This window comes from Rhinolophus ferrumequinum, chromosome 3 (assembly GCF_004115265.2).
Source record: "Rhinolophus ferrumequinum isolate MPI-CBG mRhiFer1 chromosome 3, mRhiFer1_v1.p, whole genome shotgun sequence".
Lineage (NCBI taxonomy): Eukaryota > Metazoa > Chordata > Mammalia > Chiroptera > Rhinolophidae > Rhinolophus > Rhinolophus ferrumequinum.
The window spans coordinates 67,481,600-67,599,523 of record NC_046286.1 but is presented as its reverse complement, the minus strand read 5'-3'; the positions used below and the strand labels follow the sequence as shown (position 1 = coordinate 67,599,523).

At 36.6% G+C, this 117,924-nt stretch overlaps 5 protein-coding genes and 1 pseudogene across 7 annotated transcripts; all 6 read right to left on the bottom strand.

Annotated features, from left to right (window-relative positions):
* Positions 1 to 455: 455 nt before the first annotated feature.
* LOC117020483 (radial spoke head protein 4 homolog A-like) lies at positions 456 to 10,360 on the bottom strand. 2 transcript variants are annotated; one of them, XM_033103008.1, is made up of 6 exons: positions 9,640 to 10,360; positions 6,497 to 6,731; positions 4,563 to 5,300; positions 3,263 to 3,407; positions 2,410 to 2,527; positions 456 to 935 (listed from the first exon to the last, which is right to left on the bottom strand). In XM_033103008.1, the coding sequence occupies exons 1-6, from the start codon at positions 10,317 to 10,319 to the stop codon at positions 698 to 700; spliced, it is 2,154 nt and encodes a 717-aa protein (XP_032958899.1). In that variant the 5' UTR covers positions 10,320 to 10,360; the 3' UTR covers positions 456 to 697. The 2 variants fall into 2 exon arrangements, with proteins under 2 accessions (XP_032958899.1, XP_032958900.1); XM_033103009.1 differs by lacking the exon at positions 3,263 to 3,407 and having other exon boundaries at positions 780 to 935.
* An 8,404-nt stretch (positions 10,361 to 18,764) lies between these two features.
* Positions 18,765 to 37,536, bottom strand: LOC117020838 (amine sulfotransferase-like). 2 transcript variants are annotated; one of them, XM_033103597.1, is made up of 7 exons: positions 37,430 to 37,536; positions 35,243 to 35,394; positions 33,194 to 33,402; positions 27,094 to 27,220; positions 26,143 to 26,237; positions 20,424 to 20,607; positions 18,765 to 19,002 (listed from the first exon to the last, which is right to left on the bottom strand). In XM_033103597.1, the coding sequence occupies exons 2-7, from the start codon at positions 35,382 to 35,384 to the stop codon at positions 18,881 to 18,883; spliced, it is 879 nt and encodes a 292-aa protein (XP_032959488.1). In that variant the 5' UTR covers positions 35,385 to 35,394; positions 37,430 to 37,536; the 3' UTR covers positions 18,765 to 18,880. The 2 variants fall into 2 exon arrangements, with proteins under 2 accessions (XP_032959488.1, XP_032959489.1); XM_033103598.1 differs by lacking the exon at positions 18,765 to 19,002 and adding an exon at positions 21,822 to 21,931 and having other exon boundaries at positions 20,546 to 20,607.
* A 14,316-nt stretch (positions 37,537 to 51,852) lies between these two features.
* Positions 51,853 to 56,341, bottom strand: LOC117020478 (radial spoke head protein 4 homolog A-like). Its single transcript, XM_033103004.1, has 3 exons — positions 55,564 to 56,341; positions 52,393 to 52,678; positions 51,853 to 51,898 (listed from the first exon to the last, which is right to left on the bottom strand). The coding sequence occupies exons 1-2, from the start codon at positions 56,241 to 56,243 to the stop codon at positions 52,417 to 52,419; spliced, it is 942 nt and encodes a 313-aa protein (XP_032958895.1). The 5' UTR covers positions 56,244 to 56,341; the 3' UTR covers positions 51,853 to 51,898; positions 52,393 to 52,416.
* A 6,996-nt stretch (positions 56,342 to 63,337) lies between these two features.
* LOC117015743 (amine sulfotransferase-like) lies at positions 63,338 to 75,960 on the bottom strand. Its single transcript, XM_033094477.1, has 7 exons — positions 75,846 to 75,960; positions 74,129 to 74,280; positions 72,086 to 72,294; positions 68,493 to 68,619; positions 67,545 to 67,639; positions 65,303 to 65,486; positions 63,338 to 63,870 (listed from the first exon to the last, which is right to left on the bottom strand). The coding sequence occupies exons 2-7, from the start codon at positions 74,268 to 74,270 to the stop codon at positions 63,749 to 63,751; spliced, it is 879 nt and encodes a 292-aa protein (XP_032950368.1). The 5' UTR covers positions 74,271 to 74,280; positions 75,846 to 75,960; the 3' UTR covers positions 63,338 to 63,748.
* A 6,926-nt stretch (positions 75,961 to 82,886) lies between these two features.
* LOC117020684 (radial spoke head protein 4 homolog A-like) lies at positions 82,887 to 91,170 on the bottom strand (annotated as a pseudogene).
* A 7,068-nt stretch (positions 91,171 to 98,238) lies between these two features.
* LOC117020314 (amine sulfotransferase-like) lies at positions 98,239 to 111,294 on the bottom strand. Its single transcript, XM_033102696.1, has 7 exons — positions 111,194 to 111,294; positions 109,025 to 109,176; positions 106,980 to 107,188; positions 103,392 to 103,518; positions 102,444 to 102,538; positions 100,203 to 100,386; positions 98,239 to 98,771 (listed from the first exon to the last, which is right to left on the bottom strand). The coding sequence occupies exons 2-7, from the start codon at positions 109,164 to 109,166 to the stop codon at positions 98,650 to 98,652; spliced, it is 879 nt and encodes a 292-aa protein (XP_032958587.1). The 5' UTR covers positions 109,167 to 109,176; positions 111,194 to 111,294; the 3' UTR covers positions 98,239 to 98,649.
* Positions 111,295 to 117,924: the final 6,630 nt, after the last annotated feature.

The window sequence follows — 117,924 nt, the reverse complement described above, 5'->3', positions numbered from 1 at the left end:
GGAATATAATCAACAATGTTATAAAGATCATGTAAGGTGCCAGACAGGCACTGGACTTATCAAGGGGATCACGTCATAGACTGCATAGATGCCTGACCAATGCGCTATTCACCTAAAAAACTGAAGTAGAATAAGATTGAATGTCAACTATAACTAAATATATATAGGGATATACAGTCACAGGATGTGGGGTATAACATAGGGAAGAGAGTCGATGGTATTGTAACAGCTAGATAAGATGTCAGATGGGTAGTAGCTTGGGGGGGTGCGTTATCACTTTATGAGGGGCTTAAATGTCTAACTATTATGTTGCTTTGTACACCTGAAACTAATAATAAAAAGATATATATATATATATATATATATATATATATACCGACACACACACACAAAAAATGAAACCTGAGACTTGAAAAAAAAACAAACCACAAAAACTTGAAAAAAAAAACCCCACAAAAGTGCACACTCCATTCGTTGTAGCTCTCCGAACAATGGTGTAAGAACCTGTCATTTAGCCTCTGTCCATTGAGCATCTTTCTATATGCACATCTTTACAGTTCCACATATGAAATTCCAAATTTGATATTTTCAAGAAATGACATTTTGTGTATGAATGGTTGCCAATTTATATATACAGTCAGCCCTACATAAGGAGTATGTATGTATCAGTCTCAAGACTGCGCCAATTTTATTTTCATTAGTCATAATCCTCTTCCTCATCTTCGTCTTGCTCAGTGTCTTCATCTTCCTCATCCAGAAGTACAGCTGCTTCTTGTGCAGCCCTGAAAGCTTGCTCCTCTTCCACACTAGGGTCATCCATTTCTGTAATTTCTGGTCCACTGGGATATTCTTGACAAACTGGTGGTGGAACTGGGGGTGTATAGCTGTCTGGGCTATATTTATGACCCCAGCCTATGTAGAGATTTTCAAACTTTCTATAAATTAAAATGTAGATGATCATTATATAATTTTTTTTAGTAAGAGAAGTTGACCCTCCTTTTCTGTAGTGAAAAGTACTTAAGAGTATCATAGTCCCAGAATTTTAAAACAATACATTTAAAATGTGTTAGAGATGAAATATCCCTAAATGATTCTTCTAACACAGGGAATTTCTCTGATCCAAACTGCCTAAGCTGGTGAAGAAATCCATGGGACCAGACCCTGTCAAAATGTACCCTATACCCAGACAACAGCCGTTGAGCATTTAATTTCAGAAAAACAAAACAACTAAGTTAAAAAGTTACTACATTTCTTAGAGTTAGAAAGAATTTAAAAGTTTCCAACCTAACACTTGACTGAGTGAGGAATGGACTTTTGGTTGAAAACCTATGTGTGATTTTTCAGGCCCATCCATGGACAATTACAAAGGCTTTTCCTGGAAGGCCTCACAGGGGAAAATTGCGCTCTCCACACCTGACTTGGTGCACAGTCCACGCACTACAGTCTCTAAGGGGAACTGCTGTCAAGGACTGTCCCCTCGGCCTGCCATGTTCATCACATATTTTTATTGCTAGCTCAGGTGCCTTCACTTCTAAGTCTATCTGGCGTCTTCAGCAGAGGTCTTCATCAAGTGCCTCTGCCAAAGTCTCCTTATCGGGGTTTGGGAAGAGAAGGGGGAAACCTTAAAGACGATTCACCACCACTTTCAGTACCCAGTTTTTCCCTAGCCTTCCCCCACTTCCCCTGGCCCCTTGGTCCATAAAACTGCAAGAGCCTTAACTCCCTCGTCAGTGAGATAACTGCCACATCTGTTCTGATCCACCTGACATTCCACCAGAGGGCCATTCCAAGAGGGAAAATGGAACAGGGCAATCAGTGCTTTCTCTTGCTTATACCATCACAGTAAGTAAGTAAAGGATTAACACTTTCATTTTTGGGCTTGTTGCTTTAATGGCTACTCTCACATTTGCCAGCTCAGCTGAACTTCTGACACTGGGTTATCAGGTAAGAAACGGAAGCACAAAACAAATGGAAGCGTAGGCTCTGGGTGAAGGGTAAAGGACATTTAGTATCCTCTTGATCCTAATTCTCTTGAAAGTGATAGCCTAAATAATACATACTTTAAATAATCTTTTATCAAGATGTCCAACTAAAATGATGTGAGATTTAAACTAAACACTGCTTAGAATTAACTCCATTAAATGATTAAGTGGATTATTCAAATAATTACTAAAAAACCCCCCACATTTTAGCTTCATTAACTGGATAATTCAGATGAGAAGTCTAAATTACTGTTTAAATTTGATGCTTTACTGTATAATATGGGTGTTTAGATAAATCTTATATCACACAAACTTGATGTGCTAAAGATGAGCTAAAACAAAAGTAAGTTAAGAACCTAATGATAACTTGTACTTTCCAGTACTTAAATAATCACAATAATAACTTTGTAAGTTGTCAGGTACTTACTTGCCATTGCAAAAGGCATATGCTCCAGGCCAAAGGTTGGATCTAAGAACAGCAATAGCATATTGAGGAATGACATTTGAGGATAGTCGTGTTGTCCAAGGTGGTATATTCTGGATGTCTGTAAACCAATGAGAAATTCAAAAGCTTAACTACTAAACAGACAAGGATATACTGTGTAACAGAAAAGCGCTTTCTATAAATCATAAAACAAGCACACATGACATAGAAATAAAAGTTATATTATAACATTAGTAGCTTAACAGAACCAAAAGGGAATTTTATGAACATTGTAGAATGAAGAAATTTGGATATTTATACACTATACAACTATGTCAGGTGCTTATGATCTACAGAATGCAAGACAAGAAGGGTAAACAGATAACTGTCCATTTCAGTAAGAGCTACAGCCAATTTAAGTGTCCCTTCCCTGTGTGGCACTTCTTTATTTAACCTCTGTCAGAGAAGTTGGTGTGCCCAGAGATATTCTTTATTTCCCATCATATCCTATAGATCTGTGTATGTGTGTGTTTCTGTGTCTGTGTGTAGATATATAGATATAGCATATCTTGTTCATAGCATATTATATGTACATAGAATTATATACACATAATATATAGTATATACATTTATATACTATATGTAATACATAGTACATTATATATGCTATATATATTACATGTAACATAGCATATATGTACTATGTACTACATACAGTATATAAATACATATATATATATACTATATGAATAGTATATATGTATAGCATATATGTATGTGTGTGTATACACATATATATATACACACACATACATACACACATACATAGTATATTATATACTTTGTGTAAAATTACCTAAGTCTTCAGAGATTGGTGTCAAGAGAGGAGGCCCCACTTCTTCTATGTAGTCAGGCTCTTCGTTTTCTTCTTCTTTTTCTTCATCATCCTCTTCTTCCTCCTCCTCAATTTTTTGTACGGGGTTGAACCAATTACAGCGACCCTGAGTATGAATATTGAAAGATGAGGACCTTAAAATACCAGAAAATTCATTTGGATTGAAACAATTGTCTGCACAAGATCCCACTGTGTGGAAATTTAATCATTTATTCATTCAACATACATTTATCAAGTGTTATATTGATCTAGGTTTTCTTCAAGCAAAAGAGTATACTATTTATTTGAAGAATTTGCCAACTTTTGGAGGTTACAGAACATTTATATTTTTTAAAAGCAGTACATTAGTAGGAAAAAAAAGTAATGCATTTTATTAATTTGTAGCAAATAATTTCTAAGAGAGAAGTAAGGTACTACTATTGTTATTAATAACAATTAAAATGTGATAAGATTAGGTATGGAGGTTATCATATATATATATTGGGGTTATCATTTCTGATCTCTTATCTAGAGATCTATAAGAATATCTCATATGTAGGTCAAAATATAATGAAGATTTTCTACCTGGAGATAAGTCAGTATAGCACAATAATTAAGAAGATGGACTCTGAATCCATTCTGCCTGTTCATATCTGTCCCTGTTGCTTATTAGCCATATTCCCTTTTTCACATTTCCTAAACTCTCTGCCTCAATTTCCTCATCTGTAAAATACAAATATTAATTTTGCACACAGTTATTAAGGTTAAACGAGGTAATACATATAAAGTGCTCGTAAGAGTACCTGGCAAAATATGTGCTTACAATTGTTATTTAGCACTGTTTGCCTGTTTTTGTTTTTATTATAATCTTTGATTGTTCTTGGCATGAAATCTCCATGTATTATAGAGATAGAATAAAAGAACTGTTTCCCAAATTAATACACCCATCTATATTAAATGTATAAAAAATAATTTCACAACACACATATATCTAAATCCTTACAAAACTTGTCAAATAATCCATAGAAATAATTATTTTATTTTTGTTTGGAAATAAAAATCTAAAGATCCCAGGTCTATGCTACTTGGCAATTATATAGTATTTGGCAATTATATGGTACTTAGCAATTATATAGTACTGTGTTTTTACATGGTTTTTTAATGGTCTCTTTCTCTGTCTAGAGTCTGAAGGCCTTTGTTTTGTATATATGTATGTATTGTAGACCGAATTTCATAAATAAGTGCTGATTGGATGATAGACTGAGAATTGCAAATCCCCTACCTGAGGGAGAATACGTTGAACATGATGAACCCAATTGGATAGGGATTCCACCATATCAATCACTTGGATGCCTTCAAAATCTGGGTTTTCTTCAAAGTATTCTCTCCTGCCTTCTACCTCTTCCTCCTCCTTTCCTTCCTCTTCTCCAAACTGATAGAATCCTAGAGGGCTGACGTGGGTCCCTGCTGAAATTCTGGCAATTTGTGCTCGTAAGTAATTACTCTCATTTCCTGGGAAAAGTGGATAGCTTACAATGGGGTGATCCAAATGCCCAGTGAAAAATTTCTTGATTTTTCTTGCAATAACAATTTGTGCAGGTGTAACTGGTGGTAACTTCACCCATGGTCTTCCTGGTTCGTTGCAGACAAAGTAGACATATTTGTTGGCACCTGTTCTACATTCTTCTTTTGGTATAGCCTGTGGGGCCTTGTAAGAGGACCTTGGTAATTCATCTTCATCACCTTCACCTTCACTGTCTCCATTGTCCCTCTGTTCAATTACATCTTCCTCTTCCATCTCCTCTTCATCTTCTCCCTCACGAAATTCCACTTCAGCTACAATATAATTCATTTCCAGGCCAAATATCTTGCCCCAGAAACGGCATCTTTGGATTGGGTGGGTGTCAGTAAGCTGCTTGAGGGCAAGACATATGCGATAAGTCTCATCTGTGCCCAAACCAACACCAGCTTGGTCAAAATAAAAAGCTGACTCCATTACATTTGGAAGAGAGTTTTCTGCCTGGGAATACAAATGCTGCAGTTAATATTTTATCTATAAGGAGATTTGCTTGCTTTCTTTTTCATTTTTAAACATCTTGCTATTAGCTCTTTCTCTCTACATCACTTCTTTGACATTTCTTTCAAGATTTTACATGTGTGAGGGCCTTCTCCTGAGCAGCCTGCAGGCGGCTGCCATCTTTCCTGTGTTGAGCCTGCCCCCTCCACAGACATATTTGAATCTTATTGGACTGGTACGCTCCACAGCTCCACCCTCCTGACTCCCTGCCCCCCACCCTAACTTCCCCAATGCCAGAGCCACTTTCTCCACAAGCAGCCAGCACTGCCCGAATTGCACTCTTCTTGGAAAACTATCAGACTCTGGCAGGCTCTAGGAGGCAGCGACTGCTTCAGGGTGCTCTGATACTTTTGCTGAATAGCTCCAGGCTCAGCACTGGCACAAACCAGAATTTACAGTAACCTGTGAACACAACATTTTCCACTCTAGTGACACCCTGAAACCCTGCCTCACCTAACTTGCATATGACCCGAGGCTCTATTAGCAGCTGAACCTTAAGGGAGCCAGCAGGTGGCAGCAAGCCGCAGGGTGTCCTGGCTTTTTGCAGAGCAACCCCAGGCCCAGTACTAGTGGAAGAGTCCTTGGTTTGTAGCCCTGAAATGAATATATTATATATTAGCTATATTTTTAATAAAAATCTTAAAAAAAAAACAAAGCAAAACAAAAGACATAATATGAGGAAGTCGTCTTGGAAATGACATTAAACTAATGAAATGACATTAGAAGTATTTCTCCTTTTTCTAGTAAAATTAAAGAAAAAATTATACAACTTGATTTAAAGCCTTATTATTTTATTATCTGACATTAATTAATTCATTCAACAAGTATTTAATAATAATATAAACAGTTATTGGTCCAGATCAGTACCAGGCCGTTTGGAATATAAAAAATGAAGAAACCAGTTCTCTGATATCAATGCTTCAATCCCACAAACACATAACAAACAAGTAAGCCGTAATACAAAATACTAAAACACAATGTAAAAAAAACTCTAAACATGGAAATGAGTTGTGTGAAACGATGTTGAAAATACTATTTAGCAAGCTATAAAAGACTGTTGATATGAATTTCAAGTCACACTCACACACCTCAAATAAAACCCTAAGATCGAACTATTCAGATTTACAGCAGGGACTTACTATTTCATCTTCCAGTTCTTGGTCAGCTCTTTCCAAATTTCCCTGGAGAAAAAGAGCCTTTTGCTTCTCAGCTATATCATATGTTGGAAGCATCTCATTCTCATTTTGGAGTGTATCTAATTTTTTACTAAAATGTGCCATCTTCACATCTTGGCTAATATTCTCAATGATGTCCACAGCATTTTTGGGACGCTCATCTAAGATCTTGCTCAGCATATTAGAAAGATGATCATACCTACCCAAAAAGAGAAAATTCTAGATAACGTCCGTGTCAAAAGCATTTGAAGAAGCATTTCATGCAGACTCAGTTAGGTGGTTTTTAGGAAACTTCAGCAACTCAAAGCCTTCAGACATTTTATATGAATAAATATTTATGGTAACTTCTCCCACTGCCAGAAAAACCTAGTCTAGAATTTTCCTTAGGAAAATTGAGGAACTACCTCAAATGATATGAATATTTAATTTATTTAAAAATATTACAGTAAGATACATATTTTGCAACATGAACATTTTCGCATTTTATTTGAGCTTGAAAAATCTTAGTTATCATTTAAAATTGATTAACATTTTTCTTTTTTTTTTTACCTTAACTTTTTTCCATCCTTCTCTCCCTACACTCACCAAATCCAATTTGATTTCTAAATCCTGTTGACTGTCTTAAGATATGTTCTCTTCTATTTCATTTCCTAAGCCGACTTTCTACTTCAATGTTCTTTAGACTTATAAGAAATACATTTCATATTGCACTCCCACCCACACACAAAGTATCATAAAATACTATTCACCTTTATTAAAATGTGACACATTCTAATATTTTTTCTATTAAAAACACTTCTCTAGCCTTTTATTTCATAACTGAATAAGTGAAACTGCCTCTAACCTCTCATTAATACGTTACATTTTTTAATACATTACATTTTATACATAACTGCTAGGGTGTGCTTTTCCAAATACCGTTCCAGATTTACAATGTGAATTTACTATTTAAGAGCTGAACATGTCCATCAAAGTGCTCTTACGTGGATTAGAAATGCCTCTGTCAAATATGGAAACTTGCATAAACTTCCTCTGTGACAGACAAGCATTGTATCTCTCCAATTTCATTTCTAATAATTAGTTCAATTATAACTTCTACCCCTGAGAGGTAAATCTAGTAAAATCACTTTTATATAGCTGCTAAGTCCTACTTGATAGCCTTTGCTTGCTGTGTCTTATATATCATTTCTCTCAAGAAATAATTTTAAAACACTTCGTTGTCAAGTCATTCCTGAAAACCATTCTTTCTCAGTTTAGAATGGGTCTTCCTGAGATTACCATTATGCTGCTATGTATTTGTGTGCATTATGTTTCCCTTTCAGCAATTAGGGTTTTGTTTTCCTTTGTTATTATAATATATCTTGTCCCTTATTTAGTGAAATAAAATAGATGCTCAGTAATTGCCTGCTTTCTGTTAATTGACACTAGGTTTTATTTTTTGTTTTTTTGTTTAATATCTGTATTTAACTAACGGATCTTAGTAATGTCAATGGAAAATATGTAGATCATACAGGCAACCAATTTGAAGGGCAGTTTTAAAATATTATATGTGAAGAATATACATTCTTTCCCTGAGTATTCCTATTCTTGCAAATGAACAATGTTATGACTAGAAGTTTGTTTAAAAATTCCTCAAGCTTTCTTAATATTTGTTTAGTATCGAAACGAATGGAGAAGCCTCCAGAGTAAAAATATTGTTGCTTACTAGGTGGTAGCTGGAGTTGTAACTGGAGTCTTTGATTTGCTCCAATAGGGGACACGTATGCCATTAAATCAAGGACTATAAGTCCACATGTTCATTTTATTTTTCAGGTTTTAGTATAATGTCTATACATGCTTTATTCATAGTTCTTCAGGCAAGATATTGTATCAATATTTTTAAAGAGGTCCACACTAGAAAATTCCTTTTTGTCAAATTGTGAAATATTTATTAGATATTAATCCATAATTATAGGTTTTTCAGTTTGGGGGATTAATAATTTGTTGTGATAGAAGTGCAGAAAAGAAGGAAGCAAACTTTTTTGTAGGCTTTTTATTCAGCAATGTGGAAACCAATATCCGATGCTGTATTTTAATCAAAGATTGTTTTAATAACAAAAGAATTATTTTTATGGCTGTCAAATAATATCTGCATATAACAGAGGGAGAGTTTTTTGGAAGTACTTTTAACTATAGGCTCTAAAGTACTTCGAAGATAATAAGGAATCCTATAGAAGATATTCATTTATTACCTCAGAGACTTAGAATTTGGAAATAAAATAAACTTAGATATTTAAGTAATATCAGTTATTAGACAATTCAATAATATCAATTTTCCCATTTTTATACTTGATTTTAAATAGTTAGTCAGCTCCCAAGTATTTATAATGAGCTTTTTTTTACTTTTAACAAAGTTTGTAAATTCATGCTTGTTATTTAACCCAGAAGAAATTTATTTCAGAAATCCAAATAGAACCCACTACTGAGTAATAGATCACATTCTTGAAGCTTAAGTAAATTGTAGTTTAAAAGAGTAATATATAAATAATATTTTAAATTGTCAATCTCAGTTTTGTGAAAGATTCTACTATTAAATGCTATATTTTATTCTTCCGACACTAAAATTATACTGACTAATTCTCCTGGTTTGCCCAGCACTGAAAGGTTTCTTGAGATGCAGGACTTTCAGTGCTGAAATCAGGACAGTTTAAGGATAACTGAGATAGTTGGTCACCCTAGCACTGGCCTGGGTGGGGACTCACACCCAAGCCCTAGACACTAGAACTCCCTGTCCCTGGTAAGACAGTTGCGTTTTTCAAGCATCTTGAAGAGATGCTTGGATTTTCCTATTTTTATGGTGTCTTTCAAACCCAAGATTGCATACCTCCCAGGTTTTATTTCTGTGTGCAAAGGGCCTTTAAAGAAGCTAAATGAATGCTCACCAGTGACCTATTTTGTGATACGGTTACTAAGTCACTAATTCTCACTAATACAGACTTCTCAAATATATTTCCCTTCACCCACAGAAACACACTCTCACACACAGGTACTCACACCCCCTTCTTTTGCCATACTTTTCTCTTTCTCTCTTTCTTTCCCCCCCCTCCCCCCCCCCCCCCAAGACTTACAGATTTAAGCCCGACTTGCTGCTGCTCTGCAGTAGGTAAGCCTTAGCACTCTGAATGGCAGTCTCAGTCAGGCTGGGGGCCGCTTTCCAGGCCCCAGGCTCAGCGTCGCCCGGATCATCCTGACTGTTTGAGTCTGTCTCCTGTAAAAGGTCAAATCTCAGCTTTTTTTGTTCAGCGTGGTTACAGCTCACATCCTTCGGTCCATACAGGCGGCCGTTGGTTTGCTGAGGTTGCTGAAAGCCGTTTCGCTTCGATTGGCATGTTTGATAAGGACTTGATTCTCCTTTATCAGGTGGTTGTTCCAAATGGTCAGAGTGAGGTGTCTCAGCTTCAGGAATCACACTAGCGGTCCTGTCTGACTGCCATGGTGCCTCAAGGACCTGTCTGGCCAGAGCCGGGGGAGGAGGAGTAGAAGAGGGTTCCTGAGGAAGAGGAGGTCGAGGTGATGCACCTGGTCCTGTGCCTTCATCCGGAGGTGTGCTGCCTCTGGATGGACGGCTCCAAGGAGGGCTACTTCTGGACTGGGGTCCAGATTCCAGCGCTGACTCGGACTCCGAGGTCTTAGATGAAGTAGGCTCAGGATCTTGGGAAGAAGCTACTGTCATTTCTTCCCATGGCCGCCCTTCTTCCCCCGTTTGTTGGTTTCCTTTATCTTGCTTCAGGGAGGTCGAGTTTTCCATTACGGTGTCAAGAGAGAAAAAAGTTCTGGATGAAAGGGGCGTGCAGATGTGGAAGGAAGCGCAGCCAGACAGTCCCTTTGCTGAGGTCTGCTAAGGGAATCCCTGGGTCCTAACTGCTCTGCAAGTTGCAGCGTCCTATCTCCATAGCAACCCCAGCAGTATTCCTGTAAAAGAAACAATGGAGCACACGTGGTGCCAGGATAGGGAGGAGACCAAGAAAGATGAAAATCTTAGATTTGTGATTTGGTGGAGCCTCTGCTCCTCTTTCTAGCTCAGCCAATCCGAACTGCAGTCGACCAGTGGTGGTTAGAAACCAGAGAATGGGTCAGGCACTGGAGCACAAAGTGGGAGGAGCCAAGGTTTGGCGCTGGAGGTTTTTCAAGGTCTGATAGTTTAATTCTAGTTGAGCGGTGAAGGGCGAGTGGTGCCTTAGTGGAGGGACAATGCATTTGTAGGTGTAGGTGTGTGTGTGTGTGTGTGTGAAAGAGAGAGAGAGAGAGAGAGAGAGAGAGAGAGAGAGAGAAAGAGACAGACAGACAGAGGGAGGGTCCTTGGGAATCTTGAGGTGACAATGAGACTCCAGTGTGCAGACCAGGAAAGCCCAAGACACACACTGAGAAGGCAAAGGTGTATCATCTGCCCCAACAAACCTCTGAAAATTTTGGAGAATAAACAAGGAAGCCCTGATTTCTGCTCTTCCCCCTCATGGAATCTGCCAGATGAGCAGACAGAATATTACCTTCATGGAGAAGGCAATGCAGGTTATCCTATATAAATAAGACAGTCCATGGGTTACCTGTTTTCTAACAATTGAAATTCAAATTAACCCACCACTATATTTGCATAGTATAATCAATCTTTATTTGTAATATAAATGTGAATTCATTTTGCAATATTTAAGATCACGACTATGACGATTGATTCATGTTATGCAATCTCCAACCTGAAGAAGGTCTAGATGATGGCACCATATCTGGCCTTGAATATAAACTAAGTAATTAGCTATGGATGTTAATTGGTTCTTTATGTCTGGTGGTTTATTTTAAAATAAACCCACTAATACTTGTTATTTGACACTTCACAGTTGACATGACTTCCAATCAGCAGCATGCTGGTCATAAACTCTAACTTGATGAAGAACATACTTACCTCCCCCCACACCCAACTGGGTGGGAGAAGCACAGAACCCTTCAATAATTTGATAAGAGCTGTGGAACTTTACTCTTCCCAAAATACACATGGGTGCACACATGCAAACTGTTGCAGGTATTTCTGCTGATTTGGGTACCTCTTGAAGTCAATTTCCCCAGGTTAGAACACTTGGAATAGACTAAAATATGAAATGAAAGATAAACTAGAATTATCCATTTTTTAAGAAACGGTGCAAGAGTTGAAGGGATTGTATTTTTCCCCCTACATGGTTCTTTTCTCTCCTCCCTAGCAGCTGGCATGATAGGATGGAGGCTTCTTTCTTGGGCTGACAAGCTAGAGCAGGGTGGTAGGACCAGGAGAAAGGAAAGATGAAGGAACAGACGTAGCGCTTGCTTATGTCTCCACTTTAGGAGATAAGAGCAACTGAAAGGAACAACCTAAGAAAACGTCTATTATTTCTGTTTCATTTTCAGCCCAAAGCACCATCTAGGCTTAGATTCTTGTAATCCTCAAGTAGCTTTTCACTGATTGTAGAATAAGGACCAAGTTCTCAGCCTCTTACCTTCCCAACTTCATCTTAAACCACTCACCCCTCTCTTTCTGCAATCTAGTCACCCTGACTTTTCTTTCCTTTTCTCAAATGCTCCATGTTCCTTTCTACCTCAGAGCACTGTCACCTTCCCTCTGCCTGAAATGTATTCCCCTGTGTTTTCTGTTAGTTCTTTCCTAAGGAAACCCTTCCCTGATTTCACAGACAATCTCAGTTTCCCTTATTATAATACTCAGTACTTTTCATTCTTAGTATTCATCACAATTTGTCATTGTATTGAGCTATTAGTGAGTTTTACGTCCTGGAGCCTTACTAGGTCTTGTCTGTAAAATCAGAGAAAAAGCCCATCCTACTTTTGGCAGGAGGAGGGGGAAAAGTAACTATTTTGAAAAACTCCCAGAGCTCTCTCTGTGCTTAACCAAAGCCTGCCCACAAGGGAAACTATTTTAGCAGAGCCTAAGCAATTTGTACTAGGATTGGTTTAGGATTTTACTAAAGCCTAACTAATCTGAGGGTAGATACTCAAATCTACCCCCTCTGGCCTTCCTGTATTGCTAAGGTTGGAGAGGGGGAAGGAAGCTGAGAAGCACTTGTGAATGTCTCAGGGAAGGGATATAGAATATACAAAAGACAGATCTAATCAAAGGACTAAGGAATGCTACCCCTCTCGCCAAATAAATTACAACTCATATTAGCCGTCTTCATTTACTATACTTTGACAAATCTCAAACTTATATTTAGACATTTATAAATTTCTAATTCATTAAGAGTCTGGGTACATAATATAGTACCTATTGGAAGACTATCAAACTCTTTTTTTTTAAATCTTGGGTACATTTTGTTTATCCTAAGGATAACACACTTGAACGTATTTTTCTTCTCCTTTATGAATTTCCAGTATTCTTTTTCAGAAAATACCCTCTCTCTTTATCTTTCATAAGTCGAAGTCTATATTCCTCATCTATAGCACTTCAGAAAGTATTTCTTTTTATAGGATGATACCATTTACTCTAGAAAATAGTACGGCTTTATCCATTGTCACCTTTAATCTGGAGCCACAGCTTAACTGCAGACATATCTCACATTCAGTCCTTTTTTCTAGATCCTTTCTTCACCTGTATCACAGCCAGATTTACCGTGAAACTAATGAGACTTAAGCTTCAGGGTCCCAGCCTTGTACAGGCCCCTTGCAATGTCTTGCACTTAATTTCAAATTTATAGTTTTCGGTTTTTTTAATGAGATCCCTCCAATTTATATAAGCTTTAACTCCTGGATCTGCCCTATTCCTTCATAGGACTCCAGAGAAGAGCTCATACACATAAAGAGCAACCCAGTGTGCCTATTTGAACTGAGATTATAACTTTACAGATTAGCAGAAATTTCTCCTTGGTGGCCAACTCCCCTCTGTTAGTTTGAAGTGAAAAGATGCAATTCACTTGTGGCTTTAGTTAATTTTAAGTGCAGTCTTTGCAGGACCCTGTTTTACAGTGAGAAACTAACACTTTGGGGAACATCTGTGCGCCATGCTGTTGATATAAAATACTTTATTTGTTCCTTACTGAAACCCAAACAATAGGAATTACAGTCTCAAACTCTATCTCAGAGTACTGAGAAAATTTGTTCAAGGTTATACTGCAGGAAAGTTTGCATCTGGGATTTAAAACCAGTTCTGTCTGACTCTCAAGCTCATGGGGCCTCACATAACAGAAGTGTAGTGCTCTTTTTATTTTTCCGACATTGATATGTGACTTTACCAAGATCATCCATAGAATATAAAGCTAGAGATAAGTATGGGGGATAAAATACTCAGAATTTTCCAAATAAATTACTTAGAAATATGAAATTAGACGTACTGCATTTTTCCATATGCCTTACAATAAAATCATCAACGAGGACTATTTAAAAGAAATGTTCAGCTAAATCGGGTGGTGGAGGCAAAATTTTGTTCTACAGAATATCTTCGCTTCCCCATACAATTAATATTGCTAGTCTTCACATTCATGTGGAAAATCTTTTCAGGGGTTTTGGTCAGGGCCAAGAAAATAAACACCGAGCACGTCCTAGCTTCCTCTTTCTAATTCAGGGTCTCAGCTCACTCTCCCCGCACAAGAATGCAGGACATGTCTAGGCCAAAAAGGGACACCAGCGGAGCCATGGAGAGGGGGTTCATACCACTGTACTCTCAATGGTGGCTGGGTTGGAGATACAGGAAGCAGGATCCACACGATCCGCAATCCGCAGTCAGTTCTTCCTCCCACCAACCAACCAAACTCCTGTGTCGCCACGGCAGGTACATTAGTGGCTAATGGCTAACTGGTAACAGCTGATAGCCACCCAGCCACAGCGGAGGCCATCTGATTACAGCTGATGGCCATCTCTAACCGAGCCAGCACCTATCCACGTGAGGCCAAGAGCCTGGAAACTGCTCTCTGGGACTCTGTCCCACACTGCATAATTATCAACTCTATTAACATTTGGTCCGGATATTTTAAATCTGCCCATAATTTTGCCTAGTATCTGCCAAAGTGCAGAATTCCCTAATCTTAGGCATAGATTTCCATAGCTTCTGCCAAATGCCCGCTCTGCTCAGCCCCATCTGGGACTCTTCTCCTGGCTGCAGTAAGGACTAGTCACCACAGCCCAGAAGGTCTTGGTAGGAGTAGCCCTGGCAGCCTGGATGTGCTCTGCAGCCAATGAGCAGGTGGTACAACCCGGGCAGAAACACCAGGTGACAACAATCTGAATGGCACATGCCTGGCTGGAGCCCACTTTGCTGGTGTACCCCGCCAGCAGGAGACAGCCCATGACAATGAGAAAGGCACAGATTGAAAACCACATGGTGACGCAGGCAATGACATCCTGAGGAATCTTAGCAGGGCTTTTCTTAAACTTTAGTAAGTGAGATCTCACCACACCTGGGCAGCCTTTCCATTTAAAGCTAGCTTCAGCATGTCAGGTTTCCTTCCGACGGTTAAGGTGTCCACTGCCAGTGCTGGAAAGCATTGAGAATTTCACTTTGCTACTGGAGATTCCAGCAGCCACGTTGGTAGGAGTGGGCACCATAACCCGCAGAGTGGGTCAGGAGCTCGCCAACTGCTGCGAAGTGAGCAGAGGTGACCAGGCCCCGCGCCCATACAGCGGCTCTCTGACTCTCGAGGAGGGTTGCCTCAGCATCTCTTACTCACCTGCTTCCCCCTAGTTGACTTTCTTGGAGACTGCCTTGCTTTTGATGGAATCCCCCTATTAACAGGCCAAGTTGAGATTACTTAGTTAGTTTGATGGTATAGTGTTAGGTGTTATTTCCTTAGGCCAGTTCTCTTTATCTCTTTAAAGAAATCCCTAGCTTTCTTTATCATTAAAAATTTTAGATTGAATAGATTAGATTACATGTATTCTATTTCATTCCATCCATTCATAGAATTTCCTTTTTCTCTAAAATTTCATAATCACATCTCATTCTTGCCTCTCTCATCTTCCATTGGCCGGACATGCAGCACAATACCAAATCTGATCAGCCTCAAATGGCCAATTAAGAGGAGGAGAAGATTTGAGTACTGGAATCAAACCTGGCTTAAATCCTGGCTCTGATTCTTATTAACTGTGAGCATGGTCAAAGTGCATACCCAGAAGCCTGGTTCCTTTCATAAAATGGGCATTGTAATACATAAGATTACTGTGAAAACTTACTGAATTAAGTATGCAAACTGCCTTGTTGATAGCAGGTGCACTCCAGGGAGATCAGATGCTGCCATGATGAAGGGCAAGGCATATCCAAAATCTTCAAGGCATTTCATTCCCGTTTTTGTCTCGTTTTATAGATAATGGGTTTCCTGCAAGTTGTATTGTATAAACATGGACTTGGCTACCTTGTGGGAGAGCTGTGCCCTTGGTCATTCTTTGGCTTGTTGTCACATGGCTGTCTTCACCCTGTATGTCTTTCCTCTTCTTATAAGGATATGCGTTTTATCAGGTTAAGGGCCCACGCTACTCCAGTTTCTGAGTATAACTAATTACATGTACAATGATTCTACTTTCAAATTATATCACGTTTTGAGATAATTTTGCGGGGACATAATACAAGCTATATCAGGTATTATATGTTTTTCACTATCTATCTCATCCTCTCAAGGATGCTACAGGGTACAGTGTGCTGTGCTAGTACTCCATGACTATTTTGTTTTGAACATAGGTTGAATGCTCAGGGAAGCTTAGTGACCTCACCTATACCATTTATTTTCTCTCCCTGGAATCAGAATTGGAATTCAACAACACCAGCCTATCTCTGTTTACTGTTCGAACTGAGGTCAGTAAGACACAACATATGACTGTCATGGTGCTGACGTCAGTCTTCAGAGACAGAAGGAGGGAAGAATGTATCTTTTACATAAAAAACACAAAGCTGAAAGACCATGCAGCTCTGACACAGGAGTGAGAGAGAAAAGTGAAAAGATCCATGAGTCCCTGACTGCTTCATACTTCTTGGTTCTAGTTCCTCAGGAAGTTCAAGTTCCATGAATCATTTAATGAACTACTGGTTACAAATAGAATATTCTCATTTGCAACGGAGTGCTTCACCAAATGCCAGGGGAAAGATTTTCAAAATGAGAGAACACCTCAGATTCATGTTCTGCACAAAGATGTAAATAGATGTTTTATCTGTGAAATGAAAATAAGTCAATTGAATGGACATGGAAAAATATGTTAGTTGAGAAAAGAAATCTTGTGAAAGTCACATTTAAATTACAGAAAATTGAATCAATTTAATAGGAGTTTGGAAGTTTCCTAGAAATGGAATTATAGGATCATAGAATGTGACTATTTTTAACACTTTTGATTCTGTTTCAAAATTGCTATAAAGAAGATTGGAACTGATTTTCATTTCCATGGAAATATATGAGAATGTTTATTTCACCCTATTCTAACATTGAGCATTGCTTTAAACTTTTGCTAATTCTGAATTTGTTTTGTCTTTTCCATAAACTACAAGCTCTTGTTTGTCTGTTCTTGCAGAAAATTTGTAGATATATGATTTCACAAATTTTTAATAAAATGACAAAAACACATAAAAAGCACAAATGATGCATGTACAGCCCAATGAATAGTCACAAAGTGACCACACCCATGGAACCAGCACTAAGATCAAGAAATACAATATACTAAGACCCCAAAATTCTCTCATGTGCCTGTCCAGTTACTACAGCATCTCCAAAAGGTATACACTCTCCTAAACCTATAGGTTAATTTTACCTGTTTTTAAATCTTATTCAATGAATCATGCAATAAGTGTCTGGCTTTTCCCACTGAACATTATGTTTCAGAGGTTCATACATATTTTCCATGCAGGTGTAATTCCTGCATTCTTACTAATATACAGTGTTTGCTTATATGAAATGCCACAATTCGTTATATATTTTATTGCAGGTGGACATTGAGTTGTTTTTGTTAGTTGACTATTATGGATGGCGATGCCTTGAAATATTTATGGTTGTAAATTTACTATCTTTTTCTTTGAAGTTTCTTTCACTGCTTTTATGCTTCGAAACTTTTTCTCCATTTGGGAATTGTAAAAAAAAAAAAAAATTTTAATGTTTCCTTGATACTAAATTTAATTGCAGATCAAAAAATTGTGCAGTGCAGAAACTCAGAACATTTACAATTCACATTACATGCTTCCTGTTTTTCACTTTATAATACAGCCTATCAATATAGAGTAGACATCTATATTTGTCTACTCATTCAAAATGATTTTATATTAAACATTTAACAATAAATACGTGTGGAATTAGTTTAGTGAGTGATATGTTATAGACACAAATATTTTTTTCACCTAAATTGTTACATGACTGAACCATTAGATGATTAATGTATTTTTTTTTTTTTTTTAGATTTTTTATTGGGGAAAGGGAACAGGACTTTATTGGGTAACAGTGTGTACTTCCAGGACATTTTTCCAAGTCAAGTTGTTGTCCTTTCAATCTTAGTTGTGGAGGGTACCGTTCAGCTTCAAGTTGTCCTTTCAGTCTTAGCTGTGGATGGCGCAGCTCAGCTCCAGGTCCAGTTGCCATTGCTAGTTGCAGGGGACGCAGCCCTTGCGGGAGTCGAACCAGCAACCTTGTGGTTGAGAGGACGCGCTCCAACTGAGCCATCCAGAAGGCAGCTCAGCTCAAGGTGCCGTGTTCAATCTTAGTTGCAGGGGGTGGAGCCCACCATCCCTTGTGGGACTCGAGGAATTGAACGGGCAACCTGGTGGTTGAGAGCCCACTGGCCCATGTGGGAATCGAACAGGCAGCCTTCGGAGTTAGGAGCATGGAGCTCTAACCACCTGAGCCACCGGCTGGCCCGATTAATGTATTTTTGATCTTTTCATCCTTAGTGTCAATCTTGTAATCTGGTAAATTATTAAACAGATGTATGTGCTTATATATGTATTCTCTATTTATTTCGACATTTACATTGCTATTAAACTAAATAATTAAAAGTTAAGTACAATAATAAAAAAAATTTTAATGTTTCCTTGATACTAAATTTAATTGCAGATCAAAAAATTGTGCAGTGCAGAAACTCAGAACATTTACAATTCACATTACATGCTTCCTGTTTTTCACTTTATAATACAGCCTATCAATGCAGACTATCTCTAAAATCATTTTACTTTTTGAAATTCCAAAGTGTTTTCAAAGAAACTCATGGCAACTATTCTAAGCACAGTTTACGCAGGGCAACTAATCTAAGCACAGTATACTTATTACTTTATTGCTAAAGCTTTATAATTAATATTTGCATGAGATCAAATTAATATGTATATTAAAATATGCTCTCTAGTTAAGTAGATTTTTAGAGAATTCTTTTACATTGATTCTACTCCTTATTTACATCCCAGATGAACTTCAAGGGGAAATCTTTCATCTTCCTTTGGAATACTCTGTCAAATCTTTCACTTTGCTCCACTGTCAAGTAATTTTTCCAGTCTCCGATGACACCTGGAGGGATAAGCACACCATCAGCTCCTGGGTGAGTAAGTAACAATATCAGGGCAAAAATTCCCTCCAATCTGCTTTAATCCCTCCTTCAAGCCACGCTAAATATCTGTTAGTTTTCTGTCAGGTTAGATACTTCACTTTTCCTTATATAGGAATGAGCTGAAAAACAAAAAAACACTTCCAAAGTCCACTTTCCGTATCTACTATACTTGTGCCAACCGGTACCATTAAAGTATAACCTTATTGAGAAGGAAAAATAAAAGTAATATATATGACTAGATTCTAATGTTTATATGTATTTTACTAAATGCCAGGCACCGTACTTGGCAAACCAAATCTATCATGTAATATTAACACAACCTTACAATGTCACTATTTCTTCATTTTTAAAATTGAAATAATGAGACCCAAAGATTTTTCGAGTACTAAAACCAAGGTCACAGAGGGTCCTCTGAGCTGCCATCATTTCGGTTTTACTTGATGGAAGTTTGAAACTATCATTAAGCTGATTTTTAATGAAGATTTGGCATCTTCGGCTATCAAATTTTCTTGTTTAAATATTATTATCGGAATGTTAGCAAGCTATTATGGGCATGAGAATTGCTTTATATTTGATCGAGTTAAATACAAAGAAGTGAAAGTTAATAATAAATGGGGCAAAAGAAGAAACAATTTTTTTAAAATAGCAATGTTAAGAGCAATTTCAGCAAGATCTTCATAATTAAGAATAAATGTGTATCATCAAAATGTTGAGCTATGAATAATTTAGAGAATAAATATGAATAAAATAGCAAAGTACAAATTATGTTTTTTAAAATCCATATTAAAGAGATCAAATTTAAAACATTTTGAACTTAAGGAGTATCAGGTGGACAACATATTCATTCTTAACAAATCCTGGCATGTAATAAAAGCACAATAAAATTTTTTTCATGTTGTTGAATAATTGAATTCATAGCACAATTGGTGAATCTACTTTTTACAATGAAGAAATCTGACTCATGAGGAAATAACTGTAATCCAAACTCCCTCTCGCACAACAAAATACATATGGAGTTTACTTACAGAATGGTCTAAGAGAAAGGAAAACAAAAATTGGAGCTGTCCTACTCACATATGCGTACATCCATCACCTTCAGGTGAGACTCGGTAACAAATTTTTAAGAGTAGGGTCACATATACTAGAAGGTAGGAACCTAATATTGACTAATCAGTTTCAAGTGTCAGACTCAGTACTAAACAACTGTTCAGTTTTCTGGGATACTTTTCAGGGCCATTTTCAGTTAGGATCTTTGGTTTTCTCTAAGACCCAAATGACAGTCCTTGGAAAGACATGTTAGGAGCACCCTTTAATCAGTGTACAGGCCAAGGAATCAAGGGAACTCTAAACACTTTTATTCTCATAAACCACTGAGCATCACCTTTGCGCAAAAAATGTCCATTTCTTCTTGTCCCAACTTCGTTATGTATAACGTCGTAATAGTTTGCTTTTGGATCCGACTTCATGTTCGTGAATGTAGCCTGCTTCACAACAGCTTCCATGTCCTCTTCACTCAGTTCTTTCTCAAGAAAATGGCTGATTTTAAGCACAGAATTTCTGAGGTCCTGAAAGGATTGCGGACATGAGAAACTCTTCAGCTTATGAGAAACACATGAGTTAAAGCCCAACATCTTTATTACATTTTGGAAAACTGAAGGTGATCGGACTTACTGTAAGTCTAAAGTTTGACAGGGATATATTATTTCCCTATTCCTCCTATGAAAATGAGTGCTCTGGTTGTCAGCTTTGGTAGAGCTTCCTATTGTTTGATTTTATAAAGACAGCTCATTAATTTATTTAACCAACACTTTTAGGATATCTTATATGTTTCTGAAACTGTGATAAGCTTCAGAGAAGTTTAAGAGAACAATAATATGTTATATGTGCTTGTTTAAGTTCAGAACTTCATGTGGGAAAGAGTAAAGCAAGTAATTCAATAAATGGATGCAAGAAAGAAAAGCCCAGTTCTAGACGGCATCACTGGTGACTTCTACCAAACATTTAAAGAAGAATTAACACCAATCCTCCTCAAACTCTTCCAAAAACATCAAAAAGGAGGGAATACTTTCAACTCATTCTATAAGGCCAGCATTACGATGATACTAAGCAGGACAAAAGCACTACAGGAAAAGAAAACTAAAGACCAATATCACTTATGAAAGCTAAGATGCAAAAGTTCTCAACAAAGTACTAGCAAAACACCTCGAGTCAGTTCTACTTCCAGCACCATATATTGACCCTCTTCTACCACACTCTCTCCCCCTTTACTCTCTGGTAACCACTAAACTGTTGTCTGTGTCTATGAGTTTTTGTTTATTTGTCTTATTCCTTTGTGGCTTTCAGTTTTATATCCATATATCAGTGACATATAGATGATGATTTATAGAAATGTACACTTGAAACCTATGTAGTTTTACTCACCATTGTCACACCAGTAAATTTAATTAAAATAAATAAAAATAAAAAAAATAAAAAATGGATTCCCACCCAAAAAAATTACTAGCAAAACAAATTAAATAACATATTAGAAGGAGCATACCCCATGATCAAGTCGGATTTACTCCTTGGATACAAAGTGGTTCAACATATGAAATTAATTAATATAATACCACATTTACAGAGTGAAAGGGAAAGAAACCACATGATCATCTTAACTGAGGCAGAAAAAGAATTTGACAATATCTATCACAGTTTCATGACAAAAACAGTCAAAAACAAAGAACACAAAAAAGAAAAAATAACAGCCTCTGCATAAATAGACCATGTATGAAATACCTACTTGTTTATATCATAGTCAATGATGAAAGACTGAAAAACTTTCCAATGAGATTGGGAGTAAGGCAAGGATGAGCAATCTTGCCACTTGTATTGAACATAATACAGGAAGTCCTAGCCAGAGAAATGAGGCAAGAAAAATAAATAAAAGGGATCGAAATTCAAAGGAAGAAGTAATATTATCTGTGTTCACATACAACATGATTTTATACATAGAAAACCTTAAAGATTCCACGAACAATTGTTAGAACAATTGTTCTAACAATTCTTCAAAGTTGCAATATACAAAATGAACACTTCCAAATCACTTGATGTCTTCATAGTAACAATAAAGAATCCCAAAAGAAAATTGAGAAAACAATTCTGTTTATAAAGACATATACAAAAATGAACTCAAAATGGGTGAGACTTATACATAAGAGTTAAAATTCTTAAACACTTAGAAGAAAACATAGGAGAGTAAAGTTTAACAACATTTGATTTGACAATGATTTCTTGATTATGACAACAAAAGCACAGGCAAAAAGTGAAAAAATAGATAAAATGGACTACATCCAAATTAAAATCTTCTGTGATCAAAGTCCACAAATAACAGAGTGTAAAAGCAACCCATGGAATTCCATGAACTTTCTAATATACATTTTTTTTAAAAAAAAATATTTTCCATTTCATTTCTATTTATCCACTAAATTTTACATAACTTAGCACTTTCATGATGGATATTTATTCTTAATTTTTGAAAATCTCATTGAAATTGTTATTTTAAAATCATATATGTGATAAGGGGTCATATCCAAAGTAACTAAGAACTACAACTCAAAAACAAACAAAAAAACACAATTAAGAAATTGTCAAAGGACTTAAGTAGGTATTTCTTTAAATAAGATATAGAAAAGGTCAATAAACACATGAAGAGTACTCAGATTCACCAATCATTAAGGAAATACAAATACAAAACCACAGTGAGATACTACTTCACACCTATTAGGATGGCTATTAAGAAAAAATAAGTAACAAGTGGTGACCAGGATGTGGAGAAATTGGTCCGTGTGCACAGCTAATGGGAATATAAAACTTTGGAGTATGAATAGTAATAGTGGTTCCTTAAAAAATTAATAGTAGAATTACCAGAACCCCATCATACATCCCTTTCCTAATTATAAACTTTCCCATCCACCCCCAAAAAACCTTTATCCTTATTTTTATACTAACAATCTCTCTGTTTTTATTTATAGTTTTTACATGTAACTATGAATCTCTAAACAGTATAGCAATTCCTCCTCTATTCCGACTACATAGTGCAGGATACCTGAGATAATAAAGTAGTAAATGATTCTTTATCGTCACTATGTACCAAGGGATATAACCTCCAAATCAGTGGGAAATGTGCAAACTCCTCTGAGATAAACTATGTGGACTTTGGGTGTTTCTGATACGATGACCACTGGAGAACCAGACATAAACAGCATTAGGTAAAACTGCCAACATATTTCCAAGGAAAGTAGCAGACAATGGAAGACCTCCACATCGACACCAACATTGATGAATACCTAACAGCTTGAGAAAATTGGGATCTTTTTCTACAAAGAGCTTTACAGCAGAAAATCCCACATTGACTAAGGTCTGTCTTCCCTGATAAGGGAAGTTGAAAGAAGATTCACTCCCTATTATATAGCTGAAAAAAATTGTTTTTTGAAGGTTTGGTGAAACCCAGATCAAAAATACATGAATAATGGGCTACTTGGTGGAAAGCAAGAGAAAAGTGATACGTGGTGATAGTATATTGGTGACATAACAAATATTCAAGAGATTTTGCATAGTTTACTCTGTGGTCTCTTTGTCCTAACTGTCAGTAAATTTAATGTTTATTAATGCTTTTGTTGTGAGCACATTCTTGCGGAAGAATTTAAAAATGAAAATAGGGAAGGAATCAGATTTGTATTTTGGGGTAACTCTTCTTGAAGAATAAAGTGTAAATGGAGACTAGGTGAGGTTGGAGATACCAGGAACAATTAGGAAGGTTGTTGTGGAAATGAAGCAAAAGATGAAGATGAGCTGGACTAGGGAAGGGGTAATGTGGACTGAATTAAGTTGTGTCTTCCACCAAGTTTTCAGACAGAATTAGCATGACTTGTTGAATGAATGAGGAAATGATGTACCGGGTGAAGAATGTGTTAAGTATGAAACCTGGTTTCTGATTCAGGTCAGTTGAATTACAGTGCATTTCATGGGAGAAGCAGCAGCTTTTGCTGGGTGGTGATAAATTGTTTTTTGGACATGATTTGCTTGAAATCCAAATATTAGATATAAAATTTGGTATACTGAAAGATAGTTAACCATATACGTACATGTGCCTTAACTTGTCATATATATTTGTCATATATATTTGATTTACCAACTTATTCCACGACCCATCCCAACCTTGTTTACTATAATTCATACTATACTTCACATCACTAGATTTAATGGACATTTTAAACTCTTTTTACTTGACTTCTCAGCAGCCTTAAATATCTTTAAAAGATCTTAAGATCTTTCTTAACACACCCACTGGACTTCTGTCACCACAAATTCCTCCTTTCCTTTCTACCTCTCAGGCTCTTCATTTCTGTTTCTTTGGTGAGCCCATTCCTCGCTACCCTAACTTTGTATCTTAAGGTCTCCCAGTAATAGATCCTTCTTCCCCTTTACTCACCTCCTCCGCTTCTTTCCCCTCCCATTTTCCTTCCTCCCTCTTGCTGTGCCCCTCTCCCTTCTCACTCTCAATTTTATCTATGTTCATAGTTTCAGTTATATTTTATACAGTGATGATGCCCTAGTTAATATCATTGATATTTTAGCTCAAGAATCTTCGGGCATCAGACCGTGTGTTCCACTTATTTCCAAATATATTTATTAGAGTACTTCTAAGTCATCTTAAATTCCACATGTCAAAAACAACCTCATAATCTTGTACCGCGAGCCTTTCCTGCTTCAGTGTTCCCTAAGTACCTTCATGTATGATACAACTATCTACACAGATATATGAACCAGAAATACAGGAGGTGTCCTACACATAAGTCTTTCTCGTCTTTTTCTATATACAATCCCTTTCCTTTTTTATCTCCTAAATGTATCTTAGAACTCGGCGTTCTTTCCAGTCTCAGTGATACTATTCTAATTGAAAGCACCATTGATTTCAGCGGATTAGGACACTGGTCTTTAACTAGTTTGCCTGTATTTACTATTATCACACTTCAAAACATTAATGGGAATGATATTCTAAAAATACTAATTTTATCATATTGCTGGTCTTCTGATAACTCTTGATGGGCTCCTTATTGCTTTTAAGATTAAAGAAATCACTGCCATTAACATAGTCTACAGACCCTGCACAGTCTGGCTCCGACACACCTCTCTATCTTCATCTTTCCTCACTCCCACCGGCTCTTTAACTTCTTCCTTCAATTCCTCAAAGATGTCACACATTTTGCTGCATCAGGCCATTTGCACATTGTCTTTTCTTGGCTTAGAATTCCCTTTTACCTCACTTGCTTTTATTTACTAATTTATTAGCTTAAAGTTGTCATGTTACTTTTTCCAGAATTAATTGCCTATCACTTTTAGCTATACCAGATCCCCTTATTTCATATACGGGTATGGACCTGTACTTTTTAAAATAACACTTGTCACAGTTTTGAATTATATATACCTACTTTGTGAATACTTATGTTCTCTGCTGGATTATAAATTATATAAATAGTGGTTTCAATCCTCTTTGTCTCATGATTTAGTGTCTGTCACATAGTAGGCATTTAATAATTTTGACTAAATGAATGAATAAATTATGTAGCAGTGAATCAACATATTAATCAGAGATCACAAAACATTGAACTTCACATGTGTTTGGTGTGGTTTACACAATATATTAAGACAACTTTGATTTGATGCAAGCGTGTAAACATGTGATTTCACATGAAAGCTACATTTGAAGATTCTCTTAAAATACTGGACGAACTTGCATCACAGGACCCATAATTAGCTTTTCTAAGTGGCTTCTCACCCCAGTGTTTCCTGGTGACCTTTCTCTTTTTTAAGCTCTACATGCGTGAGTTTGCCTTTATTGCTAAGATGATTACATGAAAAGGAACCACAAAAGATGACTATGCAGAGTGACAAGAGAGCCCAAGGAAGACCAATCATTAGGGATGGGCTGAAAATTAGAAAGCCCTAAAGAAGCCTGGGAAGTAGTTAGGTGGCAAACTACTAGCAAAATGTGGTTCATTAAAGCCAAGATAAAAAAGGTTTCAAAGAAATAATTTTAAAAAATAACCTTCTCCTCTTACCATTTTCATTTCCTCATACATCATGAACAGAATATTGAAGTCGTGTCTGTACTTGTACCAGTTTCTGATGTGATCAAACCAAAGGCTTCCTACCACTGTGGGAAAAGTTAACACGTAACAAGGTTAAAGGTGTTGCACTTATTGAACAGCACACTATAGTCTTCCTTTTCTCTTCTGGAATCCTCAGAAAAATAAATCAAGTTCGTACCACTGGACATCTATGTTACCTTTTAAAAATGGTGTTTTGGGAACAATAACATGATTTTAATGCAAACCTGCCTTTCCTACGTATGTAGGAAAGTAGCGATTAAGAAATAAGAAGCTGAAAGAACTAACTTGGAAGATTTCTTTCAGGTAAGCCCCTTACTTTTCCTCCTCTTCCACTTGAAAACATGTTTTATTTCTCCTTTCATTGTCTATTTTAAGATCTCCGGAGAGCAACTTCAGCTATTGACATTGAGATGAAACCGAGTATAATCTTCTAAATGAGTGAGAGCATGAATTCCATATTCCACAAGCTTCTTGCATCAATATATCCTCCTCAGCATTAAAATGAAAATTCCACCATTGTCAGATAAGGCCTACCATAAGTCCACGACAGAACACAAAAACTACACGCACTTTAAACATATGCTGTTCTGGAATGCATGGATTTAAATAGTTTGAATTGTTAGACCATTGTAGCTCTCTTATGACAAGGTCAAAATATTTCTTAAACAATATGTTTTTGCATGCAATCCCCAGAGTGGTCCTAGTGAGAATAAAAAAGTCACTGGGTAGCAAATTAAACTGACAGAATAGTAACATTTATGTGCATTCCAGCTCCTAAAATATGTCTGTCCATATTACTCTGTCCATCTCCCTAAAATATGTTCTTTAAGTTTGAGAATTTGGCTAAACGGCAGCATTGACTCATAAACATGTTACTTACGTAAATAAATTCATGGTTACCTTTTCCATCTAGAAAGTTTCCCAAAAATTCTTCCATATTATTTGCAGCTGGTGTTATAGCCATCAAATTTGAAAAATGAAAGTATGAGGTCAAAACATCCTTGGGGTTTCTGTAGATGTAAATAATCTGCAGGGGGAACAGTAAAACAGTTTTAATAATTCTTGGTTTTTTAAAATATGTATATAATATTTCATTATATGAATGCATAATTATTTATTTCATCTAATCTATTATTCGTGGAAATTTAGGTTATGCCCAATTTTTGCCATTACAAAGATGCTGAAATAAATAACTTTATTCACATGACATTTCACATGTACAAACATAAGGACTAACTTCTAATAGTGAAATTATTTTTTAGTAAAGCTGATTAATGTGGTAAATTACCTTGCACGGAGGCTGTTTCCATTTACTCTGTGTGGACATTAAATAATGTTTGATATACAACCAAATAGCATTGGAGATCAGTGAAAAAGGAAAACTTATTTAACAGACGATGTTAACAAATAATTATCCATACAGAAAAAAAAAGAAAATAGAATTCTACCTCATACCCAACACCACACACAAAAATGATTTATAAATGGATTGAGGATTTCAGTATGAAAGTAAAACTTTTAAATCTCAAAAAGTAAAGAATACATTCCCGGTCTTGGAGAAGAAAAGGATTTCCTAAACAGAAAAAAAAAACTTTTTTAATGAAAACTGATCAGAATTCAACTACATTAAAATTTTACATTTACAACAACATGGATGGACCTTGGGGGCATTATGCCAAATGAAATAAGTCAGACAGAAAAAGATAAATACTGTGGGATCTCACTTACATGTGGACTCTAAAGAAAAATAAAAACCAAACTCATAAATACAGAGAACAGATTGGTGGTTGTCAGAAACGGAGGGAGGTGTGTGTGAAGGGTGTTAAAAGGTACAAACTCCCAGTTATAAAATAAATAAGCATGGTGACTACAGTTAAAAAAAAAAATTAAGAATGCTCTTCTTCAAAATATACCATAAAAGGGGCGGCTGGATGGCTCATTTGGTTAGAGCACGAGTTCTCAACAACAAGGTTGCAGGTTCAATTCCCACATGGGTTGGTGGGCTGCGCCCCCTGCAACTAAAGATTGTAAATGGTGACTGGACTTGGAGCTGAGCTGTGCCTCCACAACTAGATTGAAGGACATCTACTTGAAGGTGATAGGTCCTGGAGAAAAACACTGTCCCCCAATAGTCCTCAATAAAATGTATAAAATATATACATACACACACATATATATAAACATATATATACATATATGTCACATATATATGTATATATACCATAAAATTACAAAAAGTAAGAACATATGAAAGAAGCAACACATATAACCAATAATTGAATAGCATCCAGAATATATATAAAACAATAAAAAAGAGCCAAACAATGAAGTGAAAAATTTCGCAGAACAAGAAATTATGGCCAATAAACATATCAAAAAGTGCTTAATCTCATTATTGATTAGGGAAATGCAAACTCATATCAGTTTGAGATACCAGTTTATAATTAATAGATATTAAAAAGGCTGATAAAAACTATCTAGGAGAAAAATAACAACTCATACATTACTGGTTTCAGCATAAACAGATACAACTGCTTTGTTTTAATACAATATGATTTTATAAAGTTGAATACTTCTGAACTTTTTGACTTTGCAATTCTATTCTTGGACATACATTCCAGGGAAGCTCATACAGGTGTGCACCAGATGACACGCTCAAGAATATTCATAGCATCAAATATTGGCATAACCTGATTATTCAGTGAAGGGAAATCATAGATCTGATAGACAGAATAACTTACACAACTTGAAAAATCATACAACAGTGGAAAATCATATTTGAAATCTGACAAACAAAGGCATATGGCAAAACCCCAGGAAAAAAGAAAACAAGTGACAATATAAAGTTTAGTAAAATTTAAGGCCAAAGGATTTCATAGAACATAAAATTTATTTGCCTTGACCAACATAACAGAAATCTTTGTATACTGAATAACATATTAGGATCTCTTACATGACTCAAATTCTAGTAAGTCTGTAAAGATTTTAATATAACAATCATCACAGTGGAAGGTTTATACTCACCTTTAGATATAAGGATAAGAGGATTAACAAAATAAATTGGCACAATTGTGGGGAGCCATGATTTCCTTGCAGACTGGCTCAGTTTTTAGTTCCTGAGGCATTGTCTCTGCCTGCAATTGGAGGGTGCTTGCAAGCTGCTAAGGAATGAGGTGGGAACGGCCCGGACACAGATCACTGATGATTCTCAGGGTAATTGGTGGGCTTTGTCATTGAGATAATGACTTTGGGGAAGTTTCAGTGAGTCTGTAGTTCATATGTAAAAGTTGAAAATTTTACTTTCAATGAGGTAATGCACACTCGTGATTGTTAAGCTGCACGTACACAGGTGGTTTAAATTGGTAAAGGAAAGTAAACTCCGCGCTTCAGGATCACTGAAGACCGGCCGCATCATCATTTTGTGTGAGTGTCTTTTTTCATTCCCACTCCCCCATTCAGGAACTGTTCGATTTGTGGCGGCTGGCACGCCACACACAATCATTTAACAAAGTTCATTTTATATGTCTTTTTGTGTGTGTGTGTGTGTGTGTGTGTGTGTGTTACCCCACACAGAGAATATACACCATTTTCTCATGTAGTCATGGGACATATTAAAAATATTGACCACGCAATTGACCATAAAACTTCTTAATGAATTTCAAAAATTAGCACTCATATACCCTATTACTTGATGAGAGTACATACTAATTGTCAATAATGAAAAAGTTAAAACAGAAAACTCTACAAAGTCTTGGAAATAAAAAATCTTCAAAATAACTTGGACCATTTAGAAAATTAAAACTGAAATGATAGAAACTAATAAAATTTTATCCATCATTTTTAAATGTCAATATTTTAAAAATAAATATTGGAAATAGATAATAATAAGGTCTATTTTAAAAAGACAGAAAAATAAATGCAAACAAAATATGAGAAAACACTTAGTATGAAAGTAGAAATCAATGAAGAAGAAAACATTAAATTATGCTTTAAAAAGAAGCTAGTTATTTGGAGGAAAAAACAATTTAATAAAAACTCCTGGTATCCTGAAAAATGTGAGAATTAAAGAATATTTTAAAATGTCCTCATAACAAATGTATGAAAAAGATGTAATCGGAGGATTGGAGAAAATTCATTAGATCGTGACAGAACATGTTGTAATTTCTTTCATTGTTTTAAAATACAGATAAAACAGAGAAAATGTACTTTAAAATTAAAATTATAATACCAATTTAGGGAAAGACAGCTAATTTAAATGAACTGATCAGAAGAATGAAAATATACAACTATGAAACAGACAGGTTCAGATGTATTTACAATGGACTTAAAATCAAATCTTCAGAAAATTCAGTTAATTTATATTTTTGAACTACTTCATAACTTAGTGAAAAGCTTTGAAATTTATTAGACTAGAAGTACAGTGATACTAAAATCAAATAAAGATAGAATGATCATAGAAAATTAAAATCTATTTAAAAATAGCTACAGACAAAAATGCCTGAATAAAAATTAACAAAACTCTTCCAGCTGTATGTTAACATAAATATCATACTATAAACAAGTAGGATTTATTCCAGAAATAGAACATTATTGAAATATCAGTTGATTTCATTTCACTATCGATTAAAGGGAGACTTGAGAAACATGGCATCTTCAAAGTAGCCAAAAAAGGCATTATCATGCAGGGTGCCATGCGGGTCTCAGCTCCCGCTCCCCACATAGGAATGCAGAATATGGTGAGGCCATAAAGGAACAACACGGAGCCATAGACAAGGGAGTCATACCACTATAGTATCACTGGCAGCTGGGTTGGGGACAAAGGAAATAGGATCCACACGACCTACAACCTGCTGTCCCCTTCTCTTTCAATCAACAAACCTCACTTACTAGCTGCAATCCGCCTTGCTAACTGCAATCCGCACTTGCTAGCTCAGCCACTGTCTTCTTGCTAGCCCCCCATTTGCTGCTTAGTTGCCAATGGCTCACTGGTTACAGCTGACAGCCAAATAGCCACAGCTGGTGGCCATCCAATCACAGTTGATGGCCATTTACTACCTGAGCCAGCACATTTCCACATGAAGGCTAGAGCCTGGAAACTGCACTCCTGGCTCTGTCCCCACAGGCATTTTATATGATTAGACCTTTTCTGAATAAAGCAAAAACAAAAATGAAAGTAAAACTCCAAGCAAAATAACAATAGGAAAAAAATTACTCATTATCATGTGCCTGGAAAATCAGCTGCAAAACAAAACTAAGAAAAGATACTAAAAATGCTAGAGAATGAAAGATAAGAGAATATTTGTCATCACATCCATTGCTCTATTTTTTTCCTGCAAGTTTTAACTACTGAAATAGAGAAAAAGAAAGTAGTGTAAATATTGGAAAATAAAGAAAAGTAAAATGTATTATTTTAATATCTAATATATTACAGAGTATAGGGAAAAAGTTAATAAAACTAAGAAAATTCATTAAGGGAGCCGAAATGCCAATGGTTTTTATTCTTTATAACAGCAATCACTAACTAGAAAAGACAACAGTGAAAAAAATTAAAATTCAAATTAGCCAAAAACACGGGAAATTCAGGGAAAAATATGTATGAAGCATACAAAGAATAACAGCACATTTGATGGATGTGAAAGTAGACCTGATAAATAAAGAGCAATAGAATAATGCTGGAAGGAATGTTGCAATATTGCAATTTTAATGATTGTCTCAGAATTAATCTCTCTATATTTAATCAATTCCAACCAACATCTAAAAATCATTGGGAGAATGAAAATATCAAAAAATAAAGTTGATGGGGATTTTTCATATCAGTTACGATATCTAAAACAGTGAAGAACTGGCACATATTAATTTTCGGAACTTAGAGTCTAGAATCAGAGGGAGGGACGATAGAAACTTACTATATCGAAATGTAGACTAAAATAATAGGGGAACAGTAAATGCTTAAACAAGTCATATTGGATCCACTGGCAACCACTCCCCCACCCCGGGCAAATATTATGCAATAGTCATATTTCAAATCACACACAGTATCAGATATAATTTATAATTAAATGTAAAAAATAAAAACACACAGTTAATTAGAAAAAGCCTGGAGAGTATTTGCATCATCTTTTTCATGGGGAAGTGTTTTCTTAGCAACACCAACTACTAGAATCTAGGAAGGAAAGATTGATAGATTGGTTCTATAAAATTAAAATCGGTTATATAAAATTAAAATTCAACAATCTTTAAAGATAAACTATTAATTGGAAAAATATTTGTCCCATATAAATACTTCTACAAAACAGTAAATAAAAGACAAGCTAAAGAAAAGTGGGCAAAGAATAAAAAGGGTATTTCAAGGGCTAGACATATACAAAAAGACGCTCAAGTGATTAAAACCAAAAGGGCTGCAAAGTTCTCGAGAATGAGATGTTTTTAACTTGCACATTAGCAAAGATTGGTAATTCCAATCACTGGTAGCATGTGAGCAAAACACATTCTTATACACTATTTGAACGAGTATAAGTTAATACATTATAGAAGGCAAGTAGCTAATCTTTACCAACTCTTAAAGTAATTGGACACTTTAACCTGAAAAGTCCACTCTTAGGGAAACATTTCACTAGATCCAAAGAGTTTAAAGATCTATAAGATGTTTATTACAATGTGATATATAGATATGCTGCAACCTACCTGTCCAACAATACACATTCAATATTGTACAACCATACAATAAAATTCTACTAAACCATTAAAAAGAACAGAATTTTATGTGCCATCATAAAGGAATTTCTATTGTACATTATAATTACACTGCATGCAATGTGTGCTGTGACTAAATTTATGTATACACTAATAATTCCATATATATTGTTAATGTGAAAATCAATGTCATAAAAATTGTAATAATAACTTTTAAGAGAATGTGGATAAGTGGAGCTGGAAAAAAAAATTTGAAGAAAGTATTTTTGTTTGTGCCAAAGGTCCATAAGCTATTTCTGTGACATACCTTAGCTTTTTTGCTCTTGAGACCTTTCGGTACTAAATAATATGGGAGGTGGGTAGAGAACAGGCGAGGGGATGGTCTCTCAAGAAAGTCCATTTTGTGTATGTTGTATTCCAAGAAGGGGACTCTGTCAATCGTTTTCACAATTTCAGTTCTGCTACGATGTCCCTCAAAGTATATCAAGCTTAATATCTGCTGAGTCCAGATGGTACCTGTAAAAATAAATAATCTTGTTTTTAATTCTGAATTAATTTTCTATAAAAAAAGATGTGAATAATTATACCATGTATCTCAAAATCATTTGGAGCTTTCTTTTTTCTTTAACCATTTTAAGTATGCCAAAGAAAGTTGTCTAACTTTTTTGTTTGTATTTTGCATTATAATGAGTAAAGACAAAATCAAATGCTCTTAGTAGTTCTTTTACTTGGAAAGAGCTGTGGTTGTTCTGATTCCATGCTAGCAGCAATTGAGATTAATCCTTCACCTCTTTCTGTTTCCTGTATTCGTGTTAAGTTCCATTTGTCTGATTTTCTGTGGCTACCTTTGTTTCTCATTCCTTAGTCTCCTTTCTTAAAGCCTTATCTTGTAGAAGTTTAGACAGACAAATTAGGAGCTCAAGTCCCCTTTTCACCCCCACCTCCTTTTTTTAAAAAACTGTGTAGCTTAGGTTTTCTCACACACTATTGAATGAAAGTACTGATAGCGGGCATTCTTGTCTTGTACTTGATTTTAAATGTGATATTTTAAATGTTTCTCTATTGCATATGATGTCTGAGGTCGTTTTTGGTAAATACTGTTTATGAAGTTAAAGAAGTTAATTTCCCCCGCTATTTGGTTAATAGTTTCCATTATGAATATGTGCTGAATTTTACTAAATTCTTGTTCTGCATCTATTGAGATGATAACTAGGCTTTCTCTTACACTCTAGTAATATGGGTGAACTACAGTAATATATTTTTAAACCAATCATGGCTTGAAAGAAACCCACCTTGTATTTTTTTTTTAACATTGCCAGATTTCTTTTGCTTATATTTGGTTTAGGATTTTTACATCTATGTTCATGAATATACAATTGATGTTCTAAAAGGATGTGAGATGTCAACCATCTTGTAATTTACGACTCAATAGTAGATTTGATAAAATTTATGGCGACTCCTGGGGACAGTTCCTAATCTCCTCTCCAAGATGAGTAAGACCCCAGGAGCCTGAACTAAGGACTGATGTTTGGTGTCCCAAAGGGTAAAGGAAAAGGAAAAGGATTAAGGGTAAAGGAAAGACTCACATGGGCTGCAGTGCTTAACCTAAAATTAAGTGAATAAAAAACAGATACCACCAACATCTACGGGAGGGAAAAACAACATACCAATATCAGAGGTTGGTATGATAAATTTTGCAGAATAGAAGAATTCAGAGAAAAAGCATTCGCTTACTAATTTGGGGAAAGTAAACAAGTCATTAATTTCAAGTAGATTGTGAAAGGGAGGGACTGGACTATTTTCATGAAAATCAGAAATGAGTTTTTTTGTATTGACTTACACTCCAGTGTATCTTTCAGCAACGGTAACCACTTTGCACACATTGCTTTAGGAGCACCAATCACCCTGTTCCAATATTTAAAAAGTCAGCTTTTTTTTGAAATGTAAGAGCGGAGGGCAAGTAGTTCAAAATTATTTCAATAGGGAAATGCAAAACAGTTAGGGTAATTGAAAAGCTTATGAGGAATTAGTTCTAACTGAGATGTGCTGTTAACAAAAATCCTACTGGGTTTTTAAATATATTTTCTTCCAATCTCAGAGAAAGCCAATAGGTCAGCACTTACTAAGTATCTGCTCTTGGCTCAATATTTGGATTTTTCATATGTGCTATCAGAAATGATAACATATGCATTTCAAATGCATATAAAGATTTGCGATTTATTTAACTTTCTAATCCTAGGTGGTTGTCTAAATGTAGACTGGGCTACTGTTTTGTCTGGGAAAAGGGCACATTTGTACACATGTATTATCAAAGCAGAGTGAAGACTGATGCAGGTGGCCCATTCCTCAAACTTACCAGATTTGGGATATGTGACTATGAAGACATCATCATCTCTAATTTCAAAATCTTCTAGATTTTCTAGAAAGTCAACATCAACGACAGGTAAACTAAAATTATAGCCTTTAAAGTTCAGTAAGTATTGGTCTGTGTTGTCCATAATTATTCACCTACAAGTAAAAACAGATCAAATTACTTTCAAGTTCTTAGTATTTTATAATAATAAACACTTACTGAGTGCTCAGTATGTGCCAAGCTCCTTTTAAATGTCGTATATGTATTAACACATACCATGCTAAACAGCTTACATATATAAGTCATTTAATCTTCACGCAACCAAACGTTGCTGGAAGTATTATCACTATTGTAAAGATGAGGAAACTAAGATACTAAAAAGTTAAACCGCTTTTCCTAAACCCCATGATGGAGACATCATCATGACTCCAAACATACAGCCGAGGAAAATGTGGCACAGGGGGTTCAGCAAATTGTTGAAAGATGCCCAGTTAGCAGACCTGGCAGGATTTGATGCCAGATGATTTGACCTCAGAGTCCGTGCTTTCAATCACTTTACGTAATACAGTTTCTTAGTATTTCATATTTTTAGTCTTCACTTTCTTTTTCATTGTTATACAAATAGGAACTTCTTCAATGAATGTACTTTTTATTTCTCTCTCTCTTTTTTTCTCTGGAACAGAAATAATCTGCTTTCCATGAAAGAAACTTCTAAGGCTTTGGGATGTGTACGCTATTTCAAATGAATTCTGGAATGTGCTGTGCATAGTAATACCAGTGGTGTCATGCAGGGGGTCATGCGGGGTCTCTGGTCCCGCTCCCCACACAAGAACGCAGGACATGGTGCTGCCAAAATGGAACACCCTCATGGAGCCACAGACAGGGGAGCCACACCACTACAGTCTCGCTGGCGGCTGGGCCGGAAACACAGGAAGCAGGAGCCACACAATCCGCAACCCACCGTCCACTTCTCTGCCAACCAACCAACCCCTGGCTAACTGCACTCTGCCGTGCTAACTGCAATCTGCGCTTGCCAGTTACCACCTTCTTGCTAGCCCCCACTCCTCTGCTAGCGTAGCCACGGCAGTTATATTAGTGGCCAATGGCTCACTGGTTACAGCTGAAGGCCAACTAGCCACAGCTGATGGCCATCCACTCACAGTTGATGGCCATTTACTACCTAAGCCAGCACCTTTCCACGTGAGGCCAAGAGCCTAGAAACTGCTCTCTGGAGCTCTGTCCCCACAAGTGGTTTTACTTTAGAGATACAGCCCCAATATCTATTCTATGGATATTATTATATTTTCCAATTGAATTTTTATCAGAATCCTAAATAAATTTAAATAAGACAGTCAAAATAAAACTAGGAAGCAAACAGTCTAAAGATGTACCTGTTCAAAAATTGGTCCTGCCAAATATTTTATTATCTCCACCTGAGAAATCTATTCTTGAACGTGAAATAGATGAGAGAATCCCAGAAGTTCTAATTCCATTAAGTCTAGAACCAATATGTATTTCAGTTATATACTTCTTAAAAATTTCTGTGCACACCAAGAAAATGAATTTGTTAAAAGTTGCAGATATGGCTTTGTCTAAATTGCATGACAAGGAACATTTAATTCCTTTACAAACCATCTAACTCACCTGACCAATAGAGGAAAATCAGAGGTTAGAATTTTGCTGAGTAAGAATAAAAAATCACTTGCATTAGAATCACCTGGGATTCTGGTGATTCTACTAGAATCACTGGACAATGTTACCCATCCTACCCTCCCCAGAAAGCACCAATTACATAATTCTTGATGCAGAGAAAAGAAGAGTGTCAGGCAGCCCTCAAGAACATTCTGAGATCACTCCTTTTATGCTATTTATTATCTTTAGTCTGCTTTGTACAGTCTCAGCAGAGAGAGAAATATAAGAGCTATCTTGTCACAGAAACAAAGGGATGAGTGTAGTATCAGATGAATTCAGGGACCTCGGCATTGGCCAGTCATATGTTGTTTGCATCTCCTTCATATACATTGGAGAAAGTGATTGGATAAAAGAGAAAAGAATGTCTTTCCCTCTTATTTTTGCACTGAAGTCCAAAAGAAAAAGAGGAAAGACAGAAAATTGAGGAGAAAAAATACATAGTATGCTGAAGAGAGAGAAACTTGAAAGAGGATCCAAGTTTCCCCTTTATCTACTTACTGTTTGTAGATCAACAGAGAAAGCAAAATCCACTTCTGATATAATTTGTGAATGACAGGGAATGATGTGTTGTTGCTGAGAAATAAATACTCCCTACAGAGTTTGTCTTGACCAATGAATAGTATTCTAGAAAAACAGCAGATCCCTCCGTTTCAGTTTAGGTAAATAAATTAGGTAAGAGTTCGTTGTTATTAGGAAATAAATAGCTGATTGCTCCAGAAAAAGCAAAGGATTCAAATTTGCAGGGAAACTAAAGAGAACAGCATGTATCCAGTAGTTATATTTAATAACTTTGGAAAATATACCACAAACAAGAAGGTATACTTGAAAGCTACTGCAACATCTTCCTTGGGCATGAAGGATGGTTTATAAAATTTTTGTACCATCTCAGACAATTTGTGTTCCTTCTTCAGGTTTTTATTTGAACCATCCTGTGTAAAATGGCAATGGCTATGAGAGGTTCATAGAGCCTTATAAACTCAGAAGAGTATTTAAATTCCTTTTGCAAAATGTCCAGGGTTGTCTATGCTGTCCTTCCACTCCTGTTTTCTTTTCTTTTTTAAGTAGTAATTACAGAAGGACTGATCTCATCTTTTTTGCCTTCTCCAATAATTGAAATATCTCAGACCTGATCTAACATCTCCCTTAGACATTCTCCCATTCTTCAATCATCTGTTACCTACATCAGCTGCTCTTTGGTAATGTTTCTCAGGTTTCCACTAAACACAGTTTGACCCTAGGGGAGATTTTTAATCCTTGTACAAACGTTCACCAGTAAGTAAATACAGTTTAAGCTGAGGGTAGATTAGGTTTGTAAATGCTTAACCTATCTCATGTTTCATGTCATTTTTCTATGCAAAGCAATAATCTCTTTTGTGAGAGGTGCATAGCCCGATAAGTATAAATTGATGAGAGCAGACTACTTACAAAATGAATAGCTTGCCAAGAAATTCTGATTTCATAATACAGACTTTCATTGAACTAAATGCCTTAGGGGCCTTTTGAGATCCTGGAGAGCTTTCCCTGTTCTCCCTGGCTAGACCACTCTGCTGTAACTGAACTGCATCTGTGACTGAAGGAATTGTTTTAGCTTCCTACTTTCCATATCAAACAATGATATGCTGAATCTAGTAATTAAAATTATTACTAAACTTTTTGTTTCATGGAACTTTCAATGCTTAGTGAAATCTTAGTGATATTCTGAATATCTAATGGGACAAAGAGAAATCTAAAGGTGAATAAAGAAGAATAAATTAAAAACAAATGAAAATGGAAATGTATCATATATCACATGATGCAACAAAAGCAGTTATAGGGGAAACTTTATAACATAAACACATATATTAAGAAATTAGAAAGAGCTCAATAAGAATTTACACCACAAGGAAGTAGATAAAGAAGAACAACTTAAGCCAAAAGTTAAGAAATGGAAGAAAGCAAACAATAAAGAATCAGAGTGGAAATAAATGACACAGAGAACAAAAAACCGTAGAACAGAACAACAAAACTAAGAGTTGGTCCCTCAAAACGATAAACAAAATTGACAAAACTTTATCTGGACTGACTGAGAATAAGAAAGAAGACACAAACAAAGAAACAAACAAACAAATAGAAATGAGAGAGGAGACATTACAAATGCTACTACAGAAATACACAGGATCATGAGAGACTATTACAATAAGAACCATCAGATGACAACAAAGAACACAACCTAGAAGAAATCAGTACATCTAGCAACACACAATCTATTAAGGCTGAATCAGGAGGAAATAGAAAATCAGAACACACCAATAATGAGTAAAGAGATGAAATCAGTAATCAAAAACCTACTAACACAGGTAAACCCAGGATCAGTGGTGAAGTCTACCAAAAATTTTTTTTTACACAAGAGTAACAGCAATTCTCCTCAAACTCTTCCAAAAAGTTAAGGAGGAAGGAATACTACTAAACTAATTGTACAACGACAACATTACCTAGATTTGCAACACAAATTCAAGAATACATTGAAAGTTTTATACTCCATGACCAAGTGGAATTTGGGAAGTGAAAAAATTCTACAATGAAAACTACAAGACTTTACTGAGAGAAATCAAAGATACAAACAAATGGGAAGACGTCCTGTAGTTGTGGATCAGATGAATTAATGTCATTAAAATGCCTATACTACCCAAAGACATCTAGCAATTCCACACAATCCCCATCAAAACTCCACAGGCATTCTTCACAGAAATAGAAGAAACAATCCTAAAATTTGAGTTTCAGTAGTTGGACTGTAATATGTTTAGGTGTAGATCTATTCACGTTTATCCTGCCTGTTTGCTGAGCTTCATGGCTGTGTAAATTGATGGTTTTCAGCAATTTAGAAAGTTTTTAGACACAATTTCTTCAAATCCTTTCCCCTGCCTTTTTATCTTTCCTCTTCCTTATTATTAGTATGCTTACTGTTTTCCACATGTCTTTGAGGATCTGTTCAGTGTTTTCATTCTTTAGTCTGTCTGTCCTTCAGACTGGATGATCTCTATTGAACTATCTTCATGTTCCCTGGTTCTTCCGCCAGATCAAACTAGTTGAGATCTCTAGTGACTCAGGAAATAGAATGTATTTTTAATAGCTACTGTGGTTTTATATAAAGGCATAATGTATGCAATGAATATTAATTGAGACTGTGGAGGAGTTAGGATTCTCCCATCCATCACCTGATGGGGAGGATATGGGTATGAGACAAAGGAAGAGGTGAGAACTGTGGGCATTGGGGACGAAGTTCTCCCTGACTGTCACGTGTATGTTCAGGACTAGGGAGTATGTAGGAAATGAGAACCACTTAAGCTTCATGTGAAGAACAGCCTTGGCGCCTAATCTCAGATCAATGAATTACTAATTACATGGCAGGTTAGTTAACCTTCCTATTTCTCAGTTTCCACAACTGTAAAATATTGGAAATTAAAATTAGTGCCAGGTACACAATTGTAAAGATAGCAGTTCTTGGAATCTTTTCCCACTACTACTAATTCTAAGCCATGTGTAAAATTTTATTACAATAAATTAGAACAACTTTCTAATTTGATGCCTTATATTGTTCACTTTCTCTTACTTATCTAATTTGTATTCATTGCAATGGTTGTGCAATAATTTTGGGTGTACGCTTTAATTTCTTTGAGGTCAGGGACTAGTATTGTCTCCATATAACTTCAGGGTCTACTGCAGAATAAACAGTCAGTAAACACTTTGTTCAGGCTACTTGTGTTCATAATCACAAGAATGATGGACTCAACAAGATGCAGATATTCCTTTTGGGTTGTTTACTGTTCTCCTTTGTTAAAATAAATCTGTGGAGTATAACATATCATCACTTCTTTTTCTGAATAGCTCACCTGTACCTCTGTCAATTCACTAATTCTGTCTCATAGAAAAGGCTGCCTTCATCTTCTCTTGAGATGGTCACATGTAATTTTTATCTTTCATGTTATTGATGTGATACATTACATTTAATTATTTGTGTCTGTTGAACCGTCATTGCATCCCAGAGACAAATCCCTCTTGGTCGTGTTGTATAAAACTTTCAATGTGTTCTTGAATTTGTTTTGCAAGTCTGGGTAATGTCATTGTGGAATAAGTTTAGAAGTATTCCCTCCTCCTTAACTTTTTGGAAGAGTTTGAGGAGAATTGCTGTTGATCTTTCTGTAAAAAAAATTTGGGTAGAATTTACCAGTGAAGCCATCTGGTCCTGGCTTTTTCTGCGTCAGTAGGTTTTTGATTACTGATGTCATCTCCTTTACTCATTATTGGTGTGCTCTGATTTTCTATTTCTTCCTGATTCAGTCTTGATAGGTTGTGTGTTGCTAGATGTACTGATTTCTTCTAGGTTATGTACTTTGTTGGCTTATGATGGTTCTTATTATAGTAGTCTTTCATGATCCTGTGTATTTCTGTAGTAGCATTTGTAATGTCTCCTCTTTCATCTATTTGTTTGTTTGTTCATTTGTTTATTTGTTTGAGTCCTCTCTCTTATGGTCAGTCAGTCTATCTAAAGTTTTGTCATTTTTGTTTACATTTTTGAGGGACCAACTCTTAGTTTTCTTATTCTGTTCTACTATTTTTTGGTCTCTATTTCATTTATTTCCACTCTGATCTTTATTATTTGCTTTCTTCCCTTTCTTCACTTTTGGCTTAAGTGGTTCTCTTTTTCTAGTGTCTTGGGCTGTAAAGTTCTTTTTGTTTGTTTGTTCGTTTTTACTTGAGATCTTTCTAATTTCTTAATATGTGTGTTCACTTTTATTATGTTCACTCTAGAACTGCTTTTGCTGTATCATGTAAGATATGACATATTCCCATTTTCATTTGTTTTAGATAATTTTTTTTTCTTTATTCACCTTTGGATGGTTTTTCTCCCATTGGATATTCAGAAGTTTCTATATATTTGTAGATCTTTGCACTTTCTTCTTGATTTGTAGTTTCATACCACTGAGATATGAAAGTTGGTATGATTTCAATATTCTTAAATTTGCTAGATTTCTTTTGTGTCCTATCACATGCTCCATCTGGAGAATGTTGTGTGTGCTCTGGGAAAATGTATTCTGCTGCTGTTGAGTGGAATTTTCTATATATGTCTCTTAAGTTTCTTTGTTCTTAAGTATAATTCAATCTCAATGTTTCCTTGTTGTTTTTCTGTCTGGATGACCTATCCATTGTTGTTTATTTGTTTGTTGGTTTGTTTATTAGTTTTAATGGGCACAAAACACTGTAATAGTTAGACATTTATCACTTATATCCCTCACAAAGTGATAACCCACCTCCCCCAATCTACTACCCCTCTGACATTGTTGATAGTTAGGTATTGAAGTCCCCCGCTGTTATCGTATAATTGACAAGTAAGTTTGAGAACTTGCCACCAAGCAATTAAATTGGGAGCACTGTACAAAGAGCTCAGTAAGCTTTCATAACCTTGATGTATTCGTGTCTCACAAGTATGTTCCTGTCAATATGTGGTTGTGTCTTGCTGAGTGGCGTTCATTATTGTCGTCGTGTGTTTTTGTGTGCTGTAGGAAAAGATCTGAACTTGAAATAGAACAATGAACAAACATTAAATTTCTTGTTAAACTTGGTGAGAGTAGAAGTGAAATCAGGGAGATGTTAGTCCAAATTTATGGGGATAAAGCAATGAAGAAGATGGCCATGTACAAATGGATTAAACTTTTTCTGAGGGGAGAAAATGCATCACCGTAGAAGAAAGTTCAGGGCGTCCAGTAATGAGAAGAACTGATAAAAATATTGCAAAAATTCATAGAAATCTGTTTCACAATAGTTAGCTGACTGTGAGGGAGAATCATAGCAGACCAAGTAAACATCGGTAGAGAAACAGGAAAATATTAACTAAAAATCTTGGCATGAGCAAAGTATGTGCATAAATGGTCCTGAGGGAGCTCTTGCATCATGACAATGCACTAGCTCACAGGGCCCTGTCTGTGAGGCAATAATAGCCAGGAAACAAATAGCTGTATTGGAACACCCTCCCCACTGACCTAATCTGGCCCCCAATGACTTCTTTCTTTACCTGAATACAAAGGAAATATTGAAAGGAAGACATTTTGATGATATTCAGGACATGAAGGGTAATACGAAAACAGTTCTGATGGCCATTCCAGAAAAAAAGTTCCAAGATTGCTTTGAAGGGTGGACTACGTTCTGCATGGGGGCATAGCTTCAAAGGGGAGTACCTTGAAAGCGACTGTAATAATATTCAGCAATAATATTCAGTTAAGCTCCTAATGTTATAATATAACTTATTTCTATCTCATGTGTGCTTGTTTTCGATTTATAAAAATAGCTTCTCTGTTACACATATATCCTCGTCTGTTTAGTAGTTAAGCTTTTGAATTTCTCATTGGTTTACAGAGATCCAGAATATACCACCTTGGACAACAGGACTATCCTCAAATGTCATTCCTCAATATGCTATTGCTGTTCTTAGATCCAAACTTACTTTCCTTTTGCAATTGCAAGTAAACACCAGACAACTTACAAAGTTATTATTGTGATTATTTAAGTATTGCAAAGTACAAGTTATCACTGGGTTCTTAAGTTACTTTTGTTCTAACTCTCTTTAGCACGTCAAGTTTGTGTGACATAAGATTTATCTAAACACCCGTATTACACTTACTGCATAGCATCAAATTTAGAACAGTAATTTAGACTTCTGCCTTTTCATCTGAATTATCCAGTTAATGAAACTAAACTGTGTGTTTTTTTGGTAATTATTTGAAAAATCCACCTATTCATTCAATGGAGTTAATTCTAAGCAGTGTCTAGTTTAAATCTCACATTTTAGTTAGACATCTTGATAAAAGATAATTTAAAATATGTATTATTTAGGCTATCACATTCAAGAGAAATAGGATCAAGAGGATATGAAATGTCCTTTATCTCTCACCCCGAGCCTACACTTACATTTGTCTTATGCTTCCATTTCTTACCTGATAACCCAGTGTCAGCAGCTCAGCTGAGCTGGAAAGCTGAGCTGGCAAATGCAGAGTAGCCATTAAAGCAACAAGCCCAAAATGAAAGTGTTAACACTTTACTTACTTACTGTGATGGTATAAGCAAGAGAAAGCACTGATTGCCCTGTTCCATTTTCCCTCATGGAATGGCATTCTGGTGGAAAGTCAGGTGGAACAGAACAGATATGGCGGTTATCTGACTGACAATGGAGTCCCCAACATAAGGCTATTGCCGTTTTACGGACCACGGGGCCAGGGAAAAACTGGGTGCTGAAATTGGGGGTAAAGTTTCTTTAAGTTTTTTAGAGTTCGACCACTACCAAAAAGGTCTCAGTTTCCAAAACCGAAGATAATAGCTAATTAAATGTTCTGCTAGACTCTATGATAATATTTACCCCACCGATGCTCTCACAAGTTATCTGTATACAGGTAAACAAGCATCTTTGTATTTTATAATAAAATTAACCTATAACTTTATTTGGTCACATTAATAACAGGGTGAAAAAAATGAATGCAATTTTGACATTTAAGTCATTGAAAAAAAGTTTTTTATATGTATCATAACTAAATTGAATAACCTTTAAACAATCCTTGCATATATATATATATATGTTCAGTTGTATGTTCATATATATATATATGTTCATATATATATATATATGAACAGTTATAACTATATACACTCCCAACATCTGAGCACCAAAATATGTTATACAATTACTAACAGATCTCAAGGAAGAAATATGAGGTCTGACAATTAAATACACCAACTCATCCTAGAAAAAGTGCTACATACCTACATGAGATAGAAATTTCTACATGAGATAGAAATAAGTTATATTATAACATTAGGAGCTTAACTAAACCAGGAGGTAATTTTAGGAACATTATGGAACAATGAAATTTGGATATTTATAAACCATATAACAATGTCAGGGGTTTATGGACTATAGATTGCAACACAAGAAGGATAAACAGATAACTGTCAGCATTTCAGTAAGAGCTACAGCCAATTTATATTTCCCTCCCTGCGTGGCACTTCTTTAACCTCTGTGAGAGAACTTAGTGTGCCCACTGACATTCTTTATTTCCCATCACATACGATAGTTCTGTGTGTGTGGGTGTGTTTGTCTGTATAGATATATACATATAGTGTATCTCATACATACCATATTGTATATACATAACATTATATACCTAGAATATATGTCTAGTCTATACATGTATATAATATACTATATGTAATACATTGTACATTATATATGCTATGTATGCATGTAATATACGTATATATACATAGTATATCATGTAGTTTGTGTAAAATACCCTAAATCTTCAGAGATTGGTATCAAGAGAGGAGGCCCCACTTCTTCCATGCAGTCAGGCTTTTCTTTTTTTTCTTCTTTTTCTTTATCATCTTCTTTTTCTCCCTCCTCACTTTTTTGTACAGGGTTGAATCAAGTACAGTGACCCTGAGTACGAATATTGCAAGATGAGGACCTTGAAATACCACAATATACATTTGGATTAAAACAATTGTCTGCACAAGGTCCCACTGTGTGGGAATTTAATAATTTATTCACTCAACATACAGTTATCAAATGTTATTTTGATCTAGGCTTTTTTCAAGCAAAAGAGTATACTGTTTATTTCAAGAATTTGCCAAGAATTTGAAGTTACAGAACATTTATATTTTTAAAATCAGCAGTTCATGAGTATAAAAAAAAGGTTATAATGCATTTTACTAATTTGTAATAAATAATTTATAAGTAAGAGGTAAAGTACTACCCCTTTTATTAATAAAAATTAAACTGTGATAAGATTAGATATGGAGGTTTGGGGTTATACTTTCTGATCTAACTAACTCTTATCTAGAGATCTCTAAGAATATCTCATATGTAGGTCACAATATAATGAAGATTTTCTACCTGGAGATGAGTCAGTATAGCTGAATGATTAAGAAGATGGACTCTTGATCCATTCTGCCTGTTCATATCTGTTCCTGTTGCTTATTAGCCATATTCCCTTTTTCCCATTTCCTAAATGCTCTGTCTGAATTTCCTCATCTGTAAAATAAGGATATTAGTTTTCTACACAGCTATCAGGGTTAAACGAGGTAATATATATAAAGTACTCTTAAGAGCAATTGGCAGTAAATGTGCTATACAACTTATTAGGTGCCGTTTGCTTGTTTCTGTTTTTATCATACTCTGATTGTTCTTGGCATAAAGTTCCATGTATTATAGAAATAGAATAAAAGAACTGTTCCCAAAATTAATGCACCCATCTATATTTAATGTATAATAAACAATTTTACAACACACATGAATCTACATAACTTGTCAAAAAAATCCATAGAAATAATTATTTTATTTGTTTGGAAATAAAAATCTGATGCTCTCAGGGCTATACTACTTGGCAAATATAGTATTTGGCAATTATATAGTACTATAGTATTTGGCAATTATATAGTACTTAGCAATTATATAGTACTGTGTTTTTACTTGATTTTTTAACGTATATCTTTCTCTGTTTAGAGTCTGAAACTCTGTTTTGTATATCTATGTATTGAGACAGGTTACTTAGTATGAAACCAGGCAGTTAGAGACTCCTTGGTAGACTGAGCAGAAACAGAACAAAAACAGAACACAGGACAACCATACCAGGACAACCCTACCAGGACAAAAACATCACCAATCCTACTCTGGGACAAATGGGTTTTTTTCAAAGGCCTCCCCCAAGCTAAGCAGTAGAGTGAGTCTGGGAAACATTGTATACATAGACACCCACATCCCAACATCCCCCTGCCAGGTAGAAATAAAGGTATAAAAACACAAGCTTTTGCCTTAGCCAATAAACACAAGCTTTTGCCTTAGCCAGTGGGCATCCCAGCTTTGGGTACCCCCTCCCACTCGGGAGCTGTAACTCTTGACACACTATAATAAACTATCTTCCTGTGGACCTCTTTGCCTCTCCCTGGTCCGTGTATCCATTCTTCAGCTCCACGAGACTATGAACCCCAGCATTCACTAAGCAACATCCTACATCATTTGGGAACTCATCCGGGATCTGGGAAGGGTAAATATTATCTGTGCTTGTCTACTTGCCCCCTTATGGCCTTTCATTATTTTCATCTCTTTCTCCTATCACACAAATATTGGGCCTCCGTCAGCCAGTTAAAAGTAAATAGCACGGCTGCCAACCTTAAAACTCGGAGGGCAGGCTTTGCAGAAGGGCTCGTCAATCCCCTCCAGTACTGAGCCTGAAGAACATTGGCCATAGTCCAACTGCCTTTCCTCTTGCCTTCTCTCTTGTGAAGAGGGGGGCCCAAATATGGTGTGAGGTAGGGGTGAATGTCTCCTGGCAGCAATTGAGGGGCCCTGCTCGTAGCTACTCTGTGGTGGATCCCAAAGGCTCCCTGGGTCTTCCCCTTGTGTGAATGCCTGGACGGGTGCCGTCCAGAGGCTCTCCCTTCCCCTCTGTGCTGCTTTCTCTTACACCTCAGCTGTTTTCTTTTTTCTTTCTGTGAGGAAGCTGAATAATGGCGCGTACCCAGTATTATAGGCCTTTGCAGAAAGCTGAGAGACCCTGGTAGTGGCTACTATGCAGTGGGTCCCAAAGGTCTCTCTGGTACCTTCCCAGCCCGACCGCCTGTAAGAGTGCCAGTGGCATGACTCCTCCATCTATACTGCTCTTTTCATCCTGTCACCATCTCTGCGCAGCTCTTGAAATGCTGGTCTCTTCTCTGTGAAACCTCAATACCTTCCACCAGCCTCAAGACACCTTAAGGTAAATGCATGGATCTTTGGACTCTATAGGACATCTCTGTGTCTCAGGATAAGATTTTCTTGCATTTAGCTCACCCTCTTATATTCTCTTACTGGGATCTCCTTCAAGTTTAAAGCACAGGTGGAAGTGTCCTGATACATACCCCAAATCTCTTTGTTGTTTTTGAGACCTTCCTGACGAGACAAATAAACAGTTAACAGGAGCAGGCTTGTGAGCTGGTAGATAGGGACAGGCAAAGAGGAAACAGGAGTGAGCTTATGGGATAACAGGAACGAGCTAAACATTAACCGCTTGGCTCTGACACAGCACCTACAAGCTGACAAACACCTTACATTCATCATAGGTGGAAACAAAATTGTTCCCAATCTCAACGACAACCCCCTACACCTTTTTGTTTTGACCGAATGCCTTCCTTACAAGCTGTAATCACGTGCTCCCCATTTACTATCTTTATGAAGAAGACTGTTACTGTTATATTAATCATGCCATCCATTTTTGTGATGCCCAGAGTCGAGGCATATACACCTCTACCTTATTATCAGCCAAAGCCTTTATCACCCTGTTGTCCAGCGCCAGACATTCAGGTGGGGACACACACACACACACACACACACACACACACACACACACATGGATTTGGGTAGGCGCCCACGGGGGCATGAGCCGGGCCGCCCAGTTAAGTGTGAATAAATCCTGGCACTCCGTGTCTCCCCACCTGCCTCGGAACCCTTCGCGCAGTGTCCGTGGCCCAAGTTTTCTAGGGGACACCCTAGACCAATTGTGGGAGGTGAATTGAAAAGGGACGCCTTTGTGTTCATCCTCCCTTCCAGGTGGGCAATTAGCCCTCACACGCCTTCACTCCCCCTGAATTGCATGTTGAAACATTGGGACAAACTCGATCCTCAGACTTTGAAGAAGCGGCGCCTGGTTTTCTTTTGCTCCGAGGTTTGGCCTTTATACAAATTGAAAAATGGGAAAACCTGGCCTTCTGAAGGAAGTCCTAATTAATATTATCATACAATTAGATCTATTTTACAGGCGGGAAAACAAATGGACAAAAGTTCCTTATGTACAGGCTTCTTTCCTCTAAGAGATAAACCAGATCTTTGCTAAAGTGTCAGATATTCCGAGGACTTGTGGCTGGAGTCTCTTGTCCCCCTCCTGCAAAGGAATCCCTATGGGACCCTCCTCCTTAAAGGAGGCTCCCCCATCAGATCCTCAGCCAGAGGAAACATCCCAAAGCTCTATACCCTACTCATCCTCCTGAGCCGGCTCCTACCCCAGCTCCGTCTTACTGCCCTCAATATCTGGGACCTCCTGTACGAAGATACTCCCAACTAAGAACAAAACTCCTTCCCTTACAGGAGATGCCAGGAGAATTTGGGCCTGTCAGGGTTCAAGTACCTTTCTCCCTATAGGACCTCAGACAAATAAAGGGGGACCTAGGGAGGTTTTCAGATGACCCTGACAAATATATAGAAGCCTTCCAGAACCTAACCCAGGTCTTTGACCTTTCTTGGAAGCATGTTATGTTACTTTTAAATCAGAGTCTCACTAACTCTGAAAAGCAGGCAGTTTTACAAGCAGCTGATACATTTGGAGATGATCAGTTCCTAACATATCATGATGAGCAAACAGCACGAGACCCCACTCTGGAGCCTTTCTTACAGGAAAGCGAGCAGTACCTGCTACAGATCCACAGTGGCATCCTGATACAGCCATGGGAAATTGGCAGAGAGAGCACTTTAGGCATGCATTTTAGAAGTTGTGACGAGCACGAGGACTAAGTCCATTGATTATTCAAAACTATCTACCATTAGCCAGATCTGGAGAAAGTCCCTCAGCCTTTTTAGAAAGACTCAGGGAAGCCCTAATCACGTACACTCCTATTGGGCCAGACTCCCTTGAAGCAGAAATGCTTTTGAAGGATAAATGTATAGCTCAGGCTGCCCCAGATATCCGCAGGAAATTACAGAATTTGGCTATTGGTCCCGAAGTCACCTTGGATCAGTTACTCAAGGTAGCCGACACTGTCTTTCACAATCGGGACCAGGAGGAAGCCCAGGATAAGGAGAGGAAAATAAGAAAAAAAGGCCGAGGTATTAGTGGCTACCTCACAGACCACAGCTCGGCAGGGTACCCGAAGAAAGTCTGAATGCCACCATTGTGGACAGTCTGGCCACTGGCAAAGGGAATGTCCACGGCAACCGGAGCTGACTCAGAGACCTCTGCGGTCCTGTCCCATTTGCCACGGGGATCACTAGAAGTCAGACTGTCCCTGAAGGCCTCCACCCCCTGGGACCAGCCTCGCTCAGCTGGACCCCCACTCAGGACTGATGGGGCCCGGGACTTCTACCAATGGCTCCCACGTCCTATTTTGCTATCGGGACTCTCGAGCCCCGGGTAACCCTAGAAGTAGAAGGAAAATCCATTGATTTCCTTCTAGACACAGGAGCTACTTTCTCAATCCTCTTCTCCAACCCAGGGGCCCTCTCCAATCGACATGTTACTATCTGAGGATTAACTGGCATGCCAATTACTAAATATTCCTCTCAGCCCTCAGGCTGCATATGGGGTGACCTAATGTTCTCTCATTCTTTCTGACTCATGTCAGAAAGCCTTACCCCACTACTAGGAAGAGACATTATGACTGAGGTAGGAACTATTGTTCTTAGCCCTGGAAGTCCTCCTAGCTGCCTCCCGGTAATAGAACCAACATCAATCCTGATGTTTGGGCCACACAGGGGGTAAGTTGGTCGTACCTTAACAGCCACCCTGGTACACATCCATCTTAAGGACCCCACTCTATTTCCTCGCCAGAGGCAATAACCTCTAAAACCTGAGGCACCGGAAGGAGTAATACCAATCATTAACAATCTCAAACAACAGGGCCTTCTTAGAGAATGCAGTAGTCCTACCCATACCCCCATCTTAGGAATTCCAAACTCCAATGGAGAATGGAGATTAGTTCCAGACCTCTGAGCCATCAACGTGGCAGTTTCTCCTATATACCCGATAGTTCCAAATCCTTACATGTTCTTAGCCCAAATATCTGAGACTGCCAGATGGCTCACAGTTTTAGACTTAAAAATGCCTTCTTCTACATATCTGTACACCCTGACTCACAATATCTCTTTGCCTTTGTGAAGACCCACACTTCACAGCTCACCTGGACGGTCCTTCCCCAGGGATTCAGAGATAGTCCTCACTTCCTTAGACAGGCCGTCTCTAAGGACCTTCACCTTCTCTAAGGACCTTCACCTTCTTCACCTTCTCTGTCTCCATTGTCCCTCTGTTCAATTACATCTTCCTCTTCCACCCTCTCTTCATCTTCTCCCTCACGAAATTCCACTTCAGCTGCAATACAATTCATTTCCAGACCAAAGATCTTGCCCCAGAAACAGCATCCTTGAATTTAGTGGGTGTCAGTAAGCTGCTTGAGGGCAAGACATATGCTATAGGTCTCATCTGTGTGCAAACCAACTCCAGCTTCGTCAAAATAAAAAGCTGACTCCATTTCATTTGGAAGAGAGTTTTCTGCCTGGGGATGCAAAAGCTGCAGTTAATATTTTATCTATAACAAGATCTGCTTTCTTCATTTTCCATCTTGCTATTAGCTCTCCTTTCTCTCTACGTCACTTCTTTGACGTTTCTTTCAAGATTTTACATGTGTGAGGGCCTTCTCCTGAGCAGCCTGCAGGCGGCTGCCATCTCTCCTGTGTTGAGCCCGCCCCCTCCACAGACATATTTGAATCTTATTGGACTGGTACCCTCCACAGCTCCACTTTCCTGACTCCCTGCCCCCCACCCTAACTTCCCCAATGCCAGAGCCACTTTCTCCACAAGCAGCCAGCACCCTCCGAATTGCATTCTTGGAAAACTATCAGAGTCTGGCAGGCTCCTGGTGGGCAGCGACTGCTTCAGGGTGCTCTGATACTTTTGCTGAATAGTTCCAGGCTCAGCACCGGCAACAAACCCCAGAATTTACATTAACCTAATGACCACAACACTTTCCACTCTGGTGAGTCCCTGAAACCCTGCCTCACCTGCCTTGCATACCACAGGAGGCTCTATCAGCAGCTGAACCTTAAGGGAGCCAGCAGGTGGCAGCAGGCCTCAGGGTGTCCTCGCTTTTTGAACAGCTACCCCAGGCTCAGTACTGGTGAAGAGTCCTTGGTTTGTAGCCCTGAAACGAATATATTATATATTAGCTATATTTTTAATAAAAATCTTTAAAAAAAGGAAACAAAAGACATAATATGAGGAAGTTGTCTTGAAAGTGACATTAAACTAATGAAATGAAATTAGAAGTATTTCTCCTTTTTCTAGTAAAATTAAAGGGAAAATTATGCAACTTGATTTACAGTTATACAACTTATTTTTTTATTATCTGACATTAATTAATTCATTCAACAAGTATTTATTAAGAATAAGAAACAGTTATTGGTCCAGATCGGTACTAGGCCCTTTGGAATATAAAAAATGAAGAAACCGTTTCTCTGCTAGCAATACTTCAATCCCACAAACACATAACAAACAGCTAAGCCGTAATACGAAATACTCAAACACAATGTAAAAAAACTCTAAACATGGAAATGAGCTGTGTGAAATGATGTTGGAAATACTATTTAGCAAGCTATAAAAGCCTGTTGATATGAATTTCAAGTCACACTCACTCACCTCAAATAAAACCCTAAGATCGAACTATTCAGATTTACAGCAGGGACTTATTTTTTCATCTTCCAGTTTTTGGTCAGCTCCTTCCAAATTTCCCTGAAGAAAAAGAGGCTTTTGCTTCTCAACTATTTCATATGTTGGAAGCATCTCATTCTCATTTTGGAGTGCACCTAATTTTTTACTAAAATGTGCCATCTTCACATCTTGGCTAATATTCTCAATGATGTCCACAGCATTTTCGGGACGCTCATCTAAGATCTTGCTCAGCATATTAGAAAGACGATCATACCTATTCGAAAAGAGAAAATTCCAGATAATGTTTGTGTCAAAAGCATTTGAAGAAGCATTTCATGCAGACTCAGTTAGCTGGTTTTTCGGAAACTTCAGCAACTTAAAGCCTTCAGAAATTTTATGTGAATAAACATTTATGGTAACTTCACCCACTGCCAGAAAAACCTAGTCTAGAAATATGATGTGAATATTTAATTTATTTAAAAATATTACAGTAAGATACATATTTTGCATCATGAACATTTTCACATTTTATTTGAGCTTGAAATTTCTTAGTTATCCGTTAAAAGTGATTAACATTCTTTTTTTTTTGTAACCTTAACTTTTTTCCATCCCTCTCTCCCTACCCTCACCAAATCCAATTTGATTTCTAAACTCTGTTGACTGTCTTAAGATATATACTCTTCTGTTTTACTTCCTAGGCCAATTGTCTACGTCAATGTTCTTTAGACTGATAAGAAATAGATTTCATACTGCAACCCCCACCACACACTGAAAAAGTGTCATAAAATATTATTCACCTTTATTAAAATGTGATGCATACTAATATTTTTGTTCTGTTAAAAACACTGCCCTAGGCTTTTATTTCATAACTGAGTAAGTGAAACTGCCTCTAACCTCTCATAAATACATTTTTTTCAATACATTACATTTTATCCAAAATTGCTAGGGTGTGCGTTTTCAAATACCAGATTTGCAGTGTGAATTTACTATTTAAGAGCTGAAAATGTCCATCATAGTGCTGTTATGTTGAATAGAAATGCCTCTGTCCAATACGGAAACATGCATAAATTTCCTCTGTGACAGATAAGCATTGTATCTCTCCAATTTCATTTCTAATAATCAGTTCAATTATAACTTCTACCCCAGAGAGGTAAATCTGGTAAAATCACTTTCATATAGTTGCTAAGTCCTACTTGATAGCCTTTGCTTGCTATGTCCCTTATATATCATTTCTCTCAAGAAATAGTTTTAAATGACTTTATTGTCAAGTCATTCCTGAAAACCATTCTTTCTCCGTTTAGAGTGGGTCTTCCTGAGATTACTGTTATGCTGCTATGTATTTGTGTGCATTATATATTTCCGATTCACCAACTGCATTAGGTTCATACATGGCCAAAGTGAGGGTTTTGTGTTTCTTTGCTGTTATTTTACTATGTCTTGTCCCTTATTTAGTAAAACAAAATAGATGCTCAGTAATTGCCTGCTTTCTGTTAATCGACCCTAGGTATTATTTTGTTGTGTGTTTTTCTTTAATATCTGTATTTAACTAACGGATCTTAGTAATGTCAAAGGAAAATATTTAGATCATACAGGCAACCAATTTGAAGGGCAGTTTTAAAATATTCTATGTGAAGAATATATCATTCTTTCCCAGAGTATTTCTATTCCTGCAAATGAACAATGTTATGATTAGAAGTTTCTTTAAAAATTCCTCAAGGTTTCTTAATATTTGTTCAGTACTGAAACGGATGGAGGAGCCTCCAGAATAAAAACATTGCTGCTTACGAGGCGGTAGCTGGAGTTGTAACTGGAGTCTTTGATTTGCTCCAATAGGGGACACGTATGTCATCAAATCAAGGACTCTAAGTCCACATGGTCATTTTATTTTTCAGGTTTCAATATAATGTCTATATGTGCTTTATTCATAGTTCTTCAGGCAAGAAGTCCACATTAGAAAATGGCTTTTCCTGAAATTGTGAAATATTTTATTAGACATTAATTCATAATTATACCTTTTAAGTTTGAGAGGATTAATAATTTGTTGTGCTAAAAGGAGGAAGCAATCTGTTTTGTAGGCTTTTTATTCAGCAATGTGGAAACCAATATCCAATCCTGTATTTTAAGCAAAGATTGTTTTAATTACAACAAAAAAGTTATTTTTATGGCTGTCAAATATCTGCAAATAACAGAGGGAGTGATTTTTTGGAAGTAGTTTTTAACTACAGGCTATAAAGTGCTTCGAAGATAATAAGGAATATTATAGAAGATATTCATGTATTACCTCAGAGATTTAACATTTGGAAATTAAATAAACTTACATATTTAAGTAATGTCAGTATTAGACAATTCAATAAAAGCAATATTCTCATTTTTGTATTCGATTTTAAATAGATTGTCAACTCCCAAATATTTATAATGAGTTCTTTTGGACTTTTAACAAAGTGTGTAAACTCATGCTTGTTAAACTCAGAAGAAATTTATATCGGAAATCCAAACAAAACCCCTACTGAGTAGCAGGTCACATTCTTGAAGCTTAAGTACATTGTAGTTTAAAACAGTAATATATAAATAATATTTTAAATTGTCAATCTCAGTTTTGTGAAAGATTCTACTATTAAATGCTATATTTTATTCTTCCGACACTAAAATTATACTGACTAATTCTCCTGGTTTGCCCAGCACTGAAAGGTTTCTTGACATGCAGAACTTTCAGTGCTGAAATCAACACAGTTTAAGGATAACTGAGATAGTTGGTCACCCTAGCACTGGCCTGGGTGGGGACTCACACCCAAGCCCTAGACACTAGAACTCCCTGTCCCTGGTAGACAGTTGCGTTTTTCAAGCATCTTGAACAGATGCTTGGATTTTCCTATTTCCATGGTCTCTTTCAAACCCAAGATTGCATAACTCCCAGGTTTTATTTCTGTTTGCAAAGGGCCTTTAAAGAAGCTAAATGAATGCTCACCAGTGACCTATTTTGTGATACGGTTACTAAGTCACTAATTCTCACAAATACAGACTTCTCAAATATATTTCCCTTCACCCACAGAAACACACTCTCACACACACACAGGTACTCACACCCCCTTCTTTAGCCATACTTTTCTCTTTCTCTCTCTCTTTCTTTCTCCCCCGCCCCCCCCCCCCCCCCAGACTCACAGATTTAAGCCCGACTTGCTGCTGCTCTGCAGTAGGTAAGCCTTAGCACTCTGAAGGGCAGTCTCAGTCAGGCTGGGGGCCGCTTCCCAGGCCCCAGGCTCAGCCTCGCCCGGATCATCCTGACTGTTTGAGTCTGTCTCCTGTAAAAGGTCAAATCTCAGCTTTTTTTGTTCAGCGTGGTTACAGCTCACATCCTTCGGTCCATACAGGCGGCCGTTGGTTTGCTGAGGTTGCTGAAAGCCGTTTCGCTTCGATTGGCATGTTTGATAAGGACTTGATTCTCCTTTATCAGGTGGTTGTTCCAAATGGTCAGAGTGAGGTGTCTCAGCTTCAGGAATCACACTAGCGGTCCTGTCTGACTGCCATGGTGCCTCAAGGACCTGTCTGGCCAGAGCCGGGGGAGGAGGAGTAGAAGAGGGTTCCTGAGGAAGAGGAGGTCGAGGTGATGCACCTGGTCCTGTGCCTTCATCCGGAGGTGTGCTGCCTCTGGATGGACGGCTCCAAGGAGGGCTACTTCTGGACTGGGGTCCAGATTCCAGCGCTGACTCGGACTCCGAGGTCTTAGATGAAGTAGGCTCAGGATCTTGGGAAGAAGCTACTGTCATTTCTTCCCATGGCCGCCCTTCTTCCCCGGTTTGTTGGTTTCCTTTATCTTGCTTCAGGGAGGTCGAGTTTTCCATTACGGTGTCAAGAGAGAAAAAAGTTCTGGATGAAAGGGGCGTGCAGATGTGGAAGGAGCGCAGCCAGACAGTCGCTTTGCTGAGGTCTGCTAAGGGAATCCCTGGGTCCTAACTTCTCTGCAAGTTGCAGCGTCCTGTCTCCATAGCAACCCCAGCAGCTTTCCTAGGGAGGAGTCCAAGAAAGATGAAAATCCTAGCCTCTGCTCCTCTTTCTAGCTTAGCCAATCCGAACTGCAGTCGACCAGTGGTGATTAGAAACCAGAGAAAGGGTCAGGCACTGGAGCACAAGGGGGAGCCAAGGTTTGGCGCTGGAGGTTTTTCAAGGTCTGATAGTTTAATTCTAGTTGAGCGGTGAAGGGCGAGTGGTGCCTTAGTGGAGGGACAATGCATTTGTAGGTGTAGGTGTGTGTGTGTGTGTGTGTGAGAGAGAGAGAGAGAGAGAGAGAGAGAGAGAGAGAGAGAGAGAGAGAGAGAGAGAGAGAGGGAGGGCCCTTGGGAATCTTGAGGTGACAATGAGACTCAAGTGTGCAGACCAGGAAAGCCCAAGATTCACACCTAGAAGACAAAGGTGTATCATCTGCGCCAACCACCTCTGGAAATTTTGGAGAATAAACAAGGAAGCTCCGATTTCTGCTCTTCTCCTCAAGGAATCTGCCAGAAGAGCAGCAGAATATTACCTTCATGGAGAAGGCAATGTAGGTTGTCCTATATAAATAAGACAGTTAATGAATTACAGGTTTTCTAACAATTGAAATTCAAATTAACCCACCACTATATTTGCATAGTATAATCAATCTTTATTTGTAATATAAATGTGAATTCATTTTGCAATATTTAAGATCACGACTATGACGATTGATTCATGTTATGCAATCTCCAACCTGAAGAAGGTCTAGATGATGGCACCACATCTGGCCTTGAATATAAACTAAGTAATTAGCTATGGATGTTAATTGGTTCTTTATCTCTGTTGGTTTATTTTAAAATAAACCCACTAATAGTTGTTATTTGACACTTCACAGTTGACATGACTTCCAATCAGCAGCATGCTGGTCATAAACTCTAACTTGATGAAGAACATACTTACCTCCCCCCACACCCAACTGGGTGGGAGAAGCACAGAACCCTTCAATAATTTGATAAGAGCTGTGGAACTTTACTCTTCCCAAAATACACATGGGTGCACACATGCAAACTGTTGCAGGTATTTCTGCTGATTTGGGTACCTCTTGAAGTCAATTTCCCCAGGTTAGAACACTTGGAATAGACTAAAATATGAAATGAAAGATAAACTAGAACTATACATTTTTTAAAAAACGGTGCAAGAGTTGAAGGGATTGTATTTTTCCCCCTACATGGTTCTTCTCTCTCCTCCCTAGCAGCTGGCATGATAGGATGGAGGCTGCTTTCTTGGGCTGACAAGCTAGAGCAGGGTAGTAGGACCAGGAGAAAGGAAACATGAAAGAACAGACGTAGCGCTTGCTTATGTCTCCACTTTAGGAGATAAGAGCAACTGAAAGGAACAACCTAAGAAAACGTCTATTATTTCTGTTTCATTTTCAGCCCAAAGCACCATCTAGGCTTAGATTCTTGTAATCCTCAAGTAGCTTTTCACTGATTGTAGAATAAGGACCAAGTTCTCAGCCTCTTACCTTCCCAACTTCATCTTAAACCACTCACCCCTCTCTTTCTGCAATCTAGTCACCCTGACTTTTCTTTCCTTTTCTCAAATGCTCCATGTTCCTTTCTACCTCAGAGCACTGTCACCTTCCCTCTGCCTGAAATGTATTCCCCTGTGTTTTCTGTTAGTTCTTTCCTAAGGAAACCCTTCCCTGATTTCACAGACAATCTCAGTTTCCCTTATTATAATACTCAGTACTTTTCATTCTTAGTATTCATCACAATTTGTCATTTTAGTGAGCTATTAGTGAGTTTTACGTCCTGGAGCCTTACTAGGTCTTGTCTGTAAAATCAGAGAAAAAGCCCATCCTACATTTGGTAGGAGGAGGGAGGAAAGTAAGCATTTTGAAAAACTCCCAGAGTTCTCTCTTGTGCTTAACAAGGCCTGCCCACAAGGGAAACTATTTTCCAAGAGCCTAAGCAATTTGTACTAGGATTGGTTTAGGATTTTACTAAAGCCTAACTAATCTGAGGGTAGATACTCAAATCTACCCCCTCTGGCCTTCCTGTATTGCTAAGGTTGGAGAGGGGGAAGGAAGCTGAGAAGCACTTGTGAATGTCTCAGGGAAGGGATATAAAACATAACAAAAGACTGAGATCTAATCATAGGACTAAGGAATGCTTGCCCTCCCCAAATAAATTACAACTCATATTAGCTAACTTCATTTACTATACTTTGACAAATCTCAAACTTATATTTAGACATTTATAAATTTCTAATTCATTAAGAGTCTGGGTACATAATATAGTACCTATTGGAAGACTATCAAACTCTTTTTTTTTAAATCTTGGGTACATTTTGTTTATCCTAAGGATAACACACTTGAACGTATTTTTCTTCTCCTTTATGAATTTCCAGTATTCTTTTTCAGAAAATACCCTCTTCTCTTTATCTTTCATAAATCGAAGTCTATATTCCTTATCTATAGCACTTTAGAAAGTATTTCTTTTTATAGGATGATACCATTTACTCTTGAAAACACTACAGCTTTATCAATTGTCACCTTAATCTGGAGCCACAGCTTAACTGCAGACATATCTCACATTCAGTCCTTTCTCCAAATCCTTTCTTAATCTGTATCACGGCCAGATTTACCATGAAAGTAATGAGACTTAAGCTTCAGGGCCCCACGCTTGTACAGGCCCCTTGCACTTAATTTCAAATTTATAGTTTTGCTTTTTTAAATGAGATCCCTCCAATTTATATAAGCTTTAGTCTCCTGGATCTGCCCTATTCTTTTACAGGACTCCAGAGGAGAAGCTCATACACATAAAAAGCAACCCAGTGTGCCTATTTGAACTAGATTATAACTTTACAGATTAGCTGAAATTTTCCTGGGTGGCCAACTCCCCTTTTGTTAGTTTTAAGTGAAAAGATGCAATTCACTTCTGGCTTTAGTTAATTTTAAGTGCACTCTTTGCACGACCCTGTTTTACAGTGAGCAACTAACACTTTGGGGAACATCTGTGCGTCATGCTGTTGATATAAAATATTTTATTTGTTCCTTACTGAAACCCAAACAATAGGAATTACAGTCTCAAACTCTATCTCAGAGTACTGAGAAAATTTGTTCAAGGTTATACTGCAGGAAAGTTTGCATCTGGGATTGAAAACCAATTCTGTCTGACTCTCAAGCTCATGGGGCCTCACATAACAGAAGTGTAGTGCTCTTTTTATTTTTCCGACATTGATATGTGACTTTACCAAGATCATCCATAGAATATAAAGCTAGAGATAAGTATGGGGGATAAAATACTCAGAAATTTTCCAAATAAATTACTTAGAAATATGAAATTAGACGTACTGCATTTTTCCATATGCTTTACGATAAAATCATCAACGAGGACTATTTAAAAGAAATGTTGAGCTAAATCGGGTGGTGGAGGCAAAATTTTGTTCTACAGAATATCTTTGCTTCCCCATACAATTAATATTGCTAGTCTTCACATTCATGTGGAAAATTTTTTCAGGGGTTTTGGTCAGGGCCAAGAAAATAAACACCGAGCATGTCCTAGCTTCCTGTTTCTAATTCAGGGTCTCAGCTCACTCTCCCCGCACAAGAATGCAGGACATGGTGAGGCCAAAAAGGGACACCAACGGAGCCATGGACAGGGGGTTCATGCCACTGTACTCTCAATGGTGGCTGGGTTGGAGATACAGGAAGCAGGATCCACACGATCCGCAATCCGCAGTCAGTTCTTCCTCCCACCAACCAACCAAACTCCAGTGTCCCCACGGCAGTTACATTAGTGGCTAATGGCTAATCGGTAACAGCTGATAGCCACCCAGCCACAGCGGAGGCCATCTGATTACAGCTAATGGCCATCTACTAACCGAGCCAGCACCTATCCACGTGAGGCCAAGAGCCTGAAAACTGCTCTCTGGGACTCTGTCCCCACACTGTTTGTCTAATCATCATCTCAATTAACATTTGGTCCGGATATTTTAAATCTGCCCATAGTTTTGCCTAGTATCTGCCAAAGTGCAGAATTCCCTAATCTTAGGCATAGATTTCCATAGCTTCTGCCAAGTGCCCGCCCTGCTCAACCCCATCTGGGACTCTTCTCCTGGCTGCGGTGGGGACTAGTCACCACAGTCCAGAAGGTCTTGGTAGGAGTAGCCCTGGCAGCCTGGATGTGCTCTGCAGCCAATGAGCAGGTGGTACAACCCAGGCAGAAACACCAGGTGACAACAATCCGAATGGCGCATGCCTGGCTGGAGCCCACTTTGCTGGTGTACCCCGCCAGCAGGAGGCAGCCCATGACAATGAGAAAGGCAGGGATCAAAAACTGCAGGGTGGCACAGGCAATGGGCTCATGAGGAATCTTAGCAGGGCTTAAACTTTAGTGAGATCTCACCACACCTGGGCAGCCTTTCCATTTAAAGCTAGCTTCAGCACGTCAGGTTTCCTTCCGACGGTTAAGGTGTCCACCGCCAGTGCGGAAAGCATTGAGAATTTCACTTTGCTACTGGGGATTCCAGCAGCCACGTTGGTACGAGTGGGCACCATAACCCGCAGAGTGAGTCGGGAGCTCGCGAACTGCTGCGAAGTGAGCAGAGGTGACCAGGCCCTACGCCCATACAGCGGCTCTCAGACTCACGAGGAGGGTTGCCTCAGCATCTCTCACTCACCTGCCTCCCCCTAATTGACTTTCTGGGAGACTGCCTAGCTTTTGATGGAATTCTCCCTATTAACAGGCCAAGTGGAGATTACTTAGGTAGTTTGATGGTATGGTGTTATTTGTTATTTCCTTGGGCCAGTTCTAATAAATCCCCAGCTTTCCTTGTCATTAACAATTGTAGATTGAATAGATTAGATTACACGGGTTCCATTCCATCCATTCCTAGAATTTTCTTTTTCTCTAAAATTTCATAATCACATCTCATTCTTCCCTCTCTCCTCTTCCATTGGGCTGACATGCAGCACAATATCTAATCTGATCAGCTTCAAATGGCCAATTAAGAGGAGAGGAGAGGATTTGATTACTAGAACCAAACCTGGGTGAAATCCTGGCTCTGCTTCTTATTAACTGTGAGCGTGGTCCTTTCATAAGCCTGGTTCCAGAAGCCTGGTTCCTTTCATAAAATGGGCATTGTAACATGCACTACAGAAGATTTCTGTGAAAACTTACTGAATTAAGTATGCAAACTGCCTTGTTGATAGCAGGTGCACTCCAGGGAGATCAGATCCTGCCATGATGAAGGGCAAGGCATATCCAAACTCTTCAAGGCATTTCATTCCCATTTTTGTCACATTTTATGGATAACGGATTTCCTGCAAATTGTGTTGCCTGAACATTGAATTGGCTGCCTCGTGGGAGAGCTGTGCCCTTGGTCATTCTTTGGCCTGTTGTCACATGGCTGTCTTCACCCTGTATGTCTTTCCTCTTCTTATAAGGATATGCGTTTTATCAGGTTGAGGGCTCACGCTACTCCAGTTTCTGAGTATAACTAATTACATGTACAATGATTCTACTTTCAAATTATATCACGTTTTGAGATAATTTTGCGGGGACATAATACAAGCTATACTAGGTGTTATATCTTTTTTTCACTATCTATCTCATCCTCTCAAGGATGCTACAGGGTACAGTGTGCTGTGCTAGTACTCCATGACTATTTTGCTTTGAACATAGGTTGAATGCTCAGGGAAGCTTAGTGACCTCACCTATACCATTTATTTTCTCTCCCTGGAATCGGAATTGGAATTCAACAACACCAGCCGATCTCTGTTTACTGTTCGAACTGAGGTCAGTAGGACACAACATATGACTGTCATGGTGCTGACGTCAGTCTTCAGAGACAGAAGGAGGGAAGGATGTATCTTTTACATGAAGAACACAAAGCTGAAAGACTATGCAGCTCTGACACAGGAGTGAGAGAGAAAAGTGAAAAGATCTATGAGTCCCTGACTGCTTCATACTTCTTGGTTCTAGTTCCTCAGGAAGTTCAAGTTCCATGAATCTTTTAATGAACTACCCTATTTTGCGTAAACTGGTTACAAATACAATATTCTCATTTGCAACGGAGTGCTTCACCAAAATGCCAAGGGAAAGAGTTTTAAAAATGAGAGAACACCTCAGATTCATGTTCTCCACAAAGATGTAAATAGATGTTTTATCTGTGAAATGAAAATAAGTCAATTGAATGGACATGGAAAAATATGTTAGTTGAGAAAAGAAATCTTGTGAAAGTCACATTAGTTACAGAAAATGGAATTAATTTAATAGCAGTTTGGAAGTTTCCTAGAAATGAAATTATAGATCAAGAAAATACAATATACTAAGACCCCAGAATTCTCTCCTGTGCCTGTCCAGTTACTACAGCATCTCCAAAAGGTATACACTCTCCTAAACCTATAGGTTAATTTTACCTGTTTTTAAATCTTATTCAATGAATCATGCAATAAGTGTCTGGCTTTTCCCACTGAACATTATGTTTCAGAGGTTCATACATATTTTCCGTGCAGCTGTAATTCATGCACTCTTATTAATATACTGTGTTTGCTTATATGAAATGCCACAATTAGCTATTTATTTTATTGCAGGTGGACATTGAGTTGTTTTTGTTAGTTGACTATTATGGATGGTGATGCCTTGAAATATTTATGGTTGTAAATTTACCAACTTTTTCTTTGAAGTTTCTTTCGCAGCTTTTATGCTTCTCAACTTTCTCCATTTGGGAATTATAAACAAATTCACCTATATTATTCCAGTCATTCAAAATGATTTTATATTAAACATTTAATAATTAAATACATGTGGAATTAGTTTAGTGAGTGATATGTTATAAACACTATTTTTTTCACCCAAATACTTACATGACTGAACCATTAGATGATTAATGTATTTTTGATCTTTTCATCTTTAGTGTCAATTTTGTAATCTGATACACATTATTAAACAGATGTATGTTCTTACATATGTGTTCTCTATTTATTTCGAAATTTACAATGATATTAAACCAAACAATTAAAATTTAATTACAATAATAAAAGAATTTTTAATGTTTCCTTGATACTATATTTAAGTGTAGATTAAAAAATTACACAGTGCAGAAAACTCAGGAGATTTGCAATTCATATTACATGCTTCCTGTTTTTCACTGCTTCACACAGGCTATCAATGCAGACTATCTCTAAAATCATTTTACTTTTTGAAATTTCATAGTGTTCATCAAACTCATGGCAACTAATCTAAGCACAGTTCACATTATTTTATTGCTAAAGTTTAATAATGAACATTTGCAGGAAAGCAAATTAATATGTATATTAAACTATGCCTTTTAGTTAAGCAGATTTTTAAAGAATTCTTTTACTTTGATTCTACTCCTTCTTTACATCCCAGATGAACTTCAAGGGAAAATCTTTCATCTTCCTTTGGAATATTCTGTCAAATCTTTCACTTTGCTCCACTGTCAAGTAATTTTTCCAGTCTCCGATGACACCTGGAGGGATAAGCACACGATCAGCTCCTGGGTGAGTAAGTAACAATATCAGGGCAAAAGTTCCCTCCAATCCGCTTTAATGCCTCCTTCAAGCCAAGCTAAATATCTGTTAGTTTTCTGTCAGGTTAGATACTTCACTTTTCCTTATATAGGAATGAGCTAAGAAACAAAAAACACTTCCAAAGTCTGCTTTCCTTATCTACTGTACTTGCACCAACCGCTACCATTAAATTGTAACGTTTATTGAGAAGGAAAAACAAAAGTAAAATATATGACTAGATTCGAATTTTTGTACATAGTTTACTAAATGCCAGGCACTGTACTTGGCAAACTATATCTATAATGTAATATAATCCTTAACACAACCTTACAATATCAGTATTTCTTTATTTTTAAAATGGAAATAAAAATGAGAACCAAAGATTTTTTAAGTACTGAACCCAAGGTCACAGAGGGTGCTCTGAGCTGCCATCGCTTTGGTTTTACTTGATGGAAGTCTGAAACTATCATTAAGCTGATTTTTTAATGAGGATTTGGCACTTTCGGCTCTCAAACTTTCTTGTTTAAGCATTATTATCGGCACGTTAGCAAGCTTTTAAGGGCATGGGAATTGCTTTATATTTGATACAGTTGAATACTAAGAATTGAAAGTTGGCAATAAATGGGGCAAAAGAAGAAACAATTTTTTAAAAAATGGCAATGTCAAGAGCAGTTTCAATAAAGTCTTCATAATTAAGAATAAATGTCTATCATCAAAATGCTAAGTTATGAATAATTTAGAGAATAAATATGAATAAAATAGGAAAGTATAAATTATGTTATATAAAAAGCATGTTAAAAAGATCAAATTTAAAAAATTTTGAACTTAAGGACTATCAGGAGAACAACATATTCATTCTTAACAGATCCTGGCAAGTCATAAAAGCACAATAACAATTTTTTTCATGTTGTTGAATAATTGAATTCATAACACAATTGGTGAATCTACTTTTTACAATGAAGAAATCTGACACATGAGGAAATAACTGCAATCCAAACCCGCTTTCCCACAATAAAATACATACGGAGTTTACTTACACAATGTTCTAACAGAAAGGAAAACAAACATTGGAGCTGTCCTACTCACATATGGGTATACCCATCACCTTCAGGTGAGACTCCGTAAAAATTATTAAGAGTAGGGTCACATATACTAGAAGGTAGGAACCTAATATTGACTAATCAGTTTCAAGTGTCAGACTCAGTACTAAACAACTGTTCAGTTTTCAGGGATACTTTTCATGGCCATTTTCAGCTAGGATCTTTGGTTTTCTCTAAGGCCCAAATGACAGTCCTTGGAAAGACATGTTAGGAGCACCCCTTAATCAGTGTACAGGCCAAGGAATCAAAGGAACTCTAAACACTTTTACTCTCATAAACCCCTGAGCATCACCTTTGCGCATAAAATGTCCGTCATTTCTTGTCCCAACTTCATTACGTAGAATGTCATTATAGTTTGCTTTTGGATCCGACTTCATGTTCGTGAATGTAGCCTGCTTCACAACAGCTTCCAAATCCTCTTCACTCAGTTCTTTCTCAAGAAACTGGCTGATTTTAAGCACAGAACTTCTGAGGTCCTGAAAGAATTGTGGGTATAAGAAACTCTTCAGCTTATATGGAACACATGAGTTAAAGCCCAACATCTTTATTACATTTTGTAAAATTGAAGGTGGCTGGACTTATTGTAAGTCTAAAGTTTGACAAGGATATATTACTTCCCTATTCTTCTTATGAAAATGAGTGCTCTGGTTGTCAACTTTTGTAGAGCTTCCTACTGTTTGATTTTATAAGGACAGCTCATTAATTTATTTAACCAATACTTTTAGGATATCTTATATGTTTCTGAAACTGTGATAACCTTCAGAGAAGTTTAAGAGAACAATAATACGTTGTCTGTGCTTGTTTAAGTTCAGAACTTCATGTGGGAAAGAGTAAAGCAAGTAATTCAATAAATGGATGCAAGAAAGAAAAGCCCAGTTCTAGGCGGCATCACTGGTGACTTCTACTAAACATTTAAAGAAGAATTAACACCAATTCTACTCAAACTCTTCCAAAAACATCAATGAGGAGGAAATACTTCCAAACTCATTCTATAAGGCCAGCATTACCCTGATACTAAAGCCAGACAAAAATACTCCAGGAAAAGAAAACTAAAGATCAATATCACCATTGAAAGGTAAGATGCAAAACTCCTCAACAAAGTAATGGCAAAACACCCACAGTCATTTCTCCTTCCAACACCATATATTTGACATTCTTCTACACCCTGTCTCCTCCCTTACCTTCTGGTAACCACTAAACTATTGTCTGTGTCTATGAGTTTTTGTTTGTTTGTTTGTTTGTCTTGTTCCTTTGTTGCTTCCAGTTTTAAATCCACATATGAGTGATATATACATGATATTTTATAGAAATGTACACTTGAAACCTATGTAAGTCTCAGTTATACTAGTCTAATTGAAAGCACCATTGATTTCAGCGGATTAGCATACTGGTCTTTAACTAGTTTGCCTATATTTACTATTATCACACTGCAAAACATTAATAGGAATGATATTCTAAAAATACGAATTCTATCATATTGCTGGTCTTCTTATAACTCTTGAAAGGCTCCTTACTGCTTTTAAGATTAAAAAAATCACTGCCATTAACATTGTCTGCAGACCCTGCACAGTCGGGCTCCGACACACCTCTCTATCTTCATCTTTCCTCACTTCCACCGGCTCTTTAACTTCTTCCTTCAGTTCTTCAAAGATGCCACATGCTTTACTGCATCAGGCCATTTGCACATTGTCTTTTTTTGGCTTAGAATTCCCTTTTACCTCACTTGCTTTATTTACTCATTTATTAGCTTAAAGTTGTCATGTTACCTTTTCCAGAAATAATTGCCTATCACTTTTAACTATACCAGATCCCCTAATTTCATATACGGGTATATACCTGTACTTTTTAAAATAACACTTGGCACAGTTTTGAATTATATATACCTACTTTGTGAATACTTATGTTCCCTGCTGGATTATAAATTATATAAACAGTGGTTTCAATCCTCTTTGTCTCATGATTTAGTGTCTGTCACACAGTAGGCATTTAATAATTTTGACAAAATGAATGAATAAATTATGTAGCAGTGAATCAACATATTAATCAGAGATCACAACACACTGAACTTCACGTGTGTTTGGTGCGGTTTACACAATGTATTAAGACAACTTTGATTGGATGCAAGCACGTAAACATGTGATTTCACATGAAAGCTACATCTCAAGATTCTCTTAAAATATTGGAAGAACTAGCATCACAGGGCGCAAATCACCTCTGGCGAATTAACGTTCTCTTAATGGCTTCTCACCCCAGTGTTTCCCAGTGACCTTTCTCTTTTTTAAGCTCTACATGCGTGAGTTTGCCTTTATTGCTACAGATGGTTACATGGAAAGGAACCAGAAAAGATGACCATGCAGAGTGACAAGAGAGCCCAAGGAAGACCAGTAATTAAGGGATGGGCAGGAAATTAGAAAGCTCTAAAGAAGCCTCAGAAGTAGTTAGGTGGCAAACTACTAGCAAAATGAGGTTCTTTAAAGCCAGTATAAAAAAGGGTTTGAAAGAAATGATTTTAAAAAATAACCTTCTCCTCTTACCATTTTCATTTCCTCATACATCATGAACAGAATATTGAAGTCGTGTCTGTACTTGTACCAGTTTCTGATGTGATCAAACCAAAGGCTTCCTACCACTGTGGGAAAAGTTAACACGTAACAAGGTTAAAGGTGTTGCACTTATTGAACAGCACACTATAGACTTCGTTTTCTGTTCTGGAATCCTCAGAAAAATAAATCAAGTTCGTACCACTGGACATCTATGTTACCTTTTAAAAAAGGTGTTTTGGCAACAAGGACATGATTAATGGAAACCTTCCTTTCCTGTGTATGTAGGAAAGCAGCAATTAAGAAATAAGAAGCCCAAAGAACTAACTTGGAAGATTTCTTTCTGGGAGGCCCTTTACTTTTCCTCCTCTTCCACTTGAAAACATGTCTTTATTTCTCCTTTCATTGTCTATTTTAAGATCTCCGGAGAGCAACTTCAGGTATCGACATTGAGGTGAAACTGAGTATAATCTTCTAACTGATTGACAGCACCAATTCCACATTCCACCAGCTTTTTGAATCAATTTATCCTCCTCAGCGTTAAAATGAAAATTCCACCGTTGTCAGAGAAGGTCTACCATAGTCCATGACAGAACACAAAAACTTCATGCACTTTGAACATTCGCTGCTCTGGAACACATGGATCTAAATAGTTTGAATTGTTAGACCACTGTAGCTCTCTTATGACAAGGTCAAACTATTTCTTAAACAATATGCTTTTGCATACAATCCCCAGATTGGGCCTGGTGAGAATAAAAAAGCCACTGAGTAGCAAATTAAACTGACAGAATAGTAACATTAATGTGCATTCCAGCTCCTAAAATATGTCTGTCCATATTACTCCGTCCATCTCGCTAAAATATGTTCCCTAAGTTTGAGAATTTGGCTAAACGGAAGCATTGACTCATAAACATGTCGCTTGTATAATAAATTCATGGTTACCTTTTCCATCTAGAAACTTTTCCAAAAACTCTTCCATATTATTTGTAGTTTGCATGGCAAGGATCAAATTTGAAAAATGAAAGAATGAGGTCAAAACATCCTTGGGGTTTCTGTAGATGTAAATTATCTGCAGGGGGAATAGTAAAACAGTTTTAATAATTCTTGTTTTTTAGAATAGCTACATAATGTTTCATTATATGAATGCATAATTAGTTGTTTCATCCAGCCTACTCTTCGTGGAAATCTAGGTTATGCCCAATTTTTGCCATTACAAAGATGCTGAAATAAATAACTTTATTCACATGACATTTCACATGTACACATATAAGGACGAATTTCTAATAGTGAAATTATTTATTTGTAAGGTTGATTAATATGGCAAATTACCTTGCACAGAAGCTGTTTCCATTTACTCTGTGTGGACATTAAATAATAATTGATATACAACCAAATAGCATTGGAGATCAGTGAAAAAGGAAATACTAGTAAACAGACAATGTTAGCAAATAATTATCCATATAGACAAAAAAAGGAAATAGAATTCTACCTCATACCTCACACCATATACAAAAAGTTTATAAATGGATTGAGGATTTCGATATGAAGTAAAACTTTCAAATATTAAAAAGTAAAGAATATATTCCCGGTCATGGAGAAGAAAAGGATTTCCTAAACAGAAAAAAAAAAACAAAACCCTTTTTTTAATAAAAACTGAAGAATTCAACTACATTAAAATTTTAAGAACGCTGTTCTTCAAATTATACCATAAAAGGGACAGCCGGCTGGCTCACTCGGTTAGAACGAGAGCTCTCAACAACAAGGTTCCTCGTTCAATTCCCGAATGGGATGGTGGGCTGCGCCCCCTGCAACTAAGATTGCAAATGGCAACTGGACTTGGAGCTGAGCTGCGCCCTCCACAACTAGATTGAAGGACAACTACTTGGAGCTGATGGCCCTGGAGAAACACACTGTCCCCCAATATTCCCCAATAAAATTTATTAAATTTATATATATATATATATATATCTCATAAAATTACAAAAAGTAATAACATACGAGAGAAGCAACACATATCACCAATAATTGAATAGCATCCAGAATATATATAAAACCATAAGAAAAAGCCAAACAACAAAAGGAAACTTTCGCAGAACGAGAATAATTATGGCCGACAATAAACATATCAAAAAGTGCTTCATCTCATTATTGAATAGGGAAATACAAACACAAATCAGTTTGAGATTCCATTTTATAATTAATGGATATTAAAAAGGCTGATAAAAAACTTTCTAGGAGAAAAATAAAAACTCATACATTGCTGATTTCAGCATAAAAAGATACAACTGCTGTTTTAAAAAATAACATCATTTTATAAAGTTGAATACTTCTGAACTGTTTGACTTTGCAATTCTATTTTTGGCCATACACTCTAGGGAAGCTCATACAGGTGTGCGCCAGAAGACACGCTCAAGAATATTCCTAGCACCATATATTATAATAACAAAATATTGGCATAACCTGATTATTCAGTGAAGAAAAATCATAGATCTGATAGATAGAATAACTTACATAACTTGAAAAATCATACAGCAGTGGAAAATCATATTTGAAATCTGGAACAAACAAAGGCATGTGGCAAAACACCAGGAAAAAAGAAAACAAGTGACAATATAAAGTTAAGTAAAATTTAAGGCCAAAGGATTTCACAGGACAATATAAAATTTATTTGCAATGACCAACAGAACAGAAATCTTAGTATACTGAGCAACATAGTAGGATACCTTAAATTATACAAATTCTATGAAGTCTGTAAAGATTTTGATATAGCAACCATCACAGTGGAAGATTTATACTCAGTTACCTTTTACATAAGGATAAAAGAATTAACAAAATAAATTGGCACAATCATTTAACAAAGTTTATTTTATATGTGTGTGTGTGTTACCCCACACAGAGAATACACACCATTTTTTCATGTAGTCATGGGACATATTAAAAATATTGACCATGTAATTGACTATAAAACTTCTTAATGAATTTCAAGAATTAGCACTCATATACACCATTACTTGACGATAGTACATACTAATACTTCTTTTCTTTATAACAGCAATCACTAACTAGAAAAGACAATAGTGAAAAAAATTAAAATGTGAATTAGCCAAAAAAACGGGAAATTAAGGGAAAAAGGTGTATGAAGCATACAAAGAATAACGGCATATTTGATGGACATGAAAGTAGACCTGATAAATAAAGAGCAATAGAATGATGCTGGAGGGAATGTTGCAATATTGCAATTTTAATGATAGTCCCTGAATTATTCTCTCTATACTTAATCAATTCCAACCACCATCTAAAAATTAATGGGAGAATGAATACGTCAAAAAATAAAGTTGGTGGGGATTTGTCATATCAGTTACGATATTTCAAACAGTGAAGAACTCCCACATATTAATTTTTGGAATTTAGAGTCTAGAATCAGAGGGAGGGACGATAGAAACTTACCATATCGAAATGTAGACTAAAATAATAGGGGAACAGTAAATGCTTAAACAAGTCATATTGGATCCACTGGCAACCCCCCCGCCGGGCAAATATTATGCAATAGTCATATTTCAAATCACACACAGTATCAGATATAATTTATAATTAAATGTAAAAAATAAAAACACACAGTTAATTAGAAAAAACCTGGAGAGTATTTGCATCATCTTTTTCATGGGGAAGTGTTTTCTTAGCAACACTAAGTACTAGAATCTAGGAAGGGAAGATTGATAGATTGGTTCTATAAAATTAAAATCGGTTATATAAAATTAAAATTCAATAATCTTCAAAGGTAAACTATTGATTGGAAAAATATTTGTCCCATATAAATACTTCTACAAAACAGTAAATAAAAGACAAGCTAAAGAAAAGTGGGCAAAGAATAAAAAGGGTATTTCAAGGGCTAGACATATATAAAAAGACGCTCAAGTGATTAAAACCAAAAGGGCTGCAAATTTCTCGAGAATGAGATGTTTTTAACTTGCACATTAGCAAAGATTGGTAATTCCAATCACTGGTACCGTGTGAGCAAAACACATTCTTATATACTATTTGAACGAGTGTAAGTTAATACATTATAGAAGGCAAGTAGCTAATCTTTACCAACTCTTAAAGTAATTGGACACTTTAACCTGAAAAGTCCACTTTTAGGGAAACATTTCACTAGATCTAAAGAGTTTAAAGATCTATAAGATGTTTATTGCAATGTGATATATACATATGCTGCAACCTACCTGTCCATCAATACACATTCAATATTGTAGAACGATACAATAAAAGTCTACTAAACCATTAAAAAGAACAGAATTTTATGTGCCGTCATAAAGGAATTTCTATTGCACATTGTAATTACACTGCATGCAATGTGTGCTGTGACTAAATTTATGTATATACTAATGATTCCATATATGTTGTTAATGTGAAAAACAATGTCATAAAATTATAATAATAACTTTTAAGAGATTGTGGATAAGTGGAGCTGGAAAAAAAAATTTGAAGAAAGTATTTCTGTTTGTGCCAAAGGTCCATAAGCTATTTCTATGACATACCTTAGCTTTTTTGCTCTTGAGGCCTTTCGGTACTAAATAATATGGGAGGTGGGTACAGAAGAGGCGAGGGGATGGTCTCTCAAGAAAGTCCATTTTGTGTATGTTGTATTCCAAGAAGGGGACTCTGTCAATCGTTTTCACAATTTCAGTTCTGCTACGATGTCCCTCAAAGTATATCAAGCTTAATATCTGCTGAGCCCAGATAGTACCTGTAAAAATAAATAATCTTGTTTTTAATTCTGAATTAATATTCTATAAAAAAGATGTCAATAATGATACCATATATCTCAAAATCATTTGGAGTTTTCTTTTTTTCTTTAACCATTCTAAGTATGCAAGGAAATTTGTCTAACTTTTTTGTTTGTATTTTGCATTATAATGAGTAAAGACAAAATCAAATGCTCTTGGTTGTTCTTTTACTTGGAAAGAGCTGTGGTTGTTCTGATTCCATGCTAGCAGCAATTGAGATTAATCCTTCGCTTCTTTCTGTTTCCTGTATTCGTGCTAAGTTCCATTTGTCTGATTTTCTGTGGCTACCTTTGTTTCTCATTCCTTAGTCTCCTTTCTTAAAACCTTCTCTTGTAGAAGTATAGACAAATTAGGAGCTCAAGTCCCCTTCCCACCCCCACCTCCCTTTTTTAAAAAACTGTGTAGCCCAGGTTTTCTCACACACTGCTGAATGAAAGTACAGATAGCAGGCATTCTTGTCTTGTACTTGATTTTAAATGTGATATTTTAAATGTTTCACTATTGCACATGATGACTGTGGTAGTTTTTGGTAAATACTGTTTATGAAGTTAAAGAAGTTAATTTTCCCCACTAGTTGGTTAATAGTTTCCATTATGAATATGTGCTGAATTTTACTAAATTCTTGTTCTGCATCTCTTGAGATGATAACTAGGCTTTCTCTTACACTCTAGTAATGTGGGTGAACTACAGTAATATATTTTTAAATAAATCATGGCTTGAAAGAAACTCATCTTGTATTTTTTTTTAACATTGCTAGATTTCTTTTGCTTATACTAGGTTTAGGATTTTTACATGTGTGTTCATGAATATACAATCGATATTCTAAAAGGATGTGAGGTGTCAACAATCTTGTAATTGTTACGACTCAATAATAGATTTGATAAAATTTATGGCGACTCCTGGAGACAGTTCCTAATCTCCTCTCCAAGATGAGTAAGAGCCCAGGAGCCTGGACTGAGGACTAATGTTTGGTGTCCCAAACACTTGGGCTAGATTAAGGGTAAAGGAAAGACTCTCATGGGCTGCAGGGCTTAACCTAAAATTAAGCGAATAAAAAACAGATGCCACCAACATCTACGGGAGGGAAAAACAACATACCAATATCAGATGTGCTGATAAATTTTGCAGAATAGAAGAATTCAGGGAAATAGCATTGCATTACTAATTTGGGGAAAGTAAACGAGTCATTAATTTCAAAGTAGATTGTGAAAGGAAGAGAATAGAATATTTTCCTGAAAATCAGAAATCAGTTATTTTGTATTAACTTACACTCCAGTGTATCTTTCAGCAACGGTAACCACTTTGCACACATTGCTTTAGGAGCACCAATCACCCTGTTCCAATATTTAAAAAGTCAGCTTTTCTTTTGGAATGTAAGAGCGGAGGACAAGTAGTTGAAAATTATTTCATTATTATAGGGAAATGCAAAACAGTTAGGGTAATTGAAAAGCTTATTAGGAATTAGTTCTAACTGAGATGTGCTGTTAACAAAAATCTTACTGTGTTTTTAAATATATTTTCTTCCAATCTCAGAGAAAGCCAATAGGTCAGCACTTACTAAGTATCTGCTCTCGGCTCAATATTTGCATTCTTCATATGTACTATCAGAAATGATAACATATGCATTTCAAATGCATATAAAGATTTGAGATTTATTTGACTTTCTCTCTAATCCTAGGTGGCTGTCTAAATGTAGACTGGACTACTGTTTTGTCTGGGAAAGGTGCACATTTGTACACATGTATTATCAAAGCAGAGTGAAGACTGATGCAGGTGCCCACTCCTCACACTTACCAGATTTGGGATATGTGACTATGAAGACATCATCATCTCTAATTTCAAAATCTTCTAGATTTTCTAGAAAGTCAACATCAACGACAGGGAAATTAAAATTATAGCCTTTAAAGTTCAGTAAGTATTGGTCTGTGTTGTCCATAATTATTCACCTACAAGTAAAAACAGATTAAATTATTTTCAAGTTCTCAATATTTTATAATAATGACGAAAACTTACTGAGTGCTCAATATGTGCCAAGCTCCTTTTAAATGTCGTATATGTATTAACACATACCATGCTAAACAGCTTACATGTATAAGTCATTTAATCTTCCTGGCAACCAAACGTTGCTGGAGGTATCATCACTATTGTAAAGATGAGGAAACTAAGATACTAAAAAGTTAAACAGCTTTTCCTAAAACCCCATGATGGAGACATCATCATGACTCCAAACATACAGCCGAGGGAAATGTGGCACAGGGGGTTCAGCAAATTGTTGAAAGATGCCCAGTTAGCAGACCTGGCAGGATCTGATGCCAGATGATTTGACCTCAGAGTCTGTGTTTTCAATCACTTTACGTAATACAGTTTCTTAGTATTTCATATTTTTAGTCTTCACTTTCTTTTTCATTGTTATACAAATAGGAACTTCTTCAATGAATGTACTTTTTATTTCTCTCTCTTTTCTTTTTTCTGGAACAGAAATAATCTGCTTTCTCTGAAAGAAACTTCTAAGGCTTTGGGATGTGTACGCTATTTCATATGAATTCTGGAATGTGCTCTGCATAGTAATACCAGCGGTTTTACTTTGGAGATACTGCCCGAATATCTATTGTATGGATAGTAGTGTATTTTCCAATTGAATTTTTATCAGAATCCTGAATATATTTAAATAAGATAATCAAAATAAAACTAGGAAACAAATAGTCTAAAGATGTACCTGTTCAAAAATTGGTCCTGCCAAATATTGTATTATCTCCACCTGAGAAATCTATTCTTGAACGTGAAATAGATGAGAGAATCCCAGAAGTTCTAATTCCATTAAGTTTAGAACCAATATATATTTCAGTTATATATTTTTAAAAAATTTCTGTGCACACCACGAAAATGAATTTGTTAAAAGTTGCAGATATGGCTTTGTCTAAATTGCATGTCAAGAAACATTTAATTCCTTTAAAACCATCTAACTCACCTGACCAATAGGGGAAAATCAGAGGTTAGAATTTTGCTGAGTAAGAGTAGAAAATCATTTGCATTAGAATCACCCGGGATTCTGGTGATTCTACTAGAATCACTGGACAATGCTACCCATCCGACCCCCCACAGAAAGCACCATTTACATAATTCTTGATGCAGAGAAAAGAAGAGTGCCAGGCAGCCCTCACGAACATTCTGAAATCACTCCTTTTGTGCTATTTATTATCTTTAGTTGCTTTGTACAGTCTCAGCAGAGAGAGAAATATAAGAGCTATCTTGTCACAGAAACAAGGGGATGAGTGTAGTATCAGATGAATTCAGGGACCTCGGCATTGGCCAGTCATATGTTGTTTGCATCTCCTTCATATACATTGGAGAAAGTGATTGGATGAAAGAGAAAAGAATGTCTTTCCCTCTTATTTTTGCACTGAAGTCTAAAAGAAAAAGAGGAAAGACAGAAAATTGAGGAGAAAAAATACATTGTATGCTGAAGAGAGAGACTTGAAAGAGGATCCAAGTTTCCCCTTTATCTACTTACTGTTTGTAGATCAACAGAGAAAGCAAAATCCACTTCTGATATAATTTGTGAATGACAGGGAATGATGTGTTGTTGCTGAGAAATAAATACTCCCTACAGAGTTTGTCTTGACCAATGAGTAGTATTCTAGAAAATCGGCAGATCGCTCAGTTTGGGTAAATAATTTAGGTAAGACTTCGTTGTTATTAGGAAATAGATATCTGATTGGTCCAGAAAAAGCAAAATTTCAAAATTTGCAGGATACTAAAGAGAACAGCATGTATCCAGTAGTTACATTTACTAACTTTGGAAAATATACCACAAGCTAGAAGGTATATTTGAAAGCTACTGCAACATCTTCTTCCTTAGGCATGCATGAAGGATGGTTTCTAAAATTTTTGTACCACCTCAGACGATTGGTGTTCCTTCTTCAGGTTTTTATTTGGCCCATCCTATGTAAAACTGGCAATGGCTATGGGAGGTTCAAAGAGCCTTATAAACTCAGAAGAGTATTTAAATTCCTTTTGCAAAATGTCCAGGGTTGTCTATGCTGTCCTTCCACTCCTGTTTTCTTTTCTTTTTTAAGTAGTAATTACAGAAGACTGATCTCATCTTTTTTGCCTTCTCCAATAATTGAAATATGTCTCAGACCTGATCTAACATCTCCCTTAGACATTCTTCCATTCTTCAATCATCTGTTACCTACATCAGCTGCTCTTTGGTAATGTTTCTCAGGTTTCCACTAAACACAGTTTGACCCTAGGGGAGATTTTTAATCCTTGTAATGTAAAAATGTTCACCGGTAAGTAAATACAGTTTAAGCTGAGGGTAGATTAGGTTTGTAAATGCTTAACCTATCTCATGTTTCATGTCATTTTTCTATGCAAAGCAATAATCTCTTTTGTGAGAGTGCATAGCCCGATAAATATAAATTGATGAGAGCAGACTACTTACAAAATGAATAGCTTGCCAAGAAATTCTGATTTCATAATACAGACTTTCATTGAACTAAATGCCTTAGGGGCCTTTTGAGATTCCTGGAGAGCTTTCCCTGTTCTCCCTGGCTAGACCACTCTGCTGTAACTGAACTGCATCTGTGACTGAAGGAATTGTTTTAGCTTCCTACTTTCCATATCAAACAATGATATGCTGAATCTAATAATTAAATTATTACTAAATTTTTTATTTCCATGGAACTTTCAATGCTTAGTGAAATCTTAGTGATATTCTGATTATCTAATAGGACAAAAAGAAATCTAAAGGTGAATAAAGAAGAATAAATTAAAAACAAATGAAAATGGAAATGTATCATATATCACATGATGCAACAAAAGCAGTTCTAAAGGAAACTTTATAACATAAACACATATATTAAGAAATTAGAAAGAGCTCAATAAGAATTTACACCACAAGGAAGTAGATAAAGAAGAACAACTTAAGCCAAAAGTTAAGAAATGGAAGAAAGCAAATAATAAAGAATCAGAGTGGAAATAAATGACACAGGGAAGAAAAAACCGTAGAACAGAACAACAAAACTAAGAGTTGGTCCCTCAAAATGATAAACAAAATTGACAAAACTGTATCTGGACTGACTGAGAATAAGAAAGAAGACACAAACAAAGAAACAAACAAACAAATAGAAATGAGAGAGGAGACATTACAAATGCTACTGCAGAAATACACAGGATCATGAGAGACTATTACAATAAGAACCATCAGATGACAACAAAGAACACAACCTAGAAGAAATCAGTACATCTAGCAACACACAATCTATTAAGGCTGAATCAGGAGGAAATAGAAAATCAGAACACACCAATAATGAGTAAAGAGATGAAATCAGTAATCTAAAACCTACTAACACAGGTAAACCCAGGATCAGTGGTGAAGTCTACCAAAATTTTTTTTTTACACAAGAGTAACAGCAATTCTCCTCAAACTCTTCCAAAAAGTTAAGGAGGAAGGAATACTACTAAACTAATTGTACAACGACAACATTACCTAGATTTGCAACACAAATTCAAGAATACATTGAAAGTTTTATACTCCATGACCAAGTGGAATTTGGGAAGTGAAAAAATTGTACAGTGAAAACTACAAGACTTTACTGAGAGAAATGAAAGATACAAACAATTGGGAAGACATCCTGTAGTTGTGGATCAGATGAATTAATGTCATTAAAATGCCTATACTACCCAAAGACATCTAGCAATTCCACACAATCCCCATCAAAACTCCACAGGCATTCTTCACAGAAATAGAAAAAACACCTAAAATTTGTGTTTCAGTAGTTGGACTGTAATATGTTTAGGTGTAGATCTATTCACGTTTATCCTGCCTGTTTGCTGAGCTTCATGGCTGTGTAAATTGATGGTTTTCAGCAATTTAGAAAGTTTTTAGACACAATTTCTTCAAATCCTTTCCCCTGCCTTTTTATCTTTCCTCTTCCTTATTAGTAGTATGCTTACTGTTTTCCACATGTCTTTGAGGATCTGTTCAGTGTTTTCATTCTTTAGTCTGTCTGTCCTTCAGACTGGATGATCTCTATTGAACTATCTTCATGTTCCCTGGTTCTTCCGCCAGATCAAACTAGTTGAGATCTCTAGTGACTCAGGAAATAGAATGTATTTTTAATAGCTACTGTGGTTTTATATAAAGGCATAATGTATGCAATGAATATTAATTGAGACTGTGGAGGAGTTAGGATTCTCCCATCCGTCACCTGATGGGGAGGATATGGGTATGAGACAAAGGAAGAGGTGAGAACTGTGGGCATTGGGGACGAAGTTCTCCCTGACTGTCACGTGTATGTTCAGGACTAGGGAGTATGTAGGAAATGAGAACCACTTAAGCTTCATGTGAAGAACAGCCTTGGTGCCTAATCTCAGATCAATGAATTACTAATTACATGGTAGGTTAGTTAACCTTCCTATTTCTCAGTTTCCACAACTGTGAAATATTGGAAATTAAAATATACTTTAGTGCCAGGTACACAATTGTACAGATAGCAGTTCTTGGCATCTTTTCCCACTACTACTAATTCTAAGCCATGTGTCTAAATTTTATTACAATAAATTAGAACAACTTTCTAATTTGATGCCTTATATTATTCACTTTCTCTTACTTATCTAATTTGTATTCATTGCAATGGTTGTGCAATAATTTTGGGTACGCTTTAACTTCAGGGTCTACTGCAGAATAAACAGTCAGTAAACACTTTGTTCAGGCTACTTGTGTTCATAATCACAAGAATGATGGACTCAACAAGATGCAGATATTCCTGTTGGGTTGTTTACTGTTCTCCTTTGTTAAAATAAATCTGTGGAGTATAACGTATCATCACTTCTTTTTCCGAATAGCTCACCTGTACCTCTGTCAATTCACTAATTCTGTCTCATAGAAAAGGCTGCCTTCATCTTCTCTTGAGATGGTCACATGTAATTTTTATCTTTCATGTTATTGATGTGATATATTACATTTAATTATTTGTGTCTGTTGAACCGTCATTGCATCCCAGAGACAAATCCCACTTGGTCGTCTTGTACAAAACTTTCAATGTGTTCTTGAATTTGTTTTGCAAGTCTGGGTAATGTCATTGTGGATTAAGTTTAGAAGTATTCCCTCCTCCTTAACTTTTTGGAAGAGTTTGAGGAGAATTGCTGTTGATCTTTCTGTAAAAAAAAATTTGGGTAGAATTCACCAGTGAAGCCATCTGGTCCTGGCGTTTTCTGCGTCAGTAGGTTTTTGATTACTGATGTCATCTCTTTACTCATTATTGGTGTGCTCTGATTTTCTATTTCTTCCTGATTCAGTCTTGATAGATTGTGTGTTGCTAGATGTACTGATTTCTTCTAGGTTATGTACTTTGTTGGCTTATGATGGTTCTTATTATAGTAGTCTTTCATGATCCTGTGTATTTCTGTAGTAGCATTTGTAATGTCTCCTCTTTCATCTATTTGTTTGTTTGTTCATTTGTTTATTTGTTTGAGTCCTCTCTCTTATGCTCAGTCAGTGTAGCTAAAGTTTTGTCAATTTTGTTTACATTTTGAGGTACCAACCCTTAGTTTTGTTGTTCTGTTCTATGGTTTTTTGGTCTCTATTTCATTTATTTCCACTCTGATCTTTATTATTTGCTTTCTTCCTTTTCTTCAATTTTGGCTTAAGTGGTTCTCTTTTTCTAGTGTCTTGGGCTGTAAAGTTCTTTTTGTTTGTTTGTTCGTTTTTACTTGAGATCTTTCTAATTTCTTAATATGTGTGTTCACTTTTATAATGTTCACTCTGGAACTGCTTTTGCTGCATTATGTAAGATATGACATATTCCCATTTTCATTTGTTTTGGATAATTTTTTCTTCTTTATTCACCTTTGGATGATTTTTCTCCCATTGGATATTCAGAAGTTTCTACATATTTGTAGATCTTTGCACTTTCCTCTTGATTTGTAGGTTCATACCACTGAGATATGAAAGTTGGTATGATTTCAATATTCTTCAATTTGCTAAGACTTCTTTTGTGTCCTATCACATGCTCCATCTGGAGAATGTTGTGTGTGCTCTGGGAAAATGTATTCTGCTGCTGTTGAGTGGAATTTTCTATATATGTCTCTTAAGTTTCTTTGTTCTTAAGTATGATTCAATCTCAATGTTTCCTTGTTGTTTTTCTGTCTGGATGACCTATCCATTGTTGTTTATTTGTTTGTTGGTTTGTTTATTAGTTTTAATGGGCACAAAACACTGTAATAGTTAGACATTTATCACTTATATCCCTCACAAAGTGATAACCCACCTCCCCCAATCTACTACCCCTCTGACATTGTTGATAGTTAAGTATTGAAGTCCCCCCACTGTTATTGTATAATTGACAAGTAATTTTGAGAACTTGCCACCAAGCAATTACATTGGGAGCACTGTACAAAGAGTTCAGTAAGGTTTCATAATCTTGATATATTCGTGTCTCACAACTATGTTCCTGTCGATGTGTGGTGGTGTCTTGCTGAGTGGCATTCATTATTGTCGTTGTGTGTTTTTGTGTGCTGTAGGAAAAGATCTGAACTTGAAATAGAGCAATGAACAAACACTAAATTTCTTGTTAAACTTGGTGAGAGTAGAAGTGAAATCAGGGACATGTTAGTCCAAATGTATGGGGATAAAGCAATGAAGAAAACGGCCATGTACAAATGGATTAAACTTTTTCTGAGGGGAGAAAATGCATCGCTATAGAAGAAAGTTCAGGGCGGCCTGAACTTTGCAAAAATTCATTGCAAAAATTCATAGAAATCTGTGTCACAATAGTTAGCTGACTCTGAGGGAGAATCATAGCAGACCGAGTAAACATCGAAAGACAAACAGGAAAATATTAACTAAAAATCTTGGCATGAGCAAAGTATGTGCATAAATGGTCCTGAGGGAGGCTCTTGCATCATGACAATGCACCAGCTCACAGGGCCCTGTCTGTGAGGCAATAATAGCCAGGAAACAAATAGCTGTATTGGAACAGCCTCCCCACTGACCTAATCTGGCCCCCAATGACTTCTTTCTTTACCCTAAAATAAAGGAAATATTGAAAGGAAGACATTTTGATGACATTCAGAACATGAAGGGTAATACGAAGACAGTTCTGATGGCCATTCCAGAAAAAAAGTTCCAAAATTGCTTTGAAGGGTGGACTACGTGCTGCATGGGGGCATAGCTTCAAAGGGGAGTACCTTGAAAGCGACTGTAATAATATTCAGCAATGAGGTATGTAGCGCTTTTTCTAGGATGAGTTGGCATATTTAATTATCAGACCTCATATTTCTTTCTTAAGATCTGTTAGTAATTGTTTAATATATTTTGGTGATCAGATATTGGGAGTGTACATAGTTATAACTGTTCATATATATATACATATATATACATGTATATACATATATATAAACATATATATGTATAAACATATATAAAATATATATATATATGTGTATATATATATATATATATATATGCAAGGATTGTTTAAAGGTTATTCAATTCGGTTATGATACACATAAAAAATTTTTTTGCAATGACTTAAATGCCAAAATTGCATTCATTTTTTTTCCACCCTGTTATTAATGTGATCGAATAAACTTATAGGTTAATTTTAATTATTATAAAATACAAAGATGCTTGTTTACCTGTATACAGATAACTTGTGAGAGCATCGATGGGTTAAATATTATCATAGAGTCTAGCAGAACATTTAATTAGCTATTATCTTAGGTTTTGGAAACTGAGACCTTTTTGGTAGTGGTCGAACTCTAAAAAACTTAAAGAAAGTTTACCCCCACTTTCAGTACCCAGTTTTTCCCTGGCCCCGTGGTCCGTAAAACGGCAATAGCCTTATGTTGGGGACTCCATTGTCAGTCAGATAACCGCCATATCTGTTCTGTTCCACCTGACTTTCCACCAGAATGCCATTCCATGAGGGAAAATGGAACAGGGCAATCAGTGCTTTCTCTTGCTTATACCATCACAGTAAGTAAGTAAAGGGTTAACACTTTCATTTTGGGCTTGCTGCTTTAATGGGTACTCTGCATTTGCCAGCTCAGCTTTCCAGCTCAGCTGAGCTGCTGACACTGGGTTATCAGGTAAGAAATGGAAGCATAAGACAAATGTAAGTGCAGGCTCGGGGTGAGAGATAAAGGACATTTCATATCCTCTTGATCCTATTTCTCTTGAATGTGACAGCCTAAATAATACATATTTAAATTATCTTTTATCAAGATGTCTAACTAAAATGTGAGATTTAAACTAGACACTGCTTAGAATTAACTCCATTGAATGAATAGGTGGATTTTTCAAATAATTAACAAAAAAACACACATTTTAGCTTCATTAACTGGATAATTCAGATGAAAAGGCAGAAGTCTAAATTACTGTTCTAAATTTGATGCTATACAGTAAGTAATATGGGTGTTTAGATAAATCTTATGTCACACAAACTTGACGTGCTAAAGATGAGTTAGAACAAAAGTAACTTAAGAACCCAGTGATAACTTGTACTTTCCATTACTTAAATAATCAGAATAATTACTTTGTAAGTTGTCAGGTGTTTGCTTGCAATTGCAAAAGGTAAGTAAGTTTGGATCTAAGAACAGCAATAGCAAATTGAGGAATGACATTTGAGGATAGTCGTGTAGTCCAAGGTGGTATATTCTGGATCTCTGTAAACCAATGAGAAATTCAAAAGCTTAACTACTAAACAGACGAGGATATATGTGTAACAGAGAAGCTATTTTTATAAATCGAAAACAAGCACACATGAGATAGAAATAAGTTATATTATAACATTAGGAGCTTAACTAAACCAGGAAGTAATTTTATGAACATTGTGGAACAATGAAATTTGGATATTTATAAACCATATAACAATGTCAGGGGTTTACGGACTATAGAATACAACACAAGAAGGATAAACAGATAACTGTCAGCATTTCAGTAAGAGCTACAGCCAATTTATATTTCCCTCCCTGCGTGGCACTTCTTTAACCTCTGTCAGAGAACTTGGTGTGCCCAGTGACATTCTTTATTTCTCATTACATACGATAGTTCTGTTGTGTGGGTGTGGGGGTGTGTGTATAGATATATACATATAGTGTATCTCATACATAGCATATTATATATACATAACATTATATACCTAGAATATATGCCTAGTATATACATGTATATAATATACTATATATAATACATAGTACATTATATATGCTATGTATGCATGTAATATACATATATATATATATATATATATATATATATATACACACACATAGTATATCATGCAGTTTGTGTAAAATACCTTAAACCTTCAGAGATTGGTATCAAGAGAGGAGGCCCCACTTCTTCTATGCAGTCAGGTTCTTCTTTTTCTTCTTCTTTTTCTTTATCATATTCTTTTTCTCCCTCCTCACTTTTTTGTACAGGGTTGAATCAAGTACAGTGACCCTGAGTATGAACATTGCAAGACGAGGACCTTAAAATACCACAATATTCATTTGGATTGAAACAATTGTCTGCACAAGGTCCCACTGTGTGGGAATTTAATAATTTATTCACTCAATATACAGTTATCAAATGTTATTTTGATCTAGGCTCTTTTCAAGCAAAAGAGTATACTGTTTATTTCAAGAATTTGCCAAGAATTTGAAGTTACAGAACATTTATATTTTTAAAATCAGCAGTTCATGAGTATAAAAAAGCTAACAATACATTTTACTAATTTGTAATAAATAATTTATAAGTAAGAGGTAAAGTACTACCCATTTTATTAATAAAAATTAAAATGTGATAAGATTAGGTATGGAGGTTTGGAGTTATACTTTCTGATCTAACTAACTCTTATCTAGAGATCTCTAAGAATATCTCATATGTAGGTCACAATATAATGAAGATTTTCTACCTGGAGATGAGTCAGTATAGCTGAATGAGTAAGAAGATGGACTCTGGATCCATTCTGCCTGTTCATATCTGTTCCTGTTGCTTATTAGCCATATTCCCTTTTTCCCATTTCCTAAATGCTCTGCCTTAATTTCCTCATCTGTAAAATAAGGATATTAGTTTTCTACACAGCTATCAGGGTTAAACGAGGTAATACATATAAAGTACTCTTAAGAGCAATTAGCAGAAAATGTGCTATACAACTCATTAGGCACTGTTTCCTTGTTTCTGTTTTCATCATACTCTGTTCTTGGCACAAAAGTTCCATGTATTATAGAAATAGAATAAAAGAACTGTTCTCCAAGTCAATGCAGCCATCTATATTTAATGTATAATAAACAATTTCACAACACACATGAATCTACATAACTTGTCAAAAAATCCATAGAAATAATTATTTTATTTGTTTGGAAATAGAATTCTGAAGCTCTCAGGACTATACTCCTTGGCAAATGTAGTATTTGGCAGTTATATAGTACTATAGTATTTGGCAATTATATAGTACTTAGCAATTATATAGTACTGTGTTTTTACTTGATTTTTTAACGTATATCTTTCTCTGTCTAGAGTCTGAAACTCTTTGTTTTGTATATCTATGTATTGAGACAGGTTACTTAGTATGAAATCAGGCAGTAAGAGACTCCTGGTAGACTGAGCAAAAACAGAACAAAAACAGAACACAGGACATCCATACCAGGACAACCGTACCAGGACAAAACATCATGAATCCTACTCTGGGACAAATGGGTTTTTTCCAAAGGCCTCCCCCAAGCTAAGCAGTAGAGTGAGTCTGGGAAACATTGTATCCATAGGCACCCACATCCCATCATCCCCCTCCCAGATTGAAATAAAGGTATATAAACACAAGCTTTTGCCTTAGATAGTGGGCATCCCAGTTTGGGTACCCCTCCCGCTCCGGAGCTGTAACTCTGTGCTTAGGATAATCTTCCTGTGCGACTCTTTGCCTCTCCCTGGTCTGTGTATCCATTCTTGGACTCCATGAGACTACGAACCCTGGCATTCACTAAGCAAAATCCTACATCAGTATTGTAACACTGAATTTAATAAATATGTGCTGATTGGATGATAGATTGAGAATTGCAAATCCCCTACCTGAGGGAGAATACGTTGAACATGATGAACCGAATTGGATAGGGATTCCACCATATCAATCATTGGATGCCTTCCAAATCCGGATATTTTTCAGTTATCTCGCCCGCTTTCTACCTCTTGCTCCTCCTCTCCTTCTTCTTCACCAAACTCATAGAATCCTAGAGGGTTGACGTAGGTCCCTGCTGAAATTCTGGCAATTTGTGCTCGTAAGTAATTACTCTCATTTCCTGGGAAAGATGTGTAGCTTACAATGGGGTGATCCAAATGCCCAGTGAAAATTTTCTTGATTTTTCTTGCAATAACAATTTGTGCAGGTGTAACTGGTGGTAACTTCACCCATTGTCTCCTAGTTCATTGCACACTAAGTAGACATATTTGTGGGCACGTGTTCTACTTTCTTCTTTTGGTATAACCTGTGGGGCCTTGTAAGAGGACCTTGGTAATTCATCTTCGTCACCTTCTTCACCTTCTCTGTCTCCATTGTCCCTCTGTTCAATTACATCTTCCTCTTCCACCCTCTCTTCATCTTCTCCCTCACGAAATTCCACTTCAGCTGCAATACAATTCATTTCCAGACCAAAGATCTTGCCCCAGAAACAGCATCCTTGAATTTAGTGGGTGTCAGTAAACTGCTTGAGGGCAAGACATATGCTATAGGTCTCATCTGTGTGCAAACCAACTCCAGCTTGGTCAAAATAAAAAGCTGACTCCATTTCATTTGGAAGAGAGTTTTCTGCCTGGGGATGCAAAAGCTGCAGTTAATATTTTATCTATAACGAGATCTGCTTTCTTCATTTTCCATTTTCCATCTTGCTATTAGCTCTCCTTTCTCTCTACGTCACTTCTTTGACATTTCTTTCAAGATTTTACATGTGTGAGGGCCTTCTCCTGAGCAGCCTGCAGGCGGCTGCCATCTCTCCTGTGTTGAGCCCACCCCCTCCACAGACATATTTGAATCTTATTGGACTGGTACCCTCCACAGCTCCACTTTCCTGACTCCCTGCCCCCCACCCTAACTTCCCCAATGCTAGAGCCACTTTCTCCACAAGCAGCCAGCACCGTCCGAATTGCACTCTTCTTGGAAAACTATCAGAGTCTGGCTGACTCCTGGAGGGCAGCGACTGCTTCAGGGTGCTCTGATACTTTTGCTGAATAGCTCCAGGCTCAGCACCGGCAACAAACCCCAGAATTTACATTAATCTAGTGACCACAACACTTTCCACTCTGGTGAGTCCCTGAAACCCTGCCTCACCTGCCTTGCATACCACAGGAGGCTCTATCAGCAGCTGAACCTTAAGGGAGCCAGCAGGTGGCAGCAGGCCGCAGGGTGTCCTGGCTTTTTGAAGAGCTACCCTAGGCCAAGGACTGGTAAAGAGTCCTTGGTTTGTAGCCCTAAAATGAATATATTATATATTAGCTATATTTTTAATAAAAATCTTTAAAAAAAGGAAACAAAAGACATAATATGAGGAAGTTGTCTTGAAAATGACATTAAACTAATGAAATGACATTAGAAGTATTTCTCCTTTTTCTAGTAAAACTAAAGGGTAAATTATGCAACTTCTTTTAAAGCCTTATTTTTTTTTATTATCTGACATTAATTAATTCATTCAACAAGTATTTATTAAGAATAAGAAACAGTTATTGGTCCAGATCGGTACCAGGCCCTTTGGAATATAAAAAATGAAGAAACTGTTTCTCTGCTATCAATACTTCAGTCCCACAAACACATAACAAAAGCTAAGCCGTAATACGAAATACAAAAACACAATGTGAAACAAACTCTAAACATGCAAATGAGTTGTGTGAAACGATGTTAGAAATACTATTTAGCAAGCTATAAAAGCCTGTTGATATGAATTTCAAGTCACACTCACTCACCTCAAATAAAACCCTAAGATCGAACTATTCAGATTTACAGCAGGGACTTATTTTTTCATCTTCCAGTTCTTGGTCAGCTCCTTCCAAATTTCCCTAGAGAAAAAGAGCCTTTTGCTTCTCAGCTATTTCATATGTTGGAAGCATCTCATTCTCATTTTGGAGTGCACCTAATTTTTTACTAAATTGTGCCATCTTCACATCTTGGCTAATACTCTCAATGATGTCCACAGCATTTTCGGGAGGCTATTCTAAGATCTTGCTCAGCATATTAGAAAGATGATCATACCTATTTGAAAAGAGAAAATTCCAGATAATGTTTGTGTCAAACACATTTGAAGAAGCATTTCATGCAGACTCAGTTAGCTGGTTTTTCGGAAACTTCAGCAACTTAAAGCCTTCAGAAATTTTATGTGAATAAACATTTATGGTAACTTCTCCCACGCCAGAAAAACCTAGTCTAGAATTTTCTTTAGAAACAACTCCAATATGATGTGAATATTTAATTTATTTAAAAATATTACAGTAAGGTACATATTTTGCATCATGAACATCTTCACTTTTCATTTGAGCTTGAAATTTCTTAGTTATCCGTTAAAAGTGATTAACATTCTTTTTTTTTTTACCTTAACTTTTTTCCATCCTTCTCTCTCTACCCTCACCAAATCCAGTTTGATTTCTAAACTCTGTTGACTGTCTTAAGATATATTCCCTTCTTTTTTACTTCCTAGGCCAATTGTCTACTTCAATGTTCTTTAGACTTAAAAGAAATGGATTTCATACTGCAACCCCCACCACACACTGAAAAAGTGTCATAAAATATTATTCACCTTTATTAAAATGTGATGCATACTAATATTTTTGTTCTGTTAAAAACACTGCCCTAGGCTTTTATTTCACAACTGAGTAAGTGAAACTGCCTCTAACCTCTCATGAATACATTTCTTTTAATACATTACATTTTATCCAAAATTGCTAGGGTGTGCGTTTTCAAATACCAGATTTGCAGTGTGAATTTACTATTTAAGAGCTGAAAATGTCCATCATAGTGCTCTTATGTTGAATAGAAACGCCTCTGTCCAATATGGAAACATGCATAAACTTCCTCTGTGACAGACAAGCATTGTATCTCTCCAATTTCATTTCTAATAATCAGTTCAATTACAACTTCTACCCCAGAGAGGTAAATCTAGTAAAATCACTTTCAGATAGTTGCTAAGTCCTACTTGATAGCCTTTGCTTGCTATGTCCCTTATATATCATTTCTCTCAAGAAATAGTTTTAAATGACTTCATTGTCAAGTCATTCCTGAAAACCATTCTTTCTCCGTTTAGAGTGGGTCTTCCTGAGATTACTGTTATGCTGCTATGTATTTGTGTACGTTATATATTTCCGATTCAGCAACTGCATTAGGTTCATACATGGCCAAAGTGAGGGTTTTGTGTTTCTTTGCTGTTATGTTAATATGTCTTGTCCCTTATTTAGTGAAACAAAATAGATGCTCAGTAATTGCCTGCTTTCTGTTAATCAACCCTAGGTATTATTTTGTTGTGTGTTTTTCTTTAATATCTGTATTTAACTAACGGATCTTAGTAATGTCAAAGGAAAATATTTAGATCATACAGGCAACCAATTTGAAGGGCAGTTTTAAAATATTCTATGTGAAGAATATATCATTCTTTCCCAGAGTATTTCTATTCCTGCAAATGAACAATGTTATGATTAGAAGTTTGTTTAAAAATTCCTCAAGTTTTCTTAATATTTGTTCAGTACTGAAACGGATGGAGGAGCCTCCAGAATAAAAACATTGCTGCTTACGAGGCGGTAGCTGGAGTTGTAACTGGAGTCTTTGATTTGCTCCAATAGGGGACATGTATGTCATCAAAGCAAGGACTCTAAGTCCACATGGTCATTTTTTATTTCAGGTTTCAATATAATGTCTATATGTGCTTTATTCATAGTTCTTCAGGCAAGAAGTCCACATTAGAAAATGGTTTTTTCTCAAATTGTGAAATATTTTATTAGACATTAATTAATAATTATACCTTTTTCAGTTTTAGAGGATTAATAATTTGTTGTGCTAAAAGGAGGAAGCAATCTGTTTTGTAGGCTTTTTATTCAGCAATGTGGAAACCAATATCCAATCCTGTATTTTAATCAAAGATTGTTTTAATTACAACAAGAAAGTTATTTTTATGGCTGTCAAATATCTGCAAATAACAGAGGGAGTGATTTTTTGGAAGTAGTTTTTAACTACAGGCTATAAAGTGCTTCGAAGATAATAAGGAATATTATAGAAGATATTCATGTATTACCTCAGAGATTTAACATTTGGAAATTAAATAAACTTACATATTTAAGTAATGTCAGTATTAGACAATTCAATAAAAGGAATATTCTCATTTTTGTATTCGATTTTAAATAGTTTGTCAACTCCCAAATATTTATAATGAGCTCTTTTGGACTTTTAACAAAGTGTGTAAACTCATGCTTGTTAAACTCAGGAGAAGAAATTTATATCGGAAATCCAAACAAAACCCCTACTGAGTAGCAGGTCACATTCTTGAAGCTTAAGTACATTGTAGTTTAAAACAGTAATATATAAATAATATTTTAAATTGTCAATCTCAGTTTTGTGAAAGATTCTACTATTAAATGCTATATTTTATTCTTCCGACACTAAAATTATACTGACTAATTCTCCTGGTTTGCCCAGCACTGAAAGGTTTCTTGAGATGCAGGACTTTCAGTGCTGAAATCAGGACAGTTTAAGGATAACTGAGATAGTTGGTCACCCTAGCACTGGCCTGGGTGGGGACTCATACCCAAGCCCTAGACACTAGAACTCCCTGTCCCTGGTAGACAGTTGCGTTTTTCAAGCATCTTGAAGAGATGCTTGGATTTTCCTATTTTTATGGTCTCTTTCAAACCCAAGATTGCATACCTCCCAGGTTTTATTTCTGTGTGCAAAGGGCCTTTAAAGAAGCTAAATGAATGCTCACCAGTGACCTATTTTGTGATACGGTTACTAAGTCACTAATTCTCACTAATACAGACTTCTCAAATATATTTCCCTTCACCCACAGAAACACACTCTCACACACACACAGGTACTCACACCCCCTTCTTTTGCCACACTTTTCTCTTTCTCTCTCTCTTTCTTCCCCCCCCCCCCCCAGGACTTACAGATTTAAGCCCCACTTGCTGCTGCTCTGCAGTAGGTAAGCCTTAGCACTCTGAAGGGCAGTCTCAGTCAGGCTGGGGGCCGCTTCCCAGGCCTCAGGCTCAGCCTCGCCGGGATCATCCTGACTGTTTGAGTCTGTCTCCTGTAAAAGGTCAAATCTCAGCTTTTTTTGTTCAGCGTGGTTACAGCTCACATCCTTCGGTCCATACAGGCGGCCGTTGGTTTGCTGAGGTTGCTGAAAGCCGTTTCGCTTCGATTGGCATGTTTGATAAGGACTTGATTCTCCTTTATCAGGTGGTTGTTCCAAATGGTCAGAGTGAGGTGTCTCAGCTTCAGGAATCACACTAGCGGTCCTGTCTGACTGCCATGGTGCCTCAAGGACCTGTCTGGCCAGAGCCGGGGGAGGAGGAGTAGAAGAGGGTTCCTGAGGAAGAGGAGGTCGAGGTGATGCACCTGGTCCTGTGCCTTCATCCGGAGGTGTGCTGCCTCTGGATGGACGGCTCCAAGGAGGGCTACTTCTGGACTGGGGTCCAGATTCCAGCGCTGACTCGGACTCCGAGGTCTTAGGTGAAGTAGGCTCAGGATCTTGGGAAGAAGCTACTGTCATTTCTTCCCATGGCCGCCCTTCTTCCCCCGTTTGTTGGTTTCCTTTATCTTGCTTCAGGGAGGTCGAGTTTTCCATTACGGTGTCAAGAGAGAAAAAAGTTCTGGATGAAAGGGGCGTGCAGATGTGGAAGGAAGCGCAGCCGGACAGTCCCTTTGCTGAGGTCTGCTAAGGGAATCCCTGGGTCCTAACTTCTCTGCAAGTTGCAGCATCCTGTCTCCATAGCAACCCCAGCAGTATTCCTGTAAAAGAAACAATGGAGCACAGGAGGTTCCAGGATTCTAGGGGGGAGTCCAAGAAACATGAAAATCCTAGCCTCTGCTCCTCTTTCTAGCTCAGCCAATCCGAACTGCAGTCGACCAGTGGTGGTTAGAAACCAGAGAAAGGATCAGGCACTGGAGCACAAGGGGGAGCCAAGGTTTGGCGCTGGAGGTTTTTCAAGGTTTGATAGTTTAATTCTAGTTGAGCGGTGAAGGGCGAGTGGTGCCTTAGTGGAGGGACAATGCATTTGTAGGTGAAGGGGTGTGTGTGTGTGTGTGTGTGTGTGTGTGTGTGTGTGTGTGTGAGAGAGAGAGGGGGAGGGCCCTTGGGAATCTTGAGGTGACAATGAGACTCCAGTGTGCAGACCAGGAAAGCCTAAGATTCACACCTAGAAGACAAAGGTGTATCATCTGCGCCAACCACCTCTGGAAATTTTGGAGAATAAACAAGGAAGCCCCGATTTCTGCTCTTCTCCTCAAGGAATCTGCCAGAAGAGCAGCAGAATATTACCTTCATGGAGAAGGCAATGTAGGTTATCCTATATAAATAAGACAGTTAATGAATTACAGGTTTTCTAACAATTGAAATTCAAATTAACCCACCACTATATTTGCATAGTATAATCAATCTTTATTTGTAATATAAATGTGAATTCATTTTGCAATATTTAAGATCACGACTATGACGATTGATTCATGTTATGCAATCTCCAACCTGAAGAAGGTCTAGATGATGGCACCACATCTGGCCTTGAATATAAACTAAGTAATTAGCTATGGATGTTAATTGGTTCTTTATCTCTGTTGGTTTATTTTAAAATAAACCCACTAATAGTTGTTATTTGACACTTCACAGTTGACATGACTTCCAATCAGCAGCATGCTGGTCATAAATTCTAACTTGATGAAGAACATACTTACCTCCCCCCACACCCAACTGGGTGGGAGAAGCACAGAACCCTTCAATAATTTGATAAGAGCTGTGGAACTTTACTCTTCCCAAAATACACATGGGTGCACACATGCAAACTGTTGCAGGTATTTCTGCTGATTTGGGTACCTCTTGAAGTCAATTTCCCCAGGTTAGAACACTTGGAATAGACTAAAATATGAAATGAAAGATAAACTAGAATTATCCATTTTTTAAGAAACGGTGCAAGAGTTGAAGGGATTGTATTTTTCCCCCTACATGGTTCTTCTCTCTCCTCCCTAGCAGCTGGCATGATAGGATGGAGGCTTCTTTCTTGGGCTGACAAGCTAGAGCAGGGTGGTAGGACCAGGAGAAAGGAAACATGAAAGAACAGACGTAGCGCTTGCTTATGTCTCCACTTTAGGAGATAAGAGCAACTGAAAGGAACAACCTAAGAAAACGTCTATTATTTCTGTTTCATTTTCAGCCCAAAGCACCATCTAGGCTTAGATTCTTGTAATCCTCAAGTAGCTTTTCACTGATTGTAGAATAAGGACCAAGTTCTCAGCCTCTTACCTTCCCAACTTCATCTTAAACCACTCACCCCTCTCTTTCTGCAATCTAGTCACCCTGACTTTTCTTTCCTTTTCTCAAATGCTCCATGTTCCTTTCTACCTCAGAGCACTGTCACCTTCCCTCTGCCTGAAATGTATTCCCCTGTGTTTTCTGTTAGTTCTTTCCTAAGGAAACCCTTCCCTGATTTCACAGACAATCTCAGTTTCCCTTATTATAATACTCAGTACTTTTCATTCTTAGTATTCATCACAATTTGTCATTTTAGTGAGCTATTAGTGAGTTTTACGTCCTGGAGCCTTACTAGGTCTTGTCTGTAAAATCAGAGAAAAAGCCCATCCTACATTTGGTAGGAGGAGGGAGGAAAGTAAGCATTTTGAAAAACTCCCAGAGTTCTCTCTTGTGCTTAACAAGGCCTGCCCACAAGGGAAACTATTTTAGCAGAGCCTAAGCAATTTGTACTAGGATTGGTTTAGGATTTTACTAAAGCCTAACTAATCTGAGGGTAGATACTCAAATCTACCCCCTCTGGCCTTCCTGTATTGCTAAGGTTGGAGAGGGGGAAGGAAGCTGAGAAGCACTTGTGAATGTCTCAGGGAAGGGATATAAAACATAACAAAAGACTGAGATCTAATCATAGGACTAAGGAATGCTTGCCCTCCCCCAAATAAATTACAACTCATATTAGCTAACTTCATTTACTATACTTTGACAAATCTCAAACTTATATTTAGACATTTATAATTTTCTAATTCATTAAGAGTCTGGGTACATAATATAGTACCTATTGGAAGACTATCAAACTCTTTTTTTTTAAATCTTGGGTACATTTTGTTTATCCTAAGGATAACACACTTGAACGTATTTTTCTTCTCCTTTATGAATTTCCAGAATTCTTTTTCAGAAAATACCCTCTTCTCTTTATCTTTCATAAATCGAAGTCTATATTCCTTATCTATAGCACTTTAGAAAGTATTTCTTTTTATAGGATGATACCATTTACTCTTGAAAACACTACAGCTTTATCAATTGTCACCTTAATCTGGAGCCACAGCTTAACTGCAGACATATCTCACATTCAGTCCTTTCTCCAAATCCTTTCTTAATCTGTATCACGGCCAGATTTACCATGAAAGTAATGAGACTTAAGCTTCAGGGCCCCACGCTTGTACAGGCCCCTTGCACTTAATTTCAAATTTATAGTTTTGCTTTTTTAAATGAGATCCCTCCAATTTATATAAGCTTTAGTCTCCTGGATCTGCCCTATTCTTTTACAGGACTCCAGAGGAGAAGCTCATACACATAAAAAGCAACCCAGTGTGCCTATTTGAACTAGATTATAACTTTACAGATTAGCAGAAATTTTCCTGGGTGGCTAACTCCCCTTTTGTTAGTTTTAAGTGAAAAGATGCAATTCACTTCTGGCTTTAGTTAATTTTAAGTGCACTCTTTGCACGACCCTGTTTTACAGTGAGCAACTAACACTTTGGGGAACATCTGTGCGTCATGCTGTTGATATAAAATACTTTATTTGTTCCTTACTGAAACCCAAACAATAGGAATTACAGTCTCAAACTCTATCTCAGAGTACTGAGAAAATTTGTTCAAGGTTATACTGCAGGAAAGTTTGCATCTGGGATTGAAAACCAATTCTGTCTGACTCTCAAGCTCATGGGGCCTCACGTAACAGAAGTGTAGTGCTCTTTTTATTTTTCCGACATTGATATGTGACTTTACCAAGATCATCCATAGAATATAAAGCTAGAGATAAGTATGGGGGATAAAATACTCAGAAATTTTCCAAATAAATTACTTAGAAATATGAAATTAGACGTACTGCATTTTTCCATATGCTTTACGATAAAATCATCAACGAGGACTATTTAAAAGAAATGTTCAGCTAAATCGGGTGGTGGAGGCAAAATTTTGTTCTACAGAATATCTTTGCTTCCCCATACAATTAATATTGCTAGTCTTCACATTCATGTGGAAAATTTTTTCAGGGGTTTTGGTCAGGGCCAAGAAAATAAACACCGAGCATGTCCTAGCTTCCTGTTTCTAATTCAGGGTCTCAGCTCACTCTCCCCGCACAAGAATGCAGGACCTGGTGAGGCCAAAAAGGGACACCAACGGAGCCATGGACAGGGGGTTCATGCCACTGTACTCTCAATGGTGGCTGGGTTGGAGATACAGGAAGCAGGATCCACACGATCCGCAATCCGCAGTCAGTTCTTCCTCCCACCAACCAACCAAACCCCTGTGTCCCCACGGCAGTTACATTAGTGGCTAATGGCTAACCGGTAACAGCTGATAGCCACCCAGCCACAGCGGAGGCCATCTGATTACAGCTGATGGCCATCTACTAACCGAGCCAGCACCTATCCACGTGAGGCCAAGAGCCTGGAAACTGCTCTCTGGGACTCTGTCCCCACACTGTTTGTCTAATCATCATCTCAATTAACATTTGGTCCGGATATTTTAAATCTGCCCATAGTTTTGCCTAGTATCTGCCAAAGTGCAGAATTCCCTAATCTTAGGCATAGATTTCCATAGCTTCTGCCAAGTCCCCGCCCTGCTCAACCCCATCTGGGACTCTTCTCCTGGCTGCGGTGGGGACTAGTCACCACAGTCCAGAAGGTCTTGGTAGGAGTAGCCCTGGCAGCCTGGATGTGCTCTGCAGCCAATGAGCAGGTGGTACAACCCAGGCAGAAACACCAGGTGACAACAATCTGAATGGCGCATCCCTGGCTGGAGCCCACTTTGCTGGTGTACCCCGCCAGCAGGAGGCAGCCCATGACAATGAGAAAGGCAGGGATCAAAAACTGCAGGGTGGCACAGGCAATGGGCTCATGAGGAATCTTAGCAGGGCTTAAACTTTAGTGAGATCTCACCATACCTGGGCAGCCTTTCCATTTAAAGCTAGCTTCAGGTTTCCTTCCGACGGTTAAGGTGTCCACCGCCAGTGCGGAAAGCATTGAGAATTTCACTTTGCTACTGGGGATTCCAGCAGCCACGTTGGTACGAGTGGGCACCATAACCCGCAGAGTGAGTCGGGAGCTCGCGAACTACTGCGAAGTGAGCAGAGGTGACCAGGCCCCACGCCCATACAGCGGCTCTCTGACTCACGAGGAGGGTTGCCTCAGCATCTCTCACTCACCTGCCTCCCCCTAATTGACTTTCTGGGAGACTGCCTAGCTTTTGATGGAATTCTCCCTATTAACAGGCCAAGTGGAGATTACTTAGGTAGTTTGATGGTATGGTGTTATTTGTTATTTCCTTGGGCCAGTTCTAATAAATCCCCAGCTTTCCTTGTCATTAACAATTGTAGATTGAATAGATTAGATTACACGGGTTCCATTCCATCCATTCCTAGAATTTTCTTTTTCTCTAAAATTTCATAATCACATCTCATTCTTCCCTCTCTCCTCTTCCATTGGGCTGACATGCAACACAATATCTAATCTGATCAGCTTCAAATGGCCAATTAAGAGGAGAGGAGAGGATTTGAGTACTAGAACCAAACCTGGGTGAAATCCTGACTCTGCTTCTTATTAACTGTGAGCGTGGTCCTTTCATAAGCCTGGTTCCAGAAGCCTGGTTCCTTTCATAAAATGGGCATTGTAACATGCACTACAGAAGATTTCTGTGAAAACTTACTGAATTAAGTATGCAAACTGCCTTGTTGATAGCAGGTGCACTCCAGGGAGATCAGATCCTGCCATGATGAAGGGCAAGGCATATCCAAACTCTTCAAGGCATTTCATTCCCATTTTTGTCACATTTTATGGATAACGGATTTCCTGCAAATTGTGTTGCCTGAACATTGAATTGGCTGCCTCGTGGGAGAGCTGTGCCCTTGGTCATTCTTTGGCCTGTTGTCACATGGCTGTCTTCACCCTGTATGTCTTTCCTCTTCTTATAAGGATATGCGTTTTATCAGGTTGAGGGCTCACGCTACTCCAGTTTCTGAGTATAACTAATTACATGTACAATGATTCTACTTTCAAATTATATCACGTTTTGAGATAATTTTGCGGGGACATAATACAAGCTATACTAGGTGTTATATCTTTTTTTCACTATCTATCTCATCCTCTCAAGGATGCTACAGGGTACAGTGTGCTGTGCTAGTACTCCATGACTATTTTGCTTTGAACATAGGTTGAATGCTCAGGGAAGCTTAGTGACCTCACCTATACCATTTATTTTCTCTCCCTGGAATCGGAATTGGAATTCAACAACACCAGCCGATCTCTGTTTACTGTTCGAACTGAGGTCAGTAGGACACAACATATGACTGTCATGGTGCTGACGTCAGTCTTCAGAGACAGAAGGAGGGAAGGATGTATCTTTTACATGAAGAACACAAAGCTGAAAGACTATGCAGCTCTGACACAGGAGTGAGAGAGAAAAGTGAAAAGATCTATGAGTCCCTGACTGCTTCATACTTCTTGGTTCTAGTTCCTCAGGAAGTTCAAGTTCCATGAATCTTTTAATGAACTACCCTATTTTGCGTAAACTGGTTACAAATACAATATTCTCATTTGCAACGGAGTGCTTCACCAAAATGCCAAGGGAAAGAGTTTTAAAAATGAGAGAACACCTCAGATTCATGTTCTCCACAAAGATGTAAATAGATGTTTTATCTGTGAAATGAAAATAAGTCAATTGAATGGACATGGAAAAATATGTTAGTTGAGAAAAGAAATCTTGTGAAAGTCACATTAGTTACAGAAAATGGAATTAATTTAATAGCAGTTTGGAAGTTTCCTAGAAATGAAATTATAGATCAAGAAAATACAATATACTAAGACCCCAGAATTCTCTCCTGTGCCTGTCCAGTTACTACAGCATCTCCAAAAGGTATACACTCTCCTAAACCTATAGGTTAATTTTACCTGTTTTTAAATCTTATTCAATGAATCATGCAATAAGTGTCTGGCTTTTCCCACTGAACATTATGTTTCAGAGGTTCATACATATTTTCCGTGCAGCTGTAATTCATGCACTCTTATTAATATACTGTGTTTGCTTATATGAAATGCCACAATTAGCTATTTATTTTATTGCAGGTGGACATTGAGTTGTTTTTGTTAGTTGACTATTATGGATGGTGATGCCTTGAAATATTTATGGTTGTAAATTTACCAACTTTTTCTTTGAAGTTTCTTTCGCAGCTTTTATGCTTCTCAACTTTCTCCATTTGGGAATTATAAACAAATTCACCTATATTATTCCAGTCATTCAAAATGATTTTATATTAAACATTTAATAATTAAATACATGTGGAATTAGTTTAGTGAGTGATATGTTATAAACACTATTTTTTTCACCCAAATACTTACATGACTGAACCATTAGATGATTAATGTATTTTTGATCTTTTCATCTTTAGTGTCAATTTTGTAATCTGATACACATTATTAAACAGATGTATGTTCTTACATATGTGTTCTCTATTTATTTCGAAATTTACAATGATATTAAACCAAACAATTAAAATTTAATTACAATAATAAAAGAATTTTTAATGTTTCCTTGATACTATATTTAAGTGTAGATTAAAAAATTACACAGTGCAGAAAACTCAGGAGATTTGCAATTCATATTACATGCTTCCTGTTTTTCACTGCTTCACACAGGCTATCAATGCAGACTATCTCTAAAATCATTTTACTTTTTGAAATTTCATAGTGTTCATCAAACTCATGGCAACTAATCTAAGCACAGTTCACATTATTTTATTGCTAAAGTTTAATAATGAACATTTGCAGGAAAGCAAATTAATATGTATATTAAACTATGCCTTTTAGTTAAGCAGATTTTTAAAGAATTCTTTTACTTTGATTCTACTCCTTCTTTACATCCCAGATGAACTTCAAGGGAAAATCTTTCATCTTCCTTTGGAATATTCTGTCAAATCTTTCACTTTGCTCCACTGTCAAGTAATTTTTCCAGTCTCCGATGACACCTGGAGGGATAAGCACACGATCAGCTCCTGGGTGAGTAAGTAACAATATCAGGGCAAAAGTTCCCTCCAATCCGCTTTAATGCCTCCTTCAAGCCAAGCTAAATATCTGTTAGTTTTCTGTCAGGTTAGATACTTCACTTTTCCTTATATAGGAATGAGCTAAGAAACAAAAAACACTTCCAAGTCTGCTTTCCTTATCTACTGTACTTGCACCAACCGCTACCATTAAATTGTAACGTTTATTGAGAAGGAAAAACAAAAGTAAAATATATGACTAGATTCGAATTTTTGTACATAGTTTACTAAATGCCAGGCACTGTACTTGGCAAACTATATCTATAATGTAATATAATCCTTAACACAACCTTACAATATCAGTATTTCTTTATTTTTAAAATGGAAATAAAAATGAGAACCAAAGATTTTTTAAGTACTGAACCCAAGGTCACAGAGGGTGCTCTGAGCTGCCATCGCTTTGGTTTTACTTGATGGAAGTCTGAAACTATCATTAAGCTGATTTTTTAATGAGGATTTGGCACTTTCGGCTCTCAAACTTTCTTGTTTAAGCATTATTATCGGCACGTTAGCAAGCTTTTAAGGGCATGGGAATTGCTTTATATTTGATACAGTTGAATACTAAGAATTGAAAGTTGGCAATAAATGGGGCAAAAGAAGAAACAATTTTTTAAAAAATGGCAATGTCAAGAGCAGTTTCAATAAAGTCTTCATAATTAAGAATAAATGTCTATCATCAAAATGCTAAGTTATGAATAATTTAGAGAATAAATATGAATAAAATAGGAAAGTATAAATTATGTTATATAAAAAGCATGTTAAAAAGATCAAATTTAAAAAATTTTGAACTTAAGGACTATCAGGAGAACAACATATTCATTCTTAACAGATCCTGGCAAGTCATAAAAGCACAATAACAATTTTTTTCATGTTGTTGAATAATTGAATTCATAACACAATTGGTGAATCTACTTTTTACAATGAAGAAATCTGACACATGAGGAAATAACTGCAATCCAAACCCGCTTTCCCACAATAAAATACATACGGAGTTTACTTACACAATGTTCTAACAGAAAGGAAAACAAACATTGGAGCTGTCCTACTCACATATGGGTATACCCATCACCTTCAGGTGAGACTCCGTAAAAATTATTAAGAGTAGGGTCACATATACTAGAAGGTAGGAACCTAATATTGACTAATCAGTTTCAAGTGTCAGACTCAGTACTAAACAACTGTTCAGTTTTCAGGGATACTTTTCATGGCCATTTTCAGCTAGGATCTTTGGTTTTCTCTAAGGCCCAAATGACAGTCCTTGGAAAGACATGTTAGGAGCACCCCTTAATCAGTGTACAGGCCAAGGAATCAAAGGAACTCTAAACACTTTTACTCTCATAAACCCCTGAGCATCACCTTTGCGCATAAAATGTCCGTCATTTCTTGTCCCAACTTCATTACGTAGAATGTCATTATAGTTTGCTTTTGGATCCGACTTCATGTTCGTGAATGTAGCCTGCTTCACAACAGCTTCCAAATCCTCTTCACTCAGTTCTTTCTCAAGAAAATGGCTGATTTTAAGCACAGAACTTCTGAGGTCCTGAAAGAATTGTGGGTATAAGAAACTCTTCAGCTTATATGGAACACATGAGTTAAAGCCCAACATCTTTATTACATTTTGTAAAATTGAAGGTGGCTGGACTTATTGTAAGTCTAAAGTTTGACAAGGATATATTACTTCCCTATTCTTCTTATGAAAATGAGTGCTCTGGTTGTCAACTTTTGTAGAGCTTCCTACTGTTTGATTTTATAAGGACAGCTCATTAATTTATTTAACCAATACTTTTAGGATATCTTATATGTTTCTGAAACTGTGATAACCTTCAGAGAAGTTTAAGAGAACAATAATACGTTGTCTGTGCTTGTTTAAGTTCAGAACTTCATGTGGGAAAGAGTAAAGCAAGTAATTCAATAAATGGATGCAAGAAAGAAAAGCCCAGTTCTAGGCGGCATCACTGGTGACTTCTACTAAACATTTAAAGAAGAATTAACACCAATTCTACTCAAACTCTTCCAAAAACATCAATGAGGAGGAAATACTTCCAAACTCATTCTATAAGGCCAGCATTACCCTGATACTAAAGCCAGACAAAAATACTCCAGGAAAAGAAAACTAAAGATCAATATCACCATTGAAAGGTAAGATGCAAAACTCCTCAACAAAGTAATGGCAAAACACCCACAGTCATTTCTCCTTCCAATACCATATATTTGACATTCTTCTACACCCTGTCTCCTCCCTTACCTTCTGGTAACCACTAAACTATTGTCTGTGTCTATGAGTTTTTGTTTGTTTGTTTGTTTGTCTTGTTCCTTTGTTGCTTCCAGTTTTAAATCCACATATGAGTGATATATACATGATATGTTATAGAAATGTACACTTGAAACCTATGTAAGTCTCAGTTATACTAGTCTAATTGAAAGCACCATTGATTTCAGCGGATTAGCATACTGGTCTTTAACTAGTTTGCCTATATTTACTATTATCACACTGCAAAACATTAATAGGAATGATATTCTAAAAATACGAATTCTATCATATTGCTGGTCTTCTTATAACTCTTGAAAGGCTCCTTACTGCTTTTAAGATTAAAAAAATCACTGCCATTAACATTGTCTGCAGACCCTGCACAGTCGGGCTCCGACACACCTCTCTATCTTCATCTTTCCTCACTTCCACCGGCTCTTTAACTTCTTCCTTCAGTTCTTCAAAGATGCCACATGCTTTACTGCATCAGGCCATTTGCACATTGTCTTTTTTTGGCTTAGCATTCCCTTTTACCTCACTTGCTTTATTTACTCATTTATTAGCTTAAAGTTGTCATGTTACCTTTTCCAGAAATAATTGCCTATCACTTTTAACTATACCAGATCCCCTAATTTCATATATGGGTATATACCTGTACTTTTAAAAATAACACTTGGCACAGTTTTGAATTATATATACCTACTTTGTGAATACTTATGTTCCCTGCTGGATTATAAATTATATAAACAGTGGTTTCAATCCTCTTTGTCTCATGATTTAGTGTCTGTCACACAGTAGGCATTTAATAATTTTGACAAAATGAATGAATAAATTATGTAGCAGTGAATCAACATATTAATCAGAGATCACAACACACTGAACTTCACGTGTGTTTGGTGCGGTTTACACAATGTATTAAGACAACTTTGATTGGATGCAAGCACGTAAACATGTGATTTCACATGAAAGCTACATCTCAAGATTCTCTTAAAATATTTGAAGAACTAGCATCACAGGGCGCAAATCACCTCTGGCGAATTAACGTTCTCTTAATGGCTTCTCACCCCAGTGTTTCCCAGTGACCTTTCTATTTTTTAAGCTCTACATGCGTGAGTTTGCCTTTATTGCTACAGATGGTTACATGGAAATAACCAGAAAAGATGACCATGCAGAGTGACAAGAGAGTCCAAGGAAGACCAGTAATTAAGGGATGGGCAGGAAATTAGAAAGCTCTAAAGAAGCCTCAGAAGTAGTTAGGTGGCAAACTACTAGCAAAATGAGGTTCTTTAAAGCCAGTATAAAAAAGGGTTTGAAAGAAATGATTTTAAAAAATAACCTTCTCCTCTTACCATTTTCATTTCCTCATACATCATGAACAGAATATTGAAGTCGTGTCTGTACTTGTACCAGTTTCTGATGTGATCAAACCAAAGGCTTCCTACCACTGTGGGAAAAGTTAACACGTAACAAGGTTAAAGGTGTTGCACTTATTGAACAGCACACTATAGACTTCGTTTTCTGTTCTGGAATCCTCAGAAAAATAAATCAAGTTCGTACCACTGGACATCTATGTTACCTTTTAAAAAAGGTGTTTTGGCAACAAGGACATGATTAATGGAAACCTTCCTTTCCTGTGTATGTAGGAAAGCAGCAATTAAGAAATAAGAAGCCCAAAGAACTAACTTGGAAGATTTCTTTCTGGGAGGCCCTTTACTTTTCCTCCTCTTCCACTTGAAAACATGTCTTTATTTCTCCTTTCATTGTCTATTTTAAGATCTCCGGAGAGCAACTTCAGGTATCGACATTGAGGTGAAACTGAGTATAATCTTCTAACTGATTGACAGCACCAATTCCACATTCCACCAGCTTTTTGAATCAATTTATCCTCCTCAGCGTTAAAATGAAAATTCCACCGTTGTCAGAGAAGGTCTACCATAGTCCATGACAGAACACAAAAACTTCATGCACTTTGAACATTCGCTGCTCTGGAACACATGGATCTAAATAGTTTGAATTGTTAGACCACTGTAGCTCTCTTATGACAAGGTCAAACTATTTCTTAAACAATATGCTTTTGCATACAATCCCCAGATTGGGCCTGGTGAGAATAAAAAAGCCACTGAGTAGCAAATTAAACTGACAGAATAGTAACATTAATGTGCATTCCAGCTCCTAAAATATGTCTGTCCATATTACTCCGTCCATCTCGCTAAAATATGTTCCCTAAGTTTGAGAATTTGGCTAAACGGAAGCATTGACTCATAAACATGTCGCTTGTATAATAAATTCATGGTTACCTTTTCCATCTAGAAACTTTTCCAAAAACTCTTCCATATTATTTGTAGTTTGCATGGCAAGGATCAAATTTGAAAAATGAAAGAATGAGGTCAAAACATCCTTGGGGTTTCTGTAGATGTAAATTATCTGCAGGGGGAATAGTAAAACAGTTTTAATAATTCTTGTTTTTTAGAATAGCTACATAATGTTTCATTATATGAATGCATAATTAGTTGTTTCATCCAGCCTACTCTTCGTGGAAATCTAGGTTATGCCCAATTTTTGCCATTACAAAGATGCTGAAATAAATAACTTTATTCACATGACATTTCACATGTACACATATAAGGACGAATTTCTAATAGTGAAATTATTTATTTGTAAGGTTGATTAATATGGCAAATTACCTTGCACAGAAGCTGTTTCCATTTACTCTGTGTGGACATTAAATAATAATTGATATACAACCAAATAGCATTGGAGATCAGTGAAAAAGGAAATACTAGTAAACAGACAATGTTAGCAAATAATTATCCATATAGACAAAAAAAGGAAATAGAATTCTACCTCATACCTCACACCATATACAAAAAGTTTATAAATGGATTGAGGATTTCGATATGAAGTAAAACTTTCAAATATTAAAAAGTAAAGAATATATTCCCGGTCATGGAGAAGAAAAGGATTTCCTAAACAGAAAAAAAAAAACAAAACCCTTTTTTTAATAAAAACTGAAGAATTCAACTACATTAAAATTTTAAGAACGCTGTTCTTCAAATTATACCATAAAAGGGACAGCCGGCTGGCTCACTCGGTTAGAACGAGAGCTCTCAACAACAAGGTTCCTCGTTCAATTCCCGAATGGGATGGTGGGCTGCGCCCCTGCAACTAAGATTGCAAATGGCAACTGGACTTGGAGCTGAGCTGCGCCTCCACAACTAGATTGAAGGACAACTACTTGGAGCTGATGGCCCTGGAGAAACACACTGTCCCCCAATATTCCCCAATAAAATTTATTAAATTTATATATATATATATATATATCTCATAAAATTACAAAAGTAATAACATACGAGAGAAGCAACACATATCACCAATAATTGAATAGCATCCAGAATATATATAAAACCATAAGAAAAAGCCAAACAACAAAAGGAAACTTTCGCAGAACGAGAATAATTATGGCCGACAATAAACATATCAAAAAGTGCTTCATCTCATTATTGAATAGGGAAATACAAACACAAATCAGTTTGAGATTCCATTTTATAATTAATGGATATTAAAAAGGCTGATAAAAAACTTTCTAGGAGAAAAATAAAAACTCATACATTGCTGATTTCAGCATAAAAAGATACAACTGCTGTTTTAAAAAATAACATCATTTTATAAAGTTGAATACTTCTGAACTGTTTGACTTTGCAATTCTATTTTTGGCCATACACTCTAGGGAAGCTCATACAGGTGTGCGCCAGAAGACACGCTCAAGAATATTCCTAGCACCATATATTATAATAACAAAATATTGGCATAACCTGATTATTCAGTGAAGAAAATCATAGATCTGATAGATAGAATAACTTACATAACTTGAAAAATCATACAGCAGTGGAAAATCATATTTGAAATCTGGAACAAACAAAGGCATGTGGCAAAACACCAGGAAAAAAGAAAACAAGTGACAATATAAAGTTAAGTAAAATTTAAGGCCAAAGGATTTCACAGGACAATATAAAATTTATTTGCAATGACCAACAGAACAGAAATCTTAGTATACTGAGCAACATAGTAGGATACCTTAAATTATACAAATTCTATGAAGTCTGTAAAGATTTGATATAGCAACCATCACAGTGGAAGATTTATACTCAGTTACCTTTTACATAAGGATAAAAGAATTAACAAAATAAATTGGCACAATCATTTAACAAAGTTTATTTTATATGTGTGTGTGTGTTACCCCACACAGAGAATACACACCATTTTTTCATGTAGTCATGGGACATATTAAAAATATTGACCATGTAATTGACTATAAAACTTCTTAATGAATTTCAAGAATTAGCACTCATATACACCATTACTTGACGATAGTACATACTAATACTTCTTTTCTTTATAACAGCAATCACTAACTAGAAAAGACAATAGTGAAAAAAATTAAAATGTGAATTAGCCAAAAAAACGGGAAATTAAGGGAAAAAGGTGTATGAAGCATACAAAGAATAACGGCATATTTGATGGACATGAAAGTAGACCTGATAAATAAAGAGCAATAGAATGATGCTGGAGGGAATGTTGCAATATTGCAATTTTAATGATAGTCCCTGAATTATTCTCTCTATACTTAATCAATTCCAACCACCATCTAAAAATTAATGGGAGAATGAATACGTCAAAAATAAAGTTGGTGGGATTTGTCATATCAGTTACGATATTTCAAACAGTGAAGAACTCCCACATATTAATTTTTTGGAATTTAGAGTCTAGAATCAGAGGGAGGGACGATAGAAACTTACCATATCGAAATGTAGACTAAAATAATAGGGGAACAGTAAATGCTTAAACAAGTCATATTGGATCCACTGGCAACCCCCCCCGCCGGGCAAATATTATGCATAGTCATATTTCAAATCACACACAGTATCAGATATAATTTATAATTAAATGTAAAAAATAAAAACACACAGTTAATTAGAAAAAACCTGGAGAGTATTTGCATCATCTTTTTCATGGGAAGTGTTTTCTTAGCAACACCAAGTACTAGAATCTAGGAAGGGAAGATTGATAGATTGGTTCTATAAAATTAAAATCGGTTATATAAAATTAAAATTCAATAATCTTCAAAGGTAAACTATTGATTGGAAAAATATTTGTCCCATATAAATACTTCTACAAAACAGTAAATAAAAGACAAGCTAAAGAAAAGTGGGCAAAGAATAAAAAGGGTATTTCAAGGGCTAGACATATATAAAAAGACGCTCAAGTGATTAAAACCAAAAGGGCTGCAAAGTTCTCGAGAATGAGATGTTTTTAACTTGCACATTAGCAAAGATTGGTAATTCCAATCACTGGTACCGTGTGAGCAAAACACATTCTTATATACTATTTGAACGAGTGTAAGTTAATACATTATAGAAGGCAAGTAGCTAATCTTTACCAACTCTTAAAGTAATTGGACACTTTAACCTGAAAAGTCCACTTTTAGGGAAACATTCACTAGATCTAAAGAGTTTTAAAGATCTATAAGATGTTTATTGCAATGTGATATACACTATGCTGCAAACCTACCTGTCCATCAATACACATTCAATATTGTAGAACGATACAATAAAAGTCTACTAAACCATTAAAAAGAACAGAATTTTATGTGCCGTCATAAAGGAATTTCTATTGCACATTGTAATTACACTGCATGCAATGTGTGCTGTGACTAAATTTTATGTATATACTAATGATTCCATATATGTTGTTAATGTGAAAAACAATGTCATAAAATTATAATAATAACTTTTAAGAGATTGTGGATAAGTGGAGCTGGAAAAAAAAAATTTGAAGAAAGTATTTCTGTTTGTGCCAAAGGTCCATAAGCTATTTCTATGACATACCTTAGCTTTTTTGCTCTTGAGACCTTTCGGTACTAAATAATATGGGAGGTGGGTAGAGAACAGGCGAGGGGATGGTCTCTCAAGAAAGTCCATTTTGTGTATGTTGTATTCCAAGAAGGGGACTCTGTCAATCGTTTTCACAATTTCAGTTCTGCTACGATGTCCCTCAAAGTATATCAAGCTTAATATCTGCTGAGTCCAGATGGTACCTGTAAAAATAAATAATCTTGTTTTTAATTCTGAATTAATTTTCTATAAAAAAAGATGTGAATAATTATACCATGTATCTCAAATCATTTGGAGCTTTCTTTTTTCTTTAACCATTTTAAGTATGCCAAAGAAAGTTGTCTAACTTTTTTGTTTGTATTTTGCATTATAATGAGTAAAGACAAATCAAATGCTCTTAGTAGTTCTTTTACTTGGAAAGAGCTGTGGTTGTTCTGATTCCATGCTAGCAGCAATTGAGATTAATCCTTCACCTCTTTCTGTTTCCTGTATTCGTGTTAAGTTCCATTTGTCTGATTTTCTGTGGCTACCTTTGTTTCTCATTCCTTAGTCTCCTTTCTTAAAGCCTTATCTTGTAGAAGTTTAGACAGACAAATTAGGAGCTCAAGTCCCCTTTTCACCCCCACCTCCTTTTTTTAAAAAACTGTGTAGCTTAGGTTTTCTCACACACTATTGAATGAAAGTACTGATAGCGGGCATTCTTGTCTTGTACTTGATTTTAAATGTGATATTTTAAATGTTTCTCTATTGCATATGATGTCTGAGGTCGTTTTTGGTAAATACTGTTTATGAAGTTAAAGAAGTTAATTTCCCCCGCTATTTGGTTAATAGTTTCCATTATGAATATGTGCTGAATTTTACTAAATTCTTGTTCTGCATCTATTGAGATGATAACTAGGCTTTCTCTTACACTCTAGTAATATGGGTGAACTACAGTAATATATTTTTAAACCAATCATGGCTTGAAAGAAACCCACCTTGTATTTTTTTTTTAACATTGCCAGATTCTTTTGCTTATATTTGGTTTAGGATTTTTACATCTATGTTCATGAATATACAATTGATGTTCTAAAAGGATGTGAGATGTCAACCATCTTGTAATTTACGACTCAATAGTAGATTTGATAAAATTTATGGCGACTCCTGGGGACAGTTCCTAATCTCCTCTCCAAGATGAGTAAGACCCCAGGAGCCTGAACTAAGGACTGATGTTGGTGTCCCAAAGGGTAAAGGAAAAGGAAAAGGATTAAGGGTAAAGGAAAGACTCACATGGGCTGCAGTGCTTAACCTAAAATTAAGTGAATAAAAAACAGATACCACCAACATCTACGGGAGGGAAAAACAACATACCAATATCAGAGGTTGGTATGATAAATTTTGCAGAATAGAAGAATTCAGAGAAAAAGCATTCGCTTACTAATTTGGGGAAAGTAAACAAGTCATTAATTTCAAGTAGATTGTGAAAGGGAGGGACTGGACTATTTTCATGAAAATCAGAAATGAGTTTTTTTGTATTGACTTACACTCCAGTGTATCTTTCAGCAACGGTAACCACTTTGCACACATTGCTTTAGGAGCACCAATCACCCTGTTCCAATATTTAAAAAGTCAGCTTTTTTTTGAAATGTAAGAGCGGAGGGCAAGTAGTTCAAAATTATTTCAATAGGGAAATGCAAAACAGTTAGGGTAATTGAAAAGCTTATGAGGAATTAGTTCTAACTGAGATGTGCTGTTAACAAAAATCCTACTGGGTTTTTAAATATATTTTCTTCCAATCTCAGAGAAAGCCAATAGGTCAGCACTTACTAAGTATCTGCTCTTGGCTCAATATTTGGATTTTTCATATGTGCTATCAGAAATGATAACATATGCATTTCAAATGCATATAAAGATTTGCGATTTATTTAACTTTCTAATCCTAGGTGGTTGTCTAAATGTAGACTGGGCTACTGTTTTGTCTGGGAAAAGGGCACATTTGTACACATGTATTATCAAAGCAGAGTGAAGACTGATGCAGGTGGCCCATTCCTCAAACTTACCAGATTTGGGATATGTGACTATGAAGACATCATCATCTCTAATTTCAAAATCTTCTAGATTTTCTAGAAAGTCAACATCAACGACAGGTAAACTAAAATTATAGCCTTTAAAGTTCAGTAAGTATTGGTCTGTGTTGTCCATAATTATTCACCTACAAGTAAAAACAGATCAAATTACTTTCAAGTTCTTAGTATTTTATAATAATAAACACTTACTGAGTGCTCAGTATGTGCCAAGCTCCTTTTAAATGTCGTATATGTATTAACACATACCATGCTAAACAGCTTACATATATAAGTCATTTAATCTTCACGCAACCAAACGTTGCTGGAAGTATTATCACTATTGTAAAGATGAGGAAACTAAGATACTAAAAAGTTAAACCGCTTTTCCTAAACCCCATGATGGAGACATCATCATGACTCCAAACATACAGCCGAGGAAAATGTGGCACAGGGGGTTCAGCAAATTGTTGAAAGATGCCCAGTTAGCAGACCTGGCAGGATTTGATGCCAGATGATTTGACCTCAGAGTCCGTGCTTTCAATCACTTTACGTAATACAGTTTCTTAGTATTTCATATTTTTAGTCTTCACTTTCTTTTTCATTGTTATACAAATAGGAACTTCTTCAATGAATGTACTTTTTATTTCTCTCTCTCTTTTTTTCTCTGGAACAGAAATAATCTGCTTTCCATGAAAGAAACTTCTAAGGCTTTGGGATGTGTACGCTATTTCAAATGAATTCTGGAATGTGCTGTGCATAGTAATACCAGTGGTGTCATGCAGGGGGTCATGCGGGGTCTCTGGTCCCGCTCCCCACAAAGAACGCAGGACATGGTGCTGCCAAAATGGAACACCCTCATGGAGCCACAGACAGGGGAGCCACACCACTACAGTCTCGCTGGCGGCTGGGCCGGAAACACAGGAAGCAGGAGCCACACAATCCGCAACCCACCGTCCACTTCTCTGCCAACCAACCAACCCCCTGGCTAACTGCACTCTGCCGTGCTAACTGCAATCTGCGCTTGCCAGTTACCACCTTCTTGCTAGCCCCCACTCCTCTGCTAGCGTAGCCACGGCAGTTATATTAGTGGCCAATGGCTCACTGGTTACAGCTGAAGGCCAACTAGCCACAGCTGATGGCCATCCACTCACAGTTGATGGCCATTTACTACCTAAGCCAGCACCTTTCCACGTGAGGCCAAGAGCCTAGAAACTGCTCTCTGGAGCTCTGTCCCCACAAGTGGTTTTACTTTAGAGATACAGCCCCAATATCTATTCTATGGATATTATTATATTTTCCAATTGAATTTTTATCAGAATCCTAAATAAATTTAAATAAGACAGTCAAAATAAAACTAGGAAGCAAACAGTCTAAAGATGTACCTGTTCAAAAATTGGTCCTGCCAAATATTTTATTATCTCCACCTGAGAAATCTATTCTTGAACGTGAAATAGATGAGAGAATCCCAGAAGTTCTAATTCCATTAAGTCTAGAACCAATATGTATTTCAGTTATATACTTCTTAAAAATTTCTGTGCACACCAAGAAAATGAATTTGTTAAAAGTTGCAGATATGGCTTTGTCTAAATTGCATGACAAGGAACATTTAATTCCTTTACAAACCATCTAACTCACCTGACCAAGAGGAAAATCAGAGGTTAGAATTTTGCTGAGTAAGAATAAAAAATCATTGCATTAGAATCACCTGGGATTCTGGTGATTCTACTAGAATCACTGGACAATGTACCCATCCTACCCCCCAGAAAGCACCATTACATAATTCTTGATGCAGAGAAAAGAAGAGTGCAGGCAGCCCTCAAGAACATTCTGAATCACTCCTTTTATGCTATTTATTATCTTTAGTTGCTTTGTACAGTCTCAGCAGAGAGAGAAATATAAGAGCTATCTTGTCACAGAAACAAGGGATGAGTGTAGTATCAGATGAATTCAGGGACCTCGGCATTGGCCAGTCATATGTTGTTTGCATCTCCTTCATATACATTGGAGAAAGTGATTGGATAAAGAGAAAAGAATGTCTTTCCCTCTTATTTTTGCACTGAAGTCTAAAAGAAAAAGAGGAAAGACAGAAAATTGAGGAGAAAAAATACATTGCTGAAGAGAGAGACTTGAAAGAGGATCCAAGTTTCCCCTTTATCTACTTACTGTTTGTAGATCAACAGAGAAAGCAAAATCCACTTCTGATATAATTTGTGAATGACAGGGAATGATGTGTTGTTGCTGAGAAATAAATACTCCCTACAGAGTTTGTCTTGACCAATGAGTAGTATTCTAGAAAACGCAGATCCTCCGTTCAGTTTGGTAAATAATTAGGTAAGACGTTGTTATTAGGAAATAATAGCTGATTGCTCCAGAAAAAGCAAAATTCAAATTTGCAGGAACTAAAGAGAACAGCATGTATCCAGTAGTTATTTACTAACTTTGGAAAATATACCACAAACAAGAAGGTATATTGAAAGCTACTGCAACATCTTCCCTTGGGCATGAAGGATGGTTTAAAATTTTTGTACCACTCAGACATTGGTGTTCCTTCTTCAGGTTTTTATTTGGCCCATCCTATGTAAAAGGCAATGGCTATGGAGGTTCAAGAGCCTTATAAACTCAGAAGAGTATTTAAATTCCTTTTGCAAAATGTCCAGGGTTGTCTATGCTGTCCTTCCACTCCTGTTTTCTTTTCTTTTTTAAGTAGTAATTACAGAAGACTGATCTCATCTTTTTTGCCTTCTCCAATAATTGAAATATCTCAGACCTGATCTAACATCTCCCTTAGACATTCTTCCATTCTTCAATCATCTGTTACCTACATCAGCTGCTCTTTGGTAATGTTTCTCAGGTTTCCACTAAACACAGTTTGACCCTAGGGGAGATTTTTAATCCTTGTAAAACGTTCACCGGTAAGTAAATACAGTTTAAGCTGAGGGTAGATTAGGTTTGTAAATGCTTAACCTATCTCATGTTTCATGTCATTTTTCTATGCAAAGCAATAATCTCTTTTGTGAGAGTGCATAGCCCGATATATATAAATTGATGAGAGCAGACTACTTACAAAATGAATAGCTTGCCAAGAAATTCTGATTTCATAATACAGACTTTCATTGAACTAAATGCCTTAGGGGCCTTTTGAGATTCCTGGAGAGCTTTCCCTGTTCTCCCTGGCTAGACCACTCTGCTGTAACTGAACTGCATCTGTGACTGAAGGAATTGTTTTAGCTTCCTACTTTCCATATCAAACAATGATATGCTGAATCTAATAATTAAAATTATTACTAAATTTTTTATTTCCATGGAACTTTCAATGCTTAGTGAAATCTTAGTGATATTCTGATATCTAATAGGACAAAAGAAATCTAAAGGTGAATAAAGAAGAATAAATTAAAAACAAATGAAAATGGAAATGTATCATATATCACATGATGCAACAAAAGCAGTTCTAAAGGAAACTTTATAACATAAACACATATATTAAGAAATTAGAAAGAGCTCAATAAGAATTTACACCACAAGGAAGTAGATAAAGAAGAACAACTTAAGCCAAAAGTTAAGAAATGGAAGAAAGCAAATAATAAAGAATCAGAGTGGAAATAAATGACACAGAGAAGAAAAAACCGTAGAACAGAACAACAAAACTAAGAGTTGGTCCCTCAAAATGATAAACAAAATTGACAAAACTTTATCTGGACTGACTGAGAATAAGAAAGAAGACACAAACAAAGAAACAAACAAACAAATAGAAATGAGAGAGGAGACATTACAAATGCTACTGCAGAAATACACAGGATCATGAGAGACTATTACAATAAGAACCATCAGATGACAACAAACTACACAACCTAGAAGAAATCAGTACATCTAGCAACACACAATCTATTAAGGCTGAATCAGGAGGAAATAGAAAATCAGAACACACCAATAATGAGTAAAGAGATGAAATCAGTAATCAAAAACCTACTAACACAGGTAAACCCAGGATCAGTGGTGAAGTCTACCAAAATTTTTTTTTTACACAAGAGTAACAGCAATTCTCCTCAAACTCTTCCAAAAAGTTAAGGAGGAAGGAATACTACTAAACTAATTGTACAACGACAACATTACCTAGATTTGCAACACAAATTCAAGAATACATTGAAAGTTTTATACTTCATGACCAAGTGGAATTTGGGAAGTGAAAAAATTCTACAATGAAAACTACAAGACTTTACTGAGAGAAATGAAAGATACAAACAATTGGGAAGACATCCTGTAGTTGTGGATCAGATGAATTAATGTCATTAAAATGCCTATACTACCCAAAGACATCTAGCAATTCCACACAATCCCCATCAAAACTCCACAGGCATTCTTCACAGAAATAGAAGAAACAATCCTAAAATTTGAGTTTCAGTAGTTGGACTGTAATATGTTTAGGTGTAGATCTATTCACGTTTATCCTGCCTGTTTGCTGAGCTTCATGGCTGTGTAAATTGATGGTTTTCAGCAATTTAGAAAGTTTTTAGACACAATTTCTTCAAATCCTTTCCCCTGCCTTTTTATCTTTCCTCTTCCTTATTATTAGTATGCTTACTGTTTTCCACATGTCTTTGAGGATCTGTTCAGTGTTTTCATTCTTTAGTCTGTCTGTCCTTCAGACTGGATGATCTCTATTGAACTATCTTCATGTTCCCTGGTTCTTCCGCCAGATCAAACTAGTTGAGATCTCTAGTGACTCAGGAAATAGAATGTATTTTTAATAGCTACTGTGGTTTTATATAAAGGCATAATGTATGCAATGAATATTAATTGAGACTGTGGAGGAGTTACGATTCTCCCATCCATCACCTGATGGGGAGGATATGGGTATAAAACAAGGAAGAGGTGAGAACTGTGGGCATTGGGGACTAAGTTCTCCCTGATTGTCACGTGTATGTTCAGGACTAGGGAGTATGTAGGAAATGAGAACCACTTAAGCTTCATGTGAAGAACAGCCTTGGTGCCTAATCTCAGATCAATGAATTACTAATTACATGGTAGGTTAGTTAACCTTCCTATTTCTCAGTTTCCACAACTGTAAAATATTGGAAATTAAAATATTAGTGCCAGGTACACAATTGTAAGATAGCAGTTCTTGGATCTTTTCCCACTACTACTAATTCTAAGCCATGTGTCCAAATTTTATTACAATGAATTAGAACAACTTTCTAATTTGATGCCTTATATTGTTCACTTTCTCTTACTTATCTAATTTGTATTCATTGTAATGCTTGTGCAATAATTTTGGGTGTACGCTTTAATTTCTTTGAGGTCAGGGACTAGTATTGTCTCCATATAACTTCAGGGTCTACTGCAGAATAAACAGTCAGTAAACACTTTGTTCAGGCTACTTGTGTTCATAATCACAAGAATGATGGACTCAACAAGATGCAGATATTCCTGTTGGGTTGTTTACTGTTCTCCTTTGTTAAAATAAATCTGTGGAGTATAACATATCATCACTTCTTTTTCTGAATAGCTCACCTGTACCTCTGTCAATTCACTAATTCTGTCTCATAGAAAAGGTTGCCTTCATCTTCTCTTGAGATGGTCACATGTAATTTTTATCTTTCATGTTATTGATGTGATATATTACATTTAATTATTTGTGTCTGTTGAACCGTCATTGCATCCCAGAGACAAATCCCTCTTGGTCGTTGTATAAAACTTTCAATGTGTTCTTGAATTTGTTTTGCAAGTCTGGGTAATGTCATTGTGGAATAAGTTTAGAAGTATTCCCTCCTCCTTAACTTTTTGGAAGAGTTTGAGGAGAATTGCTGTTGATCTTTCTGTAAAAAAAATTTGGGTAGAATTTACCAGTGAAGCCATCTGGTCCTGGCTTTTCTGCGTCAGTAGGTTTTTGATTACTGATGTCATCTCCTTACTCATTATTGGTGTGCTCTGATTTTCTATTTCTTCCTGATTCAGTCTTGATAGGTTGTGTGTTGCTAGATGTACTGATTTCTTCTAGGTTATGTACTTTGTTGGCTTATGATGGTTCTTATTATAGTAGTCTTTCATGATCCTGTGTATTTCTGTAGTAGCATTTGTAATGTCTCCTCTTTCATCTATTTGTTTGTTTGTTCATTTGTTTATTTGTTTGAGTCCTCTCTCTTATGCAGTCAGTCTATCTAAAGTTTTGTCATTTTGTTTACATTTTTGAGGGACCAACCTTAGTTTTCTTATTCTGTTCTACTATTTTTTGGTCTCTATTTCATTTATTTCCACTCTGATCTTTATTATTTGCTTTCTTCTTTTCTTCACTTTTGGCTTAAGTGGTTCTCTTTTTCTAGTGTCTTGGGCTGTAAAGTTCTTTTTGTTTGTTTGTTCGTTTTTACTTGAGATCTTTCTAATTTCTTAATATGTGTGTTCACTTTTATTATGTTCACTCTAGAACTGCTTTTGCTGTATCATGTAAGATATGACATATTCCCATTTTCATTTGTTTTAGATAATTTTTTTTCTTTATTCACCTTTGGATGGTTTTTCTCCCATTGGATATTCAGAAGTTTCTATATATTTGTAGATCTTTGCACTTTCTTCTTGATTTGTAGTTTCATACCACTGAGATATGAAAGTTGGTATGATTTCAATATTCTTAAATTTGCTAGATTTCTTTTGTGTCCTATCACATGCTCCATCTGGAGAATGTTGTGTGTGCTCTGGGAAAATGTATTCTGCTGCTGTGTGAGTGGAATTTTCTATATATGTCTCTTAAGTTTCTTTGTTCTTAAGTATAATTCAATCTCAATGTTTCCTTGTTGTTTTTCTGTCTGGATGACCTATCCATTGTTGTTTATTTGTTTGTTGGTTTGTTTATTAGTTTTAATGGGCACAAAACACTGTAATAGTTAGACATTTATCACTTATATCCCTCACAAAGTGATAAGCCACCTCCCCCAATCTACTACCCCTCTGACATTGTTGATAGTTAGGTATTGAAGTCCCCCGCTGTTATCGTATAATTGACAAGTAAGTTTGAGAACTTGCCACCAAGCAATTACATTGGGAGCACTGTACAAAGAGTTCAGTAAGGTTTCATAATCTTGATATATTCGTGTCTCACAACTATGTTCCTGTCAATATGTGGTTGTGTCTTGCTGAGTGGCGTTCATTATTGTCGTCGTGTGTTTTGTGTGCTGTAGGAAAAGATCTGAACTTGAAATAGAACAATGAACAAACATTAAATTTCTTGTTAAACTTGGTGAGAGTAGAAGTGAAATCAGGGAGATGTTAGTCCAAATTTATGGGGATAAAGCAATGAAGAAGATGGCCATGTACAAATGGATTAAACTTTTTCTGAGGGGAGAAAATGCATCACCGTAGAAGAAAGTTCAGGGCGTCCAGTAATGAGAAGAACTGATAAAAATATTGCAAAAATTCATAGAAATCTGTTTCACAATAGTTAGCTGACTGTGAGGGAGAATCATAGCAGACCAAGTAAACATCGGTAGAGAAACAGGAAAATATTAACTAAAAATCTTGGCATGAGCAAAGTATGTGCATAAATGGTCCTGAGGGAGCTCTTGCATCATGACAATGCACTAGCTCACAGGGCCCTGTCTGTGAGGCAATAATAGCCAGGAAACAAATAGCTGTATTGGAACACCCTCCCCACTGACCTAATCTGGCCCCCAATGACTTCTTTCTTTACCTGAATACAAAGGAAATATTGAAAGGAAGACATTTTGATGATATTCAGGACATGAAGGGTAATACGAAAACAGTTCTGATGGCCATTCCAGAAAAAAAGTTCCAAGATTGCTTTGAAGGGTGGACTACGTTCTGCATGGGGGCATAGCTTCAAAGGGGAGTACCTTGAAAGCGACTGTAATAATATTCAGCAATAATATTCAGTTAAGCTCCTAATGTTATAATATAACTTATTTCTATCTCATGTGTGCTTGTTTTCGATTTATAAAAATAGCTTCTCTGTTACACATATATCCTCGTCTGTTTAGTAGTTAAGCTTTTGAATTTCTCATTGGTTTACAGAGATCCAGAATATACCACCTTGGACAACAGGACTATCCTCAAATGTCATTCCTCAATATGCTATTGCTGTTCTTAGATCCAAACTTACTTTCCTTTTGCAATTGCAAGTAAACACCAGACAACTTACAAAGTTATTATTGTGATTATTTAAGTATTGCAAAGTACAAGTTATCACTGGGTTCTTAAGTTACTTTTGTTCTAACTCTCTTTAGCACGTCAAGTTTGTGTGACATAAGATTTATCTAAACACCCGTATTACACTTACTGCATAGCATCAAATTTAGAACAGTAATTTAGACTTCTGCCTTTTCATCTGAATTATCCAGTTAATGAAACTAAACTGTGTGTTTTTTTGGTAATTATTTGAAAAATCCACCTATTCATTCAATGGAGTTAATTCTAAGCAGTGTCTAGTTTAAATCTCACATTTTAGTTAGACATCTTGATAAAAGATAATTTAAAATATGTATTATTTAGGCTATCACATTCAAGAGAAATAGGATCAAGAGGATATGAAATGTCCTTTATCTCTCACCCCGAGCCTACACTTACATTTGTCTTATGCTTCCATTTCTTACCTGATAACCCAGTGTCAGCAGCTCAGCTGAGCTGGAAAGCTGAGCTGGCAAATGCAGAGTAGCCATTAAAGCAACAAGCCCAAAATGAAAGTGTTAACACTTTACTTACTTACTGTGATGGTATAAGCAAGAGAAAGCACTGATTGCCCTGTTCCATTTTCCCTCATGGAATGGCATTCTGGTGGAAAGTCAGGTGGAACAGAACAGATATGGCGGTTATCTGACTGACAATGGAGTCCCCAACATAAGGCTATTGCCGTTTTAACGGACCACGGGGCCAGGGAAAAACTGGGTGCT

Coding starts and splice junctions, on each gene's coding strand:
- LOC117020478 (XM_033103004.1), bottom strand. CDS start 56,243: ATGGAAAACTCGACCTCCCTGAAGCAAGATAAAGGAAACCAACAAACC. Junction 52,679..55,563: donor AGCAAGTCGGGCTTAAATCT/GTGAGTCTGGGG, acceptor CTTTTCGAATAG/GTATGATCGTCTTTCTAATA.
- LOC117020314 (XM_033102696.1), bottom strand. CDS start 109,166: ATGGACAACACAGACCAATACTTACTGAACTTTAAAGGCTATAATTTT. Junction 103,519..106,979: donor TCAAGAGCAAAAAAGCTAAG/GTATGTCATAGA, acceptor TTCCCCCTGCAG/ATAATTTACATCTACAGAAA. Junction 98,772..100,202: donor CGGACATTTTATGCGCAAAG/GTGATGCTCAGG, acceptor TTATCCCTCCAG/GTGTCATCGGAGACTGGAAA.
- LOC117020483 (XM_033103008.1), bottom strand. CDS start 10,319: ATGGAAAACTCGACCTCCCTGAAGCAAGATAAAGGAAACCAACAAACG. Junction 2,528..3,262: donor ACCAATCTCTGAAGACTTAG/GTAATTTTACAC, acceptor ATTGGTTTACAG/ACATCCAGAATATACCACCT. Junction 936..2,409: donor TATGCCTTTTGCAATGGCAA/GTAAGTACCTGA, acceptor TTTAATTTATAG/AAAGTTTGAAAATCTCTACA.
- LOC117020838 (XM_033103597.1), bottom strand. CDS start 35,384: ATGGACAACACAGACCAATACTTACTGAACTTTAAAGGCTATAATTTT. Junction 33,403..35,242: donor AGTCACATATCCCAAATCTG/GTAAGTTTGAGG, acceptor TTATTTTTACAG/GTACCATCTGGACTCAGCAG. Junction 26,238..27,093: donor AAACTTTCTAGATGGAAAAG/GTAACCATGAAT, acceptor CTTTTCCCACAG/TGGTAGGAAGCCTTTGGTTT.
- LOC117015743 (XM_033094477.1), bottom strand. CDS start 74,270: ATGGACAACACAGACCAATACTTACTGAACTTTAAAGGCTATAATTTT. Junction 68,620..72,085: donor TCAAGAGCAAAAAAGCTAAG/GTATGTCATAGA, acceptor TTCCCCCTGCAG/ATAATTTACATCTACAGAAA. Junction 63,871..65,302: donor CGGACATTTTATGCGCAAAG/GTGATGCTCAGG, acceptor TTATCCCTCCAG/GTGTCATCGGAGACTGGAAA.